At 37.5% G+C, this 115,657-nt stretch overlaps 10 protein-coding genes across 16 annotated transcripts; 3 read left to right on the forward strand and 7 right to left on the reverse strand.

Annotated features, from left to right (window-relative positions):
* Positions 1-431: 431 nt before the first annotated feature.
* LOC131778410 (potassium voltage-gated channel subfamily H member 6) lies at positions 432-18,418 on the reverse strand. 5 transcript variants are annotated; one of them, XM_059094813.2, is made up of 10 exons: positions 18,283-18,418; positions 17,932-18,165; positions 14,051-14,176; positions 7,444-8,030; positions 6,286-6,744; positions 5,112-5,514; positions 4,189-4,388; positions 3,206-3,458; positions 2,196-2,407; positions 432-1,860 (listed from the first exon to the last, which is right to left on the reverse strand). In XM_059094813.2, exons 1-10 carry the CDS (start codon positions 18,356-18,358, stop codon positions 1,261-1,263), a joined length of 3,150 nt encoding a protein of 1,049 aa, XP_058950796.2. In that variant the 5' UTR covers positions 18,359-18,418; the 3' UTR covers positions 432-1,260. The 5 variants fall into 5 exon arrangements, with proteins under 5 accessions (XP_058950796.2, XP_058950797.2, XP_058950802.2 ...); XM_059094814.2 differs by lacking the exon at positions 18,283-18,418 and adding an exon at positions 16,563-16,606 and having other exon boundaries at positions 17,932-18,022; XM_059094819.2 differs by lacking the exons at positions 14,051-14,176; positions 17,932-18,165; positions 18,283-18,418 and adding an exon at positions 11,216-11,364.
* A 1,149-nt stretch (positions 18,419-19,567) lies between these two features.
* Positions 19,568-31,316, forward strand: LOC131778422 (ribosome biogenesis protein WDR12 homolog). The gene is made up of 15 exons (XM_059094837.2): positions 19,568-19,630; positions 19,999-20,090; positions 23,370-23,491; positions 23,792-23,898; positions 24,896-24,945; positions 25,564-25,629; positions 26,079-26,137; positions 26,797-26,892; positions 27,620-27,665; positions 27,872-27,966; positions 28,430-28,570; positions 28,653-28,758; positions 29,456-29,588; positions 29,682-29,754; positions 30,158-31,316. The coding sequence occupies exons 1-15, from the start codon at positions 19,578-19,580 to the stop codon at positions 30,245-30,247; spliced, it is 1,329 nt and encodes a 442-aa protein (XP_058950820.2). The 5' UTR covers positions 19,568-19,577; the 3' UTR covers positions 30,248-31,316.
* LOC131778421 (lysosomal alpha-mannosidase-like) lies at positions 31,281-40,778 on the reverse strand. 2 transcript variants are annotated; one of them, XM_059094834.2, is made up of 4 exons: positions 39,794-40,778; positions 36,209-36,403; positions 34,843-35,019; positions 31,281-33,676 (listed from the first exon to the last, which is right to left on the reverse strand). In XM_059094834.2, the coding sequence occupies exons 1-4, from the start codon at positions 40,739-40,741 to the stop codon at positions 31,979-31,981; spliced, it is 3,018 nt and encodes a 1,005-aa protein (XP_058950817.2). In that variant the 5' UTR covers positions 40,742-40,778; the 3' UTR covers positions 31,281-31,978. The 2 variants fall into 2 exon arrangements, with proteins under 2 accessions (XP_058950817.2, XP_058950818.2); XM_059094835.2 differs by lacking the exon at positions 39,794-40,778 and adding an exon at positions 37,097-38,124.
* Positions 40,779-46,437: 5,659 nt separating this feature from the next.
* On the forward strand, positions 46,438-49,043 carry LOC131778447 (fibroblast growth factor 1-like). The gene is made up of 4 exons (XM_066173730.1): positions 46,438-46,505; positions 47,161-47,458; positions 47,948-48,051; positions 48,575-49,043. The coding sequence occupies exons 1-4, from the start codon at positions 46,488-46,490 to the stop codon at positions 48,776-48,778; spliced, it is 624 nt and encodes a 207-aa protein (XP_066029827.1). The 5' UTR covers positions 46,438-46,487; the 3' UTR covers positions 48,779-49,043.
* Positions 49,044-51,182: 2,139 nt separating this feature from the next.
* Positions 51,183-62,380, forward strand: LOC131778428 (fibroblast growth factor 2-like). 2 transcript variants are annotated; one of them, XM_059094842.2, is made up of 4 exons: positions 51,183-51,353; positions 54,384-54,703; positions 57,987-58,090; positions 61,759-62,380. In XM_059094842.2, exons 2-4 carry the CDS (start codon positions 54,397-54,399, stop codon positions 61,945-61,947), a joined length of 600 nt encoding a protein of 199 aa, XP_058950825.2. In that variant the 5' UTR covers positions 51,183-51,353; positions 54,384-54,396; the 3' UTR covers positions 61,948-62,380. The 2 variants fall into 2 exon arrangements, with proteins under 2 accessions (XP_058950825.2, XP_058950828.2); XM_059094845.2 differs by lacking the exon at positions 51,183-51,353 and adding an exon at positions 52,585-52,739.
* A 2,809-nt stretch (positions 62,381-65,189) lies between these two features.
* Positions 65,190-67,951, reverse strand: LOC131778430 (fibroblast growth factor 1). Its single transcript, XM_066173605.1, is given in 4 exon segments — positions 65,190-66,280; positions 67,176-67,279; positions 67,615-67,682; positions 67,684-67,951. Coding segments are annotated over 4 exon segments (582 nt in total). The 5' UTR covers positions 67,878-67,951; the 3' UTR covers positions 65,190-66,064.
* Positions 67,952-70,738: 2,787 nt separating this feature from the next.
* On the reverse strand, positions 70,739-76,667 carry LOC131778436 (turripeptide Lol9.1). The gene is made up of 4 exons (XM_059094852.2): positions 76,532-76,667; positions 75,770-75,838; positions 73,768-73,963; positions 70,739-72,521 (listed from the first exon to the last, which is right to left on the reverse strand). Exons 2-4 carry the CDS (start codon positions 75,819-75,821, stop codon positions 72,488-72,490), a joined length of 282 nt encoding a protein of 93 aa, XP_058950835.2. The 5' UTR covers positions 75,822-75,838; positions 76,532-76,667; the 3' UTR covers positions 70,739-72,487.
* Positions 76,668-78,471: 1,804 nt separating this feature from the next.
* Positions 78,472-95,006, reverse strand: LOC131778448 (calpain-7). Its single transcript, XM_066173492.1, has 25 exons — positions 94,790-95,006; positions 94,243-94,283; positions 94,001-94,117; positions 93,360-93,430; positions 92,696-92,872; positions 91,999-92,085; positions 90,687-90,749; positions 90,459-90,522; positions 89,586-89,671; positions 88,355-88,448; positions 87,661-87,771; positions 87,360-87,395; positions 86,709-86,826; positions 86,025-86,134; positions 85,613-85,663; positions 85,288-85,381; positions 84,874-84,973; positions 83,562-83,608; positions 81,609-81,697; positions 80,683-80,758; positions 80,241-80,377; positions 79,918-79,980; positions 79,635-79,777; positions 79,417-79,503; positions 78,472-79,174 (listed from the first exon to the last, which is right to left on the reverse strand). The coding sequence occupies exons 1-25, from the start codon at positions 95,004-95,006 to the stop codon at positions 79,033-79,035; spliced, it is 2,421 nt and encodes an 806-aa protein (XP_066029589.1). The 3' UTR covers positions 78,472-79,032.
* A 7,877-nt stretch (positions 95,007-102,883) lies between these two features.
* Positions 102,884-103,756, reverse strand: LOC131778449 (melanocortin receptor 4-like). Its single transcript, XM_059094866.2, has one exon. It carries the CDS (start codon positions 103,754-103,756, stop codon positions 102,884-102,886), a length of 873 nt encoding a protein of 290 aa, XP_058950849.2.
* Positions 103,757-108,615: 4,859 nt separating this feature from the next.
* LOC131778450 (melanocyte-stimulating hormone receptor-like) lies at positions 108,616-109,473 on the reverse strand. The gene has a single exon (XM_059094867.2). It carries the CDS (start codon positions 109,471-109,473, stop codon positions 108,616-108,618), a length of 858 nt encoding a protein of 285 aa, XP_058950850.2.
* Positions 109,474-115,657: the final 6,184 nt, after the last annotated feature.

The raw sequence follows: 115,657 nt of genomic DNA on the forward strand, positions 1-115,657 counted from the left end.
ATTTAAAAAAAAAAAACCCAACTAGCAGGAGGCAGACCGGTTGGCTATGATGGTGCAGCAAAGGAGGGGAACTCTGAACAATCGAGAACAAATTCAATGAGTGACAGGGTGGAGGGCTTGAACCCGGGACCACCAGATTACAAGCCTAGCGCCACAACCACTCTGCCACACTACGTTTTTTGTTCACTTCTCTTTGGATAATTCTCTCTGTTGAATCTCAGGTTGAATCTACTTCCTTTCCCTTTAACTTTCTTTCCACTTTTTGCTAAACTTGGCTGCTTTATAGTTCCCACAGTGGAGTGGAGAGAGAAGAATCTTTCGCTGATAACTAACGCATTTAAAAATTCCTAGCCGTCAGCACGTGTCTAATGCGACTTTCTTGAATTTAACGGCCACTTTTTGATAAAAAAAAAGGAAGAGATTGCCACTCCTCTATGTAACCCCTTCTAGGAGAAAAGCTCGGTACATTTTAATCTAATGAACTGTAAAAGTATGGAAAGCAAACCCCTCCTCCATCAATGAATTTTAGGATATCTCTTTGTCTGTTGTAAACAATTGAAAATCGCTCTCCCACCTTGATTCAAAATTCTTACGAAGACCTCAATGGTAGTGGACGCAAGTTTGAAAATTTACATATGTCGCCGATACTGTTCAATTTTAGTCAAGAAATGTCGATCAAATGGCGCGTTTCGACCAATGGAGCCCATGCGATGGATCGAAATTGCAGATCTGTTTGTCCACGAGAAGTCGGCGAGTACATCCAGAAGAAAACCACAACTTAAGGGATAAATAATTTTCAAGTATTATTCATCTTATGATTTCTACCACATACGCTATCCAGGCAGTATCAAAAGATTTTACTTAAAAAAAAAAAAAAAGAACTATACACTTCATCGCATTTTTCCTATTTACAAAACGAGATGAAGGAATATTGACTGAGTTTATATTAACATTTTTATGTGCAAACGCAATGGTCCCATGTCAACTTAAAAGGAAACACCTCGATCTTGTTCCCAAAGGTCGCACACCACTGGTCCCTTGAGGGCGGGAAACGAAGACCTCGAAGTCCTCGTTTCTCGCCCGCAAGGGATCAATGGGAGCATGGTCTCTTGGAACGAAATTAGAGACACCTTGAAAACCAATAGGTTCTTTTGAAAAACCCAACTACTGTAGCTCAATTCATTATCATTAGCTGTTGATAAACAGTTGAGAACTTAGAAACATGGGTTTAAATCTAGGTCCAGCCATGTTTCAAATTATTTACACCTGAGTGTGATAGTCCCGCTGTCGTTGTCTTACATTTTCATTGTGAGTGCGTAGAAGTTCAAATATCGCTTTCACGTCGGAAGAAAGTTTTGTTTCGAGTTTCTCCAATCTAGTGGAGAGATTGTCAAGTTTATTTTCCATCGAGCTGAACGATTTACAACAGTCTTTGCACACATTCGTGTCCCCTTTCTGTGTCTCAGCCGCACAAGAATTACTCGGCACTGCTTCTTCTCTGTGTACAGCTTGATCACACTGAGATGCGGTGTAGTTTCCAGCTTCTGCTTTGATATCTGAATTTTCCAACTTTCCGACCAGTTGAGGTAATAAAAAGCATCCAAGAGCGGATTTTTCAGACGTCGATTGAGCGCCTTCCTTTTTGCTATTCAAACTGTTTGATGGAAGATCTAAGTTATTGGGTCTAGGTCGCATTTCGCCTCTCCCCAAATCCACAGGTCCATTCATTGAATTGTAAACATTAGTGGTTCCTTGGGGAACGGCGCCCGCGCTTGAACCATTTGGGGCTATTGGTTTGTGATCAATGTGTGTTTCCATGGTAACAAAGCAATTTTTGTCCTCTTGGACATCTAGGAAATGCTAGGCCAGGATTGAAGAAAATATATGTTAATATTTCGGTAGATGTACTTGGAAAGATAACCACTTTAAATTTTTCATGGCTCACGAACGATAGTGACAGGGTCGAGTACATGTAATCGAGGCTTACTCTTAATCTTCCGCGTACAATTTTATCTACGTTTAACAGGATTTTTGAAAACCAATTTGCAATAGATTAAATTAAATGAAGATGTTAACAACACGGGTTAGGACCTAATTTGACGATCCCGGACTATTCTCTCTCTCAATACCTGATGCAAATACAGAGCGCAACATTTCACAAGCATCTACTAGTATATAAAAAAAAGGAATCACACCTCTGATTCGTCTCCACGAAGGTTGTAAGTAATTTCCAGATCTTTAATGAAGTTTTCTCTGAACAACGGGTACTGCCTAAGGATGTGCAGTACATCCTCACGTGAAACAAGCCGCAGTTCGCAATAAGTTAGAGCCCGGATGCTGGCGTTGGAATTCACCACAGGCCTGTCAGGATCAATGGCAAAATTTTCGCCGAAAGAGTCGCCTTTGCCTGAATGAGTGGAGATAGATAGATAGGGAGTAAACTGAAGTTCTACCGATGAAAATGTTCTGGGAAAAATATCACGCTGAAAATTACCGTGTAGTTTGAAAATTTTGTGGGACTTTTACTTTGTGACTTGTGATTTCTGGTGTTTTGAAGGTATGAAGTTTGGGGTTTTAAATGATTGAATTTCTGACGGGAATTAATTTTGCAATTTCCTTCACCACCAGAGGAACACTGTCAAAGAAGGAAACGTAAATCACTGATTACTAACAACGAAGCACACTCTTTTCCTGAGAGAAATTTCCCTGAATTCTAGTAACCATGAAACCTAGGAAATTTACTTAAATGGGTAACGAACAATCCCCAAGACAAATTTTCAGACCAAGGTAGTATCTAACAATTGATCAAACCTTAATGGGGTGGTCAGTTACAGGACGGCAGGTTGGTAGTTTTTACTAACATATGACCCGAGAGGCCCCGCGCGCTTTTATTGAAAGCATTACGAAAGAAAATCCCCGTATAAAAGCCTTAAGCAATGGTGCACGAACAGCCCCGCGAGAGGCGAGCTTGAAGAAGAAGGGAAGACAAAGAAAGATCGACGGTCATATGATGAAAGTCTTACTGACTGTGTCAGGTCTGGCCGAAGAGAAAAATATTGGACTCTCAATCATGAAGAATGGACCTAGCTGGGATCGCTCTGTAAATCGGGATCTTGAGTCAAAAATTTTCCTCTCCGACTGAACCTAACACAATAAATACGTTTGCATTAATTTTAAGGAATGGGAGAAAATAGATATGACCTACCCAAAATGGCCATGATTATATCACCGCTGAGTACTTCGACTGTTCCTCGTATCACAAAGTACAAATGATTCACCTCATCTCCCTGGTAGATAATGTAATCCCCCGGGGGGAGGTGAGTGGTCTTAATGCGCAGAGCGAGGGCGCGTAAACATCCCATCGGTGCTGAGGTGAATGCTGGGTAAGTATGCAGAAGGCTTGAATTGAGATGAAGACAAATATCAGCCTGAAGACACTCGGGAAAATGTTTAAGGACCTGTGAGGCGTAAAAACAGAGGTTATGTAACATAACGTTCAGTATTACTGCAACAATTCAGGTGCTAAGAGAGATACACGAGCTATGATTCGTCCAGAAAAACATCAAATTTTGCTGTAATCATCCCACACAAGGTAATTATGGTCCTGAAGCTATTCTTTCAAAATGTCCGTTCTGCAATTTTTCGTAGTGACCCTGATTCCGGTTCACTATTTTTTGTTCATAAATGTAACAGTTCACGAAAACTTACTTTGAAAACAGCTAACTGTAATTTGCCTCTCCTTCTGCTAAAGAGAGTACGTACCAGACTTGTGCCCAGTCGCTATTTGAATGCTTAAAAATGAATTGGCGCACTGAGATTGTACTGAGCAGAATAGATAAAGAATTCAGTACTTCTAGGCTACACCTCGCCCGTACCAGGCTACTCTCGCGTCGACAACACAACTAGCGACTGGGCACGAGTCTAGGTATGTGTGTCTTCACGCTCGCCATACTGGTGTCACAATACAATGAAAAGACGCCATGTTGGTGGAACAAATCAAGCCGTTAGGATTGAACTCTTCTCCAATAAAAGTTTTTCTTCCTTTCAATTCTTAACAAAAATAGTTATTGAGTACATCATGAATTTGCGGCAAAGGTCATTGTGATCGCCTGCAGCGGTGCTAATGCGATCCGGTGTCATGACCTATAGGGTAATCAATTCCATATTCTTATTGTTATCGATGCTCACCAATTCCATATCAATACCGTTAGTATAAGACCACATGTGATGAGCGTAGTCCTCGACTCTCTGTCGAAGAGGATTGGGAATCTGGTAAAACCGGATGAACTCGCGCACTTTCTGCATCTGCGCGTGATATCGGGAGGTAGTCGAGTACAGCCTCGCTATGATGGCAGCTACATTTCCAAATATGGCGGCGTAAAATAACGCTGCGGGGAGAAAGAGATAGATGTAATAAATGTAAAATAACGATGAATCTGAGAAAAAGAAACATTTGGCAAAAATCCGTTTTCAAATTTGTAGACCATTGAGTTAATGCAACTCTTCCGAGTTAGCACTTGCTTTGTTTTGGTAACAATATCCGCTGGGTCTACACCTGAGTTGTTGATAATGAGTTAAAACACTAACACCATAGACACTTCTAGTAAAGACTGGCAAAACTGTCAATACAGTCCACAGTTCAGGAAGCTACAATTTGGTTTCTTTATCTTCAAAAACTTGGGCTAAATGTTTTTAGGCTCTTCAATCAACAATCCGTTGTAGTACTTTCCATTCCACGTAATTTTTCGAAGTCTCCTTCAATCAGCGACAAAGTTGTTGACACTTTCCCATAGAGATCGCAATATCCTCAGTGGAATAAAATACTCTTTTCATCCCCAATAACCTTACTTCATCCCCTGTGCAATATTGTTTTTGGTTTTTAAAAGTTTTTCCTGTACAACATTAGATCAGGATAGGGGGGTATAGCACAGGAGTACAGTTCAAATTCAACCCCATTTCTAAATACTTTCACAAACGTGCCTAATTGGATGTTATGTATTAACTACTTTTGTTGTTAATTGTAGCTTTGAGGGCAACAAAAAATGACACACATCATGACTCCTCTAGGAAAAACAAACAAACAAAAAAAGGAATAATGAGATTTAACTTACATCCAATCAACATGACACAAATGGAGAAAATTTTCTCGGAGTTTGTGTTCGGCGACACGTTACCAAACCCTACACTCGTCAAACTACTTAGAGTAAAGTAAAGCGCCGTCACATATTTGGACTGCAAATCAGGTCCTGTTGCTGACATATCAGTCTTGTTGTATGGCTTTCCAAGCTGTTTACCCAATGAATCCAACCAGCCTATCGTGCTTCCACCGGCCTCAAGTTCCAAGTTGCCAATAAAATACCATATACAGGCCAGCCAGTGCGCGAGTAAAGCGAACGAACACATAAGGAGTAAGAGCACTGCCATTCCGTATTCTGAATAATGATCTAACTTGCGAGCGACGCGGACGAGTCGTAGGAGGCGAGCTGTCTTGAGAAGACCGATGAGTGTCGTTGTCTGTGGAAAACAATGCATAGAAACTGATAAGTTAGATCTATAGCTTTCAGACAACCTTGAGTACATGCAGTTATCATTGTAATTGTTAATATGTGTTGTCCAAGTGGAGGGCGTGGTGCACTATGGATGGAAAAGTACTAGTTCGAGCCCAGTGCCTCTCTCACTTTGGAGTATCATGAAAACCTGACAAACTTCTGGAGGGGAAGAGTGGGAGGGGGCGTTAACTACTCCCTTGGGAGTACTTCCCGGAATTGTGCTAAGGATGATCCGTCAAGCTTACCAAATGCTGACCCTATATCAGACCATTCTCCACAACTATTTTCAACTTGGCCTCTCAAATTAATTTAGACCTGGGTCCACTTGTTCGACACCTGAAATTCTTCTAGGCTTATTTTCTGCAGATGCTCAAATTTTATTCCAATGCGGGATCTCTTCTTTGCTTTATATAGCTTATACAGGGTGCGATTAGCCTCAAGTACTCGGTTGAACTTGTATTGAGCGGTCACCCACGGGAAATGGCCGGTGACCGTGAGTGGTGACCGTTCAATACAGGTGAAACATGATACAATCAGTCCGTAATGACTCAGTAAAGGGTGAACACGAGCGCTAAGTAGAGGTAACCACTTAACAGAAAGGAAAATTATCGTGATTACTAAATTTTACTAATACCGAGTGACCGCTTAATTCGGTGCTGCTTAATTCAGGTTCGACTGTAGGCGAGTCAGTGTCGTATGCAAGCGTAAGCTGTGTATTATTACTAATAAACCTCACCTGGTCTGTATCACCAATCATGATTAGCAACTCGAAAGGAATCGCAGCCACTAAGTCTATAAGAAACCACGTTTTACAATAATGTACAGCAATACGGCAAGGATGACTAACAACCTCATCATTAATATCCACAAAAGTCGTTCGGAAGTTGATAAAAATGTCGATAATGAACATGACATCCACTATGTAATCAACGATGACCAGGGGGTCGGAGTAGATATCGACGGTACTCGTATTATCCCGGGTCTCCGGGTTCTTATTACGTTCCTCCTGTTGCTTGTCCCGGGTCAAAATAAACGAGGCCACATATGGCGTCACAATCGCCGTATAAATGACAAGAAACAAAATCAGCCAGTCCCAGAATGCCTTGAAAGGCGAATAGTGAAGAATTGTCCAGGGGTGGATTTTAGGAGCTTGGAGCTTGTACTCTGGGAGGACATCAGCACCCAGGGACATAACCTGCAAACACAAGAAGGGCCCTAAGTTGTTGGGTACCTGTGTGAAAATGACCTCTTTGGGACCACAGTTACAGTAACCGGGTATCATGATTGTGTTTGAGTTAGGCATATAAAGGCGATGAACCCAAAAGGCCATTTTTGCAACGCACAAAGCCTTTGTTTTGAACCGACGGTAAGAGCAAAGCTTTTGATAGTAAAAAGTTTCTTTCGTTCTCGTGCGAATACAACTCATTTTCGTAAGAAAGGATTTGCACTTAGCCCCATTCTGAAAGTGAAGGTTTATAAAACTCGGAAATGATCTATTCCAATCCAATTTTGAATTCGATTGCAAATGAAAGTTAAAGCATTTGACATTTGGCAATTCGGTTGAGTGTCGTAAAACAAAAACCAAACAATATACCGGAACCAATCGAAAGGAAAAGTCGAAATCACAAGCAGCCAATGAGAGCTAAGAGTGCAGACACGTATACGATCCGAAGGGCGGGAAAACTTGTGTAGTCTGGACTCGATTTCTTCAGTTTTGCGTCTGATTGGTCGTAAGGATGGCGCGCTTGCGTTTTTCACTCCAACCACAAAGCGACGCGAAGCGGAAACAAAGACATACTGGACTACCTTCTCGTTCAACTGAAAATTGTTGTGAGCTAGGAACTATTTCTAAGCATAAAAATGTAAGTTGATAAATCCACGTAAAAACACATACCTGAGCGACTTTCTCTGTTTTTCTCGGATGAACAAGACCCTGAGAGCTGATGAGTGTTGAACCTCTGAAATCCATGTTTGTACCATCTAACCACGGCCTGTTACGAGAATTCCACAACGAAGACTCGGAAACGGCCGCAGATAGCCGACCCTTCATCTCGGGAATATACAACATGTTCCCTGGTTTAGAAACCGGCGAAACCGAAGCCAGCGGTTTTATAAGCGATTCTGACTCGCTGCTTTTAACATTGGCTGAAATTTTCGACATGTCGTTCAACGAACATGACCTCAAACTGGGCGACTTGCGGAAAGTTTGTCTCTCAGGGGTGGAGGGAGGGGATGAATATTCTCTCACTGGACTGGTGACGGTGGACCCGGTCGGGGTAGGCGGATCCACACTCATGATTGGGATGAACGAGGGGGATTCTATTTCACTTGCGGCCCCACTTGACGTGAAGGTGAAGTGTGTTTCGGGATCACGGCTCTGGTCGTCATCATCATCCGTAGCTGCTGTATCGTAATCTTTCTTCTTTCGCCGAATGGCGGCGGGAATTCTGTTCACTTGTAGCGGAAGTTGGAAGCACGATTCTGCAAACAAAGCAAAGGAGAGAATTACCACCATGAATAATGTTGGGGACCGCCTACGCGAGTCTACACCAGAGTGAATGATTGTATATCAAAAGCCTATTTCAAGTCGAAGACATGTGGTGCCCGATTTCATGTACCTTGCTCTTATTGTGCACGGGCGCAAGGATGTAGTCGAGTGTTATTAATGCTGTTGGTGATTGCAATATCTTTAAATTAACCAGAGTGAAAGTTACACAATTTACCCTTGGTTTGAATTTTCAGGGAGAAAACGCCGTCGTTCTAAATTATCCACCGTGGTGTTGACCGAGTCTAATTCAAACAGAAAATTTCCGCTCTCTTGCATGAAATCTTGTCGTCAAGAATGCAAAAGCAAAACAGCGTTTCAGTGTTTATGCCACCGGCTGAAATTTCCCTCCAAGGTCATTACTTCAAGACCCTTCGTGTCGTGCGGTGTATAAACAATTAAAGTATAGAACGCCTTTCATATATCGTAACAATACTGAAACAGGTGAAAGCCGCGTTGGTCTAAACACTACCTTTTGCAAAACATATATTCTGACAAGACGGTAGCCAACGAGCATGGTCGAGAAAAGAAGAAATTGCGACACAAATAAACAATTGACACGTTTGGGGACGGAAAAAATCACCCCCTTTCTATTTTTTAACTGAATTACTCGCGAAAAACGACAACCATCGCTTTAACAAATGTAGCCATGACCATCCAGCATTTAAATCACTTGATCGAAGCTGCAAAATCTGTATCGTAAAATGTACACTTGACTGTTCTCTAAATTTCACGACAGTAACTTTTGCTAAATTCTTTTACAATATAAGTTAAAATATTCGATAAATAGCCTTGCTTTTCGCAAAATAAATCAAAAGAGGCGAAAGCAAGGATAGAAAACCTTTAAATAGAGCGTCTGAACGTTCACGGCCTGTCGCCGTGAAGAGCAACTGTGTAAATAACTGATCGCCAAATTTTGGTTAAGTTCGAACCACAACCATCCCCTTCAATACTGCACGCCACTAAAATACAACAAACATTTAACGGAGAATTAAGAAAATAAGATACATCTCATACCGCTAAGTCCAAGTGCTTATATGTTCCGTTTTGATTTGGAATTTTTGTCTATACGAGCGACTTCGTCGGAAGATAGCTTTCCCGGTAAGACCCAAATTCGGCGTGGCACCTTTATTAGTCCAAATTGAATTTATTTTTTCTAACAATAAGTAAATTTCTCAAATTTGTATTGGCTGGTCGTTCAAAGGCCACTTTTTCTTGAGGCTGACAGCTGAAATATCATTTGAACACAACATGGTGGATTTTGAAAAAACAGAATTAGCAGTAGACTTTTTCATGCGTCGTGTTTCTAGCAGTTTCTTAACGGAGAACGACTGAGAAAGGTCGCATAACAAACCAAATCTCAATACCAGCGAAAAACGTTCAGCCCGACTCGTCAAAAACTGGTTGGGCTCATCATAGCAAAATTCACCTGCTGCTAAAAGGCTTCCTGAGAAATCGAATCAATGTTTATTTAATCAAACCACTAAAAGCACAAGAAAGAGAGGAAGACGTATCGTTGGGAATTTCTAAACGCGAAACGATCACAACATACTTCTTTAGTAAGTCGTATTTTGATTAAACGATGCAAGGCAAACCAAAACATGAGTGGAAACGTAAACTCTATCTTCAAAGCAAGCCAATCAAATTGTAAGCACGGCCTCTGATTTGTTGTTATCGAGGAAGCTTTGGACTGAAGGGCCTATTTCATTAATCCAATGTTTTTATTTCCCATTAAAATCTGTAAGGCACTACCGATAAAGTATATTTCACGCTAGTTGGTTTTGAGTCGATGTGTGAGAAAGAGCCAGATGTTCCGCCACTAACAAAAGCACCTAAATTTGAAGGTCAAAAAAATAAACTCATGGTCTGAAGTTTTCTCAACACTGAGGATACATCGAAAGTTATATAATGAATTCCCACAGCGAGAAAACGAAATAAATTTGAAACTTCCCATCACTCTTTGGCCCGTTGCTGAGACCTATCAATCATTCGTTAGAATCGGTCGCTTTTGTTACCACGAGATTGAATTATTTCAAATTTATCCCGAGCCCCTTTTTAAAGGTCCTTCACGAAAAGTAAATGTTAACTTCTCTTCTTGCTTCTGAATTTCATTTCAGAGAATTAGCCTAGAGTACAAGAAGTTCAGATCGCAAGCTTCCGTGGAACCAAAAATTTGTACTTTAAAGTCCAATAAGTATTAAGTTTAAAGATTTTAAAAGTTATTAGTAAATATCCGCATTCAGATACAACACTTCAATTCTACTTCAGTGCCGCTCTACCGAGATCCGGACGAGAGCAGCTGAATAAACATACAGAATTAAGATATATTTTAGAGGATTTTTATCATCTTAAAGAATTATTGTTCATGAGGGCGAAATATTAACCTATGCCGACTTAATCTTGTTACATGGTCCTTCCAGTAAAAAATTGGCCCCTTTAACACAATGCAAAGATCATTAAAAAAAGCACAGATGACATTGGTTTCACAAAAATAAACAAAACTGGACGACGAACCAAATTGATTGCAATTTCAAAGCTCGGTCCGTTTCGTCACGAGCACATTTTCAAATAAAACTGTGGGTATATTAATCCGTTCGCTCGGTTAGATTTAGTCAGTTAAGCACGTAAGAATCCATCGAATTTTGCGGCAGTTTTTTATTCAAACCTTCGAAATTTCCGTCACCTTTCGACAAAATGGGATCATGGATTCCAATGTAAAGATAATAAACATTTTTCTCACATATAGGGAGCCTTGGATTATTTTCTGCTAGCCCTAATTAAAGTGACTTTTAAAGCTAAACCAGTGCAATCTAAATACACTTCTAAATTATCTTATCACGAAGAAATGAAACGCTGAGATGGAAGCATCAAATGCTGACGATGAAATAATAAAAAATAACACTCTCTTAAGTTCCATTTGAAGCGAAAAGCTTTCTATATCGGGAAATTAAATTATTGAAAGAAAAACCTTTCCGTTTCATCTACATAGCATACCACATCGTTGTCTGATCTCGTTTGCGCTCAGCGTTCGCAGCGATGTAAAGAAGTGTTTTCAGAAATTCTCGATCCCGGTCTGACTCTGAATGGCAGATTTAAAACTGGCATGTAAATAAATTCTTACCTTTTTAAGGACGTAAGCACCGAGATAAATGGGCAAAAATCCTCTGTTAAAAGCAGTATATATCCTTGACAGTTTGTATGCAAATTATTAAATAAATGTTTGGCTATAGCTGCTTTTAAATTATCATGTGGCAATCAATCTAAGCCAGTTCGCCTCACAAAATTAATTTTCTCAGAGATAAAACTGACACTCGACATGAAAAATTGAACGGATTGATTTCAAAATCGTCAGCCCTTCTCAGCGACAGTCGTCAAACTTTTGGTTTCATGGTATATCGTGCGAGTCTCTTTTTCACTACGGTCAGAAATAAATTTCATGAATCAACGTAGCCAAAACAATAATAACAATAACGCTGAAAGGTAAACAATATGTCAAAAGAACAGGATAAAGAATAGAACGATAAAAGAAAGAACATTAAGTTCACATGCTGTTAGCCGCAAAATTGAAGAAATGAAATCGAAGAGATTCAAATCAAAATTACTTGAGTTTCAATCGTCAGTCTTCTCCTTTACGAAAACTTTTCTGTTTGGCATTTCACCCCTCGCTTTTTCGTTCTCCTAAACTTGCAGTCTACAGAAAAACAAAATTCCGAATACAAAGGGAAGCCCCTTCCTCTTGCATTGAAAGAAGCGCGAAAAATTCGTGACAAAAGCGATCCGCACCCGGTTGTTCGAGGGGTGGATTACCCTTTCAACTGAATAAATAATCTCTATCTGACGAATACTGCACAACGGTTTGTTGACACGTATCCGCTGGATAGCGATTTATACATTGCTCTATCTTCCTTTCAAACAACTGATCTCAGTCCTCTCCCACTCCCCAAAAGAAGAGAATCCACGAAAACGACGAGCTCGCCACCTTCCCTTTCATTAAAAATAAAATAAAATTAAAAAAAATGGCGGTGAAAATAAAAATGTAGTTTCATCTTACATTAAAAAAGGTTGTAGCTATAAAATCGGAGCTTCCCCAGCAGGATTTCTGAAAAAGGCAGAACCGTCAACATCTGAGGGGACGGTAACAATTATGTAAGATATTTTCGTTTTTTCTCAGCCAAAAGTTTATATCTACTATGATGCGAGGGGCAACGTGAAATACGTAAGAAAATCTATAGATCACATACCAAGGAAGGAAAGAAACCACAACAATCAAACACTTAGGAAAATGAGGAGAAGTACTGGGTAAAAACAGACCGCTCACGGAAATTCAATCAAAATTATCAGGAAAGCTCTTTAGTGCAGGAACTACGACAAATCTTGTTACTTGTTTAAACAGATCTATTCTCTTTGATTTATCTGAAAAAATTTCTAAATTCTTACTACCATGATAAACATCAAGTGAAAGGTAACTCATGCGCACGCGAGACACGTGGGAAATTATCAAAAATAAAAATGAGCCTATTCTGGAAACGAAACGGAAAAAATGCGATGAAAAAAAATGAACACATGACGTATACACTTAGATTTCGGCTGTTTCATTTCCTTTATTCTCGAGACCTTCGTGTGTGATTCATAGGCGATATTGTAAGGAGAAATAATATGCTGGGAAAAGAAATGTTTATCATATCACATGGAATTTTTCACAGAATTGTGAGAATAAAAAGACAGACTAATGACTTTTCATTGCCTTGAAACACTACGTTAAGTCAAGAGCCAAGGTTAACCTGATAAATGAGGACAATTAATCGTAGTGTTGTCAATCTTTTCCCCCACCCCTCCCCTCTCCTTCCTTCTGACTGTCGCTTGCCCCTTAATATAAACTTCTTTCTCTTCCTAACCTTCCTTCGCTGAAAAAATCAAAGATTGCGACCAGCTCTAATTTTCCCTAAAAGCAATTTTGAGCACTCGTTTGCCAAAATCACACTTCCTCTGCACGCTACACGTGTTTTCTTGTCTCGAGTTTGTTTCGCTCTCCTTGGATAAAGATCTACGCAAACCCTTAGAAAAGTTACCCAATTTCAATATTTTGAAATTCAGTGTAACAAAACAAATCTTAACCCAACGCTCTAAAGAATAAATAAGAGAGTAGAGCCTCACATAGGGGTCTTTTGTTTCGTAAGCCAAAGAGCAATTTGGAACTTGGGGGGTGTGGGAGGGGTGGGGGGGGGGACAGGGCTATCTTGTTGTAAATAAAATAAATGCATAACTTTGTCTCTTGTTCAGATTTCCTAAAATTAGTGTCCTTTACAAAGTTTGTTGGCCCTAGCAAACTTCTGCAGTTCCAAAAGTGTTCAATGTGTACATAATTGATTTATGAGACTACTTGAGCAGGCTGTGCTCAAAGACTAGCCTGGCAACATGTTCTTTTGCCAATCCTGATTAATTACCTTGTTAAAAAATTACAATACTGTATATTTTCCCCAACCAATCTCATACTGCACAAGCAAAACATGGGGTGACACCCCCCCCTTTTTTTGGAAGTTGGGAGGGAGTACAGCATCTTCCCTATCCCTCCTCCTCAGCCTCTTTTACGTTGACTTGAATTTTTAAAGTATTGAAATTGGGACATTGACAGTAATGGCAATGCTTATTTTCAAGCTGCACTGAGTAGAGTAAAATTAGCACACAAATCAAGTACAAATATCTGGCAGTAATGTATGGTTATTTGGACAGTTGATTATTTTGCGCTGTAGGTTGGCTAAGCTTGGGTGTTGTTTCAAAGGAATGCATATAAAATAATAAATAACCTCTTCGACCTTTTGGAGGGTAGTATTGTTGAGTATGTTTACTGGTTATTTTTATTAAAATACCACACAACTCAAACAAAATACTCAGTGTTACTACATTGCAACAAAACATCTAATAGAATATATTTATATTGAACAAAAACAAATCGTACTTGTAGAGGTGATATCTTCTTTGTTTGGTGACCATGTTACATCCTCGTGATTGACTATGTACATAACAGCTGTTCCTTCTTCATTCTTCACTGGTGCAATCAGAACAGAACACAGGAATGAGCTTCCTGCAGGAAAAATAAAATAAAACCTCCATTTAAGTTCACATGTTACATGGTGATGACCAATTTGAAATCAGCATTCTTATTTCACTGCATCTTGGATGGATCAACTGGACGATAACCTGGCAGATGAATAATCTAAGATGATTAACTGACTGCAATTGCCAAGCTTCAACAATTTAGGGGAAAATATCATATATATTAACATTGTGCAGTAATAGAGTATTGAGATAAAAAAAAAAGCAATGAACACCCATTGTTGATGCCAAACTTGTGACAAGAGGAGTACTTGATTAGAGTAAAGTTTGTACACTGGTCAATTAACAGGCCTGGGACAGGGCAGGAAATTGATAGAATGGATACATGTATTAAATATGAATCAAATCTATTTCAATAAGAAACTTCACCTCTTTACACTCTGTGTATACATACTCCTCTCTAGTCCGAAGTTATAGGATTTGAGCCCTAGCTGTGCCAAATCTTTTCTCTTCTATTTCTATTTTCTTTTCTTTCTCTTTTTTTTTCATTTCAATTTAAATTCTTCTTCAAAGGATTTCTTAGGTATGTTTGGAATAAACACACATTTATGAGCACTTCGACAATGTAGCTCTTGCATCAAATCAATAACAATGTTGAAATGCAGAGGTGAGACCCTGCAAAAAAAATGGCAGACTATTGTCTCCAATAGTCTGCCATTTTGAAAACTGCAAGGGGTTTTGGGGGAGGTTTGCTGACTTGCTGACACCATAACATAGTGTCTACAGCTTTCCTAGAAGGACAGCACAGTAGACACAAAAATATTCTTAAACTGAGACTTGACTAACAAAAATGTAATTGTTAAATATAAAATGAAAAGATGTCCGACTTTGAAAAATGTACGCCAGAATATGAAAATCCTACCTATTTTCTTTCTGGTGAAGGATAAATGCACTTCTATTTATCAACTGCCAAGAACAAATTCTATGACATATCACCAACAAAGACCTTCAAAGGCCATTGTTTAGAATTTATCCTGTATTCAAATAACAGCTCTACCTCAGGTCCACAAATCATTGATTCATGCAATTCCAGAGTTCACTGACAAGAATTCTACTCTTATAAAAAGACAACTTCTGTTATGTTAAAGTTTTCCTATGACATTTCCTACCAAAATGTTTTCTAATCTACCCTATTGTAAACATTAATATTAATAATGATCCTTCGATTTCTTGTTCTTCAGTCTTATGCCAGTTCCCATGCTCTTTTTTTGGAAAAAAAGGGATAAAACAAAATTTGAAATATCAAAGAACACTAATTGTCTTTTAACATGTTAAGAATTTTTCAATTGAGTGCTAGTGCAAATGAGTTCAAGTCAAACTAAAACTGGCCTGTATATCAAAATGTAAATTTATATCAAAAACAGTTCATAACACAAAACAAATGTGGGTCTAGATCTGCTTTTGCTGTTTTCCAATACAATGCATTGCTACATTTGTAACTGCTCTTGACCTTCTATAAAAAGTTCAATTTTCACTCAGTGCCACTATACCGCAAAATAATTTGATTGTGGAAATAGAATTTGATTATGCAGTACATGTTTACTTAAACAAAACCTTTTTTCTTTTTTTCTGGTCATCAGATCCCAGTTTTTAATAACTTAAACTCTAAATGACTAATTTTCCTTTGAAGGTTTGAGTAACACCGGAACAACCTACATGTACTTGAACATGCAGAATCTCAAGAAAACATGGCCTCATTTTGAGTGAAAGGAACTTTAATTGCTTTAAAAGGAGGGCTTTATATAGAATTGATAATTCTATCATATGGTATTAAAAATTTCAAATTGGATCAAATGTCAGATTTAAGTAAGCTACAAAAACATGCATCACCAGGTTGAAAACCATTTGTTCAAGCGAACACCTCTTTATCCTTTTTTAATTATCATTAGTAATACATTTTTTCGGTATTACTTGCTAATCCATTACACATAGACATTTTTTCTTAGAGCTAAATGCTCAAGTTAAGAGGTATTTCAAAATTATACACTTTAAACATATTTCAAACTTGAAAGATTTTATTACTAATCCAATTCAAAATTTGGTGCCAGACTGACTGACACTTTTCCACAAATATGGACTGTTGAGGTCTCTCAAGCCCTCTTTCCAGAAATTCAATTCAGTGTCATCAAACTTAATTCTATTTGTACAGTTCTTGGAAAACATTTAGGGATTTTTCACCTTTAAAATGAAAAAGTATGAATATTAATAATTTCTTCTGTAGGATTAACACTAGATCATTAATTTACAAAATTTCACTTTCTTTCCTGTTATAACTTTGCAGGAAGCCAAATTCTCGCCTCTAAGCTTGCTAAAAAATTGAAGTAATTGAAAAAAATAAAACAACAATCACTTACAGCTGTTTTTCTCTTTAATCAGATAACCAAACTCCGTCACACCACTAAATAAAAAAAATAAAAAAGATACTTCTAAAACCTTTTTGCCTTTTTTAAATGCAAATCTCTCTTGGCAATATACAAAATATCATGGTCAAAAACTGAAATTGTACATCAAGTTGAACTCCTAAATTCTCTAAACGGCTCCTCAGAGGTTGTAGCCAGGTGCCTGAATAAACAGAACCGTCGTTCTAAGACATTTCGGAAATTTCAAACACGATCAAATATGAAAAGCAATATTACAAAGCAGCAAAATCACTCTGTTACTGCAAAAGGGGATTCCACGCTAGTACGAACTTTACAAAAAACGAAAGCGGCAGCAAAACAACTTTAATTGAGACCGGAAATTCACCTATTCAAGAACATCGTTTTGCAAATTGCACCCTAAACGAAGCATAGCAAACTTCAAGTGATCAATTAGAAGGCATCACTCTTAATGATAAGACATGAATCTAGAATTATTTGTAAACACGCAGCATGGAACATCTGAGAATCTATGGAATTAAAAAACATGACAAAAGCGTCGCAATTAAGAGAACACACATTTGAGGAAGACAATTTAGCAATTTAAAATAACACATGTTTATGACATCTGCCTTCCTAATAAGATCTTACTTACGTGTATCTGCAACATTTGATTACCTCAAAAAGTATTATGAGGCCAAATGGATCGATCCTTAAGTGAACCAAATCTGTCTTCTTTACTATCGCAAATTAAGGAATGTCAAGCCAGTAAACACAGTTAATTTTACTGTACACTACTTCTAAAATAAATAGAAAAACATTGACTGTAATTTAACCCTGGCGCGCCAGACTCAGGTAGAGGATAATACATCGAGAATTTTGATGAGCGTTACGATTATTGGTGAAATCTTTATTAAACGCGATAAAGATTGAAAAAAGGCGTAATAATCGATCCCTAAACGACCCAGGTACAGCTGCTTTTCGACGAATGGTCCAATATAGACGGCACACGAGTGATTCTTAATTTAATTCAAGCTTACAAACAACGAGTTACCGCCAACAGAGCTTAGTGCAGTGAAATTGAAAATTTATCATTTACTCTGCGGGTGTATGTCACTTTTAGCGGCGATCATATCCAAGTTATAAAATATTTATTGTATTCAACGCTATCCAAACCAACGTTGTGTTGACTTTTTTTCGCCAACGTTCTTTCTCACCCTAATTAACAGACGAACAGAAAAAATTTGACAAGTTTCAGCTAGCGCTACCATTAGCACATGCCGCGGCTTTTCAACCACTTTTTTGCTTTTGTTTCCCGATAACTCTTTGCTCTGTTAGAAACGTCGATGCACCTTTCTGACCTTACCATCTTTTCTGTAATAGAGGATCTCCACGTGTTTCTCTTCATGTCCCCTGAGAGCAGCTTTCACCTCTCGAGCAGAGTACTCGTTCGTCTTCTCGCCGCAAAGGAAGTCACAACTGCAATGTTTTTGAACCAATTCCGCTCGACTATACCCTGTCAGCTCACAAAACCCGTCGTTGCAATAAATAATAGGAAGATCGGCCACTTGAGCGTTACCCAGGACAAAGTTTCGGTCCGCTACACGAATTAAAAGCAATATGAATTAAAAATAACAGCTCACTATTGTTGAGAAGTGAAGTTTTGTATGAATACATGTAAACGAAACGCCTGTATATTTTCTAACAATAAACTTACGCGACCCGTCGAATTTCTTGATAATTGTTTGAATAAAGATGTTCTGAGGGGCCACGAGGCCTTTTTTCACCGGCATTACGAGGAAAGAGAGATCCCTTACAAACGAACATTCATCGTAGCTCGGAGGCAAATGTGTTTTACACATGAACGACTCTCCAAATACTCGCTTCTGATTGGCTGCCGTCAAATATTGTGTAAACATTAGCAAAACGAGCATTTCATATTTCTCTCGTGATTATCACGTCGAGTCCGACTGGAAGTTTCTGAACATTTTTTAATTACGTTTTCATTTAAATAGGAAAAAAATATCTAAAAGCATATAACGGAGCTTGAAACGTTTCGAACGGATTATGGTAATAAGCGGGGCCCTTTCTTGTGTCAAGTGTCGGAATCATTGTTTTCTCCTAAGAAGTTTGGCCGGTATACATAAAAATGTGTTTTAAAATAATTACAAGCGGTCATTTTCCGAGGCATAGTAATTATCTCGCTTATTCTTTGCCTTGCATTACAACAAGCAGACTGTCTATCCATGGTGTCGAGAAAAAAATATTCACAGTCAAATGTATATAGTTTCATGAATAGATTGAAATCTATTCTTAACTCGAAGAAATGGCTATTACAAAGTCAGGTGCAATCACGCTGTTTCGTGACACGAGCACACTCTCTTTCTTTCTGTGTAAACAAACCGACAAGAGTGCAATTTGCCAATTTCTAATGACACCGAAACCTTTCTGTCTTCATTGAAATGGTGTATGGTTGTATTTCTCGATTGCGCAAGATCATGTCTATAAATTAGACAGGAAACTTGACGTTAGTCATTGTAATTAACATTAAGAGCATAGTTATTATGTTATCCTGCTAAAATGTTATGAGGATTGATTGCAAGTTATTTCTAAAATAAATATGAAATATAAAAATTTTCTTAGTAATCTGATATTTATTTGCCGCCCTTTGATATGCCTCTTCTTTTCCCATTGATCCTCGATTTAAAAAAATTGTAAATAATTTTATGCGCATCAATTTCATATATATTTTTCTAAACCGATGTACGCTGAAAACAAATAGGAATCGGTACCACATTCACATGATATTTAAGTGGGGGTAGGGAGGTTGAAAAAAAATGCTGTAACCATTAGATAGTTCAGTTTTGTTTCGTTGTGAAATTATAAAAAAAACTTTAGCCTTGCCATTCAAAAACATTCAGGATAAAAGGGAGGGGACTCACGCACGTATTTCCACGCGTGTTACGTGGGAAGCTCGAAGAGATCTGGAACTAAGTCTAGACGCAAATCAAAATGGCGGACGAGAGTGGATATGTACAAGCACGTTTTGTAACGAAACAAACCAAGTAAGAGCAATCATCTGTAGATTTTTGGGAGACTATGGCTCGTGGATATGTTATATATAGGAACGCATGTTTTAAAGCAAGGAATATGAGCATGATTGCACCTCACTGTTCAAAACTGCACAGCAGTACGCACTGTCAACAATTCTGCGATCCACGTGCGGGATTGAGATCGAATGCACACTTCACCAACTACTTCCGATTTTTTGTATGGATTTGTGATTCATTATCGTTTTTATTAATTTGAGCAAAATGAGCATTTTAAGATGTATTTCTTTGGGCTATACTTAAGAATACGGTTTGATTTCATGAGATGTCCAATGTTATTTGTCAAGATGGTCTGTGGTAAATGTCTTATTTCCCATACACAGATATGCTGTCCCAGAATCACCGTTTTCTGTGCCGGTGAAAGTTGGATCACAAGAGCTCAATGAACTTATCAATAGTTTACTTTCATCTCATGGTAAATAAAGATAAGTGTGTAATGTTCGCTTAGTTTCACGGATACTTCGTTTTATCATATGTGTATTCAAAAGTACAATTATACAGAATGCCCAATTACTGGACTGTATTTCTTTCAATTAGTTGCAAAGGTTAAGTGGTTCTTAAAGATATAGCCTTTTAAATTGCTAAAAAAAGGCTATGCGGCTATGTGTTTTGTTTCCACATGTGTTTGTAACACTTTCTGAGGGATACAGTATACCTTCGCGGCCGGGTGTCCTTCGCGAAAAAATCGTTAACGCGCTATTTGAAGGATATCCAGAAAAAGCTATACATCTATGGAGAGGTTATGAAATGCACTATCCGGCAAATCTTTTTCCTTCTCAGCTTAATCTAATCGTGAGCTGACTGGGGTGCGACAATTCGAAACAGACGGTGTTTCTTTGAACGAATTAATCGGGCATCAAATGTCATCACACACATCAAATATCTGTACAGTTTAATCCTGAGGGGTCAGTCTTCAAGACTGAGCGGGGATTTTTCGATATTCCTCTTGGTTGCTTTGCAATTTTTCTGTCAAGTTTGCTTACCAAAATTTCAACAGTATGCTTTACATTTCTCTTAAACGTCATTGTGGGAGATAAATTAGGAAAAACGGATATCCCTCACACAGTTTGTTTTGTCGATATCGTGGGAGTCTTCAAGGCAATCTCTTCAGTTTTCATATCCATTAATTTGTTGAAAGAAGATGCACTTGCATCAAATAAAAGTAGGTTTTTTTTGGCTTTAAAAGTTTTGCAAACCTTTCATGCTACTGGGTAACCACATGTCAAGTTATGTCAACACTCTGATTACTAGAAAATTCAACCCTCAATAGAAACACAGAGGTCTCCTGGAGAGTCTCAGGAGACTCGCAGCAAAAATATATGTTGTGGGAAAAGTATTAAGAGGTTGTGTGTGGCAGATCTTTGATTAATTCCGCTTGCCGGCAATTTCAATCTCAAGGTTTAAGGAGCTTGAGCTCTCCAGAAAATTGATGGTTGCTGATTGAGTGCGAGCAGGGAAGGTGCGCAAACCGCCCACTCATATCCGTTTTGCCATTCATCATTAAATTTCTTTAATTTCTTGCTTTAACCCCAAGGCTTTGGTTTGGCTTTCATTGGAGCGCTCTTCTCGTTTCTACCTTCCTCCAATCACAGTCTTGTTTAACACGCAACTGAAATCAGTAGATGTTTGTGAAATTCAAGAACCATGATGTTTTGCCAACATAAACATCTAAGGAATCATTTCTGTTGACACATCATAATTGGTTATTCACACTTTGGCAGACAAAAGAATGCAGTTCAAAAATACATTTTTATAAATAACTTGTGGGTTTCCACATTTTACAAACATTTTCTATAGAAATTATAGGTAAAACAATCATGTTTAGTTTGACTTGAAAGCAAAATTGAAAAATTGTCCCTTGAAGGCCTACATATAATTTATAAGTGTTGAATATATGGTATGAATTACTCAGTTCTGTAGGCAGCATACATAATGACAGTAATGAATATATCATCTGGTAAATCATCAAAATAGTGCCTTTTTTCAAATGAGAATAATATGATCTTGTGGCCCACCTGTACTGTGAAAAACCACCCCTTCTCTCTTTGTTGTCATAGAGAGCTGCTCAGATTTATCAAACTATGTGCAAAGATTTATGGCAGTATTGAAATTAAACATTTAGACCATACTTACTTTTTCATTTCAAAACATGATGAATTTGGAATAAACATGTAACTTCAAGTGCCAATGAATGAGTTGCCAGTAATCGAATCCTTGTGTTTGGGCATAGATTTCTGGGATTGCCATGGGAGAAAACATTGCAACTTGGCTAGAGGGAAAAGTATGGCTAAAGGTTGTTCTGACATCCAAATTTACTATTTGGAAGAGATTATTGCTTTTTTGGCACTGTTTTATCAGAAATGGATTTGGGTAATGCTGCAAGGAAGCGCAAGTTTTTGTTTGAACAACCATGAAATTCATGTATGTAGTAAAATCTACCGATTAACTGGTCTTCATGTCCAAGGTTTATTTTGAATTTGATATTGTGTAATGGTCTTGAAATTTAGAAAAACGTACTTTAAATTCCTAAGAAATAACTTAAAAAAAAAGCCTTTTAAGTTTTTTGTATGTGTCTTAAGTCTACTTCTAGCTTTTTCCTTGGCTTGGTAATACAAAAGAGCACATAAGAGCTACCTCGAGGTAGTGGGATATTGACATGGTGTGCTTGGGCATTAAATATTATCGTGGTACGTTAAAGTGATTTTAAAAGCACCTACACTGTTTCTCTGTTGTGATCAATGAGAATGAACCAGTGTTTATAATCAGCTCAAAACTGAACCCTGAGGATGAGTAGGTACAAATAGGTCACTTAAGGAGTGATGCACAACTGATAATATATCCACGGTGCTTTTCTGACAAGATCCTCCAAGGATTTCAAGGAGAAAAGTTGCTGCTCAAAGACCTTTGGATTTTTCTCTAACAAACTATCACTTGACCGATGGATATCCTCATGTTTTTCCATGGCTTATTTCATTCTTTCAGAGAGTAACAGCTATGCTGTTTAGGGAAACAACCTTTTGCCATACATTCTTTCCAGCGAGTTGCAATGTTTGCTCCATGGCGATTCCAGAAATCTGTGTACAAACACAAGGGTCCAATTACTGGCAACTCATTCATTGTGCCACTACAAGAACTCAAGGACTAGTTCCAAAATACTAAATCACTTTTTGTTTTGACGTTCCTGCACATATTTTATGTCAGAAAAATGACGAAAAAAACCACAGTGTTGAGAATTGAAATAAGTACCTCACTCATCTTAGCCTTAGATTTGAAATTTGTAAGGATATTTGTAATGTGCATATTAGTTGTGTTCTATCAACCAGCAATGAAGATTGCATTAAACCCTTACACTGCCTTGGGTGACCAAGAAAAAATTTCTCCTTACGTCAAGCAGATGAGTGAGAGGAAAGAAAAATATCACTTAAGGGGATTGTTAGTTGATCCAACACCAAATTCCCTCAACTCACACCATAAGAACTGTATGGCAGACAGTAGGAAGAATTACTAAATGAGATCTTGGGAATGAAAGGATTAATGTGGCAGGGTACTCAACAGTTGAGGTAGATTATAGGAGGTATTTTTGTTTGAAAGTAATTGAAATTGAATAAATATATATATACATTGCTCTAGCTCCTGTTTAAGTTGATAAATTTTCAGTGTTGTCGAGTAAAGAAAATTTAACCTTTTATTATAGATGTTGGAACATCTGAGTCTGATTCTGAAAATGAAAGGAATTTTCAGTTTGATTTTCTTATTGATGGAATTTACTTGCAAGAAACACTTGACAAACACATGAGGCTCTACAACATCTCAACAGTGAGTGCATTCAACAATTCAGTGACTATTAGCATTTAGGTTTTGTGTATGCATGTGCCTAAGTAACCAAGCATCATTGTGCTTCCTCCAGCACAGTGTGATGTAACAACTGAAAAGCTCAGGGGCAGAAATGTCCTTTTGATTCTTTGTTCTCTTTGAAAATGCCCTAGTGTTCTTAAGGGTCAGGGGCAGAAGTGTCCCTTTGTATTTTTGGTCCCATTAGGAGTGTTGTTTTACAAATTTAGTGGAACAGCTATACCATTAATAACATATAACTTCTGTTACATGGCTTTGTTGTAGGAAAGTGTAGTTGAAATAGAATACCTTGAAAAACATCCAGCACCACGACCGGATAATTGTCTTCTTCATGATGACTGGGTCAGTTCCATAGCTGTTTGTAAGAAGTGGTAAGTTATGACTCATTCTTTCATTGAAAATGCAGTGTTAGCAGGTTGATCATGTCACACATCCCTTTGTTAATTCTATAACCCCCAGAAGTCATGAACTTTGAAGTGTATATGGAACTTCTCCTTATAGTAATAATACAATTTACAACCAACTTTTGATAAAAACTTATCATCTGGGGGCATTATTTTGATTAAACACTATATTCTCTCAAAGTCCTTAGATGAAACTGCATAGAGGATAGAATAGAGATTTACAAATCAGATGTTAAGTGTCAGGGAGTCTGGCTGAAATTTGTAAACTAGCTTTGTTCCCTCATGAGAATTGAAATTCCAGTCAAAATATTTAAACTCAAACTTATCTATGCAAAACTTTGTATTGCTGTTTAAATAAAACAGATTTTCATGGTATAGCAGTTATTATGTTGAGATGTAAATGCTCATAATGGGTGACAAAATTCTTCAGACTGTGACCATTTCCCATTTTCTGAAGTGAAATTATTTGGCTTTCACTCTTGAGAATAGATCATTTCTGATGAAGAACCTGGAAGGTGTATACTTGTGGGAAGCATAGCAAGCATACTATTTGTTCTCTGCAGATTGCTCTTTTGATCCCTGGATTGTGCAGCTCTAGCTGCACCATGTTCAAACTAAGGCAATATATTGTAGGTGAAGGATGGGGGGGAAGTTTACAGCCCCTCAAGCAAAAATAGGAGGGGGAGGGGCTGGCTCCTACTTTACAGTGTAGTTGATATTAGAAGGAAAATTATATGTTGCAGGACTGTTTACATATGAACAGTCCAAGCCTGTGTTAATTAGAAACATGTTGAAAAACTTTGTTGGAAAAATTTGAGCAAGGATAAGTACTTGGCCTAGTATACAGAATGAACACCCTGTACTTCAAAGTGTTCCACAGCCTCTGTCAAAATTATGTTCAAGCACATTAAGATTGCTTGAAATCTGACACTTTACATTCTGCACTGTTCACATTATTTTCCAGTATTCTAAGTGGTAGCTATGATGGAAATGCATATGTGTGGGATTTTAAAGGTAAATGCTGATTATAAAGTTAAACCACTCCGCAAATTTGAAACTCCAACCCTGCTAGGGTTCTTAGAAAAATGAAAGATTGGCTTTGTTACCTCTTGGAAAATGCCCAAGCCAAGTAGTTCAGGTTTATTGGCCAAGTGGACTTCGGAGGAAAGGGTGCAAGTTTGGGGCCAAGAGGAGTCTTTGGTTGCTTTCACACAGCCTCTCTTCACCTTTGAGTTTAAATGGGTACTATTAAACTGTGAGGGAATGTTAGCGAATTGCAAGGAGGGGGAGGGGGGCGGGTAGTTACTTGCAATGGATTAGCTTGTTATCCAGGAAGGAACAGTACGGTTTGTTTGTTTGTTTTTCTATGCTGATGATACTGCCTAGCAGCAGTCAGGGACAAATAGGCTCGTCAGACTTCCACCCAGGGTTACCAAGATTCAAATAGGTGTTTGGAATAAAGCTCCAAGTGACTTTTGATGTAATAGCTACTTCTCCTCCTGTTTCACAAGGGAATAAGAGACAAATCGGAAGACAATCTTGCGGTCTGTCAAAGGTCACGCTTGTTTCCATTCACTTCCTCAATTTTGGCTTGCATAAATACTGCACTTATTTTGATACTTACTATGATAGGAACCTGTATTTTGACGTTTGACGGACATACAGCACCTGTGAAAAGTGTCAGCTGGATCAGTGTTGGTAGGTAGCCCACGTTCTGACTAGCATCCAACCGACTGGGTACGCAAATGCGTGAACAAAGAAAGAAATTTGAGGACTTCCTTCTTCCAAACTCCTTTAGCCGCTGACTCGTCTGTTGAGGTTTTAGGGCTGATACTGCAATAGCTAAACTACGAGCAGTACCTCGCGAAGTCCCTTGCGAGAGTAAAAAAAAAGGAACAAATTCAGCGGCACACTAACATCTGTTTTTTACCTGCTTGCAAACCACAGTTCATCACGCACAAAAGCAAGAGGTTGGAGTAAGCTCTCCCTTTGCTTATGGAACCAATCAGAGCATTGGGAAAGCAATATTCGAAGCTGGCAGGCTTGGCTTTGCTTTAAAAACTTATAATTATCCTTGAAACGGATCCCACATTGTGAAGTGATATCATAGGGGAAAGAATAAGTGTTTCTGTTTATTTTTTTTGAAGATAACGACGTGGGCGTCTTTTTAAGCGCTTCACACGACCAGTCCATTCGCCTCAGTGAGGTATTTGTATAATCGCTGTATAATAATTCATGTCACTTTTAACAATTGGTTCATGCTTCACGTGCGTATAGCGAGGAATGGATGCTCCTTGGAAGTTGCCTCGCCCTGAGCAACTTTTACGCCCCTCTAGTACTCTCCAAACTTCCAACGTGAGTTTAAACGACGATACACGCGCGCAAAGCATGACCCAGTTAAAAATTGTGCCATGAAAATGTGCATTCAGTTTAATAGAGGCAGCTAAATATTAGTTAGATGAGGTAGAAAAGCTCGTGAGGGGCAATGCCAAACCAAGAAGGAATGCTGAAGTTGAGGGATGTAGACTTTTGAAATGGCGATCTTGAACAAATGAGGCTAATTTTTTTGACAGAGCAATAACTACTACTTGAAGTACGTTGTTCTATTATCTCCAAAACGGAGAACTGCCAATAGTAATGAAAGAAAACACAGTACAGGGTCATTGGTGAAAGAAATTGTATCCTCAGAATGAGATATCTTTAGAGCTAAATGAATTAAGATCTTTCAAGGTGATGCCTTCTTCTTAAGAGGAAATCGGCTGTTGTTTCGACTTGGACATGGCCAATTTTCTTAATTATCTTCAGCCACATGTTGAAGGTGGCTCTGACAGCTCCAACAGCGTATTCTTCTTTTTAATCCGCCAGTGGTCACGTGATAAGGACACAGCCCAATGCATTCATATCTGTAAAGGTCACACCCAAAGTGTGGACACACTAGCAGTTGATTCTTCACAAACAAAGGTAAACAGGTTGCACTTAACGAAAAAAATTGTGGTATCCTACTGGTTTTGCTTTATGTTGTTCAGTCTATAAATTTCGCGATTGCCTCTCAGCCAATCAACTTTTTCATGCAACCAATCACAACTCGATCACAATGGCCAATTAAAACTCAGGAAAAGGTTACAAGGAGCCGTAAGAAACCAGAGCAAATAAAAATAAATTTTGTTTTATCAACTTAGTTGATAATCCAAATTTACCGACGTAAAGAGTTTCAAAGCCGACGTTTCGAGCGTTAGCTCTTCGTCACTGGCATTGACGAAAAGATAACGCTCAAAGTGTGAGCTTTGAAACTCTTTACAGTTATTAATTTACATTATCAACTCAGTTAATAAAACCGAATTATTTTGTTATACTACTCCACTGACGCAGCACCATAGTTTGTGTAGAAACGTACCTCCGAAAAACAAATAAACTGTGAAACGCGCGGCAGACGTGAGAGACCAATTCGCGATTGGTTTTGTGGTTGATTGTTTGACAAGGTATCGCGAGTTTTCGAGGGCAGTCATAGAGAGAAGTAGCAAAGAAAAACAATTATAATCCCGAACTGTTTTCGACACCCTAATGAAGAGTGTTTTAATTTCTTCTTTCCTTGGCTGTTGGGATTGCACGATTGAAAAGTGTTGTAATAGCTCGAATTTCATAACAATGTTCTGCGCAGTTGAGTTATTTTGAAATTTCTTTTTTGTAGTTTTGCAGCGGCTCGTGGGATAAAACACTAAAAGTATGGTCTGCTGGTAAGTGTCTGTTACTTTATTTGTTGTTTTGTGTATTGTAATCGTTACTTTTTGTTATTTTATCATCTAAACGCGGCCTTTTGCGATGTGAGATGAGAAGCTTAGTGACCTGCGAACGAAAATTGCGAAGAACTGAGATCCGAAGAGGACGGATGATCAGCAGTCGTTTAAGTCAAAACTAAGCCTAACCAGGGTCTTAATTTTAGTTCCAGACCCTTCAGCATCCGATGAAACAGGCGATGAAGAAAAAGTAAAGAAGAAGCAAAAGACAATGTCAAACAAAAGAAAAGAAACCACGCGGGTAAATATACCAGCGTTAAAAGGCCGTTTTTTTTCGCCATATTTCAGGTAGCCTTTATTGTAACTGTAAGCGACAAGGACGGTTTCACTGCTGGTACGCAGGGGGTAATCTCATGATTGAGTAGTTTCCAGTCCAGTAGGAGCAGTGATGCTCCTAAGTAAATTCCCTGGACGCTATCAAAACAGGGACAAGGTCTCGCCTGTTAAGCCGTTTTGCTCGTAGAAGGAATTTTAATGAGCAGTTTGATAGTAATTTGCAGCGTCGGTGGAAAGGCACATACTTGTAGACTTTTGACCCAAAACTGATAACAGGAACCTACTAAACTTAAAATATTCAGGTGACATTTCGACAGTGGAAGGTCATCGCTGTCTACAACGGGAGCTAGGGTGCGGTAGCAGTCCCACGAGTATTTCAGTGAAACGCAGTGACTGGTCACGTGAGGTTAACTTATGTTTTTTCCCAGACTCCACTCATGACCCTATCGGGGCACACCGAGGCTGTGTCTAGCGTGTTGTGGATCGACCAAAGCACGGTTTGCAGTGCAGGCTGGGATCACACCATTCGAGTTTGGGACATCTCCGCTGGAGTTAACAAACATACCCTGGTAAGTTTTCTGCTAGACGTTTCCGCGATGAACAAGGTCACACTTCGAAAAAAGGCATTTTTTTACTTCTCTTCTCTTTCAGAATGGCTCCAAAGTATTCTGTGACATCTCTTACTCTCCTTTAGCAAGACTTCTCGTTTCTGGTAGCGCCGACAGACATGTTCGCCTTTGGGATCCCAGAACAACCGGTGAGTCAAGAGTGGGACGGGGGAAAGGCAGAAGGGGGCTGGTGAAACTCATGCATTTCGACTATCTCACAAGTCATTAGAAATTTTGTATGGTGCTGACTATATCGTAGTCATAGAACCCTTTGACCTGAAACGTAAACTCACTGGGTAGGATCTTTGCCCCCATTCCCTCTTCAATGATCGATATAAACTTCTGTCCTGTAAATTTGGTTTTTTAGCCTTTCAATGGAATAGGGAAAGGCAGAACTCAAAAAGAGCAAACTCTTTTATATCTTGAGACTTAGGGTTTGGTTCAGATATTGCTTATCCTTTTAGAACCGATGCTTCAAAATAGTAAAACTGAAGCGGGCCCATGCACTCTGGAGGAGATTGTGCGATTTATCTTTGATATCGTTGTTGTTGTTGTTGTTGTTGTTGTTATTATTATTATTATTATTATTATTATCATCATAAATATGTTCTGTTACTGGAGGCACATAGCTTTGTCAGAACATTTTGAATCATTTGATTGGATTATAGAGAATATTGCCATTAAAAGCAAGTACACCGTGAAATAATGGCAATTTTGGATGGACAAACGCAAAATTGGTGAGGAAAAAAAAATAAAACAGCGAGAATTGTTAACGATGGAGGAGATATGTATAAATTGCGCATGTTCAACCCCAGTTAGTTACGAAAACTGTTTTTGTTTTTTTAGACGGAGCTGTGGTAAAGAAAACTCTGAAGTCACATCAAGGCTGGGTGTCGTCGGTGGCTTGGTCACAAAACAGCGAGTACGAAATGATTTCTGGGTCATACGATACGACTGTCAATTTGTGGGATACACGGAGGTACTTTAATATGTGACTTTCGCGTTTGCTCTAAGGTGTATCTGTTCGTGTGCTTTAGTCTGCAATGAAATGTTTTTCTTCTTTTACAACCAGCCTAAATGCTCCGCTGTTCACAATGACTGAACATCAGGACAAAGTGATGAGCGTGAATTGGACGCTACACTCTGTGAGTATTCCCCCATGAAAAGTCTTGTAAAACGAGGGCCGGACCATTCAGTTTTTGAGTGGAAGGGGTGCGGGGTGGTGGGGCTAAAGGGCTTGACACTTGTCAAGAAGAGATACCACTGTGTCTACAACTCTCCTACAAAGAAAATGTAGTTTTAAACATATCGCATCCCAAGAGAAGAATTCATAGAAGAAAGAAAATAGTTCTTGCCGATGAATACATTGACAATAAACTTGGAGAACTGATAAGGTTAACACCCCACCCCCACCCCCATCCCCACCCTATTCTGTCAAAATTAAATAAGAAATGGTTCTTTTCATGATTTTCTGGTGCCGCGCTATTTCCTTTGACGCAATTGATAACATCTGTCATTCTGGGTTTTTTTTTTTTTTTACGTTCACAGAGTATTTTAAGCGGTGGTGCTGATAACCAGTTGATAATTTATGATATCTCTGGGGGAGGCCGGAGAACGAGGAGCAGTGATATGGAATAGCAACCCAGACATTCACTTAGCCAAGTAATCGACGGATTACGAGGGCCATGATAAGTACGCGTATAAAAATATAAAAATAAAACCGTTATCATTTTCTTCTCACTGTCGTCAGCGTGGTTCATTCTTCAAAAAAGGAACGGAGATTAGTTTTTACAGTACATAGTCGTACTAATGCCGCCAATGTCAGTGTGAATAGCGTGCGTGACGAATAGCGTAAGTTAGACGAATAGCGTAAGTTAGACGAATAGTAATGGTGATATTTGTTATTATTTAAATAAATGACGACGGTATCGTTAGAAGATCGAAGAGAATAGACAGCAGTAGTCAACTTCAACTTTGAAAGCAACAAAAAATTGAGACATGTAAATGGTACTAATATTTCTCAGCCTCGTATAGCTCGCCTCACAATGTCTCGAAGTCAAAATTGCTTAGGTTAAACGGTATACATTGGTGAAAAGTTCTGAAGGATTATATGCAGCCATTTCCGAGATAAACCAGCGGACTTAACTTCGACGAATTAGCGTCCATGAAATATGAAAAATTTCGCTCAGCCGTACTACCTCATCAGTTGGAGGAACTGATTTCAATTTCGCATGGTAACTTGCTTCATGTGAAGATTTATCTCACGAAAAAAAAAATTCAATTGTTAAGTAGGCCTTTAAACATTAAGTGAACACGTGGCCTTACCTAAATCTAAGTGTATCCCACTATGGTTACATTTTGACTAAATGCCATCAATGATCAGGAAAAAAGCTTGTTATGGTAATGGTTGTTATGTCATGGTAAAATACTCATAAGGTTTTGCACCCTATCAATAGAACAACCACAGAGCTTTCGAGCGAAGGGTATTGGGAATACATACTTTCGCCATTAGATTGGTTCCATTTTTTAGTTTGAGTAAACAAGTTTCACGATGTACTTGGTTTGAGGAAAGGAATTATTGATTTACGTTTAACACTCGTTTGATAGTTCCTTGGTTTGTTTTTCATCCTCTGGATGTCACCACTATCCTGTAAAGATGGATGGACGAAAATTTTCCTTTGATTAAAGAATTTATTAAGAAATCTGATTCGTGTCGACATGATTTAATTACACAAAATTTAATTTAAAACCTCTTCTATAGAACCTGACTTGGTACGCAAATTTACCACCAATACTCGTAACAGGAAACTTTCATGTTAACGCAGAGTTCTTTCCTAAACAAAATTTTGAATTCAGGACAAAGCAGCAAATTCTCGTAGCTAATGTATGAAAATCAGGGAGAGAAAAAACAGCTGTCAAATTGGGACCGAAAAAATACAGCGGTCAAACGTTAGGCATGCGCAAATGGTTCATAACAATTTCGCCGGCTGCGCGCCAATTTCCCGCGCAAAATCTAAAAGGAAAACAAAAAATGCAACAAAAACGCAACATTTGCAAACAAAAATGGAATCTTTCAAAGAGATCTGTAAACAAGAAAAAAGGGTTGGGGAAAGGAAACCTTGAGAATTCTCGAACATAAAGCTCATTCTCTAATGGTACCTTGTCAATTTATCATTTTGTTTGGAGCTTTATCAAACAATTTATACCCGTGTAAAATACAGTGATTGACGGACTTGTGAGGTTGTTCTAAGTCTAGTGAGGTTACATAGTTCTGAAAGCCTGAAAGCATGTCAGCAAGCCGCTACAACAATTGCACATGCGCAGACGTTTGATCGCTGTGTTAACGGAACGCTTTAGATGTCGTACCACTTAGGCACTTTTCTGCTGGAACACTCCATGACGCTTAATGACAGCTTTGAAGGTGCGAATCTGCATCGGGGTGAGATGCAAGTTCAAATCCGTTTCCTTTCGCGCTACCATTTTCTTCTTTTCTCTTTGTTCTACCTTGTTCTTCTTGTTTTTTATATTCCAGTGGAGAGGCTGCTTGTCTTTTAGCAACTGGTTGGCGGCCAAATTCATTTCAGTCATGGACTCGACGGTAAAATCGGTGAAGAGCTCTGCCAAGGAAATGTTGACGGGTTGCGAGAGCTTCGGATCCTCACCACCCTCGAATTGATGCTCAACGCGAATCAAAGCGAGGTCCTTCATGGTCTCCAGCGTCAACAAGTGAACATTGGCAGGCAGCTCACGAGTGAGACCGTTGTGCAGTGCGTTGTACTGACTCGTCCACTTCTTGAACGTAAGGCTGTTGGGTGCGAAGCCGAGCACAGGCCCCAGCAAAAGCTTCTCGCCATGCTCGCGATGCAAAGCTGCAGATTCCTTAGGCGGTGCTAAAATCAGACACAGCTTTCCGCGCACGATCAAACCTTTACCACTGATCCCCGTCTCATTCAGCGGCTCAGCCACGCCTCTCTTGTCATCTTTGAGAAGCCGCCGGTGAAGCATGATCTCCATGGAGCCATCTTTCATGCTGGACCCGCCCAGAGACCGGTCAGTCAGAATCGTCAGTTGTTTCTCACTGTCTCTGATGTACATTCGACTGTTGACTGGGTAGTAGTTCTCAGCCACTGGTTCAGTGTTGTTCAGCTTCCATGTTGGTCGGTAGTTCCTCTTACGTTCCTGCATCTCCCTTCCATTAGCATCCGTGTAGAACAGCTCACTGGAGTGGATATCCGTGTCAAACCGGGTGATGATTTCTTTACCCCATTTATCCCCTACTGGGATTGGTCCGACTGTGTACTCAAACTCAGCGTGTCTTTGCCCGGCATACAGCCTGATCACTTGACTGATGAACGGTGATATCACCTGGCGTACCTCTTGCACAACAGTACCCTTAAAGACCTCTACTTTGCTGCTCTGGGGGATCGGTATCGGTTGGCTGCTGTTGGGTCTAAAGATGTAAGCACCGGAAGGCTGTGTACTGGCATCTTCTCCCAAGCTGCCGTTGTACCAATAGAACCCTTGGCTTAACACAGTTGTAGTCTTGGAACTTTTGTCAGTCATACTCGTCAAATGACCAGTATCTTCCGTAAACGACAGTTTGATAAACTCATTCTCAATAGAGACTTCGTCTGCGTCTTCGTAAACACGCTTGGGGACGTCTTTGAAAATTTTACTCTTCACTGTTGACTTAGTAGAGTTCACGAAGTAAGTTGCAAAGCCAAGAGCAGGAACTTTGGCAAAGAAAATAAGCTCAAAAGATGAGTCGCCTTGTATCAGGTTCTGAGCTTGACGAAGCAGTCTCGTTTCGTTAGAAACCGGTAACATTTGACTTTCGATAAGTTTACCTTGTGGGCTAAAAACATTCATCGAGGCCAGCGCTACTGGAAGGCGAACAACAGCGTCTACAGCTCGAGCAAGAGGGTTGTACACAGTTACTGTGAAGGACTTGGTCTTTTCAGTCAGAGGACATACGCTTACGTTGAGGTGGTCACAGAAAGTCAAAGTAGGAGGCTTGATTTCAGGGTTTTTAACTTTAAGTTTGTTAAGAACATCACCAACCAGCTCCTAAGTATGATAAAGAATTATGTCTTAGTACTCCTCTCCTTTTTTTTTCTCCAGAGACCCTACAGTAACCCCTTTAAATGACTTCAGACTTAAGATGATTTCTGTAGGGATTTCAGGTTGCGAACTGAAAGTTATCATTTCTGGGTGCTATGTGGTTCTGGGTGTGCTGGGACTTATACCCTCCCGGCCCCCCACCCCCTCCTCTCTCCCAATAGTTTTTTTTTTGTTTTGTCCTGCCATGTGCTTATCGTCAAAAGAGGAGTTCAAATGTCAATTGTATAAAAGAGAAAAACAAACAAAAGCATTAGCTTTTGTTTCTTTTTTTTTCTCTTTTATCATTTATTAATGGGGTAAGTTCTTCATTTTCAGGATTTCCTCCTTTACTACCTGTCACTCAAACCTCTTTACATCCCGCAGGACATTATCAGGGATATAGGCAGGATGCCAAACATGGGGCCAAATGTTAGAGTCTCATTGAAAGTTAGAAGCAAACCAGAATGTTCTAATAAAAAATATTTTTCAAGCAATGAACATCCTATTAAAAATAAACAAGATCTGATCCATCTAAATTGATCCATTCATGTGACCACAAATTACTTCTCAAGGACTTCCCTGATCTTATTCATCTAAATCTTTTGATCAAACTCAATTGTAAGAATGTTCAATGAAACATACTCTGTATCAATTTGAATTACAGTCATAACCAATAAAAATGAATCTTATAATTAAAAATGTTCCCACACACAACAGTTGATTGCATGATCATTCAAAGTTTTCAAAGTTTTTGAAGTTATCAAAAAAGTGAAACAAATGCATGTACTAAGATAAATTATGTGCCTGTGATATGACAGAAAGATTGGACTCTGAATTCTTCATAAACTTTCTGATGTGCATGAGTTCAGAATTGTATAGGTTATTGATAAATTCAAATTTAAAAAGCCTTTTGGTAAGACAAAAGTATGAGTATTAAGACAAATAGGCCAGCCTGTAATGCTAACACCACATTCATGATTCTAATAACATCATATATCCCATATGGCCAGAAGGTAGGAGAAACAACCAATAAGAAGGAGCTGCATTCCAAAATATTTTGCAAAATAGAAAAAAATAAAAAATAAAAAAGAAAGGAGCTGACGACATTGACAAAAGCAATGTTTTTAACATACCTGACATTCTACTGCACCAATAGCAAGGCGTTTGGCATAGTCATCAGCCACATGCTGTTTTGATGTACCACTGACAGCATCATGGTGCTGAGCCACACCCATGGCTCTGCGCAGTGTATCTGAACTTGGGCCATTTTTCTTTGCAGGACCATTCATCACTTCCAGCTGTTTACAAACCTACAAAAATAAAATAAAAGTTTGGGTAATGTTGACACAATGGACCTGTTGAATCTAAGCTCAAATTTTTGAAGGAGACAAGTGGAGACGAATGGTCACCAGAAGTAAAAGGAAAATTAAAAAAAAAGGTATTGTAGCAATCATTTTGGAAGTTAATGCAACATCTCAAAGTCTAATTCCCTGCAACCAAAGAGACAAATTTTTGTCAAAAAAAAAAAGATGGAGCATTTCTCTGATTACAATATTCCATGCAAGCATTCTTGGTTTAAATCCAGATCATAAACACCAAGCAAGTAAAAAGCATCAAAGCTTTGTACATCACCACTGAATCAGGGAACTAAATTGGCGACTTTTGATGCAAAGCTAAATGCTAAAATTGTTTCTACCTGTCATGGAGACTGAAATGGTGACAGTTTGGAGGACTGATTTGTCAAAATTCAGGGATACAATACTCTTCAAGATACTGATCAAAACATTATTTCAAAGTTATCATCAACAGAAAAAAAATTGAAGATACCTAGTAGTATTTAAGAGTTATTTGGCCATTATTTTCTTTTCATATAAACCTTTACAAATGTTTTCTGATGAGAAAATCCCCAAGTTTGGAACCCTTGGACAAAGCTTGGAACTGCAATTTTTCCAGACATACAGGTTCCAGGAACAAAACAAATATTTCATACCATCCCCAGGGGTGAAGTTCTCGTATCTGAACTGGTACTTGACTCACAGACAAAATAGGTAAAGACAACTTGTTTTCAAGTACATGAAAACTTTACTTTAAAGAAGAATTTACGCACACCTCACACTGAAAACAATCCTTTTAATTCCATTGTCAATGTTGCTGTATTTTGTGAAAAATATGCTTTGCAAGGAAACTAACCCTGAAAACAACACTAAAACAGGGACAGGGGCAGGAAAAGCATTGAAATGAGCATGAAAAGAATAAGTAAAAAAAGGTATTGAAAACAAGTTACATGTTGCATTTCAGGTTGTCTCAAAAGTTTGTGTGAAATTTGTAAACCCTCAATAGTTAAAATCTTGTACGTTTTTTAAGTATATCATCACGCTTCCACTGAAATTACCTTTAAAGAAACCAGGCACACTCAGGAAAGTGGACCTAATTCAAGAGAACAGAAAGTGCAATAATAATAGAAGCTCAACTGCCTAACAAATTCAAGGTAATTCTAACCTGAAGTAAGTTGTTGTTGTATCTGACATATTGCTTGAGTGCAGGACGGCTGGTAAAATAGCCAGTCCAGTAACAATGTGGACAGTCAGCGTACGGAAAGAAGTCATCTGTTTTTAATTCCCAAGTTTGATTGGCTTTATACAAAGCGTCCAAGTAGGTGGTAGGAGTGGAGTAAAATGCATTAACACGGCCATCCTGGAGACACAAAGGAAGGAAAAAAGATTCCACATCAACCCATATAACTAAACATTTTTTTTGTCTAAAAACCTCTGTAACATAACCTACAGAGATTTTTCCTGTAAGGCAAGAATGGGTCTGCTCTCAAGCATAGTAGCACACATCAAGAGAGCTTATCTGAGTTTCTCTTACATTAATCCTTTACCACTAGGGGTGAAAAGCATATAATTTCTCTTTACAATATCACCCCTGGATCAAACATTAAGGTCACAATAATGGAGAAAATGATCATTAACTATGGCAGCTCTTGATTGATAAACAAATTCCCCTTCCCAGCACCTTAGGAAATGTATAGAGATCAGTTTAGAGTACTGATGTTGCTGGTAACCCCCTCACCCTGATCCTCACACACCCCTAAACATAATGGCTATATTCCTTGATATATGCAATTCACTGGTACCCATTGGTGCTCTTTAGTGAAGATACTTTAAGAGAAAAGCATTATGCACCAGAATAAATCACATCACAATTACATAGTCAGGGTTTACACCTGTAAATCATGAATACGATGATCTCATGACCATGATTTCTACAAAGCTGTGATATTTAATCCAATACAATACATTAACTGAAAAACAAACAAACAAACAAACAAACAATATCAACAACAACACTAGACTAAAAGTTACCCATAGACAAACAAGCACTCACTTCATGTACATATCTGATAAGTTTGTCCAAATTCTTGTACCAAAGGTTGGCATTCTCGTACATGAAATCTGAACCCATGGTTAAAATTATGTTTTTAGTTTTGTACTGTGATGCTTGCTGGCAGGTTACTTGTACAAATTTATCGACAGATTCTTTTACATTCATATCAAATAGCCTCGGGTCATCTTGTACAGGATTGTCAACACAAAACTGATCGTAGCAAAATCCAGGGGGTGGGTTGTACCCGTTGTAAAGAACTCCGGTAAAAATGTCAGAGTCTTTTCCAAGATTTCGGCTTCCTCTCCACACAAGCTCCATTCGCTGCTGTTTCAAACGTAATTCCTTGTCAGCGTAATCGATCCGACCGAAAAAAAACCCATCGAACGACATTTGAGCAAAGATTGAAGCTTGTTCGTTTGAGTGACCGAATGGATCAATATGCCAAGCTATCCGGGGTCTTGCTTCCGATCCAAATGTCTCCTGCACGAAATTAAGTCCATAAGTCATTTGATCAATGATCGCATTGTAATGTGTGGCTGCTTCGTCGTTCATACACCAACCAGCGTTTATAAATTCCAGTTGTTTGTTTTCAACAAGCCTCTTGACTTCCGTTTTCATAGCTTCATTTTGTTCGTTCCACCAGCGCTCAAAAAACGCGATTTCTACGTAGATAAATCGCTTGGTACTATCTGCAGTTAACTGGGGAATGACAGAGTCCAAAATGTACTGAACACCAGCATGTTGAATAGAATTATTTGCTCCGTAATAATACTCGTCCACTGTTTTCAGCCAGCCAACGTCATCGTGCGTGTGGGGAACGAGATGGACTTGCAGTTTCTCATCGTCGTTCAGGGCACGGTCAAATTTACACTCGAAGGCTGCTCCTAGGCAAAAAAGACTTACAGTGAAGAAGAAAATCACCATTCTCTTCTTTCTTTGGAGGATACAGGAGCCAAAAAACTCAAATCTCCGTGTAAATGTTTGACCAAGAGTTTACGTTCGACAAACCAAGTCACGAGATATTTCCGTGAAATTGTCTGAGAGGACGAGGAAGACTGAAACTAGTAGTTTCCAGTATGCACGCATGAGTTTGGTTTTCGTAGACTATGTATTACGCATCACATTCAATGCTGTAGTCAGTAGCCGTTTTCCTCCTTGAGTCCTGCTACAGTTCGTACAACACGTCTTTATTTCAACGGAAGATCTCTCAAGTGAAATTTTGCGGCCCTAATTAATTCAAGGTTCAACTGACGGAGCGCGTTATTTTCACGAAAACTAATTTGTTATTGTTGTTGTGTTTGTTTTGTTTTTTTCTAACCATGAATGTGGGTGTGACAGTAAATTGCAAATACACTTCTAAAGGAAATCAAATAACTATTACATTGATATGGACAAAGAAAAACCACTAAACCCTTTTTGTCACGATTACGGAACTTTCGTTTCTCCCAAATCTTTAAGCTTAAGATAAAACTGGTAAAATTTCTTAAGTCACCATAAGCATTCAGTAGTTATGTTAGTGGAAGGGGAATAACTGTGAAAACAGGTTTTACCTTCAAATACAAATGAACGGACAGGAAAAACTATGAAATTACTTCTCTCGGAAGGGTTCTTCCTGGGGGAACGCTTACGGGCTACGCGACAGTCAGACTATCAAGGCTGCTGAATATCTCTAAGACATTAATTTCCACGAAAACTTAGCCTCAACGTAGAGTTTAATGTGCGTCCTGGTACGTGCAGGCGAGACCTTAGTGTGTCCATAGAAAGCTTTTCAAAGCAGTTCTATTCAGGCCTGAACTACAACGCTAAAGATTAGGTAATGTTATGAATAATATAATACATTTTTCATTAAGAACGATTGGCTACGAGGAAATTTCGCTTTTACAACAGTAATCAGTTTCAAAACATTGCAGGTAGATAATGATCAAACAAAGGAACAGGACAGGTGAAGGTTACAGTTTGACACTTATCACAGTTATGATAAAACAACAACTGTTCACGCCGGGCTGGCCCAATAAAGTCAGGTAGTACGTACATTTTATATTTTCATCAGCGATAGCAAGATAAACTAAATAACTGTTAATCCTCTCCTTACATAAGGCCTCTACTCAGATGGAATAGGGAAACAAGGATTTCTAAACAAAACGTCTTCACAGGCCGGAGAGACATATTTGCAGAGAGTACTACCCACCCGCGTAGGTTAAGTAACCATTTCAGTGACTCAGAAACGTAGAAATACTGTACATTTTTGCTATCAAATTGAAGACGAAGCTATGGTCGTGGTTGTTATTGTTATGGATGTTGTTGTTGTTGTTAATGGTGTTGTTATTGTTGTTAATGGTGTTGTTAATTACGGAACTTACATGTTCTGTCATGTTCTACCTTTTATATAATGCGTTTACATTAAGGTATGTTGATTCACCTGTGGCATGCAAAGGACATATTATGGAACGGGGTTTGCGACTCTGTTTTGATGGATTGAAAAATTTAATAATTAAGTGTCTGTAAAGAGCATTATCACAAAATTTTGAACAGTACCACCCCTCACCCAAATGAGAAACGTACCATCCCTCCCTTCCCCTCCCCCCCCCCCTATTTCTTAGGATTTCTTAGGTATGGAACGTAAGGGAAGCTACCGGAAGTTCAAATACTATTGTAAGCTCAATGATTAGACCTAATGCTTATCATGTTTCCGCTTACCTGCTTTACATATTTGATCAGTTTATCCAAATTCTTGTACCAAGTGTTTGCGTTTTCGTACTGGAAATCCTCCCCCATAGTTAAAATGATGTGATTTGTTTTGTAATGTGATGCCTGTGCACAAGTTTCTTGCACAAATCGTTCCACGGTTTCATCGACATTGAAGCCGAAGAGGCTTGGGTCGTCTTGTACTGGCCGAGCATCTTTGCACGATTGGTCGTAACAAAATCCGGGGGGTGCAGCATAATTGTTGTATAGCACCCCTGTAAAAATATCAGAGTCCGTTTCAAGGTTTTTGGCGCTTCCTCTCCAAACCAGCTCCATTCGCTGCTGTTTCAGACGAAGTTCCTTGTCGGCGTAATCGATGCGGCCCAAAAAAAATCCATCAAATGACATCTGAGCAAAGATTGAAGCTTGTTCGTTTGAGTGACCGAATGGATCAATATGCCAAGCTATCCGGGGTCTTGCTTCCGATCCAAATCTCTCCTGCACGAAATTAAGTCCATAAGTCATTTGATCAATGATCGCATTGTAATGTGTGGCTGCTTCGTCGTTCATACACCAACCAGCGTTTATAAACTCCAGCTGTTTGTTTGCGACAAGTCTCTTGACTTCCCTTTTCATAGCTTTATTTTGTTCGTTCCACCAGCGCTCGAAAAACGCGATTTCTACGTAGATAAATCGCTTGGTACTATCTGCAGTTAACTGGGGAATGACAGAGTCCAAAATGTACTGAACACCAGCGTGTTGAATGGAATTATTAGCTCCGTAATAATACTCGTCTACCGTTTTCAACCAACCAACATCGTCGTGCGTGTGAGGAACGAGATGGACCTGCAGTTTATCTTCATCTGAATCTGGCCTTTCAGAATCTTTAGATTTACATTCAAAGCCTGATCCAAGTGAAACAAATGCCAAAAAGTAGAGAAACGTTCTCATCACGGCCATTTCGTTTACGCCGTTTGCAAACCTTCCGTGACACTACTGAACGCAAGTATGACGTCATCTCTAGTCACGGGACTAAGTAGTCACGCCATATGTCACGACGCAAACTTTTTGAAATTCAAACGGAAACTTTAGAATAAAAATGTCTTGTATTTATGGCATTTTCCTCACTACTTTTCTTTTAACGTAGCTTGAAAGTGATTACTGTTTTACAGAATTAATTGAGCAAGATTTTTTGGCAATTAAATATCTGCACCGATATCGCAGAGGTCATGGGTTCAAATCCCGTACGGGCCTGAATTTTTTTCTTTCAGGTCTTATTTCAACTTCTAGTTCAGTAGCGTTCATAGCTGTGAGGATCGCTTATATTCGTTTCTTGACCCCAGTACACATTTATAATTTTCATATATCTACAATCGTTATTTATCACTTAGATGATTTATTTGGATCCAACTTAATGACCAGAGCGCTGTACCGGTACCGCAGAGGTCATGGGTTTAAATCCCGTGCGGGCCTGAATTTTCTTTTTTCAGGTCTTATTTCAACTACTAGTGCATTAGTGTTCATAGCTGCGAGGATCGCTTATATTCTTTTTTTCACCGCAGTGCACATATATAATTGAAGAAATGTAAAATGGTTTCCATGTTTACATAGCCTGATGTAACACTTGGGAGGTTAGGATTTTACATTTCTTTAATAAAATAACTAATGAAGGAGGAACGAAAACCGTGTTTACATACGCTCATGTAAAATGGTTTTATGGCCAATCAGGGCGCGCGTACTATTTGAATTATTTTATAATTTCATATATTTAGAATCATTATCTTTACTACTTTTTGGTGTAATGTGAAACTCTAGTGAGAACGATAATATTTGTTTTAAATAATGAAGGCAAATTTGCCGACAGAAGATACCAGATTACACTTAGATAACTATTTATGGAGGTTATTCAATTATACCTATCCGATTTTCATATTTTGTGATTTTTAGCTCTCTCTTCTCTGATAATTTTCTCTATCCATTATAGTAAATAACTTTCAGTCAGATTGCGTGCGTCTTAACTCAAGTACTTTAATTATCAGCAGAAGATAGAATGCTTCTGTTAATGAGAAATTTTGCTCAGAGGGACAGCTCTGCTGCTAATTGAAGGCCGTTAATTTTCAAAGCTCTCAACTAAATGAATGAAATAAATCATATTTACGTACTGATGATATTAAAGAAAAGAATGACCCTTGCAGGTGAGTTGCAGTTAACCCTTTAACTCCCATGAGTGACCAAGACAGAATTTCTCCTTATAATATCAATACAATATCAACCAGATAAGTGATGAGAATAAAGAAAAATATCAATTTGGGGATAATAAGTTGATCCAGTACTAAATTCTCTGAACTAACATGATCAAAAGTGTATGTTTGACAGTAAGGAGAGTTACAAATTTGATCTGGAAGTTAATGGGTTAAACAAATTGCCGAAAAAAAGCCCGAAATTCAGGCTACGACGGGATTCCAACCGTGCCTCCTTCCTAAAAGTAGACGTTACTGCCAACTGAGCTACAGTGCTAAATTTTTAAGCAAGGTACACTTGTTAATAGCATTTATTTTGTCATTTTTAAAATTGAAATTAGACACTCCTTATGTTTGAAATTAAATGAGTGAGATGAATCATACGCAATGTACCTCGCTCCTAACACTTCGTAGCTCCGCAGCTTAGATGACAGTAAATTCTCAGTTAGTATCTGGAAGGTAAAGGTTTAAATCCTGTCGAAAACCTGCGAGGAACATTTCTTTCGCGATACTTTCAAAGCTCCGCGAAAAAAAACAAAAAAAAAAGCAAGAAGACTTATGCTTCCTTTAATATTTCTTCACTCCCAATGGTCGTCAACCTATTTTTTAATACAGTTTCACTCTCGCAATCACCCTTTGAAAAATATTTCAAAATATTTCACGTCCCACTGACTTCAAAAACTCACCTAGAAGTGTTACAAGTGCAGGTGAAATGAACTGAAACTGCGAAAAATATGTGGGTCCTACACTTAACCGCTTCGTAATTTCTGGACTGCTTAAAATTCATGTTCGAGGTTAGTTAAACTAGCGTTAAAACACCTATAAAGAGTGTTGCGTGAGATGTTAAAATTCAAGTTCGAGGTTAGTTAAACTCGCGTCAAAACACCAATAAAGAGTGTTGTGTGGGATGTTATCTGTTCGCTTGGGCAGCGAACCGTGAATTTTCTTTTGTTTTCGTAAGTTTGAAAATTTTCCTCAAGATCGTAAAAGTACATGGTTTAAAAATTCCTTACAAAGAGCATTAAGTCGTCACTTAAAAGCTCCAGACTAATTTGACAAAAAAGGCTAAAAGACATAGCAAAAGGTTTAAGTAATTAAAGCTTTATAATTTAACTATTTGGCTGAACTGATCGAGCCATGCAGTTTTATTTTTAGAAGTAATTTTCAATACTTAACTAGCGAATAATTTTATTAAAAACTCTCTATTAATGCAGTTTTTCATGCAGGGAATAGTCATGGCGCGGTAGATATGGAGTTTTTCTTCGACCGTTGAACTCCATATCTCACGAGTGAGCATAAGGAAAGAGTGAGTCATTGAATTGAACATGAGTAGATAATACCATATCTACAAGTAGCCATGTAATATTTTGTTTATTAAAGAAATGCCATTAGCCTTTGCTGACATGAAAAAAAGTCAACTTTATTAATGAATGGACCCGACAGAGTGGCGCGAAAGGCGAGTGACGTTTAGCGGTTGATTGGCAAAGTCAAACGCACGTGAAAATTATGGTAACTATACACTTCCTCTCAGGGCTGAAAATCCTTGCAAAACAGCCCTCAGTTTATATCACAAATGGGAATTTTGAACCGAAGGAGGGGGTGGATCAGGTACACTGCGTAACAGAGCAACAGTCTGGAAACAGAAAATAAATAAGCCAGGCAAACATAAAACATTAAAAAGAATTCAGAAAAAAAAAATGGATTAAGAAGGTATTTTGGATAGAAAAGCGGCCAACATTCTGTTGTTGTGCTTGCAGAGTGAATAGTTTGTAAAAGCTCAAGGAAAATGTTACCTTTTGATATTCTTCATGGCTGAAAAAATTAAGAATGACAACGACGTGTTTGACCCTTTAACCTCTGAGAGTGATTAGCATCGAATTTCTCCTTATAATATCGCCCTGAACCAAACAATCAGGTCACGACAATAAGGGAAATGATCACCAATTAAGAAAGCGCCTGATTGCAAGACAAATTCTCATTGTTATTTCCCTAGGAATGTATAAAGTAGTTTGGAGAATACTCATAGTGTTGTTAGTGTGTAAAGGGCTAGGTACCGGTAAATCATTTTTTCTTTAAGCAGTGTGCTCTTGACATGGAATGAAATGTACTGAGTAGTAGTTTGATATCATATTTAACGAAACCAAAACACTTTGTTGATCTTGAAAGTTTATTTCAATGTGATTTCATTTTTTTTGCTGCAATCATGATAACTGAGAAAAAAATGCAAAGGAGTGTCGTAATAGAGTACTCATTGCTGTAAGGCAGACCGCTGGCGAAGGTTTCAACGCCGCCTACCATTCGTATTAACAACCGTAAGGGTTGCGCATGCTTAGATTTGCCCTTTTGTAAAATGTAAATTGAAGAATTTAAGGTTAAAAAAGATAAATAGCTAGAAAGTTATGAAAACAACTGAAGGGTTAGGCGAGCAAAACCGCTGACACAATTCTTTTTACATTCTTATAAATTTTAGAAAAAATAGGTTTTTAACTCTAAATTGCTTAAGAGTAGCTGGGTATAAAATAAACGAGAGAAAATTTATTTTCGAAAAACAAAAAAATACTACTGGCGTGAGGATTTTGAAACATCTAAAGCAGGGGTTTTGGTAAAAGTCATTACCGGCGGTCAGTCGCTGCCAATACGATCTCTCCCACTAAGCTCTAGTGTTTGGTGTTTGGGTTTTGCCCCTACAGCACAGCCGTCTATCACACCATCGACAGTCTACATGGAGAGAAATTCTGAAACTCCTGCTGGAGCAGCTTTTAAGTAAAATATTACGACGATAATGATAAAACAAATATTTTCTAACTTTTTTTATATGATCAAGTTATTAATAAAACCCTAACCCTAACCCTAACCCAAAGTTTCAGCTTATTCATACGTAGTACAGCAACACTTAATATCAACTTAAAAAACCAAAGGAAACCTCAAAGTTTGGTCCCACGGTAAAACGCCACCACAGGGTAAACGGTCTATAATGAGAAAAAGGACAGGAAGCAGGCACTCAATTTTATTGACGAAATTTTATGACGTATGTAATTATCATCCCGCAGGATCCCGTTGGTTCAGTCATTGAGAGAAGCCACGATCCCATTAGTTGTTCAAATTGGTCTTTTTTATAGCTGTACTTCTTTGCAAGATACTTCGAGAAAAAAAACAAAAAATCATCAATATATGATGTGCGGTTTTTTCCCACGTAAAATCAATATCAAAAGCCACCAGTAAATAATTTACTTCTAAGAAGAATCCATTTGCAAAAAAGCTAGTGTTTGATACGTAGTAGCAAATATTGATCCCTTCCGCTACCTGAATCACACGGAAGCAACGTGATACTTACATAAGTGAATATATGTCCGTTCCATTTGCACCTGTATGCTGTAGAATATTTTGTCGGTTCACCGCTAATATGCTGACTCATCTAAGCTGGTTTTGTTAAAAAATGAAACTGACGGTATAAAGGTATTCATTCTTTTTAAGCAAACATAGAATTAATGAGAAAAGAATTTTCCCCATCTGCTCGTTGAAAACAGGTGGGTGAGGACGTGACCGGAAGCGGAAGTTACCTGAAGAGTTCCACCTCTGTATTGATTGTGGTTGGCCACTTCCGGTGCACTTTCGAAATTTTAAAGACTGGCTTCAGTTTCTATAGAAGTCGTGTTTTCTCTTCCCGGCTAAAAATATGGAGTTACTTCCTCTTGATTAAAAAAAAAATTAACAGCTATTTCAATATTTAAACTCTATTTCAGTCCACCTCTTCTTAGTGCGAAAATAGTTTTCTTGGCAGGTGTTAAATTTTTGTACGAGTTTAATTTTATCATAACATCACGATCACAAATTTAATTTGTGCTTCTAAATCTTTGGGTGTTATGAAAACATTTAGGGATATTGACGGATAATTTCACTGGCTTGTTTGCGAATTAAACTTTAACTTTTTCCGGAGGTAATAGTCAAGATATTCTTTAACTCTAACGTAAAATGCTATTTTTAAAATTTTTTTCCTGCTACTAATATAAATCAATGTGTTAATTGAAAGTTACGAAATTGTCACGAGTCCGCAAATGCGAAAGAAAAATGGATCGTTTTCTAAGCTTTGAAACAAGATGCCTTCAGGCCTTTGTTAGTTTTGCTTAATAGGAGAACTGAATTCAAGCAAAGTAAACTTGGTCGAGTTAGTTATATTCGAGTTTGATACCTTAATAAATTACATGGTCCACTGCCAACTTTATTTTAATGCAAAATTTTCCGATTGAGTGAACTCGATTTTCCGACTTAAATTAAATCACTACACCCACTACACGAATTTTTTGTGGATTACAACATCCACGCCAAAAATGGCTGGCTGCGAGAAATGTGTAAGGGTAGGTGAGTATAAAAAGGCTTGCAGTTTGGTGCAGTGTATCGAACAGCAAACAGTGACGGAAAAAATACAAGCTTCTTAACTGAATTGAATTAACCACTCTCTTTTCATAATGATCAGGACATCTTTGGTAAGTCTTATACCGACTTTAGCTGCAAACATTCCTAAGTAAGTCTTCGATAATACTTTTTGCATTTTTTAAAAAAATTTGACCCGCAGTCATGTTAGAACGAATCCGTTAAAGAGTTTGTTTGTTCTAGAACCAAAAACAAACGATTTACTTCTCACACTCTGAAGTTTATCAAATGAAGAAAAATTGCGATTGAATTCATTTAAAGATCAGTTATACAAATGACTTTAGTTTCAAAGTAACAGTTGTAGTAACTGACGGCAAAAAACGTAGTTAGCATGTAAATGAATTATCAAACCCTAACCTATTGCCTGCGTCAGTTTTTTTGTCCTCTGTTCGTATACACCTGGCTATCTTAGTGAATGACTAACTGGGTAACAGACTGACTCAGTTCCTCAATGCAGTACGTAAAGAAATCCGCATATAGTTTGAATTTTAAGATTTTATAAGTAAATAATTTTTTCTTCCCTTATTTTCATTCTTTTGTCTCGTTCCTTCCTTGCTAAATTATTTAGCTCAGAATCTCATTCATAACTAATGACTTCCATTTTTTCACTAATCTTATTACTCCCTGACCACTCGAAAGCTTCCGTCATTAATTACTTAATAATAATTATTAACTTATTTATTCACCATTTATGTTTTCTGCCTGCAGTACACAATTCTTTTGGGAGTCTTCATTTTAAACCTCTGTCGTTCGGCAGTCATAAAGTCAACTGGACAGTCATCATCATCATCAGTTAACCAAAAGGGAACATGGAGTCTTAACCAAGTTCCCTTGTCCCGACAGCGACGAGATTCTCTTCTTAAAATCAATCCAGATATAAGAACTATTGCGGCGAATATCCCTTCCATTCCGATGGCTGTTCGTTTGTTCTGGAAAACGCAGAAATTTCTGCAAATCAGTGACGATGGCGTAGTGAATGGTACCGCGTTTTGTTCAAGTAAATATGGTAAGACACGCAACATCTTCGAGTTGTTTTCATAACCGTGGCTCAATTATGAATCTGTTTTTCCTAACGCTTACTCATCTACATTCTCATTCCCATTTATTTACACAATACTATTCGAAACTTAATTTTCTGGTTTTCTGGGAATTATACTTGTACTGTGAATGATGGCTTTAGAAATTAAATAAAAGGAAAAATTCAAAGACTTCGTTCAAATTTTCCAAGGTTTAGAAAAACGATTGTACTTTTGTTTGCAAAGAAATTAAAAATAGAGAAAAACGCAACCAATCTAAAAGTAACTGTTAAAAAGTGATTTTTCTTCAGTTCATTTGTTTCTAATACCAAATTTTGTTCAATGTTTAATGGCATTTCTAAAACGTACATTTAGAAGTGAAGAATTTCCCAGCGTACAACACGCAAACACTCTCATGTCAAGTATTTGTTCTTTGCTCCCTGGCCGTTATTTAATTTTTATAATCTTTCATTTTTAAGCCAATCTTGAGCTTGAGCCAATGGGAAGTGGATTTCAGCGTATTAAAGGAATCGAAACCGGTCGTTACGTTGCAATGAACAGTGGGGGTATTGTTTATTCAACGGTAAGTAAGGGGGTTCAACTTATAACGGACTATGTTATCAGGCACATTCGTTCGAGATTTTTCGAAATAAAATTGAGTGAGATTATCAAAAGACCTTAAGCTTTAAAAAAAAATTTTTTATTTTGATAAAGTCCCTTTCAGAACAAGACTTTCCACCAATCTCCCACGAGGGAAGGGGTAAGGGCACTTTTTCACGAAATTCATAAGTCAATGATCGCAAAATCGATGATGCCACATTTTTTCATTACCTTTTCTTACCGTGATATCTAAAAGGGAAAAAATCTCAAAGGAAGAGATTTAAAAATTTTGATAAAACAATATTTGACACGCAAATGAAATGTACAATAAATTATAACGGACTGTAAGCTGTTTTTGTGGGATGCCGAGTGATCATGGCGTTATGTGATATGTCGTGATGTAAGAAAGGCGAAGTGACTTGCTATGGAGTAACGTTATGTTACGTTACGTGACGTGATAATATGTAAAGTTTTGTGTTCTAATTCGACATTTTTCTGTTTAACAGAATTCAACCAATGATGAAACAGTGTTTAAGCTAACAATGGAGAGCACATCATATCATACATTTGCGTCTGCGAAGTACTACAAAAAATCATTATACGACACATTCATATCCCTTGGACGCAATGGAAAAATCCGCAAAGGAAAAGACACCAAAGTCAGTCAAAATAAAGTAAAGTTTATCATCTACACGGGAGACAGCTGTTGATCACCCTATTTTAAGCTTTAGATGTTGCTTAGCGACTCGGAATTTTTGAAAATATTCTCAATTCTCGAATTTAAATCCCATCAAATGGGACGTAAAGTTTGGTAAATTTTTAGAGTTTAATGCCCTGCGGGCTGAAAGTAGCTTTCAGCATGAACCTTGAAGCAATGCAAAATTGTTGGAAGAGTAATATAATTCTACGGAATAACTCTCAAGCCATTTTAAAAGTGGTTTCTGATATTATTCCTTACAATAAGGACATTTTTAAGGATCCATTTATCAGTATTATTTATGTACACCACTAATTATTTTTTATCAGATTTACGAAGTGTGAAATCAGTGTTTTATATATTGATGTAAAATTAATTAATATAATCATCGCGTCTACATTTTATTTATGCAATGTAAAGCAACAAGGCAAAACAAACAAGAAATAAAAGCTTTCTTAATTTTACAAGAAAATGTCGTTTCTATGAAAACTAAACGTATTTTTTCTGCAAACGCTTTGTAAAAGGGGATAAAGTTTATGCTCGAGCGAAGTGGCTCATGAGCCCGAGCTTTTCCCGGTTTCCAAAGCATGAAGCGACTAGGAATATCACCCCTCCCCCCTGGATAGGATGCCAGTCCATCTCAAGGTTGACAATTCGATTTCAAACAGCCACAACATACACCTTTTTTTGCGAATAGTTTGGCGTTTTCAAGAGCGTCTTTCGAATGCGCATTGCATAACCAAAGTCAAAGCAACCACAATGACCAATCAGAACGGGGAAAAAGATCGTGGAAAGAAACTTCATTTGTTCACCTCATAAAACATCCATGAACGACAAAAGAAATATTTAAAAATTATTTTCAGGAAAAAAGAAACATTGACCCTATAATCAACTTAAGAGAATTCCCTGTGGAACGAGACCCTACTCCATTAACTTGAACTTCGCTTTAGGAATTAAGCAGGAAATATGTTTAAAGCCATATTCGAAAAATTTAAAGCCCTCCTGGGTAATATTTACTGCATATGATTGTATGTTTGCCATTAAACATTGTATGAATTCTACAAAACATATTCTGCCTTTGTTTGTCATTGAGAATCCATGGGATGGGATTCTTAGCCCCAGGTTCAAAATAAACAGATTCCGGAAACAGGAAAAAATATTCAGCCGACTCACGCTATCCACGTTATTTTTAGACATACCGAATAGGTTAGATTATCTACTCGCAAAAAATGCGAAAAGTCTTTTTAAGGCACATCCGCGGCCTATCAGTAAACCTATGTACCCCTTCCTAGGGGGAGGGAATACCTCAGTTTTTGCGCATCTTTAGCGGCCTTGTCACATATCTTTTTTCCCTCTTTGCCATTGTGTTCATCTAGTACTGTTAGTATCGAGATTTCTGATTGTTCAGTTAGATACTGCATTTAGGCATGCCAATCATATTGTAGTCGGTCTAGAAAAGCAGTTATGTGTTACGTTCATCCCTTTTTTTTTAATAATCAATAAACAATCAGCTTTCCTGTAAAGTCCTTATCATCTTTATCTTTCAATTTCGAACAAAGTCGAAATGGTAACATTTTGGATCTTGAGATCCTCTTGCGTTCATAGCGGTTCTGTGTCAGTAACAACAGTAAAGAACTTTCTAATTATCGATATTCGCTCATGTTTTCTTTTCTGCCTTCTATTTTCGACATCAGCAGCTTCGTTTTGCCAAAACTATCACTAGCTATAATCAATGTTGAAAACATCATCTCCTAAAATATCTGAAAATTATTGTTTTGTACGGAACCATGCAGTTACCTGCTGCAAACACCGAAATAGAGATTACAGAATACAGGAAAAAACAGACATTTTAAACCTGAAGTGATTCTTTTTTAATGCGATTTAAGTCTCCTGCATAGATTGTTAATTACATTTTGGTTACTAGCAACAACACAAAACAAATGCTTTTTTTCCTAGTTATCGTGTGGAAAATGCATCAAATTGCAATGAAGATGTTTACCGTTTGAATCCTAGCAGTGTTTGGTGTTCCCGAAATTTTCAGCGTGTATGGATTTCAATAACGATGTCATAAATTTCAAATTCAGACACTGAAAACTTCAAATCGAAATATTATGATTCTAATTTAGCCCACGAAGGAATTTTCTCATTAGAGCAGTTTTTTCTTCCCTTTGGCTAAAGTCATAGAGAAAATATCATAAACAAGGCAGCAATCCTGCCCAATTTTGGCCATAGCTATGAGATATTAATTGTTTTGGCGCAAAAGTCAAATCAAATGACCGAGTGCAGTCGAGCTATTAGAGGCAACCAATCGTGTTAAGTGTAGTGTGGGTTTTCTCCTTCAATTAAGGAACATATCGAGTCAAAACACATTCTTGATGTTTTTATACTGCCGTCTGATGATTTTCTAGGCTTCGGGGGTGGTGGCATCTCATTGAAATAAGAACTAAGTTGTTATCTTCCCGGCAGAAAAATATAAGATGCTATATTTAATCTTCGCATGAAAAGCAACGCCTTCAGTTGCTCGCGCATCAGCGTTCAAAGAGGAGAGCTTCTTAACTGCGGGAGCTGTTATTAACTCCGAACAAAAGGTGAGCAAATTTGAACTAAGCTAAAATTTTTTGGATAAAATACATTTCTTTAGTTTAAATCTATTTGATTCTATTTTTTTTTTTTTTACTTTTTACAAGGATTCGAATTTGGAGCCCACTGCCCTGTTTTAATGCAAGCGGCGTGAACTATTTGATTTTTCTCCAGACTAGTTCAACAGTTTTAGCTTTTGTGTAATTCTGTCTTTTCGAAGTAAAAATGGTGAACCAGAACTCTCGAGATCTGAAGAAAATTGGTGTTTAATGTTTATTGTCAAACAGAATAGATTAAAAATTCTGAAGCTGATTAGCATGGACGAATTTTTTTCGTACTTCATAAAGAAAAATTCACAACAAAAGGAAAAATAATGATAAAAAATTATAGAAAATTAAAGCGCCCAGTTTTCGTTTTGTCACCATCGATTCAACCAAGAATTAAAGGCAAAAAATCAATCGCACTTCAATTAAAGATCTACGTTTTTAAGTTAACGAGAAACCCCATATTAATAAGTTTAAAATCCTATGCAAGTCTGAGAAACGCAGCATTCGATCTCTCAATTGGAGATTGGAGTTGTTTTGCGACATCTTATCTGATCCAGTTGATAAAAAAAGCAACAGCAGCGACAATAACAGCTTCTTCTGACAATAAGATATAAATCCTTTCTGATGCAAAACCATACCGCGCAATAAGTTTTTCTATAACTCCGATTATAATCACATGTCATCTTGGTGAGGACGTTTGTAGCCGGTGAATTCTTTTGAAGTCTAATTCTTGGTCAGCTTCATCCCTGCGGTCAATTAATCTCATCTCTACCTTTATTGGAAGAAGGAAAATGGAGAGAAAAGAAAAATTAAAAACGAAAAAAGGAAGAACTGGAGAGAGAATAATTATGTGAAAGAAGAAATGAAGAAATATTGAATGCTTTTGCCTTCATGAGTTCACCCTAGACGGTTTACCATCGCACTCCGTGAGATATTTATCATTGTCTACGAAATTTTGCAGATTTAAAACTAACTGAGATTTTCAGCGATCGAGACTAAAGGGCATCGAGAAATCCGGTCAGAAATTGGGCAATCTACGGGGTAGACTTCAGAGCTCTGTTGCTCCCAAATAACAGAACGACTGTATGCAGGTTTTTTCACCCCGGACGGCAAAATTCAAATTTGATCGGTCGGATTCCGCGGACCAAAAAAATTTACATTTACCAGAGAAAAATTGTCTATATTTGTTCACGTCAACGTATTACATGTACCGTTCAAAACCAGTTCAACTCTGATTTTAAATTTTTACGGATAAGAAAAATTTTGAAACATGACAGTTAGGATGATTTGCTGAAACGCAACATGAACTCGCGTGGTTGATGTTAAAAAAGAGTTGCTCTTACTGAGGTAAGCTATTCGTCATTTCTTCTGTCAAGTGATGTCTTATAGAATGATGTCTGATTTCAAGGGCCAGTTTATGTTCTAAGGTCTCACTGCTAATGAAAAAATCTAATCGTAGGTGACGTCCAAAAAAATGCCAACATTCTAAAATCCTTCGGTGAATTATGGGTCATTTCAAGCTTTTTAATTTATTCAAGATCAACATTTAGAATGATAAGTTGGACGCCGTTTCGCAAAGTTGCGCGCTAACTTAAACGTTTTGGAACAAATGGTCATTTAGATGTTCACCTAGAAAATAATGAAAAATTCCGCGTCATTGTATTTCTTCAAGCAATACTAACCAAATAAAAGTCGTTTAAATATCATTTTTGATTCAAAGTGTTCATGGCTGATTTAGACACCCTAAGCCTCACGGTCAGATTTATCAGAGGTGACTTCTTTAATCTTTATCAAAATCACACACTGAAACCAATCCATATCGCTTTTCCTTCGACTGAACAAATTCACAATAATTGATGGCTGTAAGTTTTTCACCTTTCTCAGCAAAAGAAAAAAAAATCCATAACAGGTATGCAGCTGTTTCGGGTTATTGTGAAAAGAGAACCGTATTCCTACCAAGAAATTTTCAGTTCATGGTTGGAATCTAACATAAAGCGGTTAAAAGATACTTTTTATTGTTCTATTTTCGGTATCCTTTTTCTTTTTCTTTTTAAGTAGAGGAGCGTGCATTTGCTCTCACTAAAACAGTACGTGATGAGTGTGAGAGGATTGACTTTTAATCAATAGCTCTCTCCGGAATAACGTGTTCAGCTTCAACCACTTACAAACGTCACCACAACTTACATGTTCAGACTCACGTCCACAATTTATTTCCCAGCAATTAATTATTTGTCCTCTAGGAGTGTTGGGTCAGGCAATTCTGGTAGAAGAGATTAATTTTCTTAAAAGCGTCTGGTTAAGGTATAGCGGGGTAATTGCTCCATATCGCCCTACAATAGTAAGAGTTTTACTTAAGTGCATTTCGTGGTTATTGATATATTGTAGATGAGAACGGATATAAAATAGATTGAAACAAAAGAAGTCGACAGCTCTAAAAGACTGCCACAACTTAATTGTTCACTTTCCAAATTTGAGTAAAGAATTCGTCGGCAATTAAAACTTAAGCTGCTAAAAAAGATCTCCCATTATTTCAATCGAAATTCTCAACCTCATATACCATTGCATGGATAAGATTCTTCGCCAAACAAACTGTATTTCACATTTATAAAATAAATCTTGTTAATGGTTCTGAAGAAATAAGTACATAATGGATTTGAAACATAAATCAAATGGTACAAAAGTGCTTTTCAGCATTAAATGAGGAACAAACGAGGGCTCACTTTTCTTTGACATTTGGACTTAATGACATCGCGAAGAGGTTTTCAACTCACTTATAAATGCAATCATTGAAATGCAGATTAATGAAAGTGCAGTCAAAATTGCAGACAGTCAATTGTGTTTTAAAGTACCCACCACTCACCCGTATCTTCATGAACGTCATGCATTAACTGTCGCATCACTTTACGTCAAGGGGCCTTCCGGTTGAACGCAAATGTACCCAACCTGAACTGATCATGAAAGTTTAAGTGATGCAATGCTTGTTCTTGCTAGATAAACGACTAAAATGGCGCTTTTACTGGAACAAGAAGTATTTTCCATGGATGCAAAGCTACTTAAAGCACAGATAAACGAAATCACGGCCTGTCGAGCGAAAGAGTGGGTCCGAACGAAGTCAGCACTCCTACAGTTAAAAGCCGTGCAATGGTCTGCGGCTAAGATAAACCTGAATATATTTTCCTTGAGAGATTTCGGTGTCACAGACGAGGAAAGCAGTATTACACAAGTCAAGTTATTTAGTAAAAATAATTGGTTTCTTCGACTACAAGATGACGGTAACGTCAGTGGAACAAGAGAGCAGAACAATGATGAAGGTATAGTCAAATGGATTTGTGTATTTTCGCGCGCACGTGGCATATCACAGCATGTGCATTATCGAACTGCATTTAAATCTAAAGGAAGTTTTAAATTCGAGCATTATAGATAAATTTCAGTGTAGTTTTCGAATTTATCGGAATAAATTCTACCGAAATAGCCATACTTAGTTAAATAAGAAACGAAAAGATGCATGGAACCCAACTTAATAATACGAAATAAACTGTAGACGATAAAACCGAACAAATGTGTCATATCAAATCTTCGATACAACGGAGAGAAAAAAATGAAAGACTTTCCATTATGAATCAAAGAATGGAAAACAATCATCGTATCAAGATTTTTATTTCTTAATGCCGAGCATAAGCTATACACACAAAGTTGTAATTATTTCAAGCTTGTGTGGCGGATGAAAATGATTGATTCAGTAATTTGACGCTTCAAAAGAAGAGATATGGACTGAATATCAGAATCTAAATTGTTGGATCATTATTATGACACCTCAAGGCGACTGTGTTTATTATCAAGCAAGCATTGAAAAATGAAAAATGAAATATCTGCTTCAGAGAGGACTTATTCTGTGTCTGTTCGGGAAGCCACAAATTAATAAATGTACGCTCTAGTAGACAACATGAGCGTCAACTATTGTCTAGTTATTATAAAGACCATCTAGAATATCATTTCAGTAGAAAATTTAACAGAAAAAAACAATCTTGTTAATGGAGATTCAAAATGATTCCTTGGCTTTTTAAGATGAAAGGAAACTGGAAAGATTAACAAGAAATCATATTTCAAATTCCTGAATAAGAGAACTCCTATATACAGCTAAGTTATTCATACTCACGTATTTTCCGTTACAGTTTCCTGTTTAAAAAAACCCTCAACTAATCTTCCTATGTCCGCTTTGAGTTCATCAACTTCCTCAGATCATCACAAAAAAAGTGAAAGAGGATATTTCTCTAAAAGAGGCCAGGAGGGAAGACGAGGAACCTTTGACCAAAATACTCATGGTTGTTATTCGAATGAAAATAGCTCGCCAACATTCCCTAAGGAATGCACACGTATTACGCATTGAGACCGACGCCCCTTTTAGACAATTTTCCACTTATATTTCGGAACCTCAAATTCGAGTACATGCAGTACACACTCAGTCAAGCTTTCATCAAAGTTGAATCTCTTACTTCTTCTGAAAGCTATCATGAAAATTTGTTATCGCAGAAAAATGTAAAATTTGCTCTCAGTCCGGGCAAGCGTTTTCCAGAGAAGTAGAATTCGGCTATTTCGCTTACTCGTTTTGTGGAGATGTCTGTCTTCCTTAGTAAAAAGCTTGAGAACGAGTTTAATATCGCACGTGCAATGCTACTTTACTGCAGACTCGTACCCAGTCGGTCTCTGAGTTAGAAAACCAAAGAATTGATAGCCATTAGGTACGAGTTTCATTGTATCCCTTATTAATCACTGTTCATTTGATTGAGAGTTATTCAAAATCTATCACAGAGAAAACGAACTTGTTTAATCACCGCAACGTGAATACATGGAAAAAGTTGAAAAAGCATTGAAAAGAGACTAACTTCATCTTAAAGTATGAAACCTGTTTAAAGAAACTGTGCTCACTATCACTTGAACAAAGAAGAGTTTTAGTTGATGACACTTTCCTTTACGAAGCGCTGAATGGCATGATTAATGGTGATATTCAACCTTATATTGATTTTAATTCAGTACATGACCGTTACCCCTTAGGCATAGCGATAACTTAACTCTGAAAAAGAAATACGCTAAAACTAACGTACTAAAATATTCATTGATAGAATTGTAAATAGATGGAATGAACAACTTATGGAATCTCGCTTTGAAACTAATAAAAGAACATTTAGGTAGAAAGTCAGAAAATTTCTATTGTTATAGTCTTATTTAAGTGTGGGAATGAGGAGGTGTGTTAATGTTATTAATTTCACTTAATTGCCTTTTTGGTGGTCTGTTTCTGAAAGGGGTCAAGGACTCCTTTACAGATCTTTCATATGGCCTGTTTTATTTTATTATTTGTCTTTATTCTTTACTTTTTTATAGTAGCTAGTCGCCATCAAATCGTAATAAATAATGTCCGAGCCTCAAATAGTTTAATATCATTTCAGCTTAACTTATGGGCATCAGTGCGATGTTATTTGTTGTCGAGCGATCTTTAGCAGACAATCAGTCGAATGGATACATTTTGAGCTTAGACATAGTGAATCAGCGGAAGTTGGAAAGGCGTTACTTAGAGAAAGTCCAATTCATTTTAAAAATGGTTCGTTAGGTTTTCAGAGAACAAAGGCTTTTTGTGTTTATGAAAGTCAGTTGCCACAATAAAACTTAAAATCCACGCAAATTAGAAAGTTCCAGAAGTATATATTCTAGCCCAGTATTCTGAAGAATTTGTTGCATCTTACATGAATATTTCGAAGGAAAAGTTAATCACGCTGCTCCACAGCTACATTTGTTTCGAAGCATCTTCTGTCTAAAGCAGGTAAATGATTGAAGGTTTACCTACTGAGTTGTTATGAAGCCTTACGTGACGATTCCAGTGCATTTCGTCTGACAATAATGAAGCCACAAAAATTTTAGTAACTAAGGAGAAAATTTTCTGACTTCAGATGAAGTAAATGTAGATAATGAAAATACCACCGCTAGAAAGGAGAAATTTAGTGTTAATACCGTTACAAAAGCGTCTAACTGTACTGCTCACAAAATAAAGATGGCGGCGGCCCGCTTTCCTCAAGTCCGAAACCTGACACTTCTTGACTGACTACTTTTGATCACTGAATCAGCTGGTAGAAGTCGAACTTCGTTTAGTAAAAGAACTCAAAATTTGCGGGAATTTTACGTTAATATACGATGCACTGTTTCAAATTGAACGATTTAAAGCTATAGGCCGGAACCAGAGAGTTCCAATAATATTATAGGTACTGCTTCGTTAGGGATTTAACTTCGTTAGGGAGAAGATATGCCCCTAACTTGAACATCTCGACTAAAGAAATCCAAGGCAATATGTTTAATGTTGCTGACTAGGAAACACTGCATAGCTTTGAAAGCTTCTTAGGCAGCTCAATTTCGTTTGGTTGAGCTGTGATTTCATTTAACTCGAAAGCGCCGTGTGTTCAAATATACACCTAATATGTACCACAGCCGCTTCTGCCTTGATACCAGCCTAAATTAAAGATACACGACTGCGTTTTCGCAAACCCTTTGTTATATGTGCTAACTGTTGAATGAGTCTTGTAATTTATATTCTTTCATCGTTTACAGTCAATCTGCAGTTGCAGTCGATTGGGAAAGGATTGATTCAGATTTACAGCCCTGCTGTAGGACGATATCTGGCAATGGATAGCAATGGACGACTGTTTTCAATGGTAAGCTTAATACATTTTTCAATTTAGTAACCATTCTCCAACTCATTACTGAATTTTGGTAGAAGTATCAGACCTTGTACCTCCTACTAAGCGTTTTCACTGGAGGCTGTTCAACTTTCCCAGTAACTACTTACTTCTTGGAGACAATTTTATGATGTTTATGCCACGACTTTGTCAAATTAATTGCGTGCAGACATTAAGGTCCCCCAATACATTTGTATGGAACAAATCTCATTGACAGCCGTGTACATTTTAAACTTGCACGTATACTTTGACGAATGTACAATAGTGCCGCACGAACTCTACCACAAACTGACTACATAGCACAGCCCATTACAGGCCAGCCCTGACAAGAAACAGAGTATCAGGAATTATTGAACTAAGGCCATATTTTTTTACTGGTCTGATTGCTGTATGCCAGGCTCCGAAAGAAAAAGAAAACAATGCACCTCTTCTTCGAATACCTGATCTTTACCATAATTATAAAAGACCAAAGATGAAGTTTCTTCATATAATAATTTTAATGACTGTCGATGATTGTTCCAAAGAAAATTTCGATATTGCTGATTAACAGCGTTGACTTGAAAAAGTCACAATTTCTATCGGGGTATATCAACGTTACAAGATGACTACTTGGTACCAATCGGTCAATGACCCTCTCTAATCGCTATAGAAATTCTCCTGACAAAGCAAATATACTTTTACAGCACACAACAGGACCATTTTAGAGAGGGAAGTAGTTTTTAATCTTAAAGAAACCCAAGTATCAGTTTATGAGCGATCGTTGGGTTGGAAATTAGCGCGATGTGATCCTTAAATAACAACTTATCGGATTCCGTTACTTGCACAATAGATAGATTCTACAATTTTTTCCATAAAATAACCTTTTAACTCATATGATATCAGTATAATCATTTAGCATTTTAGAATGTCCTCGACTCTTCGGTTGAGGCATTTCGTTAATTCTCGGTTGATTGTTTGTTGTTGTGAAACGTGATGGAATAAAATTCAGAAATAAGATGGCTGAAGTTGTCCAAGTTTCCTCTCCTAGGAGATAGCTTTGGTCTACTGTTGGTTTTTGCTGAATAATTTTGGTGATTGAAGTATTTTGTCACCGTCACAGCAAACCCAGATAAACAATTCATCTATAACCTTTAGGAATGCACATCTGAGATCTGACATCCACGTGTCTTTTTCTTTCCTACTGCTTCTTTCGACTTAAACAACTAAGGACCTAAATAAGGTGGAAAGTAATAATGAAGGAAGACGAAAATAATGACAATTCCTTCTTTAAAACCAAATATGTAACTGTCTAAAATCTTAAAAAAGCAGAGGAATATGGCGTTTGACTCGTCTAACACTGGATTGAGTATGGTATGGTTATTATGTTTCATTATCTTTTCATATTAAATGCACAAGGATCATTTAATATCAACAGAAAAATTGCCAAATTTCTCCTATGTTGGGTACAATTTCTGGCTACTGAAACTGCACGTAACATCACTGAATCGAGTGGGACTCAGCGCAGTAAGACACGAGACGCACTGGGAGTTGACTTTCTGGAGAAGATTAACTGGACATTTTTCTGTTTAGATATTGCCTAAGTTCACAAACAGCATATTACACCTATTTTAGAGCTCTACGATATTTGATTTTCGATTATGACTTGACAAAAAAAAAAATGTTTAAATCATTTTCTCACTGTGACCATTTTAAGTAATAACTAAGAAAATATAATTCTTAACTGCTGCGATGATGCTCACCGTCACTAAAAAGCGACGTCGTGAAATGATAATCAAAAATCATTTCTAAATAGTTACTTTGCAGAGCAAGTTTTTATGGTCGAATAAAACCTTAATGATATGTAAATTATCACATTTTCCTTCATGATGATTAATATTGGTATGCCGGTAGACAAAAGCCGCGATATTAATTCTTCTTTCAACGTAATGAACTTTATATCATGATTTTGTTTTTGACATCAAGCATATGTATATATTTATAGCGAACAATATATTAACTAAAGTTAACCGAACTGACAAGCGAGACCTGTGTGCTCATGCAAGTAATTTTCCAATATAACTGACAAAATACGTCAGGGTCAAGGACTCGAACTGCTTCAGATGATTACTGTAAATTTTATAGCGCAAAAAAAACAGAATAACATGGTACACTTATGACCTGCCAAAAATATATTATCTTGCGCGGTCGGAGAGTCGCCTTTTCAAAATGACTCAATCCGAAAGCAACCAAATGCATTACATACTTTCAGGCAATGATGTGCATTTGAGTTTGACGCGAGTTTCAAATCCTGTCCGTCTTTCATAACATCAAGTTTCACGTAGAAGTCACAATTAAATTCTCGAAAAATCCTTAGATTTCAGCGAATTCCGTGTCAAATTCCTTTGAAAATATTTCACCAATTTTACAATTAAATCTATTTAAATGAAATGAGATATAAATTAAATTGCTATTCCAAGAGTAACTTAACGATAATTAAAGTCAGTTTGCAATTTTCGTACTATGATTATTTGCTATGTTTAACTTATGTTTTATTCTGTTCAGAATTGAAACTGATACGGCTTGCCGAATCATATCATATCATTGAAATAGATAGTTTATAAAGTCTTTCTACTGCTTCAATAAAAAGGAAACAACTTTGTTAGAATGGATGCCATTTTGATGAATAAACCAAACGAATTTCTTTTCATGGCATCTGAGCCCTATTTTTATCGAATGACTATTTTAGTTTGTTACTGGACCAATATGACCTTATTCAGGCTCAAAACATGTTCAAAATATTTAAATTATTCAATTTCGTGTTATTTTCCTTCCTCTGTTTCGCTTCTGGTAACACACGACGGAATGTTAAATGAAGAATGCTCTTGAATTGGAATTGAGATCAATCTAAGCACATCACATAAACAGAACTGAGTAAGATTTTCTTCAAATTTTTCAACGTCGACCCTAATTTTGTATACTATGCCATACACTATTATTGTAACGCTTCAAATGATCCCTCTGCGAGAAAAAACAATAATAGAAAACAAGTGAGACGATGACTGGTATGATTTAGCCGATGTTCGTTATAGGGATTGAAATAGATAAAGTCAGAGTAAGTAAATATAGGGTTAGATATATTATAAATATATATATTATAAATATATACATATATATATATGTGTGTATATATATATATATATATATATATATATATGTATATATATATATATATATATATATATATTCATATCAACATATCAGGTTTTATTCCCATATTTTTTAGTTTTGGGATTGAACATAGGATGGGAGGGGGGAGTCCTTTGCATTTTTAGAGGGAGGGGTTTGGAAACGGATCCAGAAGTCCAAAGGCCAAAATTTGGTCGTAATGCAAAGCTAATAAATAGACAGATTTTCTTGGATGACACCTCGGTTAGTTTCTTTGCTGTTAAGAAGCCCAGTTTCGATTTTTAATTAAATAAGGCTTCGAGGAATTATTATAAAGTTTGGGGTTTTATTCTTCAAAGCCTTGCCATGGTGTCTATCATTCAAAGCTGAAGTTTTAAAATATCAAAATTGGGCTATTCCAATCCGGCTTTGTCAACGAAAACACTATCCCTGTCCAATAAAATAGGGATTTGCACTTATACAAGTTTCTTTACTCACAGAAAAGCAAGACAGACAGCACAATTTTCAAACACGTTCAAGGAATCAACGGTTTTCACACGTTCTCCTCGCACAAGTACTACAGAGACACAGCTCATGACATGTACATAGCCTTGAGGAAGGATGGTCTTCCAAGGAAAGGAAACAAGGCTTGTTCACTTCATAAAGGTTCTCAGTTCCTGATCATCTGAACCATTGATACCCTGTACATCTTGGCACTTATTTAAAACAAATGTCGAGTAATAGTTATTATGGAAATTCCAAGACATAAACAAACAGCCTACAGTTCTACATGACACACAAAAAAACTACGGAGTCTCCTAAGGCAAAATGAGATAAATACTTGCTGACATTAATACTGAGTGAAATGACGATTTTACACTCAGTTATTTATTGTTATCTAAGAAAACCATATTCAAGTTAAGACGAACAAAGAGAAAACAAGAATACTTATTTCAAATCCAGTTTGAATTTATGAGTGAGGAACTAAGATGTGTTCACAGCGAAATTGCAGAAAAAGAAAAATTTAATGAATTATTTACTAATTTTAGAGTTCCTCTCATTTGAAAATAAACCTTATCATATTGTGAACTTAACAAATGCTTGAAAATAAATGGTATCTAGTTGTCGTCATTGAGAGATCTTGAGAGATATTTAGAGAAATTAGCCCCCACCAAACTTTACACTCGTCGCCAAATACTGACTGCCCCGAACAGACCACATTGATATAGGCTTCAGTACTGACAGCATTTCTAGAAATTACATTTAACACCGCTAACAAACTTGATCCATTTTCAGCCTAAAAAAAAAAGGTTAGGAATTGCATTGGCATAGAATTTGCTGAAGCCAAAGAGTCGTGCCTCATCGGGTGAATTTACTTTCGATACGTATGATTTTCTGGGCTAGGGATTTAAATACAGATTTTCAGGCACAAGTAGCTTTTGCAAATTTTAAGTTAAAAAATGTTTTTCAATCTCAGTTTTGATTAACTCTTTTGGTATAAGGTTTGGCTGTATAACAACTACAAGCTATAAGTCTGAGCAAAACTCGGACTGACCTCTAGTATTTCATCCAAAGAAGTTCCAAGCGTTCGCTTTCAGCGAACTATTTCTCGCAATTAATTTTCGAAATGAATTAACTTTTAGGCAAAAATTTATTGGCTATACTCTGTTGAAATACTCACCAAGAAGACGCAGTTTGTCTCGCTTAAGTCTTCAAGCTGTCGTAATCTGAAATTTATCTGAGAAACTCCAAATATTTATGACTTGAAAAGCTGAAAAACGTAATTTGATAGCAAGAAGTCATAAGCCTTCCGTCGCTCTTCTTTTTCTACTAGTACGTGTTGTCTAAGAAAGAGCGGGAAAAAAGGGAACGCAGTACTTCACGGACAGAATGTGAGGCTGCTTCAGCCTTTTCGAATGCCCATAACACTCTGTGCGCCTTGTTTCGACTCCGAATTGATCTTAGACTTCGTGAGGATACGAAAGCTAGCTCGGAGAAATATGTTTTAACATATATCGTCTGGGTTTTAACGTTTAAACTGTAACAATATCAGAAATTTGCGATGAATAAACCGAAGCCTGAGTGTGCTTTGTTTTCCATCCATTAACATTGCCTAGCTCTTATGATAATGACGATGATGCTGACGAAATTTAAGACACTCAGATTCACTAATTACAATCTACCTATCAATTCTCAATTTCGTTTGCATGTTATCTTAACTCATCACGTAACTTCTCTTAGGTTTTACTAAGTTAACAGAACCTACTTTGAGGATATTTTAACAAAATATTGCAAAAGTTGAACAGTTCAATAAGTGTGTTTTCTATCGCGCTAGAAAGATACAAAGCAAAACCTAATGTGATTACATGCACGTAATTTTTTCTGGCGCTTGCGTGCCATTACCCAGATTTTTTAGTATAGCAATTATGAAAAGTTTACATATAACGATATTCCTAAGAAAACCACTCAAAGCTAGTGCCTCCCGTAGCGTCCAAGTGTTTCTAAACAAAACGGTTCAATCTTTACTTTTTAAAATAGCATTTCTTCACTTCATTTTTTCATCGCAATGAGCATGTAGCACCCTACAGGCGCAGAATGTAATTTACACGTTCAACTTATGAAAAAAGGTTCACAATTGTATTGAATGTCCAAATTTTTAATGGGTAATAGTTACCTCATATTCATATCATTGCATTTTACTATCATCATCACAGCTGATAAAAAATTCCTTTTACTTCACCATTAAACTAATGTTTGTCTCCTAATGAGTGAGAAGAGTGCTAAACTAAATAGTTTAAGAGTACCTCTTCCGCGTCTAATGGATTTTAAACACTTTCTTCATTCTTTACTTAAGGCGAACATGACAGAGCATTCTTTAATGTCTTTCTTTAAGAGACACTTGTTCAAGTTAACGAGTTCCTCTTCGAAATTTGCTTTTTTTACTCATGCTAAATCTCACGCGATTCTTTTGCATAAATCTGGGCACTTATATCTTGAAAGATTTGTGGTTTTGGATCTTGGTGAGCACAATTACGATGACCGTTTCGTGTTCATGACCTGAGGAAGACTGTTGGGGGTGCAGTCGAAACGGCACCATCCACATCGTAACTGACTACATCCACGAACTTGCTTTGTGAATTTCCGCGTGCATCCCATCAGTGTAGAAATTTCTAAACACAGTTACTTCAGTATCAAACTAAGTTTCCTTCTTGATAAATTTTCTTGTATGCAAAACGTTCATTCAAAACGTTAATTGGTTGAGCAAAGCAGAGCGTTAATGAAAAAAATTTTCACTTGTATCTCGTCAGTAGACTGGAGGCAAAATCGTACTAAGTTGAGAATTTTCTGTAAGCGGTAAATAAACATTTTCCTGCATGTTAATGCAACTAAGCTTTTATTCTTAGTTTTTGTTTATGAAGAACAAAAACTGGCCGTGAATAGTTTGCACTCGTACATTGTTTGTATGAGCAGAAGATTAATGTTTTTATTTTTGACATCAAGTGGTTATCTGCATTTTGCGCGTATTTAAGTTTCACATTGGGAGTGAAAAAAAGTCGTCGGATTAAGATCATAAAATTATATAAAGGAAGAGAGCATAAGAGTTTCAATTTATAACAACGAAAAAAAAACCTTTTAGAAGGACATTATGCTGACGTCATCACGTTTTTGCTTCCGTCGCTGACACAGTATGTCATTAAGGTCCCTTAAGACATTGATAAGAGTCAGGAAAATCGAAGTTATCGATTATTTAGGTACCTGGGCATTCATTGCCGGCCAGAAGTGCCCGTTTCAAATCGTTAAAATACACAGTAAGTCTAGAACAACATGTTTCAGCTTTCATACACTAAGTTTATTTCCATTGGAAAATCCTAACTAGCATTACAAAGATACATATAACAATATTAATTCTATAAACATTCATTAGGCTGTTATGGATTTTTGTCTGAACTTTAAAAAACTTTATTGTAACCCAAATAGAGCTATTAGCGTTACGTTGGGCAAGATAAGGAGAAATTAAAGAATTTATATTTAATCTGTTACAAAAACTTAAGAGCTTGAAGTTTGTGCTGGAGTTTTTTTGTAGTCACAGTGCCATTCCCTGGGAATCAAGGATATTGCTTCCATTCTGGAATACTGTTTAATGAGAGGGTCTTAAAAAGTGAAGAACAGACAGATGGGGTTATGACGGGCCCTCTCCGAGCTGTGGTGAATTATCATGCTACAGTGGCCGTCAGAAGAATCATATATATATACCATCCACGTTTTCAACAAGTTAGGGGGAATGAAAAAGTAAGTCGAATTTCAAAGAAGGTAACCAGGGTCTTTCCTTGCAAACAATCCTTGTTCATAGCTACCTTTGATTTTTTTCTCTGGAATTTTTAAAAAGTCCCCGAGGCAGGAAAATATGATCAGTTTTACCTCGAAACGTTTTATTTTTATGTTGTATCAAAGAGATCTAGGGATTTATAGAATGACAACCATAACATGTTTGTTGGAAAGAACTCGTTATTCGTAAAGAACCCGTACTGTTTAACAGTTACGCCGAGCCACTAAAGGCCACAATATTCGCCAAGCGGTACTCTATGATCGAACAACTTTATTTATAAATAACCTCTTTTTCTCATTTAATTCTTAAATTCGCTGTTGCGACAATATATAAATAGATAGCTTATCTTACTTACTTTCGTAAAAAATAAATATCTAAATATTTAAATTTTCAACATAAATCTTCACTTGGTACTCGTTCTGAAGACCTGCTTTCAGACGAAATAAATATTTTGAAGATATTTTGACTGTCAGCAGTATTTAGCTTATTTCCCTGCTTTCAATCACTGAAATAAGCGTAGTCTTGTTGTGTCTCGTAGTCCTTTTGCCATTTTTCATATGACCGTTCTTTCTCATGGACAAAAACAGGTATTTTCTTGTCTTATCATTCGCATGGAAGTGATGGTGAGAGGCAAACGTTTGGAAGCCATTTGCTTCATGCGTTTGTCGAAATACCGTTTCCCTTGTGGGTTCCTTCTGTAGATATAAACAAACAACACTTTATTAGGAATGAAGATATTGGTAAACAGCAACCAAATAACTCTTGAGCCTTCACTTCGAAGTTCACTTAAAGGAATGGCTGTGTATTAATATAACTTAGATTTTAAGCAGTAATTTGTAATGCGGCTTGGTGAAAATTGCGCAAAGTCTATTAATTTTGTTTTGACACGAGTTTTCATTAATTTTAGGTCTCGCTGCACTGAACACTTATTTCAATCAAGCCAGATCGATTGTTCTTTTGATGACCGCAGGAGAATATTAAACGTGGGAACAGTCAAATCTCCAAAGCAAATATTCGCCCGAGAAAGAATACCGTCACATACACACGAATTGCTGAATAAAATAAATCTCAGGACGATCAAAAATCTTTGGCCGCGAAATGCACAAATCCAGTAGACCAAGACAACTAGGAAAGATATAGCTTACTGAAAGTTTTTATGAAGGTGCATTTGAAAAGCAAGGACATAAAGAAGCCATATTCTTCGCTTTGTCGGTGAACATTCGATTTAATATTCTTGTAACAAAGTGGTGTATGATCACACATCATTAGAAATGCTTCCACGTATTAGAGGTGGCAATAACAGAGAGACCTTGGACTGGGCTAATTTAGTCACTCCTTCAAAACAATCGACTTTTTCACTTAAGCATTGTTGCCACTTAAAACACTATCCCCTAAGTCTGATTTCAAGTGCCCGGTAACTGTCGAATCCAGCAAAAGAACATCTTAATTTCTTATAAAATTTTGCCAGAAAATCACTTGACGGCCGAAGGAAAGTGCCCAGTTGTAAGCGTGTAACTTATTTCAATGTGACACAGTTTATCCTTTTTCCCAAGTGAGACAAATGAATCGTAAATAGTTGTGTTAACTCACCGTTGTGTAAACTTTTCCCGATGACTGCATAGCGACATACAGACAAGTTTGCTTGCTAAAGATCCGAACCAAGCTGCTTCCAACAGACTGAAGTTGGAGCTCAACTGCAAAAATAAGTAATGAGCGTGTTAAGTAGCAAATAAACAATTCAGCTGGTTTTCTTTCATTGGAGAGCTAGCTAGGAAGAAAAATGAAACTAATTTAAGTAAAAGGAAAACATTTCGGACCGGTTCTTTGGACTTGTCATTTCTTTTCGATTATCCTTGGATGCTAATTGGGTCCAGCCACAGCGTCTTAACATTCAACAAAAGACATACTTGAATCATAAAAGCTTACTAACTTTGGACTACTTGTATGCAACTCTACAAGAGAGACATACAAAACTACTGACAAAGCAATATTCATTAATCGCTAATACAAGGTGTGTATCTGTACTTACTGTCGCGGCTGCGCGCATCTGAAGGTCCTTTTATATTACCATCTTGTGTAACAGCTAAGACCCTCCCTTTTTGTACCAAAAGACACGTCTTAAACAGATGTATGTCCGTATTGAATTGCGGTTTGATTGCACACTGGGAACTGGCCCTCAAAGCTCTCCTTTCCCGTCGTAGACTATTTCCTTCGAATCCTTTTTTGCAAGGGAAGAGCTGGTGTGATACTCAACAAGCAGAAAGCAAACAGGACAAATATAGCCTGAAACATCAAGGATATTTAGTTGAAAAAAAGTCCCAATTCTCTTTAGTTCCTGCGTTAATAGCCACTGCCTCGAGCGACGTTTCGTGATTTCTCCCCTTGTCCCACTATCAATATTTTTCGAGTCTAATCTTCCAAACAATAAACACAAAATACAGACAACTACTTGAACCATTGTTACTGGTCACAACTCAGGTACGCTTTTTTTTGGTCGCTATCTATTCTTGTATCATTTTGCCCCTTCACCAGCCACCATCGTTTCGCTGCGCTATCAGCAAGATGCTCACAATCATAAAATCAAGAACTACGATATGGTGAGTAGATGAGTACCCCTACTTTTGATATTGCGATTAGAAAATTTACGTGGATAAATTCCTGCCTTTAATCAGAAAGTTTCCAGATTCTTCTAGGCAAAAATAGCTATAACCGATTTTCCACTTTTCACATTGATGCTCCCATACAATTTCCATGTTTAACTTCATTCCCGATTCATGCCCGTTATATTTTAAAGCTTCAGGGCTCCCTTACATCACAACCGAATCCCAAAAATAGCCATTGGAGCAATTTTAAGGACTACAAGCCAAAGCGTTTTGAATTGGCTTGAAACACTAGTACTGGAAATCCCATACTTGTTACCTCACAACTCCAACCTTTATTATGTCAGACGATAACATCACGTTGTAGTATTCTTCGACATGAAATATGCCATGCCCCCAAACCAGAACGCCCTTCAGTCAGAGTGTGTCTATATGCATCTAATATTGCTTTTTACTACCACAAAAAGCACCCCTACTTAAACACTGAGCGAAGTGTTATCAACTTTCCTTTTTCAGCGAAAAGTTGCTGATTCGCAACTTAATTGAAAATTTGTCAACATCAACAAAATCTCCTCAAATCCGCGTATTTTTTAATAAAAATTCGCTGGCAAAACTATATAAGCGCTGAAACACATTGATTTGAAAACAAAAAATAAATAATCAAATTGATATAAAATTAAGTCTTCTTGATCTACCAACGTCTTGGTGGGAGCAGAATTTGATCGCTAAATATCTACGCTCTCGGAAAAATCTATGAAAATTCTTCACCTGTAATAGATCCATTCACAATCATTTTATTCTTCGTCATAACTGATGATAAGTTGGGATTTTAGAGAGGCAATCGACGTAGTTTGTTCAAACTGCTAAAACCGATTTTCCCGCCGCTTTCAGCTGCCCACGGAATCGCTTCTCACGTGTTGATGTCGTTATTAATAATATTCTAAACTGCTTCAATGCCCCTTACTATTTTTTTTGCGGGTTTCCGGGCAACCATCGATGTAACCAAAGACCGAGTTTTACGTAATGTTCAACGATCATGGAAATTTTCCGCCATGTTGTAATGTATATGGAATGTCCTTGGTGATCTTAGATTTTTTAACTTTCTGCCAAGGAAAACCACCCAAACCACAAAGAGATGTCGAAAATGTAACACCCGCCGTACACCTCCTGCTTCACACTTCCACGCATTTCTGCTATAAAGCTCCAGCTCTTTTATAGCCCAACGCGATCTCCAAGTTCTACAAATGGACAAAAACTACCAGTCCCCTGGGAAATTTCCTTGAACATATCAATCACAGTGGTTTGTCGCTTCACAATAACTTAACCGTTTTGAAGGCCAGCGAGTGTTGGTTTTACGTTGTACGATTAGGTTGCTAAAAGTAGACAGAGCTTCGTATTTTCCTCTGACAATATCAATTCAGATGAAAAGGGTCACTGGTATTGAATGGAAGGCTCTGACGAGTCAAAATTTGAGCCCCGAACCATTATGACATCATCTTTGAGGTTTGGAGGTATTTCAATGCAAAACAACTAGTCATTAGTTTTGTACACATTTGCTCCAAATTGCACTGATCACGCCTCTTCTACACAAACCCATTTGGCTTTTCTCACGTGCAGCATATTCGGAAATATCCTTGTTTGTGGATCCCGTACCTAGTGACGAAGTATTTACGGCGTTGTTGAGCCGAGATGATATTAGGAGTTCTAGCTTGCCTGAAAAGGAATCTTTGTTGTCAGAGATTCAACGCGCAATTAGCAATTACAACTAAGGGAACGACAAAAATTCTTGTTAAACGAAGTCCGTAAAGCTCGTTAAATTAATCGCCCACTGTCGCGGTTTTTGCGTGAGTTTTTGTTCTTCTTCCTCGGCGCTGAAACGCGACAAGGGTTTTCATTCTGCTTGCTGTGAGAAATTTCCTCATTGAACTAGGCCTGACTTCACTGCACGTGAAACGGAGCTTTGATTTCAAATCATTTCTGGATTTCCGAGCGCGTTATATGAAAGAATAGACTTGTGTATCTTTAACTAATCCAGAGCTGAACAAGCTGCTTTTGTTATTAACGAGATAAATGCGTCTTAAGTCTTGCGCGCCATTTCTGTCTATTCACTTCGGTTGTCGAAAAATATGCACATAATAGAAGGCCCATTGCAATAAACACCGAACAGCCCCTCAAAATTGATTAGTAACTCTGACGTGCTCGTTTACGAAAAATTTCAGCTTGCGCTTAAGGCCAACCCATTAAATGGGTTTCAACTTGTCGTATAATTTCCAGCTCTAAAACATTGTATCATATAGCATAGTTCCGCTTCTCAACCTACACCTAGGCTAAGGAAGTTAGACGTACTTTAATCCTTCCTATGGAAATCGCGGTTTCCCTAAAACGAAAATATCGTTCAAGAATTGTGGCTCAGGACTTCACGGTGTGTCCGTCACAATGCTGATAACAAAACGACAAAAGACGAAACCGATTGTCGGTACGCTGCAGTTAAAACGAATATAAACATTTGATCTGTACTAAAACTTTTTCCGGTATCATACAATAAGCGAATATCACTACGCTTCAATTGAATCTCTGCATAGTTCACATTTTATCTGTCTCTTCTCTCTCTTGTTTCGTTTGACTAGAAATTGCCATTTCGGATAAATCAAGTAGAAGACTCATTTGAATTTAGCTCAGGCAAATTTAAAAATCGAAGTAGTTTGCTTGACCGTGACATGTACGGTGTGCTCCAAAGAGAAATCTCTCATGAAAAAATAAACCTTTTGTCATTTACATACTAATTTCAAAGATTGATTTCGGACAATGTCTTTTTTAGACCGCTCACAGACGTTCTACATATTTTCACGCACACAGCCAAAGGGCACCGAAAAGTTCGTAACTTTTTGTTAGTTTTAAAACAGTTCGTTACAAGATTTTACGAACATTTGCAACTGTGTCACGCATGAGGGCATCAGGCACGTGCAATGATAAAGACACACCCTTAATGTAAATCGTCGACTTCCGTTCTAATTGTCTAGGGTATAAAGCTAAAATCTTGTCGAAGACAAAGAAGTAAAATTTATCCACAAAATATTTTGCAAAATGATGATAATTCTGGTTCACTGAGATCCTCGATAAGCGTTTACTCGTGTCAGATTTTTGCGATAAAAAACTTCTTCATTTTCTAAATTTCTCGAATTCCTAAGCGTCAATTTATGCCTACAAGAACTGTGAATTTGATTTGAATTTTCCCACATGAATTTCTATTTTATTCTCCAACACTCGAAATTGATGTCATCCATGAAGTTTTTTCGAGGACTTAGAACATAGAAAATTAAGTAAAATCGCCCACATTTCGTGCGCGTAAATTAATGGAGCCTCACGCAAACGGACTATGGGGGAAAATTATAGAAAAATGCCTTTTTTTTACGTAATTCAAGAAAAACCACCAACCTTTCTAAATCAGGTAAAAGACGCAAGACCTTCGGACCGAAGAACAATATAGTTTTTCCTTGAAAACGCAACGATGGAAAAACGTGAGTTTGCAAACGCAACCCCTACCAAAGCACTTTTGATTTGTCACGAAACATTAGGCGGACTTCCCACGAAATGTCAGGTGCAGACCTCACGAAACTGGACAGCATGTGCAATATCTTTGAAATGGCTCAGTGTATGATTCAGAACAAATTTGTGTGTCCATATTGCAATTTCTGAAGGAAAGCAAGTTCTTTCTTAGATTGAAGTGAAATTGCCATCTATGTGTTCTAGACCATGGATTTTAGATCTGCGTCATTTTTGAGACGAATTAAATAAAACTGAAAAAGGAAAATGTAAAAGTAATTCCAGGACAAGTGGCTTTCATTTGCATGATATCCTCTTAGAATTCACAACAAATCGTTATTCATATGTATCACACACAGTCCTTCTTTAAGTGTGGCTTACATTACAAGCTTTTATTTCACTGAGAAGAATTGATTAGCTTAAAGCCAAGATAGGGAAATGCGCTTTTCATGGCCAAAGGGAAGTGATGGTATTAGCATACATGTCCGCCTGTCTGTCTGTTTGTCTGTCTGTCTATGAGTCAGCCTATCTGTCAGTCAGTCTGTCCTCACCACTGCCAGGTGCATGCGCAATTAAATTATATTACATTGCCACTATAACTCAAATTCCACAAACTCCGGTTTAAATTGCGTCATTACTTGTCCACATTAGTAATATCTTCAGAGTAGAATGATATATATCAGGACATGCCGGCGAGTCGGTGTTAGTGCTATATATAAGTCTTTGATGACCCGATTCGATATTCAGCAGGTGAGATATTTACCCTCGTCCAACCCTCAAACAGCCGTAAGGCCTGTTGAACAAAGCAATGACATAAGTAATTAAAAATTACTCAGACAGTCATTATCTGTATTTTAGAAATTAACTCAGTTGGAAAAATTTTCGATAATAATTCCACGGATTAATCAGCAATATTGCACGAAGTATACGCAATTATTTCTGAAATACTTTGCGCTGCAACTTAATATCACTTGCTCTAAATTTCATCCCTTATGCTCACGTTTGCTGCAAGTGACGTGGAATTGAGTAGACTATATCGAGATATTACTAGAGAATTACGTATACCTGCCAACCATAAGTGTGAGAAAATCATTCAAAACGCGATGGCACGCTTTTTGGCAGGGCTGCAAAAAACTCGCGAAGCAAGTAATATGTAAGTTATTCACTGACTGGGAGGTCAGACTAGAGGCTGTGTTCAAGTTATCAATAATGGAGCGCCAAAATACGGTATCATGTTTCTGCAGAAGGTGTTTCTTAAACATTGGACATGCATGGAATATATATATAAGGCACTTAAACTCGCCATATTTGGTCCTTTCGAGACCCTCTTCGGGAGATCAATTTTGGAAGGAAATATAACCATTATTACATCATATGGTGTGTAATCTAAAGGCAAGCGAAACAAAAATATCGACAGAGATTTTTTAATTAGTAAAGAAAGTAACAGAATTTATTATATGTCCCATATGGCCCCGCGCGCGTAGTCCCACAAAAAACCATAGCCAAATTTGTGTCGTGTAAGGCCGGACGGAAAAACCTGCCCAGCATTGCACTTACACGGATTTGTTGCAAATACTTAAAGCAAAAACCAAGATCCTATTTTAAAAACCGCATTTTTTGATGATTTGTGAGTATAACGCTGTGACTAGAAAAAAAAAAAACTTTTATGTTTTTACTGTAGAATCATTCTTTGTGGTTGTAACGTGTGCGCCCATCTATTGTCATTGCGTGCTATTTCGTTTAAAACAAACATTTCGAAATATTCAATTTCTTTGTGCTCGGTTCGTACGTCACGATCTCGGCCAAATATTTTCCCGTCCGGCCCTCCCACTCAATCATTAAGTACGCGATACTAAACCAAGTATTTCGATCGTTAGTAAGACAATTTGAGACGTTTTCTTATTCCAACCTGTCTTTTAGAAAGTTTAATTTTTTGTGGCTTCTGACCACCTTTATCAAATCCCTAATGTCAGGTAATGTTCTCATTTTTTTTTCTTCATTTGTTATTCAAAACTTTCATTAAGTAATCTATCACTCACCTCCTGTCCTCTTCAATTTCGTCCTCTTCGCTTTTCAAACATTCTCCTTTGTAGAGCTCTACAATCTTAGTTTCGGCAAAGCAGTTTTCCCGCTCTAACCTACACATGTTCTTGTACGTTTTGCCATTACTGGCGCATACGGGGTCATAGGCAATGCCACATCTTTCAGGGCACTCCTTCGATAATGACAAAAACGCTATGAAAAGGAAAAGTGACACACCGGTATTAGAAAAAGTGTAGAACTGTCAAGACAACAGACGAAAAGACATCCCTAAGTTTTTCAATTCATTATCGAGCTTGATATTTACCATCCATCTTATTTTTTTGACCAACAGGGGGCTTTCGACTTTGCCGATCCAGACAATGTGTGCGTGACACGTTTTATACATGATCCTAATAGAGTGATTTTTCAATTGAGTCTCGAAAGTAATCCCAGACTGCCTTGATTTTGCTTTACTTCGCTACGTGATTGGTTCAGAAACTCGCGCCTTCCTCTCAACCAATCAGATTGAAAACAAAAAAGCAATCGTGACTTGGCCACTCGCCTTTTCTCGCGCTTCAGACAATTCAGTTTCTTTTACTTTGCGGCCTCATTGGCTCATTGTGATATTTTCCTGCCCTCTGATTGGCTGATGTGGTTACTTTGGTTTTGGTTTTGCGACTTTCAATCGAAATGCATTGTAATGGCCTACTCTAGCTCAACGAGATTTTGTGTGGCTCAGTGTTAGAGCAAAGGATCTGAGATTTGATTCCTCACGAGAATTTCGAAGTTTTCTATGTCCCACGCTCGTGAGAGGAAGAAAACCATTCCCTCTTTATGTTGCATTAGTTTTGGTATTTTGTGTGTTAAAGCCCTCACAGTTGAAAAGTAATACCTCCCAGCGGACCTGAGGAAGACGTGACTGACCACAAATGTTTTGCAACGACAGTAAAAGTAAAAGTAAAAACAACAGCAGAAAAATAATCGTGACGCCGACAGTTTTATAATCTTGATCAAACCCCACGGGAACCCTGGACAGGAGTTTTGACAAAAAAAAGAAACTATGAAGTCCACCCTCTCTTCTCTTAGGAGGGGTCGCTCGGGTATTTGAGGGAAGATTTATTTATTATAAAGGTAAACCATGACGTTTCCGGCAAAAGGTAAACGACAGAGATGACCACCTGACCAATTTTTTCCCGCCATTTTTGACATTTGCCGTTTGCTCTCCACCGTTTTCAAGGAGAAGGGTGGAGGTTTCACTTGTGTAAAAACTCGAGTAAAAAGTGTACTTCTCTATGCTGTGTTAAAACATAAGCAATCGTGTGCTTCGAGAAGAAGCTTCTCTATTCCTTCTTTTTTATTGAATTTATCCATAAATTAACAGAAAAAAACGTACTGTTCTCTCTTAAAGTGCTCTGCCAAGTTTAAAAAATAAAGAAGTTCTGTGCCGCCATGGTGGCTGTTAAAGTGGGAAAATCTGAAGTCTTTTATTTAAGTAGCAGCATACTGCTTTGATTAGATATAAAGCGCACGTGTCGAGTTTTTAGAACTTTTGAAAATTTCTTTCGTAACATAAGTCGATGAAACCTTTAACTATTTTTTCTCAAATATATTCATCCAAGGGAGTGTTACGGCAAGACTAAAAAAAAATCGGTTTTTTGGGACAGTCTATCGATTCTCGTTTTTCTCGGTAGAAATACGCTCTTAAGTGCACGAAGTAAAGACAGCAAACGCCAATGTCAAGTGGCTGTTTCCCGTTTGCTGCAAAAGTCATACTTAACCTCTCTACTAATTCTCAACCCTCCCCTCTCCTTCCCACTATTCCACCGGTTGACCCCTCGCACTCATCACCCGGCCTTACCACAGAGAAATGCTATTGTTTTGACAAGGTGACGCCCTTTAGCATTCAGGTTTTGTATTCTCATCACTTTTTAGCTGGACAATAAATGGAAATTATAAGGAGAGGATACATGTTGACCAATCTTAGGATTTGGAAGTTAAGCGAACACATAACTCACTTACCAAAATTGAGTTCCGCCAGTAATATGCAAACAAAGAGTATTACAGTGTTCATTTCGCAGCCGACAGATTCTAGAAAACGAGCGAAAAAAAATACACTTCCACTATATGTTGATACCAGTTGGGCCAACAAGGTTTACACAGAGGGTCTACAAATACTAAAATGTAAGACGGCTAATCACCCTCGAACTAAGCGCGTCATATGCACAATGTGTGCCCAAATCATGGGCGCACTTCAAATTTTAGCTCATTTTTTAACCAGCAGTAAACTCTGCTAATCTCAGTAATGATTATTTTCAACGAGTGAATTGGACGTACGATTATCGTTTTTGAGAGAATTTTGCGAGAATGATTTAAGAGACGATTGGTATTAGCGCCAGATATATTGAATTTTATCGCACTAATAAAACCTTAATGCAAAAATTCAGTTTATGGTTGCGGCAATCTAAACAGTTGTGTCGAACACATCCTAAAATAAAATTTTGGCAGCTTTATAATGCGACACAAATTTTCAGGCCGGACTTCCGTAAAACGTTGCACACAATCGGTTTTCCAAAATAATTGAATATCAAATAAACCCATAAAAACTGTACGATAAGGAACCTGGATTTAAACTTACTTTGTCGTTTTACATTTGCGGAATATTCTTTTTCTAACTTCTTTCCAGCGACGAACTGACATCTCGCTCATTCACAAATCAAATCCAGGTACGAATACCAACTGATCACAACTGAATAGAAAATTATAAATATCTCACAAACTTACCTTTAAATAGGTCCAGTTTGTGAATTATATTTCAAAAGCCATCGCTTGATGGAAAAGTAGACGAGACCACGACGAGAAATCAAATGTACTGTTTGCGTGCTAGGAACAAATGTCAACTTTCACAGGAAATAAAATGAAATGGTAATCAATATGTTTACTAAGCCACTTGCAAATTCTAATCACTTCTACTGATTGATAATTGGCCACTGAGTCGGTAAATTTTGAAAGAAAATTCCACACATGCTAATTTTATATTCAAAGTATAGAAGTTTACAAGCAAACAAATTCAAATCAATTGAACTGGCGATATTTAAAAGGATTTGTTCATGTGTTGAACTCCCACGCACACCAAAATAAGTCAATAAATGGACGAGGGGAACTAGCCTGCTGCCTACTTCTTTCTTTTCTGTTTTTGTTTGATTTTGTTATAATTTATTCGAAGAAACCCATGGCTATTTCACTGAGAACGGTTCAACTCTTGTCTTTCAGCAAATGGTGGTTTTCTTTACTCTTTACTTTACCCAAACTTAAGAACATGATTTCACAAATATTTGTAAAGAAACATAATGAAATACAAACATAATAACCTCTTAAACTTCAAATGCTTTTTTTGGGCTCAGTGTGTAATATGGCTAAACAGGTCGTATTCCATCCATTTAAAATTAATATTTACATCATGTAGACATTGAATTTTTATTCATGGCGTCGTCTAGTTAAATGTTTCATACATTGTTACAGAAAAATAATTCACATGTAACATTTAACGAAACGGCGACATTTTAATGTGTACAATTTCTTTTAGTAATTAAAAGGAAAAAAGGAAATAGAATTTCATATTTCCCTGTCGGTTCTGTGTGCAAAGATCAAAGATCAAAGATAGCAGCCTCCAAAATACAACAATTAAACAAAGTTCACCGCGTCAGTTATTTTCATCACTCACGTAGGGAAGAGTTCAAAATCATATTTATACTGCTTTGTTACAGCTATACCGATATATATATCGATATAAGTAGACTGGAAATTTATGCTATTGCAAAAACGTAGACACCTGAAAAGCATGATTAACGAGCAATGAGACAACGGCGTTATGGCAAAACGGCCTTATTTTTATCCATTATTCATGGATTATTTGTCTATGACAATTCTTTTCATTCGGGAAAGTGTGGATGGCTTCTATCATTTACTATGTGCAACTAATTGTTGTTGGTATGATTGTTCCGATGATTATGAAGATGCGCACGATTAGTCGAGGATTGCGTCATATCTCGTTATAGTCACCTCGGGCGAGATGACTATAGCAGCAGCGCTAAATTTCAAAATATCTGCCCTGCGTTTTGTCAATGTTACCGAGGAAGAAAATTCAATTCCGAAGAATCCAAAAGATGTTATTAAGTTTGGCGTAACATTATTCAAAAGAAAGATATGAAGTTTTTGCTGGTTCAATTAAAAAAAAAAAGTTAAATTCTTGTGGAGACTTGCCGCCTATTTAATCATATCAATTGTAACAGAATGGTTTCAACAATAAAACGAATTTACAACAGAATTTGAAAACACCTGAGCAATTATACTACACCAATTATTCGTCCCAGGCCCAGAGAATATTGTTGAATAATCCCGTCGACATCGTGTGGGGGATTACTCAACAATATTCACTTTGCCTTCGGCGAATAATCTTTAATCATCGTGTACATGTCTACCCATAAAGTCGTTGGGTCTCATCGTTTATTACTGACGCTTTAAGGTGTCACGTTTTTGCAATTGGGTGTATACTCAAAATGAATACTACATCCTGTTTCGCATAAAAGATGCAAAGGTTGATGCGCATATTTATACGAGGTTATTGGCTGCAACAATATGTTAGTGTCACCTCAGAATACTTTCTCCCTAATACATGTTTAGTTTGATCTCCTTTTCAAACCTACCAGTATTACTCAGATAAGTTCACTGTAAGATAAAGCGTTTATTCACCAATTTAATTCCACACATTTCTACAAAGATAAAAAGCATTAGCTATACCAGGACTTTACAGAGTTAAGTTAATCATCTTTTTAAAGATGATTTCAATCTGTATCCTTGAGAAAGGTATGAAATTTCAAAATTCATTTCGAGAAATTTCAATATTTTACTATCATTTTCCGCTTTCAGTATTTTTATCAAATTATCAATTGAATTAAAAAACGACTGCAACAGCTGTGCATTCGTATTAGGCATTATCGCCTTCTATCAAAATTCTCTTACTTTTCAAGATCTGACTTTTTAGGAATTGTGAATTTCCTTATTTGGCGGCTTTCAGCCTTTAGTTGCATTCTGTCCTTATTTCAGATTCTCAACCAATAGTTTTCCTCTAAATCCATTGAACCTACTTTTCTCCAAATCCACACTTAACTCGCTGGAAAGAAAGCAATACCAGTGAGAGAGTGAGGAAGAGCCAATCTTTCCTCACCAGTGACAAGACCGCAGGCTCATTTTACCGCTCTAAGAAAAGTGAACTGTAAGACTGTCTACTTTTTTCCCAGTGCCATTTTACAGCTTGCTGATATCGTCATTATGAAAGGCCCCTCTTGTCCTGGGTGAAAAGTCGAAGGAATCACATCATATGTGCCCGTGGGCACTTTGGTCAGCTGCTGAACGTAAAAGCCAGGCCTACGAAAGTAAGAAAAAAAACTCAAATCCATAAAAATTAGCCTCCCGTGCAAAGGCCTCGTTATTCCTCATTTCATAAAACTCCAAAGGCCTTGCGAAGTAAGAAGTAGCATATACACCTTTGAGGAACAGATTTAAAAGCTTCCGCTAATTTTCCCACATAATCAGAGACAGCCGGTAGATTTTCGAGTTCATTAAATGTTTCAGGTAGACTCTGAGTACGGGAATCTACATTTACTTACCTGTAGGTTTCAGAGTACGCCTCGTAAATGGGTCTCCCATCCGAGGCGAGCTCTACAGAACGAAATATGGCTCCAACTGAAAACTGCCTAAATATCGAAGGAAAATAAAAATACAAAAAAACCTTGGTATTACATTCACTTGAAATGGCGATGAGAAATTTCAAAACTCAAACAGTAGATCAAAACAATTTTAGAGCCGGTCAACGACATGAACTTACTTGGGCCCTCGCAGTTTTAGTAGAACTTCAGCAGTTTCTGAGGGTGAAGTTGTCTTGATTTGCAGGCGATACACGGGATTATTGGAATGTGAAGAGAAGTTAGGGCAGCCACCGGCTAATTTTCCCCTCCATTCACCGGTCACCTTCAAAAAAAACGAAAAAGAGAGGGTGTTTGTCTAATCCAAAGGTTAGTAGATGCGACGACTTAACTTCGAACACTGAATTTTAAGAATCAGTGTGCGACGAGAATCAAGATCAGGTTATGGCGTCTGCAGGAACTTACCTGCTTTTCAACTGTGTAGGGGACAGGAACTGGAGATAAACGGAATTCAGTTGAAGAAAAAACCTACGATAAATAGAGAAATAATGCACGGTGGTCAACACAGGATTTCAAACTAAACAGACGCACGACAACATGAAATCTATTTGAAATCTTACACTGGCAATTTAACCACTGGTTTTCTTCGCAGCAGGATTTTGGGGTGTTACGCGTTCAACGCGCCAAAGACAAGCCTTCAAGAAGCCAGTCAGAGTTATAGGTAAAGAGATGGTTGTGGAAAGGGCATTTAAGAAAGAAGAACGATACACGATACACGATACACATACCTTCAGCGTGTAGTGAATTGTATTTGTTTTTTCATACTGAGAGACAACAAGTGTGAAGCGGTTTGTTCCTTTCGGGGCATTTAGTTTAGCGAGGTAAAATGGACTGTTTATTTTAGTGCCTTCCAAGAGTGGGTTGTCTGAAGCAAGAAAAAAAAAGTATGTATCCTCTCTCTATTGTTAAAAACAAAATAAAACTAGTCAAAGAATTCTCAGTACTGTTAACAATTATGACATCTCTGAAATTTTCGGTTATTGCGGGGATAGTCGAAGCCCAAACTAGGAAAAAAGGTTTTGAAAACAAAACAAAGGAAAAAAGACTAGATAAATAAAAACGCCGAACAAAAAGCGAAGAAAAATTATTAACACATGCTCGGTTTCCGCGTCAACAACCCCTTCTCTCCTAATTTAAGTAGTATTTTATATTCTTACATTATTCACTAACCCGGATAAAACACCCTTCCGCCATCTGACTTATACACATGAACGGTTATGAACTCCTTGTTTTCTGCAAAATCATCCTAAAATATAGCAGATTAACATCAATTCGCTTGCTTCTCGAGATAGAAACCAGAAACCACACTCGTCCGCAAAATATTCTTCTTTGTTATAGACAGATAATACATGAAGGGTTCATACACCTGGTTGACTGGCATAGCTGTCAGACTTTTGAGGTATGAAGTTACTGAGAGCGTTGACTGGAGGTTTCGCCCATAGCAAGTTCGCCCCTTACTAGTTCGTCCTACCTCGCCGAGTACGTAAGGAAATGAGTTAACGATTTGGAGGCGAACTCGTCGTATTTGAACAGCCGACCTCGTCGTATTTGAACAGGCGACCTCGTCGTATTTGAACAGGCGACCTCGTCTTAGTGGGGGCGAACTGGTAAGGGGCGAAATTGCAATGGGGCGAAAAATCCATAAACCCTTGAAGATATTACTACTGGCTGGGGTGAAAGTCAATTGCCAGCATCCTCTCGCATTTCTTCAAGTTTCTGTGACAATTCACTTAAACCTATCTTTACTTCCTGGGGGACATGACGCAGGGCAATGTGAAAGTAAGATGCCTAACCAGAGATGGAAGACCATGAACCGGTCATGGCTCGAACTCAGACCTTTCGACTCAGAATCCAGCGCGCTAACAAAACCAACATGTCCTCCACGACCCTGGTAGACAATGTGTGTTCCTTTTTCGAAGGTTAGCGAATGAATTTTTAAAGGTGTTGAAATGTGGCATAACGTGTGAGTGATAGAAGATCGAATCACTCTAAGCTACGCGTTTTTTACATCAAACCGTGATATGGCGAAACCGGTAATCTTCTCTCGAAGTGTTCACAAAAGGGCAAAAAGTCACTATTATCTATCGCAAGTGTACCTTTTGTGTGATGTGCCGAGTAAGAAGGATCCAGACCACAGTATCTCTGTCAGAGGAAAGTAACTCCAGTTTGTACTGCGGATTGTCTCCTGTTAAACAAAAGCACTGATAGCACCAATAACAACTCCACACCGATATCCTTACATTCATTGTAGCACACGTTGAAAGAGTTTATGAGCAATTTTCCATTGAGTATCGAGAGTAAATTGGGATTGCTGTGGTTTTGCGTAACTTCGCTCCGATTGGCCAATAAAACTCGCGCCACTTTCTCTCCCCAGCACTAAAACCAATCGCAACTTGGTCACCCGGGTTTCCCCGCGCTAAGCGCAGTTCACTTGTTTTTTCTTTTAGTTCTGATCGGCTCCTTATGAAAATTTTCCTTTCCCGATTGGCTGTTGTGATTACTTTAATTTGGGTTTAACAAAACTTGAACGAAAAGCACTCTATGATGTAGTTACACTGCTGGCCTTGTAGTCGCTCCATACAGGAATCCATATTTTTGCCACAATGTTACTGAGGATAACTGATGACATGCACCGGAAAACCAAGTCACTTTATCCCCGCCATTAAAAAAGTAAATAAGTTACCAGTAACCGCGGGTTGGGCGGCCAAAATACGACCTGACCGTTCGAAAACTATCTTTAAAAATGTGCTAATAATGTTGACCATGGACGCTGCCACTTTGAAGCTACTCAGTAACCTGGCGGCATGGGCCCAAATGGCTGTTATCACAATCCACGGTTTAAAAACCGCCGACTGGGAAAAAGAACCGTAATAAAGTAACTGTTTGTATCAAGTATGCCTTTCTAACGTTCGAGATCAGTTATATCGTGAGAATGCCATACGCGGCTTTTAAGCGTTCGGTACGCAAAGCTAACGTCCTGTCATGGCCTTTCTCGTATAAATAAACGAAGTAAAAATAAGAGTTAGACGAAGGCCGAGGTCAAGCACGCTCTTTTCGCGTTACATCTGACATCATGGACTATCTATTTATATTTGTACGTACAATCAATGAAATCGTTAAGTCAAAAATGCCAGCAGAATATTACTTAATAACGATCATTTGGTCTAAGCCAGGACACAGATTACCTCCAAAACAGAACTACGCATCATTGATGATTATATTTCACCTCCTACCGAAAGACTTTTAAACGCGCAGTATTTTCATTATCTCACGGAAATATCAGGCGACTGTTAAAGTCAATAACGAAGCATTCAAGCGAATTTCAATGACCAAAAAAAAATAAAGAAACAGTGTTTTGTTCACACAGGAAAATCTCTTCATTTCCGCTTCTTCACAGACGACTAATATGAGACAAATATATTATACATCTCTTTCAATCATCTGTTTCTATTTGTTCAACTTAATTACATCCACTTTGAATTAAATGGTCATCCTGTCAATTTGAAATAGGTACAAATACTACACTGATATACACTTTTTTCAATAGATCGCAAAGAGGGAAAAAAACTTATTGAAGATGAAAAAGATCTTCGCAGTAATAAAAACTACTTAATAAAAACTACTTAAGCAGTAATGAAAATATCATTAATCCGTAGTTCAAATATATGATATTCTTTTATACACAGCGTTCAGAAATTGAAACATAAACATAACTAAAGTGGCGACCCCTGACAATACAGAAAAATGTTGAAAATTCTCAAACTTCAAATAGACGATCCGGCACTCTCAAAAGTAAAAAGGCCAAATGGACAATTTGGCTCGAAACAAAAAAATTCGTGGAGTTTGCTAAAATGCTTTCAAGAGGATGGCAAGCATAAAGGATTTAAAAAAGGTGCAAGCCCATCCTATTGTTTAATGGAAGTTTTCTGCATAAAATAAAGTCTTCTTTGATACATTTGTCTGTGCTCAGTCGTACGCCTCTCAAAGTGGGTGAAAGCTAAATTGGCGTAATGCTTGATATCACAGAGATCGAAGGTCAAAGAACTTACCGATATTATAAACGTCTTTCTTGGGTCCTTCAGCAGATGTCCAGGTCCTAGGAGACGAAACAATACCAGTAATTAAGCCTTTCTTACATTTATTAACCAAACCGTGTCTATGGCGACCATATCATATTACCTTCAATTTCGCTCTGAAGAAGGGTTGACGCTCGAAACGTCAGCTCAAGAAACTGTACCTAAGTGAAAAGCATGCAGTAAAATACTAATAAAAAATATCGAGAAACCTTTCACTTAAGTACGTCGACGTTCAAATTTGTTTCTGGTTGAAAAATGTTCAAGTTATATAGATTTTTGGTTCATTGTGTGTCAGATAATGGTGAATATTCTGAGAAAAAAGAAAAATCACATTTACATTATCAAGGATTAATTTGGCCCAGAGCATGTATAGCCGCCAGAACGAGAAATTCTGTCTCTTGTTGATACTCAGTTCCTATGATTATCTCGGCGTTGAGAGATTTTCTCAGGGAAATTAAGAGTTTTCCCTCTCAGCAATACCTTTCTTGTTGGTCCAACTTTTTTACGCTTAAAATCACTTTACAGGTATTGTTATTATTTTTGTTGCAAATCAAAGCAAATAAAAGATGCCGCATGCACGCATACTTATATTTCACACGAGTTAACTAGCAGTTAGCACAGACGCTCGATATTCATGATGGGGTCAGTAGCATTTCTGAAAAATTTTACATGAAGATTAGAACACGAGCTAGAATTCCTTTTCAAATAATTTCAGCATGTGCTGGCAGTAAGGCCTGTTACATTAGTGAAACCACTCGCTACATTTGTACACGCAATAATGAGCACCATCTGTCGGACAAGGCTTCACATGTAGACAAGTACTTACAATCTTCCAAGGCTTGTCATAACTCATGCTCAGTAGAGTCTTAAACGAATTGATTCTGTTGTCTTAGTTTTTCAAATGAATGTAAACGAGGTCATGTTTATCAAATGGAAAAATCCGACTCAAAACCAACAATTAAAACACTTAGATCTATCTTTTCCTTATTAGCTTTTTTTTTAAGTCTTATTTTGTCACACATTTATTATTACTAAATTGCTTATTTTTAGTAGTATCATTTTGGTTTTTCCTTGGTTACTTTAAAATACCATAATTGGTTTTTTGCCATTACATTTTAATCACATAGTTTACGAATATGTATAGCTCAATCTTACGATTAGGCATTTATAAACGTTTTTGTTAGGATTTGGGCATTTGATATAACATATAAATTATCATAACTAATTTACAAAGAAATGTGTAGCAGCTTGAGGGAGGAAGTCAAAAGGCCTGAATGACACTTACGAGTGCAGAGAAAAGCGATATTTGAAGAGTTTGGGGTTCCAGTTCATGTAGATCACGTCGAAAAACTGCATAACGCATTCCCAGCTGATCCAAAATACTCCTGATGAGAGAGAAACAGAGAAGCATTTAAGGAAAGGGAAAAAATACTACAACATACATCTGATCTGGGTGCCGCCCCTATTTATTGAATACAGTCTATAGTATGCATTTTTTTGAGGTTCTAAAACGGCCACTAACCCTGGCTATCCAAATACATGTTGACTTGAGCCATATTGCTACCTAACCCCACCGAATAACAATAATATTTGTTTGTGAGTTTTTAGTCAGAGAAGGGAAGGGTAGGGAGACGAACCTGACGCCCTCAAGGGGAGGATAAAGGAACGCTTAATGACATACAATGCTCCACATTTTTACCATTGTCAATCTGTATAGCACTTTTCCTGTCGTAGTTCAAGGCTCTCTGAAGCTCCGGCGTCCAACTAGTTGAGTCCATTTCGGAGAATTTTCCCTGTTAAATCATAATTACCTGGTTTCAAGAAATGTTGAGACTGTTTAAATATAGGATACGCTTGCCTTTTCCTGCAAAGCGCATTGAGTGGAGAAAAAGCGATCGAATCTGATCTCAACAGTCAAAGTTGAGATGTCGCTGTCTCAGCCAATCAGGTCTGGAAATTTTCCCGACATTCTGTTTACAAAAACACTCAACAAATAACTGAGAATGATAAGGTGAGGTGCATACTTTCCATCTCAAATGACTCCAAGGATTTTTGAGTTGAAGAAGACGATGTCCCTGCATATAAAAAAAGAAAAAATTAAAACTTGATATTCACGCACTGCTCAAGAAAAGTAAGTCACCCAACAAATAAATCATTCGCTGTAAATGCATACTTATCCAACAGACCTTGCTAACAAGGCCTCACTAAAGGACACACCGGCGCTAGAGTAGAATTTCCGTTCAAATCTTTACAATTTTCTCGTTTAATGTCCTCCTCAAGTTATCTCCAAAACCAAACTTCGTCCTTTGTAATTTTTCATGACAATGCTTTTCAGTGTATTGCGTGAGAAGTTTAAAGAAAGACCAACGTGCTCTACGTCCTACAACGCGTGGCAATACCAAGGTAACGACAGAAAAAAAGGGAGTGCAGGCATACCTTGACTTTCCTGATGTCTAACAATGCATAGGCATGAGTGGGCACAAGTCCCGCTCGGTCAGCCTCGCTTTCGCTCATTGGGCCTGTTGCGACCGTGACGAGACAGTCCCCTGGGACACAAATGAATGATGTGGTTGGTTACATTTTTTCCATTGCGTCAGATGTAAAAACCCGCAGCCATGTTCAATCGTTTACATCTTTCCAGTATTTAACATTGAAACACTAATCTGGCGACAGTTGAGAAGAGTTTGAGTCAGCATGACACAGTTTTGATATAGATATCTTCTTTGAGGATTTGAGGTAATAATTTAGTGTTTTTTCTCACGGTTTCACGATTTAAGATGCGATGATCTCCAGATGGGAAACTCAAGCAGACGGGCTTAAAGAAGACGATTTCCCATCTGTGCAAACGACACTTTCGAAAATTGAGATAAAAATTAATTGAGTCGATTCGGGTCGAAAATTTTAAACTTGATTGATATCAATTGATCGGTCAGATGTAGCCCAAAATGCCTTTTTTCGCAATTGTCTTTTCTGTCATTCATTCCAAGTCCTCTCCAATTCTGTGCCAGCACTATAATGTAACGGACATTTGACACTAAAAATCAGAAAAAAAGCGGTCACTGTTTCCTGCATTTTACCCATACAAGGGTTTGTACAAACAAATATAAGGAAAAGTCTTACCACTTCTCACTCCATTCAAGAGACGATCGAAATGCATACTCTCATTAAACGTTGGATTGTTTCGTTTTATCGACATTCTCTCGGGAATCCAGCCTGTAAGAGCGTGTAGGTCAATGCTCTGAAACGAAATAGAAAACTTATCAAAACTTCAGCAAAAAATCCCTCTCTCTGTACTTCATTGGAAGACCAAACTCAAAGTCTACATTCCTACTCTGAGTCTACTTCCTTAAGAGACGCTTTAGACCACAAGCGAATCACACTGTGAGTCTGCTAACACACATAAGACAAAATATAGAGATTTAGCCAAGCCTAAAAGCGGAGCTCGCATTTTTTTTCCCGCACGTCTCAAGGGCACAACGCCTTTCCCGGGCCGGGACTAGAACCCGGGTCGTCCGACTCGGAGCCCAGTACACTGACCACTGGACTACTGGACAAAGCCGTGGCGTTGGCATGCCCGCGGTACAGTTGACCACTTAGCTTTCTAAACTCGGAACTTTGAATAATTATATTCCAGGAGGACACTGCAAGAGTGGAGTGACTTGTCTAACAACACAACAGAATGACCGGTCGAGAATCGAGCCAGGACCTCTCGACTTGGAGTCCAGCGTATTGACCACTGAGCACTTTGTATATTACTGCGAATTTACTTACGGAGTTGGACCCGGGGAAATCGTATCCTCCCATCACCTGTCCAAAACAAAACATTAAATACAAACAAATCATCAAACTCACGGATCACGCAAATCAACTTCAACAGGCAAAGTCTCCCCCCTTACCCCCTCCATGAGGACATACATGTGCGAGTCCGGTTATCAAAAGTCCAATAAAAGATGTGTTACCACAGGATGGGTGGGAAGCTGAGATTTTCCCGTAGAGATAAGAAAATGTGAAGTAAACAAAGAAAACGTCAACTACACAGTAGAAGTTAACTTTTGAACGGGAAGTAACCTACCTTTAAATAAGCCTTTTCAATAAGACTGACCCACATTTCATTGCGATTGTTGGAGTAGGAGCAGAGCAGTTCTCCATCTCTTCCAACAGGAAGGGTATCATCAATAATCACCTGGGAAAAGAAGTAAAGAAATTAAAAATTAAAAAATTAAAGATGAAAAGTTTACGAACTTAGTCATTGAATGAGGAAGGGCGTTATTTGTTTTGTCACGAGCGTAAAACGGAAAAATATGTCATACCAACGGGAAACCAACCACACACCGTTGGATTTTAGGGTTCCATACTCTACTGTTGAGCTAAAGAGACCTCAGAATTTAAAATTCATCATCTGTTATATTCTATCTATGAACACATTGCTTTCGTCTATACTCATCCAGTGGTATGTAGGAATGTTGTCACCTATGAACCTTGCGAACAACTTTCAATGGTATTGCATCAGACCAGGGAAAAAGACAGTGTGGGGTTCGATTCCTAGTGTGGCAATCAGACTTTTCTATTTTTCTCACGGTAGAGACGAGACAAGTAACAACTTTTTTTCAGGAACAAATCTTATACCATTATCTGCAACAATACGTTAACGAAAGCCAATGGCCTTCAAACAGTGAACAGAGCACTGAATTTTTGCAAGTAATTAAGAATGAAAAAATAATGCGTGGATTGTCAAAGATGGCTAAATACATACACCGTAAGTTTACCTTTCTTGAGACTCCATTGATTCGCAGCTTAATCATGTATTTACCAGATGGATTAATAACTGGTTTTCCCGCGCGATTTTGTGGGTAAATGATACTATTTGGAACAAGAATACAGACACCCAGTTCAATTAACGTGAGAAAACGCAAGACACCTGCAAAAATTCTATCATAATTTTCCTTGTAATTGTAACCTCAGTATATTAAATAATGTTTCCACTCAAATACTTTTCGATTGAACATCGTGAAAGTAAAACAAAAGCTATCATAACAGCCAATCAAAACGAAGGTAGATCACACAGGGAGCCAACGAGAACGTAGTAAAATACACTAAACATGCTTCAAGCGCGGGAAACGCGAGTCTTCACCTGGTTATGTGATTTACTTTGGTATCTGATTGGTTGCGAGGGAGGCGCGAGAATTTTGGACAGAGAGAAAATAAGAATACCTCGGTTGCTCTTCATAAAATTGCTGTATATAAGCATAAGAGATATGCCCTTGTCCCGTGGTTTGTAGAGTGAACTCAAAATGAAAAAAAGCCAGTCTGAGACCCGCAAGGAGACTAAAAATCACTGGCACACGGTTCTAGTTAGAAATTTCGTAGCATAAGCGCCGGCTCTCCAGTCAATCGAGTTAAGTTCTTTCTTGAGCCTTCTCATCGGACTGCACTATTTTAAAAATGGGCGTATCATTAATTTCAATTCAATAAGTAGTGATTCATTGAGGCCGCCTTACTGATTTAAATCATATATCGCCCAAACGTGCCAAAAACAAAATGGAAGACGCACCTAAGACTGCTTTGTCTTTACGATTTTATGTTATGGAGCAATACTTATGGCGAGCAAGAAAGAAAAGCTTGAGAGAGAATTGAATTTTATCTAAAAAAAAATGGAATTATCTCGTCTCATCTTCTCTCCGTCCACTATGGTCTGTTCTATGAACCTAAACCATATATAACAAGTTTGTAACGCCATCTCGCCTTCCGTAATCTTTTCATTCCCAAGAACTTATTGGAAAATCTCCTTACTGTCTGCCAGAAAATTTTTATGATGTTAGTTCGGAGAATTTGGTATTGGATCAACTAATAATACCCCAAGTAATATTTGTCTTCATTCTCATCTTTTGTCTGCTTAATGTTGTATTGATATTGTAAGGATAAAGGGCTAAAAATGAGATAAAGGGCTAAAAAGTAACCTGCACTACAGGCTATGATACTTTAAAATTACAGTATTACCTTGTAATAAGAGTCTTTTTAAAGTTTCTCTCGTAAGCAGCACTGATCGCCAGCGAGGCCAGAAAAGAGCAATCTGACACAATGGTCTGAGAAAAGAGAAGGAAAGAACTTTTTGCTTACAATACGTTTGAATAATTATTGAGACTTTGAGGGTTAATCAAAAACATAACAAAATTCTCGATTAGCGTTAGTCACCAGCGGCGTAATGGGAATTCTGGGATTGAGAATGAGAATGGGGAATTTTTTAGTGGTGGACATTACATGAAGTGGCTCTTCTTGTCCACTGTTTCCACGTAAAAATGAAATTTAGAATGTTTATTGATGCGGAAGGAGCAAACCCGGAGGACCCCCCATGTGACGTCAGGTCCGGGAATCGACCCCTGGCCACAGTGGTGGGAGGCGAACACTCTCACTACCACGGCATCCATGCTCCCCAAGCGGACAGTAAGCATCATTTCCTCTCGCTGTGGTATAGATTATTGCGTTCAATTATTTTTGTGGTGGAAGATAAATGTTTTTTTTTTTGTTTTTTTTTTCAATTTAGTAAAGACCATGTTCAAACGTTGGGCATTTGTTTTGTTTTATTTTGTTTTGTTTGTTTTCTTTAATTCGTCATAGTTTCCATTCATTGGTGGGAAGACTATGTGTCGTCCATTTCTGTGTGTAATCAGTCTTAAGTTTTATTTCTGGCGACCACTTCATGATTTTAGGTAGTCAAATGACGACTTTGAAAATATTCGAGCTTGAACTGTTGTTTGACGTAATTTGGCGTTAAATTGTTGGGAATGTATGACCTTTTAAAATCTAAGATTAAGATTTGCGTTTCAGATGATTTTACAGCGTTTTTTTTTCTCAGTATTCATAATAATTTACCTGTTTGATACTGAAGCTTGATATAGCATAAATCATTTCTGGGTTTTCACACAACTCTGTTGGCCTGACAAAGAATTTAAAGTTACAGTCACGATAACGAAGTGATATGGGAAATGTTAAGCATGTTAATGCTGATTTCATGTTTGGAAATTTAGCTCTACTTCGGACAAGTATCTATTCAGTAGATATGAATTTAAGTGATATGTAATGTTGATATATTGGACATACCTTAACCATTTAGTAAAGCGAGCTTTCTGTTTCTGTGACAGGGCAAGCTGACCATCTTTATCACTACAGTAACAAATGTTAAGATACATTATTAAAATGTGAGAATGTGAGTAGATATGTGTTCATTGATTCAAAGCTTCAACACCACCCATGGGCAACCCCCTTTCCCACCCCACACTTGAACTTTAAAAGATTGTTTGTTCAAATTCCCACCCCTAGGGCCAAAATCAAAATTAGCAACCACAACTTTCTACTCCAAGCTTTAAAACCTACACCTTATTTTAGACCTTTTCTTCTGAGCTATTCACTCACAAAAGTGAACTTTTTATCTTTAAATACCTCCATATTAAGAAATAAAACACCTACATTCTGCTAGAAAGACTTAGCACTTCTTATTCAAATTTCTCACCCCAGAGAGGCAAGGTTTAAACCCCCCCCCTTCATGGACAACGGTAAAATGACCATTGGTGGAAGAAATGTTGAAGGCTCCTACTGCTGGAGCTTTCTTGAATCTCTGAAGTACAAAAGGACAAGGAACACTTTTACCCCCACCCCCTCCCTGACAGCATGCTTAGCCATTATAAGTCTCCTCCAGCCCTGAAATTTGCCAACTTTCTCTAACGGTTTGCCAGTACCTGTTCATACTTCTGAGAAAAGAGACTACTTCTGAGAGCAAAGTGTCTTGCTCAAGATGAACACATAACCAAAGCCAAAGTTTACACTTGCACCTCTCAATTGAGAAATGTCTCCACTCTAGGCAAGCCCATCCAGCTGGATTCAGTGTCTTACTTCTCCCTGCATGGATGAGATCACAGCCCCTCCCACCAGCATGAGAGTTAAGCACCTTGCCCAAGAATGCAAGACAATGACCCAGTCTAGTTGCAAACCCAGAGTCCAGGGCCAGGTTGTTCAAAGCTAGGTTAGGGTAACCAAGGGTTTGTGTTAGACCTGATTTCAAATTTGAAAGTTTTTGAAGAAAATCCAGTGTAATTCTTTCTGTCTTCAATCTGATAATGGCATGCTTTAAAAAGAAAAGGAAAAATTGCCTCAATAGAGGCTTTTGAACAGTAGTAAAACCTGGATTCAAATTTAACCCTTGGTCAGCACTAATCAGCCTTTGAACAACTGGCACCAGTAGATCAACTGTTAGGCCATCACTGTGATCTCCAAGACAAGAGACAATGTTTTAATTTGGATTAAAGGTCTAAACATTAGGTTACCATACCACATCTTCCATAGTTAATAGTATACAACTAAAAAACCTCTTGTCACATTATTTACTGTATCAAAATTGACAATGTGTACACATTACCTATAACAGTCAGGATAAGCAAATCTTTCTTTCAGGTCAATATCCAGCCAGGGAGGGTACAGCTTACCATTTATATAAGAAGTTCTCCTGAGAAAAGTATAAACACATTCTCACTCAAAATTTACATTGCTACACTGTGTATGATGCTGACAGTCAAAGTTTTCCAGTTTGCAATACTGGCATACCTGTACTCCAAATGAATGCATACAGTATATATTGGTAAAAGAAAAATCAAAAGCATAAAGTTCTTAATATTCAAATATTAAATCCTCAAGTAAGATCATTTGAACATGTTTAACTTCAGGCAGATAGTTGAAATAAACTCTAGTTACATGTAAAATCATCTCAATGCTTCTCAATTTCAGAAGAACAATTTTTTCATGCCTTAAGCTTGAAACAAGGAAACAAACTCTTTGAATTTTCATAGTAAGAGTTATAGACAAATGTGTCCATCCAGTTAAAATTCTGTAACAAAATTCCTAATTTTGAACATTGCAAGCCAATTTATTTTGATTTTCTATTTTTTTATATTCCATAAGGTAAGAAAAGGAAAAAGAAAACTCATCTGAAAGACATCAAGCTATGAAAATGTTGCACCACAACATATACAAATGCAGGTAATATTGTTGCATCTCATCTTCACTCAAAATAGCAATAAAAAAGGGTTAAAAATAAAGATGCAACAAAGATGTCTTACTTTAAAACTTCCAATTCCTTGACTGTGAGATGAGGTCTCTTGTCCCCAGTGCTTGTTCCAGGGGTTGATTCTCCAGACGACATTAAGGAAAGGTCCTTCACACCTCTAGTGATTGTCATTGAATCTGACCCAGCGCTTTCGGGCTTAGAACTTAATGTTGCCTTAATTGCCTCAGCTCTGAGAATAGAGGATTAAAAGTCTGTGTAATTTCTTTAGTATACTTTATATACCCAACGTATTCTGGAGAATCTGCACAATTCATCCCTTGTCAAACTTCATCATCCGGATTGAAAGACTAAAGAATGAGGGTTGTACATTGGTTGGCCATTACCACATAAAAATATCAAAAACTATTTTATGTGCAAGTACAATATATACATGTAATGTAGGAGAGATTTTAAAGTTCAATGAAAATGAACCCTTCACACCCTAACATCAGCATTCATATTCTCCATACTGATCTCTTTACATTTACAAGGTGCTGAAAAAGAGAATTTGTTTAACAATCAAGAATTTTCTTTAGTTGTTGATCATTTCCTTTGTTCTCATGACATCAATGCATGATTCAGTGGTGATATTGTAAGGAGAAAATTAATTAGATGCTAGTCACTAGATATCAATATCTTTATCTTGCTTGTAATTTGCCAAATCTGAAACCGTTTACCTCTCTATTGCTTGCTTGGCAAGACCATGGAGTTTTTTCTTTAAATTATCACTATCTGGTAGACTGCTGCTCTACAAATGAAAAGGCAATAATACATAATGCAAATTACATTGTACATAAAACAAGAATTTAAAGGACGTACTACATGATGGGCATTGTGCTTAACCCTTTAACTCCCAAGATCTCATTAGTAATTCTCCTTACTGTCTGCCAAATGATTCTCATTATGTTAGTTTGGAGAATTTGGTATTGGATCAATTATCACTCCCATAATTGATATTTTTCTTTATTCTCATCACTTGTCTGCATGATATTGTATAGATGTAGTAAGGACAAATTCTGTCTTGGTCACTCACAGGAGTTTAAGGGTATTCATTTGGATATATGGGACAGGAAGACAGAAGTTACAGGAATCACTGCAAGACAGAAAAGCTTATTAAGTAAAGCAAAGATTTTGCAAAGCACCCCTGCCAAAAAGGCTATGGGAAAAAGCTTAATGTCTTCAGAAAAAAAGGTCATCGCCAATTAGCTTAATTACATTGTAAATAAGCTAGTAGAAATTATAATACTTGTGGCAACAGTGAAAACAGTAAGTGCTAGCAATAAAAAGCTAATTCAGTCTTAACAGAATACCAACTCACAGTTTTGATGCAAAGATCGGCTGCATCAGTGTAGAGAGGTAAAGCATCGATTTGTCTGCCTCTTTCATCTTCATGTAGTGCTTGCTTCAGAAGAAATTCTGCTCTCTCCACACCATTCTACACACATAATGAATGAATATTATTTCAAATATCTCTCATCTTCCTTAAGGTTATTAGAAGACATAGAAAGGCTACTTGAACAATGAAATGATAAATCAGTTGATCAAAAATTATTTCATTGCCTGTTGTGAAGTCTTGAAAGAAGTAGGTGCGTGAGATGAACCTGAGGAAACACAGTTGAAGAAGACTAAATTTAATAAAATATTCACTACATATAGTTTTTGATATTCTGTCTGATATCTGTTACAAACTAACTAATCTCGTGAACTACATGTGCGTTGTACATGTATGATAACTAATAAGTTGTAGATTGTTGTAAAATTGATGGTTCGTAAAGCTGATCTTCATTCAACCATATTTAAAATGTCTCTACGATTCTCTAATTTAGAGCGTATACGGTATTAACCGGAATATAGAAATATCGTAATCAATATAATACTTTCTTGATATGCTTTTGACAATTTTGACTAAAAAGTTCCTAGGAAATCCCGGAAGTACATTTAGAGTATTTAAAAAAGTAACAACAAATAATTTTGTTCTTCAAGAATACAGATAAATTGACATTTTGACCTAATTTCATTATATCTACCAGCAACGTCCCACCCACAATGAAGACGTATATAAATATTCCAGCGACATAAGATCGAAGCTAAGTTATGTGAAGTTTACCTTCTTCCAGCGCTCGGAGCTCCTCGGCTCGCCTGACATACTGCGAAGCTTTATCTCTCACCTCTAAACTGGGATCATATGATAGTGCTTTGATGAGAGCTTCGGCAGCTTCAATGTAGAAAAAAGCAGCTGCACCTCCGCTTCCCATTTTGTCTAAATCTACAGCCTGTATTGCCAATCTGTAGCCATCTTCGCAGAGTTCCGTCACGTCCACCATGTTGTTATGATGAGAACGCATGCGCAATTTTCTTACTCAAAAGACATGACTGCATACGGGCTCAGCGTACATTTGCCTCCCAGGTCTGCGAAGCGTACTGAGTGAAACTCAAACAAATTTCAGTCGAATTTAGAAGTATTTTTCACCATGAATTAATAAGGAGGGCTCCTTGCTACAGCATAACATCCTTTATCCATTGTTCACATAGCATCTATCAAGGAACAGCTAAACTATGATGAATCAGTCATTAAATCTTGCCGTAGTACTGCAATATGAACTTTTTATTGAGAGACATACATCAGCTCTTAACTGAAGCTTGCAAGAGTCAAATTACAGTCTAATAATAAAGTCTTGGTGTTATATGAATTCAAGTATATTTATATCTGAAGTCAGATCTACTATTCCACGTATGGATTTCGTAATTAATTGATTGGTTAAAATTATTTCATATTCACTGATAACTGCGTGCATAGTGTAAATGACAGATGTGACGCAGGTTAGTTCGTTTTCATGAAAATTTTGGGCATCAAAGGTATTCGGAATTTTTGTGAAAAATTTTCGAAGCAGTCGGAGTGCTAACAGTGCCTTTTTACTTTTGAAGATTGTCAGCACTCGTAGGAGGTTATGTCAAGAAGTTCACAAAGTATTTAACAGACTACAGATGTTTTCACGGGCACTGAACCGAAACAAAAGTTCACAGAGAAAAACTTACCTGCCTGAGGTTATCACAAATTACAAAGTGAAGTATTCAGAGTGTGTAGTGACGCGTATTAGAGGCGAAAAACATTTCTTTTGATCCTTTGCGATCTCAACATGGACTGCAAATAACAAGGGTATCGGCTCGGACCAAATCCTCTTCTTGAAAACTAATTCAAAGTCATAATTTTCAAAGCACAAAACATGACCGCATTTCCTCGAATAAGTGTCCACGCTCTTATATGCGTCCTCCCCCGAATATGAACCCAAACCCTTCCTGATCAAAAGCATAACAAAATTCGTGATTGTGATTGGTCGTCAGCTCCGCGACTTTGGCACCACTAAGAAAGTAATAAGCATTTTCGTTTTTCAATTTTTCAAAATTTCCCTAATTGTTTTACTGGACATTGTGTCGCGCAACTCTCCCATATGAAGAAGAGTAATGAAAATGTACAGATCATTAAGGCCGGAAGCATTCGGTAGTTCGAGCATAACTTCTGAGTGCTCTAGAATATTTAAAAAAGTTATCATCAAAACACTAAAAAGTGCCTAATTGCATTCAATTTGACTTTTAGTGAAAGCGTCGGCATATTGCCAGGATCAGCGATATTGAAAGCATCTCACAGAGCACACCAGTTTCAAGTCGGCAGGCAAGTAAATCCTTGAGCATCCCGTTCCCAACACTTTTCTTTGAATCAAACTTAAAGTCATAACATTCATAGCATAAAATGCGCACTATGGGACAAATTAGGCTCTGCACTTAACGATAAAACTGCGAAGAGAGCTGAAACATAGCCACTTTAAAAATGTTTAGTTACAAAAATGCAATCCATAACCAAAATGAGTGTGTAATGCACGAACTGAGATCATCTGCTTTTCTGCTCTCGCAAAAAATTTTTCTCCTCTATTTCCTACAAGAAGATCTGTTATATTTAAGAAAGAATTTCTCCGAAATAAATCTGATGTTTCCGAAATTACATTCTTAATATGATCGACAATGACAAAAGTTTGCGCAAATTCATCATTAATAATCTTTATCCAGGCCAAACAGTTATTTAAATTGACTCTTCATGTTAGGTGTAACCATGCATCTGATAAGGCAGGACATCGGCCATTTCATTCCATGACCCATGGTCGAAGAAAAAGTCGGGTCACTCCTAGATGTAGCGTGGGTAAATAAAGTATTGTATTGTATTGTATTGTATCGTATTGTATAGTACCCACAATAAAGCGTAGGAGACCATATACAGAACCTGGAAACAGGCAAAATATAATGGCACTAACTAAGAACATTGTTGTCTTAAGTGCCTTGCCATCGCTGACTGTTTGTTTCACTTGTTCTTGAGGCATCTGCTGAGTTTTTATCTTTATCTTTACGCGTCGTGTTTCATCGAGCATTGAAACATGACAGTTTGTACCGGCGTCATTTGTACACACTCTACATAAATATAGGCGTTCATCTTCTCGTGAAAAAAAAAAACGGCACTGATTTTTCTTTTCTTTTAAACGACTAGCCGTAAGGTATTTTGTTTCTTAACGTGTCATAGGTTTTTAAATTATAAATAGACATATGCATTGTGTCGTGCAAGGTTCGAATATGAAAAAGAGGTGGGGAAATGGAGAGCACATTTAGGCCGCGTATCAAGAAATGGTCTATTGTTCAAGGTCAACTTTTCACATTAAGTATTAAACAATAGTCCTTTTGTTCTTTGTAGCGCTGAGGGACTTTGGCCGAAGCGACGCGAAAAAGTTCGCGAGTAATCGGAAAAAAATTTTCGGTGTATCTTCAACCTCTTTATGCGTACTTTTTTTTATCGGACAGTTTGTTATCATACTCGTGATAAACAAATCGAACTTCCGCTGCGCGGTCGTCCGATTTTGTTATCACTCGTATGATTACAGATCGAATTGGACTCCACTCAGTCCTATTACCATTACTTATTATGCACACAAAGAATTAAGTCTCAGTTAGTGACTGCGTAGCGCGCGCGAGATTTGAACTGCTCTCATACTATGAAAGATAAATCTGAGAGCGGGGAAGTCATGATTCGATGGTCCGTCGAGCGAGAAAATGAAAGTTTCCCCCTCCAACTTTCTCGCTGCTATTTTCTCCTCTCAAATGTTCTTTTCGCTACCTTTACTTCAGTCGAAGTTCGAGCAAACCTTCTGAATGAGTACCCAGACTCCATTACTCAAATCGAACAGTTGAAAATCTTTCAAAAAACACGAAATAGGTTCTAATAGCCTTCATTTCGACTTTTGGTGGAAGCGTCTGCATAATGCAGGATTAGCGATGTCGAAAGCGTCATAGAAAGCATAGGATATCAGTTTCAGGTTTGAAGACAAGTAAATTCTTGACCATTCTACCTATAATCCTTTTAGTGTCAGTAATGAAAGTTCCCAGTTATAACATCCAAAGTAAAAAAAATGCGAAAAAAGAATAAATCAGGTCCAAACTTGATGAAAAAACTCTAACTGAGGAGGGCCGAAAATGTATGTATGGCTACAATACAATCCTTAATCAATGTGAATATGTAATGCGGAAACTGAGATCCTCAACTTTTTTGCTCTTGTAAATATATTTTTCGCTGGAGTTTCCTTTTATAATATTTGTTGTATTTAATGATATGCATTCTTATTATGATCGTCGATGAAAAAAGTTTCCGGCGATTCATTTTTAAGAATATTTACCAGAACCAAAGTTATTTGAAATTACTCTTTACTTTTGTTATGGTTGAAAGTTGAAACAGATTATTGAATGAGTAAACGTTATTATTTGCAAAGCAGTGGCTTCAAACTTGGAATTATTTGGTGAGTACAGCGTGTAATTATCTGAAACCTTCTCGCTGTTGAACTTCAAAATGAAATTAGGATCTTTTGGATCACAGATCAAAGTTCGATCGTACGTGCCTAAGTGCATTTTAGCCAGTGAAAAATCAATTTTTACCTTGTCTATAACTGTACTCCAACATGTGCTTTGTGATCGTTTCAAAATTTACCTTTCCGTTAAGAAATTTTCTAAAAGACTGATAGGCTATTTTGGAGTACAAGCTACGATCAGCGTCAAAATCAGTTAAAAGAGCCCTATCTATATATGTAGAATAACACTCCTGTCTTTACCACACTCCATTGACAAAACCCCCCTCCCCTCCCCCATTCAATGTTGTCTGCATGTAGCTAAAAGTTCATGGAATCACAGTACAACTTTGTTTTGGGAGAGAAGAGGGCGAATAGGTTTACTTAACAAGGGCAAAAGAGATCCAATTGAAGTGACAGGGGGTTGAAAAGGTCATTGTGTCAACAGTTTTGTCACCGATCAGAGTTAATGGCATGTGGCTTATTCTATAGGAGAATTCTATGTTCAGAATGTTGTAATCTCGTTGAATGTTTTTCACAAGGAAACACATAGAGTAAAGTGCAGCTCACCTTAGGACTCATTAGAGGAAGAGTCCTCACGAGGATAAATTCACAACTTTCAGAAGAGTACCACGTGGGATGCTAACTGGAATTTTGTAGAGCATGTTTAGTATCCCCAGCCGGGATCTCACCTGGGACTGTGGAGAGTGTTGTGTTTAAGCAAAGAACACCCCAGAGAGCATCCCGTGTAGGAAAGGCAAGGTCCCACCGGGGATTGTAAGAATTCCGTTAAAGTTTGTAGGTGGGATTGGCAGGTTCCCCATGTGTAATTGCAGGTGGTACCAATCAGAATTTCAAAAAACATAAAAAGAAACGATATCAGTATGATACCTATAACAGTGAAACAAATATACATTTCCCTTTGTTGATTCCTTATTTCTGTGTATGAGGGAGTCTAAATTGCCATGAAATCCTTGTTTGTTCAATTTCTATTACTTTACTCTGATCATGCGCGGCGTTCTATATTGCCCTTCTTCCAGCTTTCCTCCAAAATGTACTATGTAAATAAAGTGGTTCATGGAATGCTATCGCACAGATATACACATAAGCTATAAGAAATATCAGTGTCTATATAGTGAAGGAACTATAGCTAGCACAGCATGGGGCCCTAATATTAAATTTATCTGATCATTATAATTAGTTTCTCTGAGATAACATATATGGTCAAAACTGGATAATAAATTTAAAGGCTCCTTGAATATTGAATCCTTAAAAAAAAACATTAGGAAAAAAGACCTATCGTCACTCTTAAACACAACAATAGCTATTGTAACCTGTGCAACTCTTAGAGACCACCTTTTATATATACCTACTGTTTATTGCGCAATTTATACATGTTATTCATATGAATTATATAAACATCCTTCGTAATTTCCTGTTTGGGAATAATTCTATTTTATCTTATCTATTTTTTATTTATTTATTTATTTTTTTGTGTCCCCAATTAGTTGTGAAAACTAAATGCATTGACACATTAATAAAGCTTTTACTTTACTTACTTGCTTACTTTCTTACTAGTTATAAGGGAAAATCTACGTTTTCCTGGGAATTTGAATGTTATAAAGTCACGCTATCTGGCAATTTATAGCAGATGTCTATTTTCCGGCAAAATAACGAATCTAAGATCTTCCTTTAAAAGAATATAGGGGGTAAGTTTCTGAAGAAACTGTGGTGCTACGTCGGTGGGAGTGTATAACAGGGTAATTTAGCATTATCAACCAAGTTGATAACGTAGATTGGCTACCGTAAAGGTTTAAAAAAGCTGGCGTTCGAGCGTTAGCCCTTCGTCAGAGCGAATGGAGGAATTGTGTGTTGTTTGTTTATATTCAGAAAAAGGTGCTATGCTATTGATTTGAACATGGTGACGAAAGAAATTTCCGAGGTATATTTCTGAGCCGTTTGAAAGGAATTGACAGGGGTTATAAATTGAGTGTGCTCCTTTCTAGGAGAGACGCAATTGTCAATTTAGCGACAGTAGAGTTCAGCTTTGGGGCCGTTGGGTTGACTGAAAAATGAGTGTTCGATAAAACCTACGAAAAGATTGGCGTAACTGGGTCCCATTTCAGTACCTATGGCTACGCCAACAGTTTTGTTTGTAGTAGTTGCCACCGAATGAGTTACAATTGAGTGATAGTACTAGTTTGACTAGATAGAGTAGTGTTTCAGAGCTAGGTTCCTTAACAGTTCGTTGATCGATAAAAGGGTTGAGGGCTTGGAAACCTTCGCCATTGGGAATGACAGTATAGAGAGATATAGTATCCATAGTGAAAAGAAGTTTGTTTTGGCTAAGGAAATTTAAGTCGTGAAAAATTTCAAGTGCCTGTTTGCTGTTCTTTATGTATGATGGTAACGTTTTGACGATAGGTACCGGCATAATTTTGTCTAAATAGATAGGTCAATAGGTCGACCTGGGTTGATAGGCTTGTGGATTTTAGGTGAATAGTATATACACGAAGTTCTAGGAGTGGTGATGGTGAGATTTTTTGCTATGGCGGGCAATTCTTATTTAGCTAGAAGATCGTTAATCGTGTTTTTGACAATGTTTTGATTGATAGAAGTGGGATCTCTGTCGACTTTTGCATAATAATAGGTGTCAGAAAGCTGCCGCAAAGCTTCTTTTCGGTAGAGGTCGGCCCGCCAAAGAACGACTGCGCCGCCTTTTTCGGCCGCTCTACACTAATCTCCCTAATCATTCTAAGCAGCTTATTGCAGTTTGCGGCCTTTCTCTACATCTAGGCAGTTCGGAGAGCCGCAAAACCCTAGGAAAAAAAATTATCTTTGACATCGGCACACTTAATCTCCACGGTATCAACGAGCGCTTTTCATTTAACTAATTTATTCTTGTTTTCTCGTCATCATATTCCCACCAATTGCGTAGTTCCATTTTTTGCATATAAACACAACCCACAATTTCTCCAGTCGCTCTGACGAAGGGCTAACGCTCGAATCGTCAGCTTTTAAACTCTTTACGGCGGCCAATCAACGTTAAAAGGCTTTAGATTGTATAGAATAACCTTCCAGTTTCCGTTATGGGTTTGAATTTTATTCACCAAATTTTCCCTCCCCAATGATTTGATCTTTAGTTTCATTCAAGTAAGCATTAAACCCGAAAATCAACATGTCAAGTGGGTGGCTATTTTGAAACTTTATCCAACGGTAAACTGAGCGCCTTTTATTCCAGCTAACTCTTTTTTACTTCCTCGGTTTCCTTTTTCTTTGCTCTGATTGTTCACCGTGGATACTTAATTTGGAGTGGGCTCACTCACTTCGAATGAGCTCCAGTTAAAAGTAATTATCACATAAACTGCAGTGTTATACAGGGATTCCTGGCCCTAGGAAAAGCCGTAACAACACACGTGAAAAAATATCGTATTTTTTCACGTGTGTTGATATAGCCAATCAGCTGCTGACACGTCACTCGCCTTTGGCGCCACTCGGTCAGGTTGATGAATGAATAGCAAAGCCTTCACGATTCTTAATACAAGTTGTTTGTCGGAGCTTTCTCGAATTATGGCGGCTAAAACACTAAAAAATCTGTATCTTTGCAGGGCGCGACTCCAAACAATATTCAGCGAAGGGGTTCTATTTCGTCCAACGTGACCCATGCCAAAAGTGCTAGCTCCAGTCCTAAGGCTACTGTAAAGGTCAACCGATAGTAAACATACCGCCCGTTTCTCTCGTTTCAAAACGTTTTTCCTTATTAGGACACAGATATAGGATTTTTTTGTTAAATTTATAAAGTTTTGTAGCAGAAGATAAATCCACTAAGTTAATTGGCAGTCACTAGCATGGAAATGGCATGTAACCAACGGTTGAGTGAAGGTATCGCCACCTTTGAGCCATCTAGATTATCGATCATTTTCACAACTAGTCAACGAACTTTGAACGGAGTATTCCAGCATCTTAACAGAATAAGGATTGGCGTTAGGAGAGCGATCAATCGGGAAAACGATAATTTTTGTCTATAAAGGGTTTATTCTGATATCAAATCTGCTACTTTTCCAAAGGGTTAAGAACTTAATCTCATCACCAGAAAACACAAACCATGGTCACAAACATTTAGCAGTCCTTTGAGAATCAGCCTTTGCAGGCGATAATCGATTCAGATATCCAGTTGAAAAAAGCAATCGTCATATAAAGCACTGACAAAGGAATTTCGTCCATAGGTGAATGAAAAATGCAAGTAAAGGTTAGCAAAGTGTACATAAACAATTCTAGTTATTATTATCATTAGCACTTTCTGAAATCTTTTTACCCATTACCCTTCAACACTGCATGGCTGGATATATGACCTGTGTTCTTTTTCTAAATACAACCTTTCTCATTTCTTTTTGTCTAAAGCAGTAGATCAGTGGATTAACAAGTGAGTTCAACATCACACAGGTTTGCCAGAGTGGTTCATTGATGGGGCAGGTATCAAAAAGATCTTTAGCTAAACCGATGAAACAGAAACCAGCTGGAAGAAGGCTCACAATAACAGCACCAACTACAAACACTGTTGTCTTGAGGGCCTTGTTCTCTTTGGTAGATCTTTCCACTTCCCTTTGGGGCAGTTGCTGTGTTTTTATCTTCCTTCGATGGCGGCGGGTTTCATGATACAAAATCACATATGCGAAGGCAACAAACACGACACATGAAATTGTGATGAGGCTTCCGATATAATAAAGCGCTAGGTTTATTTTTAACGCTGTAAAAATACCATTTATGAAACCAAAGATCCAGATTGCTGACACCGCTATCTTCAGGTTGTTATTTGTCATGACGTTTGAGTATTGCATTGTAAATTTGATCGCTATGAGCCTCTCGAAAGTAATCAACATCAGATGAAGGCACGAAGCAGTTGCTAAAATATGCATAACATTAGCATGGAAGTGTTTAGCTGTTTCACTGCTACTGAAACCGAATATAAGTAATATCCTCCATAGAACATACGAAGGTTGGCCAAAGAGACCGGTCAATGTGTCAGTCACCGCCAAACAGGCCAGCAAGAAATTACAGTTGATTCGGAGTCGAGGACTCGTCAGCACGGCCTTAATGATCAGCACATTTAGCAAAACTGTGAAGGGACAAGAAACGCTATTGATGATTATAGTGATAATGTAACTAACCTCTAGTGGGACACTTGCTGCACTAGTCATCTTTTTAGCGTTTTTAAACTAAGCCCAGAAAAAATCTGCTATATATAGGTTGAGTTGGTTGCCTAATGAAGACCATACGAACTTTCTGATCAATGCGTTCGATCTGTGCTGTTTTTCAGAAGCTTTTATAGACACACTCTACTCTAGTGTGCATGTGTTTCCACTTGTCTTTTTCTCGCATATCAATTACAGCAATTCCTAATTATACTGTTAAAGAGGTTACGAAATTTTGTTTGCCACGGTGAGTTCAAAGCCCGATGAGGATCAAGTCAACCTCATGGAGCGACTTTTTGAATATTACTATATTTTCATTGGGAGAATGCCTCTTGTTCTCGCGACATTTAATTGCTGTGGCGAAAATAATATATTTATATCTGAAATATTGGCGGCGAAGCATAAACAGTTCAATTTTATTGACCGTTACTTCCATACTTATTGATGTGCTCCCGCTTGACTTTTCACGCGGATATATCAATTGTTTAATTGATGAAGTTGTTTATTTGGTTGAAAATCACAAGATATAACTTTGGGTAGATTTTCATCAAAATAACTAAAAAGAGTTGGAGTGGGGGACAATGGAGAAGAATTGCTTGAAACTCCTAAATCAATTAAATATATCTGTGGTTAGATTAGAAGAAAGATGTATTAAATAAGAAAAGTAAATGAAAAGGGTTGCGTTTGGAATGGAAAAGTGTGGAGAAAATCGGCAACTATGATAACTCACACAAATCTTTAGGAAGACTCAATTCAATTCGATTGCTAATTTTTTTTCAATTAGGTCTCTCATACTAGGCTGTAATTAAAAAAACTGCATCCAATAAACAATAGCTGATGGCTAATGGTTTGACATCATAAGTAGAAGCTGATTGGCTGGTCAAAAAAGGCTCGTCTTTAAAAGTGACATCTCCCTTCAATGGTCTTAACAGCTATGAGGACAGAAATAAATATTGTCAATATCTCATTTTTTATTTTGCAATATTTGTCTTTCAACGGAAACATAAGAAAGAGTGAGTTTACAGGCAACGTGCTTCTAAGGTTTAAAGCCGATAAAGTGAAGTAATCGCTTGCATAATCATTGGCACGTATCACCATAACATGGCCTAAAGCTTCAGGAAAAACTGTAGCTAAAATAATGAGACACGAGCAAACTGGAAGAAGGCAGAAAATAATAGCACCAATTACAAACACAGTTGTCCTAATCACCTCGTTTTCTTGGTAAATCTCTCCATCTTCTCTTGGGGGCAATTGTTGTGCTTTTATACTCCTTTGATGTCGACGTGCTTCATGATATGAAATCACATATGCGAAGGCAACGAAAACGGTAAACGAAATGGCGACAAGGCTAGCTATAGAACAAAATATTAGTTACGTCTTTCAAGAATTCTACATATGGAGGAAATGATCCAAATTTCTATCAATGCTATCGTCATTTTCCTATCAGTAACAATGTTTAGGTAGCGCGACGCAAATTCGATCGCAATAAACTTCTCAAAAGTAACCAATTTTAGGTGAAAGCATGAAGCTGTCCAAAGTAGAGATATGAAATTGAAATGAAATTTTCAGCTGTTTCACTGGTATTATGAACTAATAATTGGAATATCCTCCACAGGATATATGATGGTCGGCCAAGAAGACCAGTCAATGCATCAGTCACCCCTAAACAGGCCAACAAGATGTTGCTGTTGGTTCGGAGTCGAGGTCTTGTTTACACGGCCATTATCACCAGCTCGTTAAGCACGTTAAGCAGAACTGTGAATTTCATCCATCACCTGATTCCTTTCAAATGTCTTACACTAGTTTTAGCCAAGTAGGTATTGAGCTAAGAATTCGATAATCTATGATTCCAATTATTTTAAAACTACATTCAGTGATGAACTGTTAAAACTGTTTTTTTCGTCGTTATCATCACTGAAAAAAGGGCCAATCGATCAGAGAGGAAGCTTACGAGAGTATAAGGTATCTTTTGCAAATCTTCTATTTTTCCCATACTAAGTTCAATTCAAAACTCGCTGCCATCAAGCAATGATTTCGCCACCCAGATTCCCATTCTGAAGCTATAAATTGTCCGTCCCAAAAGTTATAGCATCCTTTTTTTTTTAATATGAATATGAATATGTTCGCGTCTGCGCACTGGAAAAACCCTCTTACCCTGATAACCTTAAGCTCCTTTAAATAACCTTCGTTTTGTCAATGAACGCACATTGCATTAGGAGCCTTCACAAAATTGGTTTTAATACAAAAAGAACTCAGTTGCAATCTTTGCAAACTAAAATAGTGCAAAGGGCTGGCAACATTTAAGGTAGCTCTGCAAAACAGAAAAATAAATAAAAAGCAAAAACAAAAACATGAGGCTAATTAGTAAATGAATAACATTTCTAGTAGAGATTTTTCCATCACCTTAAGTAGTACTTTTGGGAATCAGATTTTGCATGCGGTAATCGAATCAAATCTTTAAGTGAAAAATGCAATTGTCATATAAATCACTAGCAAAGGAGTTTCGTTTATCTGGTGATAGTATAATGCGAAAAAAGTGTGCGTAAATAGTTATCAAACTTCTTAGTCTTTCTGCCATATTGTCTTTCATCACTGGATGGCTGAATGTGCGACCTGTCATCTTATACTAATTCATTTCGTTTAGTGTGCAGTAGTAGATCATTGGATTAACAAGTGGATTATAGATTATTCGACAATATTCATTGAGCCTGAGGCGAAATGAAATTTAGTCCTCCTACTAGCATCACCTTGTGCGAGGTGATTATAGAGAGATATGACGCGACCCCTGGCGAATCAGAGCCTGTGCATCTCTGTAATCACTGGAACATTTCACTTTTTTTTTCTTTTCTTCCCTTCGTTTTTGAATATAAGAACTTTTCTTTTAGCGATTGATCAAAGTCAAAATCAGTAATAAATATTAGATAAAAACCAGTAAGATCTCATTGACCTGTATTAGGCTTCCAGCTCGACACGGCAAACTTCTCTTGAGCGAGTTTAACAAACGCTTCAAACATGACAAGTACAGAAGGCGACACAGCAGAGAAAACTTTTCAAGTTAGTTATGTCATTAGTACCATAATAATCTACACTGTCACCTCTCCCTTTACAGTTCAATCCAACGTGCTGATGATAATGGCCGTAAAGAGAAGACCACGGTCCTGAACCAACAGCAACCCCTTGTTACCTCTCATCGTACATACTGTGGAGACTATTCCAATTATTTGATCTCAGAAGCAGTGTCACAGTTAAAAATGTCCATTGTACTTTTATTGCAGTATTGGTAATGGCCTCATTCCTTTATTTGATATTCGTTTGATTTCGAGAGTCTTATAACGATCAAATGTACGATACACCACTCTAACGAGTAACTAACAATAACATGAAGATAGCACTTTTTTTAGTTTGGATCATTGCACTCTTGTTCGAGGTTAACAGCGTGTTGAAAGTGCATCTAGTACTACTTCTTTAGATGGCAGACCTTGTCGCTATTTCATGTGTCGTTTTCTTTGTCTTCATTTTGTATCATGAAACCCGTCGACACCAAAGGAAGATACCAGTACAACAAAATCCCCAAGACGAAGTGGGAAGATTTACCAAGGAGGAAAAGTCGATTAAGACAACTGTGTTTATAGTTGGATTTGTTTTTTCTGTCTTCTCACACTTGGCTTCTTTCTGGTCGTTTTAATCACTGGCCTTTCTAATATTTGTCCCATCAACGAAGTATTGACGCAAGCATTTGCGATGTTAAACCGCTTTTTGATCAACTGATTTAATCATGGAGACAAAAAGAAACGAGGAGGCTTATACTCAGCATAAGAACCCAGGTCGTGCATCCAGCCATCTAGTGAAGGCGGAGAAACGGAAAGCCTCGATGATTATTCACATACACTCTGCTGACGCATGTCCCAGCACTCAGTCGAAGAAATTTCTCATTAACTACAGTTATATATATTTTGGACAACGCACTTTTGTTCAGGAAAGTTTGATTTACTGCATATACAATCCGATTTTTAAAACATACTTAAAAAGAAGCTAATATCCACTCTAGGAGTGGAATTTATTTAGTTCACTCTCTGCAGTTCTGGGTTTGCACTGCATGAGAACTTTTCCTTTTTTATTCTGCTGTTTCGTTTGCTTGAATCATATTAAAATTCACTAGTTACCATTGATTGGAATTTTCTGGCCTGAGGAGATTGCCTGATCCTCACTGTATGTGTGCAGAAGTTGGCAATTCTCTATGCATGAGAGATGTCTATATCCTGCAGAGACTCAATTACTCATTTTAACATATGTTTCCTCTCATTTCAATCTCTAATTTGCTTTTTTTTGGAAAAATAATCAGAATACAGATCTCAGAAGCGAACTTAATGTCTTTTTGAAGGGCTGCTATCTTGTACAAGGGCTGCGATCAGGTTCATATAAAGCGTAATTAGTAAATTGAAAAGAGGATCGTTAAATCTTTGAACAATTGAACTAGTCTCTTGCCATCACTTTCCCCTAATATTGATAACAATAGCATTAACTGATGTATTGCCAATGGTTTCGCGGTAATGCACGATATTTATCAGTACGGCTGACATGGGGGTTCCCCGGTATTGAGGCAATGGTTAAAAGTACTTCTTAGGAATGCGAAGAAAATTACATGACTTCCCTGGTAACTTTAAGCTAACTTGAACTTAAGACTTCAGAACTGAGTTTGAAAATCACATCTTAGCCTATAGAGGTGTCGTGTTACCAGTGACTAATACGATTATAATATAGAGCAATAACTAAGGAGTTTGTTTATTGAGTGATTTTAAAATGCGACAGAAACGTTTACATAAACAAGTTTTTTTTTTCTGTTTTTTTTTTTCTACCATATTGGCCTATTTCACTATTCTAAATACGAGCTTCCTCATTTCGTTTTGTCTCCAGCAGTAGATCAGTGGATTAACAAACGAGTTTAACACGCTGCAAGTTTGCCAGATTGATTCATCGATTGGGCAAGTATCAAAAAGGTCTGTAGCTGAACCGATGAGACAGAAACCAGCTGGAAGAAGGCTCACAATAACAGCACTAATTACAAACACTGTTGTCTTCAGCGCTTTGTTTTCTTTAGTAGATCTTTCCACTTCTTCTTGGGGCAGTTGCTGTGTTTTTATCTTCCTTCGATGGCGGCGGGTTTCATGATACAAAGTCACATATGCGAAGCCAACGAGTACGATACATGAAATAGAGATGAGGCTTCCGATATAATTCAAAGCTAGGTACATTTTTAACACACATAAAGTACCACATACGAAACTATTGATCCAAATTGCTAACACCGCTATCTTCAGGTTGTTATTAGTTACAACGTTTGAATAGCGCATCGCATATTTGATCGCTACGAGCCTCTCGAAAGTAACCAACATCAGATGAAGGTATGAAGCAGACGAAAGTGTAGTCATAACACAGACACAAACATTTTCAAGTATTTCACTGTTACTGAGGCCAAATAATAGGAATATCCTCCACAACACATATAACGGTTGCCCAAAGAGACCAGTCAATGCGTCAGTAACTGCTAAACAGGCCAGCAAGATGTTGCTGTTAGTTCGAAGTCGTGGTCTTTTTTTGATGACTAAAATTACCAGAACGTTGAGCAGAACTGTAAAAGGACAGACGATGCTGTTAATGCTAATACTGATAATGTAATTAACCTCTGGTGGGGAAATTACTATGTCGCTTTTTATGCTGGTCATCGTTATAACGTTCGCAAATGAAACTCGAAAAAGTTTGTTGTGTTGAGTTGGATACGTTATTGATATCGACCGCACAGTTTGTAGCATTTCGCTGCATTTTAAATGTTTTCCGGAGGCTTTGATCCACTAGCTCCATTTTAGTGTGCATGTGGTTTAACTTGATATTTTCTCACGTATTTCAATTTCTAATTGTATGATCAATTCAGTTCTAAGTTTCTTGTTTCAATTGTGTATGACCACAGCCGTTTGTTTATCGTGATTTAAAGATTTAACGACTTATTTTTATTTAATTTTACTGCCCAATTATTTTTATTTAAGTTTACGGACCAATTTCAGTTTCTCCATAGTTGAAATACAAAATACATTCTGAAGGTCAATTCCGAAGTCTGAATTCCAATCTGCTAATTTCAAATTATTGAAAATTTGGTCGTTGTCGCACTAAGTACTTTGCTTTGCATCCCAATGCAAAGTGCTACATTCATGTCATTCGAAACTCCAACATCTGTTGGGAATGGCTATAAAACTAATAGTAATAAGAGAGTTTCATGACATATCAACCCAACCAAAATCGAATGTAGTTCATGATCAATTCGTCACAAAACCCGACGCACGGATCTCCCATATCTGCCGTATTATAATTAATGGTATGCATATCTGATAAACAATCATACATTTTCGAAAATGCTATCAGTAATATTTTAATAATGTTATCGTGGCAATATTGAAGGGGGAAATTATCTCGAGAGATTTGTTCAATAGCGCAAATGCTTTACGATGTACTTTCCCGATCACAGATGAAACTCTTCATGAAGCTAACAGCACTACTGATTAGGCATTCAACAATTTATGAGACTCGCCTCCTGATTCTGATTTTTGTATTTTTGATTATTCAAAAATATTGATTCTGTTTCAGAAAATTATCGGCAAATTAGCGGATACATCTGTAAATATAAAATGGGGCATCAAATATCTGTTTATTAGTCTGAAAGCTGTTCTAAAGCTAGCCAAAGAAAAATTCACCATGTCGAGTTGGTAGATTATTGCAAGTCAAATAAGTCTTTGGGATGAACTCTTGACTTATATTACTGTTTTCTTTCTGATCTATATCTAAAATTAATGTTTACAACAGATTATTATTCTTGCACGAAAAGGGAAAAGGCAGCGAAAAGCTAAGCTTTGAATAGTGAGTAGTTTAAGCGCCTTATATGAATAACTTCTTAGTTCATATTTACAGGAGAACACCACAAAAGAAGCTTACGTGGCAACTTTCTTCGCCGCCTTATCAAATGAATCTCCTTCAAGCTCGGCCCAGATATCATTCTTAATCCAAAATAATTAAAATCACCTTAGACTTTTCATTAATCACTGGGTCAAAAATTGTTTCAGCCCATTTAAGTGGTCTCTGTAACTTGTAATAGCCCACTCGTTTCTTCCCATACCTTGCTCTTTAGGAAATTGATTCGCCTTACACGACCATATCGATAGTTATGGTTACATGGCTTCTTGTTCTAATTAAAAACTATATTAGAAGAAAAATATTAGCTATTGGTTTATTTGACATCTTACTTTGGTTTTCTGGGCTTAATTTAAAGTCAGTTATTTGCATATCTGTTTTTCATTGTCAAGATTATTTGCGAGTTTAAGCTCTCTTCTTTAAGTTTGTTCACGAAGATTTTCATTAAAAATATCAATTTAATTGACAACCATCTTATGTTCGATGCCATAGCTTTACACTTTGTATGACGTTCATGAGCCAAACGCCTGTTTCTTCCACAACACATCTCGTAAAACAGGACAAGAGATTGAAAGAAACAAAAATAAGAATACATGTTGAGCGCGCTTGAGGACGGTTGTTAAATTTTTGCATCATAAAATAGAGAAACTACCTAACTGAGCCTATCAGAGGTTTTTGTTTATTAGGTTATTATTTCAAAGATTGAAAACACATCAGGAAGTTCTTATCTGTCTCTTTAAACATATGATATATAGAAAAGAAATATGGTGTCAATCATGATCGCATAAGATCTGGAAACTCTTCATGTCGAGATAACTTTGTTATCACCTGCCCCTTCGCACAAGATGCCATTTAAAGCATGCATGGCCAGAATTATTGTGGCCTTTTTACATCACAGCGTTACTTTTTCTCAGCGATTGACTAAACACAAAGCGTGCGCAAGATTTGAACGGAGCCGAAAAGTTCCCAATGAATTTTGTTGAGGACACTTTTAGCATCTACAACCAGTTGTTTTTGTTCGGTGGACGACTTCGCATAACAGAAACAAAGGAAGATAAAAGCACAGGAACCGACCAAAAAGAAGTGGAAAGATGAAGGAAAGAAAACAGGGCGCTTAAGACATGATATTTTCCTAATCAGGGAACAAATGTGGAAAAAAAGGGAAATTTTAAACGCGCGTGTTAACCCAGTGATTTACTTTTGGAGTAAACAATTGATGAGAAAGTTTGTATCGAGAATGAGGACCAGGTCGTGCATTGACTAAAGGAGGTATACTCCCTAAGTCAATTTGAACTCGGATAAGCCTTATCCGAGTTTAGTTTCAGCCTCGAAGAACGTAATTGAACAACGTTTAATATTGAAGGGAATATGACGATGTCAATACAAGTCCTTCAGGATTGTCAATGCTTTATATGTTTGATAAAATCATAGAGAGATTTCAATTCAATTGTGCCTAATTCCTTTGTAGACCGTTAGACGGGGACAAAAAAATTTCTACGTATCTGAAACAAACATAAAGAAAAACTCAATTACAATCATTACTGTCCCCGAACTGAGAATCATTCAGTGTAGCTCTCTGTGCTAAAAAGAAATCGCCTTTGTAGTGAGGCTTATTACTAAAAATATACCCTTCTTGCAAATATTTTTTCTGTGAGTTCAAATAGTCTTTTTAAGAATCAGATTTTGCGCGCAATAAACGAACAAAAAATACATTGTCACATAAACTAATGACAAGGACCTTTTTTTTCAATCTTTCTCCCATAAATTAGTCTCCTTCTTTGCTGGATGACAGGATGCACGACCTGGGTTATTCTTGTACAAGGTGTAGGAACGCGCTTTCTCATTTCTTTTTGCCTCCAGCAGTAGATTAATGGATTTACATACGATTTTAGCATGCTAAGTTAGTATCATCAACTAAGTTGGCCACCGTAGAGTTCAAAAGCTGACGTTTCGAGCGTTAGCCTCTCGTCAGTGTCATTGGAGGAATTCTGGGTTGTGTGTGGGTAGCATGGCAGAGATTTACCAAATTGGTCCTTTTATGGGGCAAAAGCTACAAAGGCCTGTCGCCAATGCCAATGATAATAGTGATAATATAACTAACCTCTTGTGGGACATTTACTCTGTCACCTTCGTTGCTTGCCATCTTTAGAGTTTGTAAAAAAAGAGCACAGAAACGTGATTTGCTGAGTTGGATTCCTTACGGAGATCAATTGAAACGTATGGATCAATATGTTTGGATTTAAGATTTTTTTTCTGAGTACTTGAGCAACCCACTCCACTCTAAAGTGCATGTGGCTCCACTCTGGATTTTCTCCAGCTTGAATAGTAGTGATTACCATTTCTTGAATTAATACGGTTGTTAATTTGATCGGTTAAGATGAATTTAAAGCCTAAAGAGGATAACTCAATCCCATAAATCGATTCTTTGAATTTTTGTCCTTTTTTTGAGCAACTTGATGCAACACCACATTTGAGTGTAAATGCTTTCATTTCAGTTTTTTTCTCACATTTATTACAGTAATTGTTAAATACAGTCGCCAATTTTGCCTGAAATCACAAAATGTACGTGTTGCTAGACTAAGAACGAGGTTAAGTGAGACAAAAAAAAAACCAAAGCAAATAGAGGAGTGGTAGATCATTGGATTAACAAGTGGATTATAGATTATTCGACAATATTCACTGAGCCTAAGGCGAATTTTTGTTTTCAGTATAACCGCTTAGATGCTTTCGAATTGTGTTGTAAATATTTGTTTTCAGATGCTGATGCCATTCTGTTTCAATTTTTTCGATTACTCGTAGCGAGATAAAGAGCCAGTTTCCACAAGAATTTAACAGATTCATCTAATTCAATCAGCAAAAACGTCATGTAATTATTTTGAAAGTGTTAGCCCAAATATCTTGCACTCTTCGGAATTGAACTTTCTTTATTACGTTCATCAGTTACTCGGTAACACTGACAATACGCGAGGCATCCATTTTGAAATTCTGCGCTCCTGCTAGCATCACCTCGCGCGATATGATATGACACGACCCTTGGTCAATCAGAACCTGTGCATCTATATAATCACCGGAGCAATTACTCTGATTAAAATGAATCTACAGATTGATTTTTTTTCTTTAAAAGCAAATTTTAGTTGGATGACGACAAATAAAAAGCTCTACAACTACGGAATATTCATTTAGCGCTGTGAAGCTAAAACATGCTAGCTTTGTGTCGTGAAAAGCAAGTTACTCCTTGCTATCGCAATCACTAAAATTGGGCTCGCGAGGCGCGAAGGCCGTAATGAACACAAATTTGGCACCACCTAAAAATTCCAAGTGACTTTAATCACTGTTGGAGAAGAATTGATTTTGATTGATTTTTAACAAATGTGATGCGTATTCTGGTGTGGTGTATATAATTTCTACTTAATGTATACATAGTTGACTTCATTAAGTTTCATTGTATTATAATCGTTAATTCAGAAAGTTACTGCAAGAGAGTTTAATAAACTGTTATTATTATATAAAGTATGGGCCAAGAGGTCGCTCTTAGTTGAAGCTGAACCTGCTTACTGTTTAAATAACCAGATTTCCTCCGCCTTCTTCTCCCTTCGTTTTTGAATATAAGCACTTTTAGTCAAAATCAGTAGTAAATATTAGATAAAAATCAATTGACTTGCAGTACGCTTCCAGCTCGACACGGCAAACTTCTCTTGAGCGAGTTTAACAAACGCTTCAAATATAGCCAGTAGAGAGGACAACACAGCAAATAATCCTGTTCTGGTTAGTTATGTCATTGGTACCATAATCTACACTGTCAGTTGTCCCTTTACAGCTCTACTCAACGTGCTGATGTTAATGGCCGTGAAGAGAAGACCACGACTCTGAACCAACAGCAACCTCTTGCTGGCCTGTTTTCTTGATCAACCATCGTACATACTGTGGAGACTGTTCCTATTATTTTATCTCAGAGGTAGTGTTACGGTTGAAAATGTCCATTATACTTTTATTGCAGTATTGATTATGGCTCCATCACTGTATTTGATTTTGGTTGCCTTCGAGAGTCTCATAGCGTTCAAATTTACGATACGCCACTAGCACGTATAACTAATAATACCTTGAAGATGGCACTTTTTGTAGTTTGGATCATTGCCCTCTTGTGCCGGGTTTACAGTGTGTTTAAGTGGATTTATTACTGCTTCCACAGATGGCAGGCCTAGCCTCTTTTTCATGTGTCGTTTTCGTTGTCTTCACTATTCTGATTTTGTATCATGAAACGCGTCGACACCAAAGGAAGATAACAGTACAGCAACTTCCCTGAGAGGAATTAAATGGAAATATTAACCAAAAAGAACACGTCGCTTAAGACAACTGTGTTTGTGGTTGGTATTTCTTTTTAAAATTTTTTATCTGCCTTCTCCCACGTGGGCTCTGTCTGGTCGTTTTAGCTACAGGCCTTTCTAATATTTGTCCCATCAACGAAGTATTGACGCAAAAATTTGCCATGTTCAACCGCTTTTTGATCCAGTGGCATGGGGAAATTTCCTGATCCTCACTGTATATGTGCAGAAGTTGGCAATTCTCTAAGCATGAGAGATGTTTATTTCTTGCAGAGACTGATGAACTGATTTTCAATGTCTTATTTAGCATATGTTTCCTCTCATTCCAATTTCTGACTTACCTTTTTTCGGAAAAATAATCAGAATACGGATCTTAAAGGCGAACTTAATGTCTTTGAAGAGTTACTACCTTGTTCAAGGGCTGCTATCACGTTCATGAAAAGTGTCATTGGTAAATTGAAAAGAAGGCTCCTATCTTGTTCAAGGGCTGCTTTCACGTTCATAAAAAGTGTCATTAGGAAACTGAAAAGAGCATCGTTCACCCTTTGAATAATTGAAGTAATCTCTTGACATAACTTTACCCTAATATTGATAACAATAGCAGTAATTGATATATTGGTAATGGTTT

The sequence above is a fragment of the Pocillopora verrucosa genome, chromosome 10 (genome assembly GCF_036669915.1).
Source record: "Pocillopora verrucosa isolate sample1 chromosome 10, ASM3666991v2, whole genome shotgun sequence".
Lineage (NCBI taxonomy): Eukaryota > Metazoa > Cnidaria > Anthozoa > Scleractinia > Pocilloporidae > Pocillopora > Pocillopora verrucosa.

Bases quoted from the DNA above. Each gene is read 5' to 3' on its own strand.
- LOC131778450 (XM_059094867.2), bottom strand. From the start codon at position 109,473: ATGACCAGCATAAAAAGCGACATAGTAATTTCCCCACCAGAGGTTAAT.
- LOC131778436 (XM_059094852.2), bottom strand. From the start codon at position 75,821: ATGAACACTGTAATACTCTTTGTTTGCATATTACTGGCGGAACTCAAT. The intron at 73,964-75,769 runs GTAAGTGAGTTA...TCCTTTTCATAG, and splicing joins ACTGGCGGAACTCAATTTTG to CGTTTTTGTCATTATCGAAG. The intron at 72,522-73,767 runs GTGAGTGATAGA...TTTGTTCAACAG, and splicing joins GAAATTGAAGAGGACAGGAG to GCCTTACGGCTGTTTGAGGG.
- LOC131778428 (XM_059094842.2), top strand. From the start codon at position 54,397: ATGGCGCTTTTACTGGAACAAGAAGTATTTTCCATGGATGCAAAGCTA. The intron at 54,704-57,986 runs GTATAGTCAAAT...CATCGTTTACAG, and splicing joins AGAGCAGAACAATGATGAAG to TCAATCTGCAGTTGCAGTCG. The intron at 58,091-61,758 runs GTAAGCTTAATA...CTTTACTCACAG, and splicing joins ATGGACGACTGTTTTCAATG to AAAAGCAAGACAGACAGCAC.
- LOC131778422 (XM_059094837.2), top strand. From the start codon at position 19,578: ATGGCGGACGAGAGTGGATATGTACAAGCACGTTTTGTAACGAAACAA. The intron at 20,091-23,369 runs GTAAATAAAGAT...CTTTTATTATAG, and splicing joins TAGTTTACTTTCATCTCATG to ATGTTGGAACATCTGAGTCT. The intron at 27,967-28,429 runs GTAAATATACCA...GTTTTTTCCCAG, and splicing joins AAAGAAAAGAAACCACGCGG to ACTCCACTCATGACCCTATC.
- LOC131778447 (XM_066173730.1), top strand. The intron at 47,459-47,947 runs GTAAGACACGCA...TTCATTTTTAAG, and splicing joins GTTTTGTTCAAGTAAATATG to CCAATCTTGAGCTTGAGCCA. The intron at 48,052-48,574 runs GTAAGTAAGGGG...TCTGTTTAACAG, and splicing joins GGGGTATTGTTTATTCAACG to AATTCAACCAATGATGAAAC.
- LOC131778410 (XM_059094813.2), bottom strand. From the start codon at position 18,358: ATGCCGGTGAAAAAAGGCCTCGTGGCCCCTCAGAACATCTTTATTCAA. The intron at 8,031-14,050 runs GTACGATTTGTT...CTTTGTTTGCAG, and splicing joins AGAAGATATCACCTCTACAA to AATCGTGCTTCCAACTTCCG. The intron at 2,408-3,205 runs GTAGGTCATATC...CCACTCATTCAG, and splicing joins TATAATCATGGCCATTTTGG to GCAAAGGCGACTCTTTCGGC.
- LOC131778421 (XM_059094834.2), bottom strand. From the start codon at position 40,741: ATGGCCGTGATGAGAACGTTTCTCTACTTTTTGGCATTTGTTTCACTT. The intron at 36,404-39,793 runs GTAAGCGGAAAC...TTGTGTCTCCAG, and splicing joins TGATCAAATATGTAAAGCAG to GATGGCCGTGTTAATGCATT. The intron at 33,677-34,842 runs GTATGTTAAAAA...TATCATACTTAG, and splicing joins TTGGTGCAGTAGAATGTCAG to GAGCTGGTTGGTGATGTTCT.
- LOC131778448 (XM_066173492.1), bottom strand. From the start codon at position 95,006: ATGGTGGACGTGACGGAACTCTGCGAAGATGGCTACAGATTGGCAATA. The intron at 90,750-91,998 runs GTAATGTGTACA...TTGTTACTGTAG, and splicing joins GCTTATCCTGACTGTTATAG to TGATAAAGATGGTCAGCTTG. The intron at 79,175-79,416 runs GTAAGTAAATGT...TTACTTTCGTAG, and splicing joins GCGTACTCTGAAACCTACAG to GCCTGGCTTTTACGTTCAGC.
- LOC131778449 (XM_059094866.2), bottom strand. From the start codon at position 103,756: ATGACTAGTGCAGCAAGTGTCCCACTAGAGGTTAGTTACATTATCACT.